At 38.9% G+C, this 144,179-nt stretch overlaps 2 protein-coding genes across 5 annotated transcripts; one reads left to right on the top strand and one right to left on the bottom strand.

Annotated features, from left to right (window-relative positions):
* Positions 1–28,789: 28,789 nt before the first annotated feature.
* LOC128657198 (gastrula zinc finger protein XlCGF8.2DB-like) lies at positions 28,790–54,584 on the bottom strand. Of its 4 annotated transcripts, none has more exons than XM_053711452.1 (6): positions 54,455–54,584; positions 52,357–52,462; positions 35,953–36,057; positions 34,684–34,831; positions 31,480–31,584; positions 28,790–29,973 (listed from the first exon to the last, which is right to left on the bottom strand). In XM_053711452.1, the coding sequence occupies exons 2-6, from the start codon at positions 52,432–52,434 to the stop codon at positions 29,285–29,287; spliced, it is 1,125 nt and encodes a 374-aa protein (XP_053567427.1). In that variant the 5' UTR covers positions 52,435–52,462; positions 54,455–54,584; the 3' UTR covers positions 28,790–29,284. The 4 variants fall into 4 exon arrangements, with proteins under 4 accessions (XP_053567427.1, XP_053567425.1, XP_053567428.1 ...); XM_053711450.1 differs by having other exon boundaries at positions 54,393–54,578; XM_053711453.1 differs by lacking the exon at positions 35,953–36,057 and having other exon boundaries at positions 54,393–54,578.
* Positions 54,585–55,077: 493 nt separating this feature from the next.
* Positions 55,078–109,648, top strand: LOC128657196 (oocyte zinc finger protein XlCOF6.1). Its single transcript, XM_053711448.1, has 8 exons — positions 55,078–55,184; positions 57,500–57,655; positions 60,005–60,118; positions 60,731–60,844; positions 78,934–79,038; positions 83,324–83,428; positions 105,450–105,551; positions 108,491–109,648. Exons 2-8 carry the CDS (start codon positions 57,604–57,606, stop codon positions 109,129–109,131), a joined length of 1,233 nt encoding a protein of 410 aa, XP_053567423.1. The 5' UTR covers positions 55,078–55,184; positions 57,500–57,603; the 3' UTR covers positions 109,132–109,648.
* The last annotated feature ends 34,531 nt before the right edge of the window (positions 109,649–144,179 follow it).

Here is a 144,179-nt window from a genome sequence, read left to right as displayed (position 1 = left end):
GCTAGTGGGCCTGGCACACACGCTGGCAGGCAGGCAACTGCAATTCGATGGCACTAGAAGACTGATGATTCAAAGTCCAAAAAGTTATGATTTAGAACATTTTCAATACTGTTACAACAAATATGATTGGTGGCAGTAGTTGGCTAGTGGGCCTGGCACACACGCTGGCAGGCAGGCAACTGCAATTAGATTACACTAGCAGACTGATCTTTCAGAGTAAAAAAATTATTATTTTTAATATTTAAACTACTGTTATAACAAATATGATTGGTGGCACTAGTTGGAAAGTGGGCCTGGCACACACGCTGGCAGGCAGACAACTGCAATTCAATGGCACTAGCAGGATGATGATTCACAGTCAAAAAAGATTTTATTTTAAATATTTAAACTACTGTTATAATAACAAATATGATTCGTGGCACTAGTTGGAAAATGGGCCTGGCACACACGCTGGCAGACAGGCAACTGCAATTAAATAACAATAGCAGACTGATGTAACAGTTTGTTTTAAAAAAAAGTTAAAAAAATGTTACAACAGATAGGAGTAATCGCACTCAGGATAGAACTAGGCACAGTATGTGCTGGCAGCCTGACACACAGGCTGGCACTAGTGGTGGCAGGCTGGTCTGTAAACTAAAATGAAATAACACTAGAAGAGGACTGATGTAAAAAAAAAAAAATTAAATTTACACTAATGTTGTTACAACAGATATAAGTGGTGGAAAAAAGAGATATTTATCTGTTTCACACTATATGATGTGGGCCAGAAACACACAGGCCTGATGGAAAAAGAAATTAGATTACACTAGCTAAATGATTTAAATATTTTTTTTTTACTTTAAAATAATGTAAAGCAGATATGAGTCGTGGCTGGTAGGTAGGGCAGCAATTAACCACACCGCAGTATGCTCTGTAAGTCAGAAACACACAGGCCTGATAGAAAATAAAATTAGATTACACTAGCAAAATGATTTAAAAAAAATTTTTTAATTTAAAAAAAGGTTAAGTACATATGAGTCGTGGCTGCTAGCCTAGGGAGGGCAGCAATTAACCACAGTATGCTCTGTAAGTCAGAAACACACAGGCCTGATAGAAAATAAAATTAGATTACACTAGAAAAATGATTTAAAGGTTTTTTTGTTTTTTTTTAATTGAAAAAAAAGGTTAAGCACATATGAGTCGTGGCTGCTAGCCTAGGGAGGGCAGCAATTAAACACAGTATGCTCTGTAAGTCAGAAACACACAGGCCTGATAGAAAATAAAATTGGATTACACTAGCAAAATTATTTAAAATTTTTTTTTTTAATTTAAAAAAATGTTAAGCACATATGAGTCGTGGCTGCTAGCCTTAGGTAGGACAGCAATTAAACACAGTATGCTGCTGAGTAAGTCAGAAACACACAGGCCTGATAGAAAATTAAATTAGATTACACTAGCAAAATGATTTAAAAGTTTTTTTTAAAAAATTTAAAATAAGGTTAAGCAGATATGAGTGGTGGCTGGCACAGAGCAATTAACCAAAAGACTGAAAAAAACTGAAGTATATGCTGTGTGAGCCTGAGAGACACAGGCCTGATAGAAAATGAAAATAAATTACACTAGCAAAATAATTTAAAATTTTAGTTGGTTAAATTTAAACTAATGTTAAGCAGATATCAGTGGTGGCACTAATCACAGTATATGCTGTGAGCCTCACACACAGGCTGAAAGCCAGGCAAATGCAAATAAAAATACAAAGAAAAAAACAACAAAAAATGACTGAAGTTATAGCCCTAAAAAGGGCTTTTTGGGGTGCTGTCCTTGCAGCAGAGATGAGATGAGTCCTTCAGGACTGTAGTGGACACTAAATACACTAGCCTAGCTATCTATTTCCCTATAATGGCAGCAGCAGCAACACAAAAGCTCCTCTCACTAACAAAGCAAGATCGTAATGAGTCTAAAATGGCTGCTGCCAAGAAGCTGGGAGGATCTGTGAGGGAGTGTCTGCTGCTGATTGGCTCAAATGTGTCAGAAGGCTGTGACATACAGGGTCAAACTTTCCTCAATGATGACACATAGGGGGCGGATCGAACATTGCATATGTTCGCCCGCAGCGGCGAACGGGAACCGTTCGCGGGCGAACAGTTCGGAACATCACTAGTGGAGAGCTGATGGTCCCATACTAACGGATAGTGGTATCCACTAAAGGTACTCTGTGTGTGAGAGTGGGCACTTGGTTGCCGAAAATTGGCTGTGACTATCTTTCTTGCCAGGCAAGCGTAGCTGGGCTTAAGCTGAATTGTGTATGATATCAGCGGTGCTTATTATCTCAGGCTGAGTGAGCTGGTGTGCTTGACCTGCAAGTCATAATGTTAACTTGGTTACAATGACCAGTTGAACCCCGGTATTTAAACGGAAGGTTGTGTCCCTACAATCAATGTACTGTCATTTCGCACTCTCTTGCTTTATACATCTGAATGGAATATAATGGAATATTCTGCCTATCCTTGCAACATAATCTCTCACTATAGTCTCCCATAACCCCAAGGGGTAGGAGTTAATAACTTTGCATTACAGTTCAAGAAAGATCTGAACTACACAATTTGGCATTGGGCTGCTATCCCCCACAACTCTTTGTACAGGTGTTGACACTTTCAGCTACTGGTATACCTCTTGGGGGATAAGAACAAGCTCTCTCATACGCCTGTTGAGGAAGATTGCTATTGTGGAATTTCATCTGTCAGCTAGTGTTTGGTTAACAATAAACTAAATTGTGGACTATTGAGGGATTATACCAAAAAAGAAATATAAGTCCTGTGTCTTTCATGCTTAGGTTAAGCTTAACGTATTGTATTGCAGCTAATAAAGGGTTTAGGTTTTGCTAGAAATATCTGCACATATTTTTTTTTTTTTTAAAACCCTTAGGGACCCTAGTATGTCCTAGGCTGCTGCAGGATTAACAAATTTAAGGGTTTCTGAGATAATTACTCAGTTATTGGTGTATATAGAATATATGTAAAATTCAAGTGAATCTTCACTATAGATAACTAGTAGGATTTATATGGGTGTACATTTATGGTAACATATTGATGGTGTATATTTTTTGATATAAATTATGGATTTTATTAGGTCTAGGAAGTATACTTCGTATTGATTATTATTGGCAATTTCACACAGCATATTTAGCCTATAGGTTAGGTCCAATATTTTCAAGTCAATGTATGACCATCTATTTCTATACAAAGTAATATAGACCTATGAAATAACTATTCTAAGTACTCTAAGTATTCTAAGCATCTATGAAATATGCTCAGTTTAAACTCATGAGTATCATATAAATTTCCTTGGTGTCTTTTTATATGTACTTACTGGAACATATTATATATTCTATACATGTGTGCTCAGATAACCGCTTAATTTGTGCCTTATATAAAACGTTTGTAAGAAATAACTGAACTGTTACTATATTGCCTCCAAGAACTATGTTGGTCTTCACTTATTGTACTATATTAAGGTGTATTAATATTGCTATCAGTGTAAACTGTGGTTCTTAGAAGGTGTGCCATTAATATTCCATGTTGATTATTTTTCACTAATTGAATATACCATATTCTGCTTATAGCTTAAGTCTAACACCTTTAAACAAGTTTATATTGGATCACCTTGTGATCATTCTGTATTTACTAATATAGACCCAGGTAATAAGTGTTTTAAAGATTCATAAACTTTTTGGGTCCTGAAAGATATAAAGGTATTAAGTTCTATTTGTTGGGTTAAGTTTAATCGAGGTTTTAAGGTAATAGTAGAGGGTATAGTTAATCTTCCTTCCTATTAAGTGGATTTAACCAAGCTTCTAACTCTGATAAACAGGTGAATATACTTAAGTTTTTTTGGTGTTCACACACTTTTTTTAAAAAAAATTTTTCACCTGTAAAACACAAGCCACTAGTTTTTTGTAATATTTACACGCACATTAGGCATCCGCCTTAAATTTAGAACAGGGGCCAGCGAATTAACCTTGATGCCCTTCCATACATTCACATGTAACACATATTCTCACTACAACTTAGTCTTTGATAGAGCCATTGCTCTCAATAATACGGATTTAACGATCTTCACTTGTACCCCACAAGATTTTCTTTTTTCTTTTCGTCACTTTTTACACACTTCCACTTCACCTGCAGAGTTAGATTTATGGACAAATTTATGTTTAACAAGACTGTATCGCCCAACATGCCCCCTAAACATAGGGGGGAAAAAGGTAGTACCAGCAAGAATGTGGATACTAATATAGTTATATCTCAAGATAAAAGTATTTGTAATCCTATAATTAACGATATGGCAGAATTTGCAGCAGAAGTTGCCAAAATTTTAGCCCCTCAATTTGACTCTATAAAGCTTGAAATTAGAAAAGAAGTAGCTAACTTAACTGCAGAAGTTAGACAATTCTCCATAAGAATAGACGAGCTGGAGAATAGAGTATCAGATCTAGAGGATCGATATAATCAACAAGAGCCAGTCCTAGTGTCACAAGGCAAGACAATTGCAGCGCTGCAATTAAAAATTGAAGATCTCGAAGATCGCTCGAGACGTAATAACTTAAAAATAATAGGTCTCCCGGAAACTCCGGAATTTCAAGATTTAATGACATTTGTCACAGTTACGCTGCCACAAGCTCTGCTTATACCACCCCCAGTTTCTCCCTTCCAAGTAGAAAGGGTCCATAGAATTGGACATGTGAGAGAGAATAGTGGAAACTCCAAACCAAGACCAGTCATATTCAAATTCATTAATTTTCAGGATAAATTATTATTTCTAAAACATTACAGAAAATGTAATCCTTTCCTAATTGACCTTCACAGAGTTTTAATATTTCAGGATTTATCAACAGAAACATTAGCTAAAAGAAGAGAAATGTCCCCTTATTATGCCAGGCTCATGAAATCTAATTATAATGTTAAATTGATTTATCCAGCTAAACTAATAGCTTTGAAAAATGGGATCTCTTATACTCTGAATAATGTTCAGGAGGCAGAATCTTTTTGTAGAGAATACGGTATAAGCAAATCTGCCAATATTTTTTGCAACTCGCATTACTAATACTTAAATATGATTTTGGGAATGGAGGATGTACAGAATTGGTGTATCGATGGAAGTTGTTTTTGTGTCTTTTCCCTTTTTTTTCTTTTTTTCTTCTCTTCTTTTTCCCCTCTCTCTCTCCCCCTCTCCGCCCACCCTTTTTTTTATATAGCTTAGGATGACTATACCTGCCATAAATTTAATTTCCTGGAATGTTGGAGGAATAACCTCTCCGATTAAAAGGAAATCAATAATTAAACATTTAGGGGCGTCTAAACCTGATATAGTTTTACTACAGGAAATCCATCTGAAATCAACTGAAATCTCTAAGCTCAAAGTAAAATGGGTGGGAGAGGTTATAGCCACCACTTATGAGTCCAGGAAGAGAGGTGTCGCTGTTCTATTCAATATAAAATTGGATTACCATATTGAGCATTCAGAATTAGACCCGGAAGGGCGATTTTTAATTATAGAAGAAACCGTTAATAAAAAACTATATATTTTGTGTAATTTATATGGTCCCAATAATGTGGATAATGAGTTTTGGAGGAAACTTACAGTAAAATTACATGGATACATAGGGCAAAACCTAATTGTAGCAGGTGATTTTAATTTAATTGCAGACGCGACATTGGATAGATCTAACAAAAACACAGTATTTATTAGAGATAGGAAAATACGAATCTTACAAAAATTTCTTTTTCAATTAGGTTTAATTGACATTTGGAGAGTACAAAATCCTGACACCCAGACATATACCTGCATGTCTAAAGCACATCACTCGTTAGCTAGGATAGATTATTTTCTTATATCTGAGCCTTTACTTAATCTATCATGGGAAGCGGGTATAGGTGATATCTTAATCTCAGATCACGCCGCCATATCGTTAAAATGTAACTCTAATTTGATTGGATCAAATAATAATTATTTTTATTTTTAAAGATTTTTATTGAGGAAAAGTGATACATACATTTTATATGATAAACGCAATGCAGTCAATAAACATATAACTGACTATGATTGTACTATAATATTGAAAATCCTCCATTTTCAGTCCCCATAAACAGAAGTACAGATCTCTCTTGGACCTGTTTTGGTGCTTGTTTAAAACCAAGGGGATTAATATGCAACAAATAACATGAATAAAAGATTACATTAAATCAGACTGCATCATATGATAGATAAACAGAATATAAAGAAACTATTTGTTTCTAAAAAAAAAAACATTAGAAAGATGCATAAGTCAGGACTGGTTGCTATATTAACACACATCTCACAAGGACCAGCAGTTAACATTTATGAACTAATTACTATAGAGCTTAACTAAACAGATAAATGATTAATAATTGTATCCCCGAAAATAAATTTTATCTATGATGTCCTGAGTGGTTAATAACATACGCTCTCAACAAGTTGTTATACTTCCCTCTCTGCTCATAAAAATATATTACAGACCCTAATTTGAAATGCATATAATACACAATTTTAAACCTTCATTCGTTGCTTAGTTCCTATTACTGCCATTTTGTGGTTTACACTTGGCTCCCCGACAGCGGACCCTGCCGGTGGGGCCCACAATGTTATCCTATTTCTTTCAGGAACTGAGGCTACATTTATAGAATGTATCCCTTTTTCAAGTGTAGAAGTAAAAGTATGTCCCCCTAGGAGCCACCCCCTAAACCCCACAGAAAACATACAAAGTTATAAAAGGGCATTAATGCTTTCACTGCGCCTCTTTCCGCTTGTCATTGTGCGCGTACTTTTAGAGTTTTTCTGTGCTTTATATAATGCAAAAATAGGGATGCTTGGAGTCAGATAAATCAGGACTAAAAAAAGTAGGGGATTGTTAAAACATAAGCTTACTCTAATATCTTATAAACACATAGGCTCTTTAAAAAAGGAAAAATAAAAGCACATAAAAGGTGAAACAATTAACATTTTTGAGCCAGCAACGTTAAAATATATAGGACAATACCAAGCTATTCTCCAGCTGTCCTTAAAGAGTCCCAGCCGTGATCCATACTAAACTGTTTATTAAAGTTCCCTTTTGCTGGGCAAAGGGGCATGTCGGCCAGAATCTGCAAAACCACAGCTGTAGTATATGGTGTATCCCCCACCGGTTCATCTTTGCTTTTGCGGCTAAGTCCTTCTTCCATGCAAGATGCATTAGACACCGGCACCGCGCCGGTTGAAGCATAAAACTTTGTAGGAGCCTTTAGGGCTGTTGCGTGATGAACGCTTTCAGTTTGCTTTCGCTTAGATGACAAATCCTCATTCCGGTAAAAGTTGGAACCCGGGTACTTATCCACCTTTGGAGATTTAATTTTCTTCCGAAAGGATTTCTTGCGAGGCGGGACCTGTGGAGGTATTGTTATATCTGAAGAAATCTCTGTTTTTCTCAGGGTGGAAGAGACCACGTGGGCGCCCTTTGCCGCGGTCCCATCCGCCATATTTGTTTTCTCCGCCTCTTCCAACTTGCTCCCTGTGTTGGGTTTAAACAGCTGTGAGTTTATTAGAAAGTCCCATGGAGCTCTCTGTAGTAAATCTTGAAAGTGATGTTCCATCTTGTTCAGAAAGTTATCTAAATGAGATGTGTAGCTGGATTCTTTCTCATCGGCCATATTTGTTTCGTATTGATAAATACCCTATTATACTTGATCTCTTTATGACAAAAAGAAAAAAAAAGGTCTACTTGCTCTGTTGGTCCGTGTGGTTAATAATAAACTTGCTGTGTCCAGTCCTGACAGAAAACCTCGGTAAACCGAGGGGGGTAGCGTTGCCTGTCGTGAGCCGCCGCTCCAGGTCTTTACTGCCCGATCTTGCGCTCTGGATCAAATAATAATTATATATATTTCCCGAAGCATCTAATTAATAATGTTAATTTTCAAAAATGGCTAAATTACAGATTTTTAGAATTTTATAATAACAATGCGGGTTATCTCGATAAAGCAGAAGTCTTCTGGGAGACGGCCAAAGCGGTCTTGCGAGGTGAGATTAAATCCTATATGTGTCATCAAAGGAAAAAATATAATCGGGTTAAAATTCAGTTAGCTAATCAAGTTAAAAATGCCTATAGAGGCTATATAATCCGAATAGTTTCCGTGGGGGCTTATATGTCAAGTCAAAAGCAGCACGAGACATGCAACTTAAACAGGATACTATCCAAGAAGAATTTAGAATCAAAGCTATTTATGGAGGGCTTGCGGGGAGATCAGCTAAGTTCCTATCTAGAATTACTAAGTCCGTCTCCAAAAACGCTATCCCGGCAATTAAACAGGGTATGGATCGATTTACTCAACAAAAGGATATTGAAAAAGTATTCTTTGACTATTTTAGTAACTTATATACAGGTGAAAATCCTAATTTAAGTAATAAGAAGGAATTCTGGGATAAGATTAAGACCCCTAGACTCTCATGTGAGATAATGGCGGAAATTAATTCTCCGATTACAGAAAATGAGATACTATTAGCTATTAAAAATGCCAAATTAAATAAAGCTGCGGGGCCTGATGCCCTAGCTATAGAATTCTATAGAATATTGCAAACTCAGATTATACCGATATTGAACAAATTATTTAATTATTATTATTCTGAGTGTGCTGCGTGCTCACCCTACTTTGCAGCTGCTAGCATTTCGTTAATACTAAAAAAGAACAAGGATCCCGAGTTACCCAGTTCGTATAGGCCTATTTCTGTTTTGAACACCGATTATAAACTTTTAACTGCCATTTTAGCTAATCGCCTCAAACCTCATATCGGAGATATAATCCACGAAAATCAATCAGGATTTATGCCTGGTAGAAATCCTGTAAAAAATACAAGGAAAGTCTTGGTGCTCCTGGACTTTTTTTGGAATAAATACAGGACATCTAGACATGATGTGTTATTAGATAAGGCTATTTTAACTGTCGATGCTGAGAAGGCCTTCAACCGGATAGGCTGGGATCACTTGTTCTCTTCTCTCGAACAATTCGGGATGTCAGGGCATTTTAATACGTTTATCCGATTAATTTACAGCGCTCCCTCATCAGCAATTTTTATTAACAACATGATCTCTAAACGGTTCACCCTTAAGAGAGGGACTCGTCAGGGATGCCCTCTCTCCCCTTTATTATTTAATATTTCTTTGGAACCCTTAGCAATACTCCTCTGGCAAGAACTTGAGGGTATTACACTAGCTGATCATAAATTAGTCCTCTTATTATATGCGGATGACCTTTTATTATTTTTGTCTGATCTGCAAAATACTTTGCCAATATTACAGCATATCCTTTTTAAGTTCGGATCAATCTCAGGTTACAAGATTAATTTATCAAAATCTAAACTTCTGTGGATATACAAAAGACCAGTAACTAGAATTAACCACCCATTTTTGGAAGTAACTCAAATTTCTTACCTGGGCCTTAAATTGACTAACAACCCAGACGATTGGTATAAATTGAACTTTATATCCAGTCTAGAGAAGTGTAAAAAAAAACTTGAGGATTGGGCCTTTTTACCTATTTCTCTGTCAGCGCGTGTAGCTCTGATTAAAACATTACTTTTCCCCAAATTAATATATATTTTTCAAAATATTCCATTATTTATACGTAAGGCTGATATCAGTAGTGTGATATGTGTGAATAAATTTGTCTCACAAACTTTAGAGAAAAATAAAATAAAGGGAATGTAGCTCTATTCTTGTAAACAGCAAATATATATAACTTAATATACTCGCATGCACAAGGTGAGCATTTACTTTAGTAATTGAAATGAAAGTATGGACTATACCTCTATGAATGTTAATAATAATTCTTATGTGAGAAGCTTATATAGCTTCTACTATATAAACAATGATTCGTTTATGATCAAAGAAAAAATGAGAAAAATTCCTTTAAATTCAGGATATGAAATAAGTTGATAAAGTTCAAATCTTAGTAAAGTAATGTTCAAATAACTTTCCTTTAGTTTCACGCACTCACACAAACACTCTAAAATATATATACAATGATCCAACACACACGCAATATTGAGCAGCAAGGAGGAGGTTAATTCAGTGAAAATACAGCTCAGGTAAGTAATGACACTTAGCGTTATATTTGTAAACCTTAAACTTTGTATACAATACGATACCAATACCAGCGTGGTGATAAGACCAGATTTCCCCAGAAACGATGGTGAAGCGTGGAGAGCGGTATTAGCAGCAGAGTATATACTAAACCGGAGAATATTAGAAAGCGGCGTCCGGTAGCAGCATGTGTGAGTGCGGCTTCAGCTGTGAGTGATAGAGTTCCGGAAGCGTAGGAATATGATTAGAAGTAACGGTCCCAAAAAAGGAATCAGGAAAGAAATGCAGCAAACTTTGAGTACAAACAGCCTTCAAAAATTATTAAATACTTTAGACCTGAAAGGGAAAATAAATTGCTTGAAATGAGCAATAGCAAAGGATGAGAGAATCCACTTTAATTTTCAGGCACTGAGTAATGGAGAAGCACTTCCTTAAATAGGAGGAAGTGCTGATAGTCAGAAAGTCTTAAAGGGATATCACATCCCCCCCTTCTCAGGGAATCACCCCCGGGGATTCCAGACCAGGTTTAAGTGGGTAACGATGATGGAATGACTTCACCAGACGAGGGGCATGAACTTCCGAATGAAGATGCCAGGAATCATCCTCTGGACCATAACCCTTCCATCTGATAAGATATTCTAATCTTTGTCGTCGAATCCTAGAATCCAATATAGATTCAACTTCAAATTCCTCTGGAAGATCCACTGAGATAGGAGGTGGAAGATCAACTGTCGTACGTGTCATTGAATCAAAAGGTTTTAGTAATGAAATATGAAAAGTGGGATGAAACTTGTAGTCCTTGGGTAACGTGAGTTTGACCACATTGGGATTTATTACCTGCTCCACAGGGTAAGGTCCCAGAAATTGGTTAGCCAATTTCTTGCTAGGGACCTGAAGTTTGAGGTTTTTAGTAGAGAGTAATACTAGGTCACCTATTTTATATTCAGGTCCAATTGAATGTTTCCGATCATAGTATTTCTTTTGGTATTCCTTAGCTTCAGCTAGATGTTTTTTCAATACTCTTAATCGATCTTGAAGCTTGGAAGAAAAATCTAAAGCTGAAGGGGAATTTACTGTTTTGTGGGACAAGGTTATAGTATTAGGATGGTACCCATAAGTTGCGAAGAAGGGGGATGTTTTGGTTGAGGAACAGAATGAATTATTATGAGTAAATTCAGCCATAGGAAGGTAAATTAGCCAGTCATCTTGTAAATGTGAAATATAAGAACGTAAAAAGTGTTCAATAGTCTGGTTGAGTCTTTCTGTCAAGCCATTTGTCTGAGGATGAAAAGCAGTAGTGTAGCGATGATCAATTTTCAGTAATTTACACAAAGATCTCCAGAACGAAGAGGTGAATTGGGTACCCCTGTCAGTAATAATATTAGAGGGTAAACCATGTAGTCTTACAACCTGATCAAGAAATACTTTAGCTGTAGTCATGGCAGTTGGTAATCCCTTAAGTGGAATAAAATGAGCCAGTCTTGTTAAATGGTCGACTACTACCATGATAGTGTTATATTGTTGTGATGCAGGTAACTCAACTATAAAATCCATGGCAATAGTACTCCATGGTTTATCTGGAATGGGCAGAGGCCTAAGTAACCCTATGGGTTTTTTATGTTCAATTTTATTTCTAGCACAATTCTCACACCTAGAGACATAATCATAAATGTATTTATTCATTCCTGGCCACCAAAACTTACGACGGGTAAGTTCAATGGTTTTCTGTATCCCTGGGTGACCAGATATGGTGTCATCATGGGTATGTGTGAGAATGGAAGATCTTATTTTCTCAGGTATGTATAACTTTTCTTCATGATAAAAAAGACCTGTAGTAGGATCTTTGGAACAATTTTGTAATGGTATTGAATCATGTTTTAGAGCGTTGTAAATCTCTTCTTCTAAAGGTGTTAAAGTACCTATTATCTTTTCTGGTGGAATAGTGAAGTTAGGTTGTTCATGTGGAAGTAACTCATAAATACGTGAAAGTGCATCTGCCTTTGTGTTTTGACTCCCAGGTTTATAAGTTATTAGAAAGTTAAAGCGATCTAGAAAGAGTGACCATCTTGCTTGCCTTGCTGTTAAAGTCTTATTCTTTTTTAAGTATTCTAAATTTTTATGATCAGTATATATAAGGAATGGAATTACTGATCCTTCTAGTAGGTTTCTCCATTGTTCTAGAGAACACTTAATAGCAAGGAGTTCTTTGTCTCCAACACTATAGTTAGCTTCAGCACAAGTTAACGTTCTTGAATAGAACGCAATGGGATGAACTTCACCTGTCTCCTTATTTTGTTGGGAAAGAACAGCCCCTATGCCTGTATTAGATGCATCAACTTCCAACAGGAACTGTTGATCAAATTTAGGCAGTGTTAGTATTGGAGCTGTTGTGAACATTTCCTTAAGACTATCAAAAGTCTTCTGGGCTTGTTCAGACCACTTAAATCGCTGTTTTATGCTAGTTAATTGTGTTAATGGTTTTATCACTGAGGAGAAGTTTTTTATAAATTTACGGTAATAATTTGCGAAACCAATAAATCGCTGTAATGCTTTTACTGTAGTGGGTTTAGGCCAGTCTTTAATAGCGGATACTTTTTCAGGATCCATTTCTATTTTGTTTGGGGTAATTATATAACCCAAAAATTTTATTTTTGAGACATGAAAAACACATTTTTCTAGCTTAGCATATAACTTATGCTCCTTGAGTCGAGTAAGAACCCACCTAACATGTTTTTCATGTTCTATGGGAGATTTCGAATAAATCAGAATATCATCTAGATATATGATGACACAGATATCCATTAGATCATGAAAAATCTCGTTGATAAAATGTTGGAAGGTTGCGGGAGCATTGCTCAAACCAAAGGGCATTACGTTATACTGGAAAAGACCATAGCGGGTTCTGAACACGGTTTTCCATTCGTGCCCTTCCTTTATGCGAATAAGATTATAAGCGCCCTTTAGATCTAATTTCGAGTAGATCGTGGCCTCATTTAATCTTTCGAGTAACTCTGGTATGAGAGGTAAAGGATACCTATTTTTAATTGTTATTTCATTCAATGCCCTGTAGTCTATAATGGGTCTTATTGTCCCATCTTTGTTGCGTACTAAAAATAATCCTGCAGCAGCAGGGGATGTTGAGTGTGAGATGAACCCTTTTCGCAAGTTTTCATCTAAATATGATCTTAGATATACCAATTCTTCTTGCGAAAGAGGGTAAATCTTACCATGTGGTATCTGAGATCCCGGTATTAAATCAATGGGACAGTCAAATTCCCTATGTGGTGGGAGGTTTTCTGCCTCCTTGAGGTCAAATACCTCTGCCAGGTCCTGATAAATTTGTGGTAGCTCATGTTCTATAGTAGAGATTACCTGATAGGGAAAACAAGTCTTTATACAATAATCAGAGTCAAATTTTATTTGTTGTGATGACCAGTCAATATGAGGATTATGTATTTGTAACCAGTTGAAACCTAAGATAATAATATGCATGTAGATAGGTATGAGGTCAAAAGTAATATATTCAGAATGTCCTTGGTCAGTTGTTATGAGTAAAGGGATTGTCTGATGAGTAATGGGGCCCTGTTGTATAATAGAACCATCAATAAGTTTAACAGAAACAGGATGTGTCTTGACAACAGTTGGAATTTTATTGAGCTTAACATATGCTATGTCTATATAGTTTCCTGACGCCCCAGAATCAATCAAAGCGTTAGAGCGCACGTTTTTCTGATCCCACTGTAAAGAAAAAGTGAGAGTGAGATGGGGGTTTTGAGAAATGTGAAAAATATTGTTTTTGAAACTACCCTTACCCTTTTTCTGTCTCAATAGAGATGGACAATTTGTGACGGAGTGGTCTTTTTGTCCACAATAAAGACAGAGATTTTCTAATCTACGTCTAATTTTTTCCTCTGGGGTTAGAGGACCCCTTATAGTTCCAATTTCCATAGGAACCTGGTTTGAAACAGCTTTTTCCATGGTTGTAAAACAGGGATATGAACGTCTGGGTACCACTTCATAGGAAGCTTTTTCAGCCTTTCTTTCACGTAACCTTCGGTCCAAGGTGGTGCTTAATTTCATCAACCCATTCAGTGTGTCAGGCATCTCTAGACGTGACAATTCATCTTTAAGGGATTCAGAGAGACCCAATCTGAATTGATTCTTTAAACTGATCTCGTTCCATTGAGAGTCATCTATCCACATTTGAAATTCAGTAATATATTCTTCAATGTTTCTTTTCCCTTGTTTCATAGATCTTAATTTGTTTTCAGCTGTTATTTGAGTGTGGGAATCCTCATACAAGGCAGTCATAGCTAAAAAAAATTCTTCAAGCGAATCCAATATTGAATGTTCACTTTCAAAAAATCTATTGGCCCAGGAGCGTGGCTCCTCCTGTAGGAAGGAAATAGTGGTACAGACCTTTATCCTTTCACTATGATATGTTTTAGGTCTAAGTGAGTAAAGAAGTTTACATGCACTTTTAAAATCCCTGAATTCGCTGCGTTTGCCAGAAAATGGTTGTGGGTATTGTATGTGAGGTTCAGCAATTCCTGCTTCTTTCCCTGACATACAATCTTTTATTATAGTTTTGAGAGCTTTATTTTCAGTTTGTACCTCTGTTAATGCTCTAGCAAGATATTCTAATTTCTGATGAATATTAGAAAATTCATTTTTAATTTCATTAGGATCCATATTCCAAAAAATAAAAAAAAAACTTTCTTTTTATGGCCTGAAAATTCTGTGATATGTGTGAATAAATTTGTCTCACAAACTTTAGAGAAAAATAAAATAAAGGGAATGTAGCTCTATTCTTGTAAACAGCAAATATATATAACTTAATATACTCGCATGCACAAGGTGAGCATTTACTTTAGTAATTGAAATGAAAGTATGGACTATACCTCTATGAATGTTAATAATAATTCTTATGTGAGAAGCTTATATAGATTCTACTATATAAACAATGATTCGTTTATGATCAAAGAAAAAATGAGAAAAATTCCTTTAAATTCAGGATATGAAATAAGTTGATAAAGTTCAAATCTTAGTAAAGTAATGTTCAAATAACTTTCCTTTAGTTTCACGCACTCACACAAACACTCTAAAATATATATACAATGATCCAACACACACGCAATATTGAGCAGCAAGGAGGAGGTTAATTCAGTGAAAATACAGCTCAGGTAAGTAATGACACTTAGCGTTATATTTGTAAACCTTAAACTTTGTATACAATACGATACCAATACCAGCGTGGTGATAAGACCAGATTTCCCCAGAAACGATGGTGAAGCGTGGAGAGCGGTATTAGCAGCAGAGTATATACTAAACCGGAGAATATTAGAAAGCGGCGTCCGGTAGCAGCATGTGTGAGTGCGGCTTCAGCTGTGAGTGATAGAGTTCCGGAAGCGTAGGAATATGATTAGAAGTAACGGTCCCAAAAAAGGAATCAGGAAAGAAATGCAGCAAACTTTGAGTACAAACAGCCTTCAAAAATTATTAAATACTTTAGACCTGAAAGGGAAAATAAATTGCTTGAAATGAGCAATAGCAAAGGATGAGAGAATCCACTTTAATTTTCAGGCACTGAGTAATGGAGAAGCACTTCCTTAAATAGGAGGAAGTGCTGATAGTCAGAAAGTCTTAAAGGGATATCACAAGTAGCTACAATAAAGCATGCTCAAAATTTTTATGGCAAAAGTCTAAGCCACGTATAGCTATTCATCGTCTTATGAATTTAAAAACGGCAGCTGGTTTAGCTTTACCTAATATTCAAGCTTATAATTTAGTGGTATTGGCAAGATTTGCCATTGACTGGATCTCTAAAAAAGAACAAATCACAACATATAATTGGGAATCTGGTCTGGTTTCTCCATTTCAACTTGAAGCCTTAATACATTGTCCGTTAACATTGTTCCCTTTGAATATTTTCTCTTTAAGTACTTTTAAAAACATTATAGTTGCATGGCAGAAACGTACGGAGCTAGATCTCTCTCCATATATTTCTCAACTATTACCTATTAGGGGTTATCCAAACTTTAGCCCTGGAATTTCGAATAAGGTTTTTAAGAAATGGGCCTCAAAAGGCCTGAAACTGATAGGTCAAATAGTAGGAGTAGATGGTCTTCCTATTTCCTATGCAGACATGGTCTCCAAATTTGACCTACCAGCGCGGGAGTTTTATGCCTATTTACAAGTGAGACACTTTATTAATTAATTGATTCAAAAATTCGGTTCTGACTGGTCTTTGGGTGAGTTAAACAGTAGAATCAATAGCTATCAAGCCGGGATAAATACCATTTCAACCCTCTATGGTTTATTCATTCAAAAATCTTCAAATTTGAAGATTAACGATATGGCGGTAAAATGGTCTAATAAATTCCCAGGCATACAAGACCAAACTATAATAGACAGTTTCAAAATAATTGATCAGGCCTGGGTACCAACATCATGGAGGGAATGTCAAATGAAGATTAGTCTTCGGATTTATTTTACGCCGGAAATTTTATCAAAATGGTATAAAACTTCTATTCTTTGTTCTAGATGTAGTTCACCATACGCAGATTTATTACACTGTTTTTGGGAGTGCCCTCAAATTTTCCAGTTTTGGCAAAAAACTATGTATTGGATGAATGAGAAACTACACTTAGATTATAAATTTAAACCAATTGAGATTTTTTTTTTGGCTAAATACCGTGGGGTCCCTAAGAACTTTAAACTTATTAATACGATAATATTAATAGGACGTATCCTCATTCTTAGAATGGGGAAAGCTTAATCTGCGCCCAAATTTCCTCAACTTAAAAACGGTCTACTTACACAATTTATGATAGAACTAGCTACTTTATATTCTCCTTTCGATGAGCAAGTAGGTTATTTTTTCAAGAAATGGGAAGTATTTATAAGATCATTACAAGAAGCAGATAAAAAATCCCTGGTAAAACCTTTACTTAAATTGGCCTTTGTACAAGCCAACATATTTGCAGGACATTTTCCTGGATTTTGGTTAGATGAGAATGAGCCTGAGAGTTGAGGGCTGGAGAGAGAGGGAATTTTAATTTTAATATTTTTTTTTTTCCAGAGTTTATGTATTATGTGTTTAGTTTTTGTGTTAAAAGTATTACAAATGCATTTAACAAGGTTTTATGCAATGTATAGAATGGAGACAGCTAATCTGATTGATTTCACTTTCTTTGTTTAATTGTATTATGTTTGAAGTGGTCCTGCGTGACATCATTTTATATATCTCCACTTTTTGATGTATATATGTGTTTTCTTATGTGAAACTTATGAATAAAGCTTTAAAAAAAAAAAAGAAAGATGTATATGTATATATATATATTATGGCTGGGCGATTTAAAATAACTGTTAAACATACATTTCTCACTAAAAAATACATTAAATGTTAATTAATTGTTTAGCAGATGCTTTAAATTCCTGTGTTAGGGTCTGTTTGTCAGAAATAATTTAGAACAAAACAAACTGACATTTTTAAATTCCCAAGATTCCACTTTAACGGAAGAAAGGCAAATTACATAGCCTATCCCCAGGGTACTCTGACAGGAGTGTACATAAGTGTGAGATATTCCTTATTAATACCGAGGTAAAACCGATTATAAACGCATGTAGAGTGCAGACTCAGCAAATCCTCCTGCTTTGTATGTGAGCTGGGAACAGGGGAGAGCACTAAAGGAAGCAAATACTGTGCAAGGATGGGGTTAAATCTGATTCATAATTACTGAGATTATAGAGTGCTCCACAAGGTTCTGGTTCCGATGTCAGGGTTACGCTTTCCCCTGTGAGCTCAGCCTGTACACGCACCCAGTGATCATGCAGAAGGTGGTCCAGGAGTCCAGACTTACAAGCTCGAGTCCAGACAGCCATAGTGAGAGGGGAGAGAAGGTGCTTGCACAGAGCCTATACGAACCCCCTCCTGTACGTCATAGGGGGCGGGGCTAAAATTGCATACTCTCGCGGTTTTAAAAAAAACCAAGTCAAATTCTATTGGCTGATTTGAATAGCCAATATAATTTCACTTGCTCTCATCCTATTGGCTGATTTGAACAGCCAATAGGATTTGCGTAGCTCTCATCCTATTGGATGATTTGAATTGGAAGAATCAAATCAGCCAATAGGAATTCAAGGGACGCCATCTTTAATCGCGTAACTTGAATTCACTATTCAGTATACGGCGGAGATCGTACAAAGAGGATCCTCCACATTCCATGGCTCCGCGGTCGCCGATCTGCAGTTCCAGGGTCGCTGGTCTTCAGCTCCGCGGTCTTCAGCACCACTCCACGCAGGATGTTCCTGGAAGAAGAAGAGGTTGCGCTTGGAAGACTTCACCGCCAGGACCTTCTATGCCGGACTTAAGGAACCATGAGTACCAACCTGGGGGTTAGATTTAGGTTTTTTTTTTTTGGGGGGGGTGTTTTATTTAGATTAGGGATGGGCAGGAAAAGAGCTAAATGCCCTTTTAAGGGCAATGCCCAAACAAATGCCCTTTTCAGGGCAATGGGTAGTTTAGGTTTTTTAGTGTTAGGTTCTTTTATTTTGGGGGGTGGGGGGGGTTAATGTTAGGTGGGACTTTGTATATTTTTTGTAAAAGAGCTGATTATCTTGGGGCAATGCCCTGCAAAAAGCCCTTTTAAGGGCTACTGGTAGTTTATTCTTAGAGTAGTGGGTGTTTTAATTTTGGGGGGGTCTTTTTTTATTTTCATAGGGATTAGGTTTAATTTTGTTAAATTTGGTAATTTGATTTTTTTATTTACTGTAATGTTAGCCTTTTATTTTTTGTAACTTTAGAATGTATTAGTTTAGGTAATTTGGGTTTATTTAATGGGGTGTTAGGTTAGGGGTTGTTAGGTTAGGGGGTGTTACGTTAAGGGGGTGTTAGGTTAGGGGTCGTTAGGTTACGGGTCGTTAGGTTACGGGGTGTTAGGTTAGTGTACTGTACTTAGTTATTTGTGTTGTGGGTTTTGGCGGTTTAAAGGGTTAATAAGTTAAATAGGTTTATTGCGATGTAGGGGTTTTGCGGTTTAGAGGTTAATAGGGTAAATAGGTTTATTGCGACGTAGGGGTTTTGCGGTTTAGGGGTTAATAGGGTAAATAGGTTTATTGAGATGTAGGGGTTTTGCAGTTTAGGGGTTAATAGGGTAAATAGGTTTATTGCGATGTAGGGGTTTTGCGGTTTTCGTGTTAATAGGGTAAATAGGTTTATTGCGATGTAAGGGTTTTGCGGTTTAGGGGCTAATTGGATAAATAGGTTTATTGTGATGTGGGGGGTTTGCGGCTTAGGGGTTAATAAGGTAATTAGGTTTATTGCGATGTGGGGGTTTTGCGGTTTAGGGGTTAATAGGGTAATTAGGTGTATTGCGATGTGGGGGTTTTGCGGTTTAAGGGTTAATAGGGTAATTAGATTATTGCGATGTGGGGGTTTTGCGGTTTAGGGGTTAATAGGGCAATTAGGTGTATTGCGATGTGGGTGGTTGATGGTTAAGTGGTTATTAATTTTAGTTTTAATTGCGATTTTTTGGGGGAAGGCAAAAATATAGGTTAAGAAATGTTAGGTTTATTTTTGGGTGGAGTGTGTCTATATCTGTAGTTTATTATATAGAACATATTTTTGATATATTTAAGATAGTAGTCCATTAAAATTATAGTATTGCTACACCTGTAGCTTAAATTTTTATATAAAAGAAGAGTGTTACAAAATACGTTGTTTCTACATCTGTAGTTTAAAAAATAATTAGACTGGGCAGGCTTATCGACTAGTATATATATATATATATATATATATATATATATATATATATATATATATATATATATATAAATGCATTAGAGTCCTTTGCAATTAAATAGTTGAAAACATGAAAAACTATATTTATGCAATATCAATTTAAGTATATATAATTGTATATTCCTATATATACTGTATATCTGTGTATATCTATACCTATATATAATCATGTATATACTGTATATCTGTCTATATCTATACCTATATATAATCATGTATATACAGTTAGGTCAGTAAATAATTGGACACTGACACAATTTTCTAATTCTGGCTCTGTACGCCACCACAATGTATTTGAAATGAAACAACCAAGATGCAATTGAAGTGCAGACTTTCATCTTTAATTCAAGGGGTTGAACAAAAATACTGTATGAAACTATAAGAAATTGCAACCATTTTCATGCACAGTCATCTTATTTCAGGGGCTCAAATGAAATTGGACAAGTTAACACAATCATTAATAAAATGTTCATTTTTAATACTTTGTCGAGAATCCTTTGCAGGCAATGACTGCTTAAAGTCTGGAAGTTCACCAAACGCTGGGTTTCCTCCTTTGTGATGCTATGCCAGGCCTTTACTGCAGCTGACGTCAGTTATTGTTTGTTCGTGGGTCTTTCCGACTTAAGTTTTTGAGTCATTGTCCATTTGTAAAGTGAAGCACCGTGCAATCAACTTCACTGAATTTGGCTGAATCAGAGCAGATAATATATCCCTATACACTTCAGAATTTATCCGGTTGCTTCTGTCACATCATCAATAAACACCAGTGACCCAGTGCTATTGGAAGCCATGCGTGCCCATGCCATCACACTGCCTCCATCGTGTTTTAGAGATAATGTGGTATGCTTCGGATCATGAGCCGTTCCAAGCCTTCTCCATACCTTTTTCTTCCCATCATTCTGGTACAGTTTGATTTTATTTACATCTGACCAAAGAATGCTGTTCCAGAACTGGGCTGGCTTTTTTTTTTTAGATATTTTTTGACAAAGTCTAATCTGGCCTTTCTATTCTTGAGTTTTATGAATGGTTTGCATCTTGTGGTGAACCCTCTATATTTTACTCTCAAGAAGTCTTCTCTTTATTGTAGACTAGGATAATGATATGCCCCTACCGCTTGAAGATTGTTCTTTACTTGCTTGGACGTTGTGCAGGGGTGTTTCTTTACCATGGAAAGAATCCTACAATCCTCCACCACTGTTGTCTTCTGGTGACGTCTAGGGCTTTTTGTATTGCAGAGCTCACAAGTGTGTTCTTTTTTTTTCTCAGAATGTACCAAACTGTTGATATGGCCACTCCTAATGTTTCTACTATCTCTCTGATGGATTTCTTTTTATTACAATTTAAATAAAGAAGGTTGTAAATAATACAGTGATATTTCTGTTCTCAACTCTATAGTCAACACTGTTGTGGATTTATAGTTGTATTAGGTAACATTTCTTAAATAAGCAGAAATTAAAAATAACATTGAGGCCTCAGGTGATCACTTGGCTAGTCAAACCTATATAGGGACCCTGGGGGGGAAATACTCTAGGTCACACAGGGCTATAATATATATATATATATATATATATATATATATATATATATATATATATATATATTTTAACAAAAGACTATAAGATAAGAAATGGAACATACAAATCAATGTGCCATATAAGAGATAGGGAATCAAGCACTCTTTTATAAATAATCCAACAAATTTATTATCCTAATAATGGAGCTGCATCTCTAATCCATATGGCACTTGTAATCAAAACATCACATATGTATACCATCACGTGACAAAGTTCCCAGTGGATTACAATTTTGCATCTTGGATTCAGATAAGTGTATTAACACCTTCAATTGTGCATATTTGGAAAATGACTGAACTTTGGCAAAACCGCTATTTGTGGAGGGTCAGCCTGGTTTGACCTGGTTTGCATTAAAATGGAAAAAGCTGTTTGGTAACTGTTATTATTCCTGTTCGTTTGCAATATTACATGCTTGTTAGTGAATACCGATTTATGAAATGTGGCTGATACAGCTATTTAATCATTCAGTGCTACTTGTCAATTATTAGTATTCCACCACACTTAGATCCCAGGATTTTGTCTGCCCGGTAGCATCCCTTGTACGTTCTTGGGTACCGTGTGCAGTAAGGGTGTAGTATGTGTGGAGTACTTCTGAATGATATGTAAAATTACATGCATGTTATTGTATACTTGTTTATGAAGTGTGGCTGACAAAGCTATCATTTATTCAGTGCTATCTGTCAATTATTAGTATTCCACCATACTTAGATCCCACAATTTTTTCTGCCCGGTAGCATCCCTTGTATATTCTTGGGTACCGTGTTCAGTAAGGGTGTAGTAGGTGTGGAGTACTTCTGAATGATATGCATATTTTATGCTAAGTTTGTAAGGTGTGCACACCTTCAGGGTAGAGAACTTTGTCACGTGATGGTATACATATGTGATGTTTTGATTACAAGCACCATATGGATTAGAGATGCAGCTCCATTATTAGGATAATAAATTTGTTGGATTATTTATAAAAGAGTGCTTGATTCCCTATCTCTTATATGGCACATTAATTTGTATGTTCCATTTCTTATCTTATAGTCTTTTGTTAAACTATTTCTTATAGGGTCTGCACCACTTAATTATAAAAAGCTGTATTATTAACAGCTTATGATATTGAGCTATACATTTATATTGACCGTTTGTCCTGTACTTTTTGGTTCTTTATATATATATATAATTTTTGAGGAAAAAAAATCTATCTAGTTGCTATTTAAGATACATTATAATCCAAATGTTATTCATCCTGAAATATATATTAGTTTTTAATTATATAGCAAGATGCTGTAAATTCATGGTTGATTTTTTTTTTGGTAATTAATTAATCCATTCACATAGGTTTCTATCAGATTATTTTGGACAATTTTTCAAACTTTAAGATATTATCACATATTATTGGTTTTGTAGTTCTCAAAACTGTGAATTTGTAGCTGCATAAATAACATGCCTCTTCTTCTCAGCAAATTTTTTATAAAAAGGAAATTTATGCTTACCTGATAAATTTATTTATTTTACGATATGACGAGTCCACGGATTTCATCCTTACATATGGGATTACGCCTCCTGTTCAGCAGGAAGTGGCAAAGAGCACCACAGCTATATATATATAGCTCTTCCCTTCCCTCCCACTCCAGTCATTCGACCGAAGGTTAGGAAGAGAAAGGAAAAGCCAAAGGTGCAGAGGTGACTGAAGTGTAACAAAAAACAAGTAAATACCTGTCTTAGAAAGACTGTCTTAAAAGAAATAAATTTATCAGGTAAGCATAAATTTCCTTTTCTTTTACAAGATATGATGAGTCCACGGATTTCATCCTTACTTATGGGATACAATACCAAAGCTATAGGACACGGATGAAAAGGGAGGGACAAGACAGGAACCTAAACGGAAGGCACCACTGCTTGAAGAACCTTTCTCCCAAAACCAGCCTCAGATGAAGCAAAAGTATCAAATTTATAAACTTTGGAAAAAAATTTGGACGACCAAGTTGCAGCCTTGCAAATCTGTTCAACAGAAGCATTGTTTTTAAATGCCCATGAGGAAGCCACAGCCCTAGTAGAATGAGCCATAATTCTTTCAGGAGGCTGCTGTCCAGCAGTCTCATATGCCAGACGGATGATACTCTTCAGCCAAAAAGAAAGAGAGGTAGCCGTAGCTTTCTGGCCCCTACGCTTTCCATAAAAAACAACAAATAAAGAAGACGATTGACGAAATTCCTTAGTTGCCTGCAAGTAAAACTTCAGGGCACGGACCACATCCAAGTTATGCAACAGACACTCCTTAGAAGAAGGATTAGGACACAATGAAGGAACAACAATTTCCTGATTAATATTCTTGTTTGAAACAACCTTAGGAAGGAAACCAGGTTTGGTACGTAAAACCACCTTATCAGAATGGAAAATAAGATAAGGCGAGTCACATTGTAACGCTGAAAGCTCAGAAACTCTACAAGCAGAAGAAATAGCAACCAAAAATAACACCTTCCAAGATAACAACTTAATATCTATGGAATGCATGGGTTCAAACGGAACCCCTTGAAGAACATTAAGAACTAAATTCAAACTCCAGGGTGGGGCAATTGGTCTAAACACAGGCTTGATTCTGGTCAGAGCCTGACAAAAAGACTGAACGTCTGGAACATCTGCCAAACGTTTGTGTAGTAAAATCGACAAAGAAGAGATTTGTCCCTTTAAGGAACTTGCTGATAACCCTTTCTCCAATCCTTCTTGGAGAAAAGATAAAATCCTGGGAATCCTAACTCTACTCCATGAGTAGCCCTTAGATTCTCACCAATAAAGATATTTACGCCATATCTTATGGTAGATCTTTCTAGTGACAGGCTTACGTGCCTGAATCAAAGTATCAATGACCGAATCAGAGAACCCTCGCTTAGATAAAATCAAGTGTTCAATCTCCAAGCAGTCAGCTGCAGAGAAATTAGATTCAGATGTTGGAAGGGTCCCTGAATGAGAAGGTCCTGCCTCAATGGAAGCTTCCACGGCGGCAGAGAGGACATGTCCACTAGATCGGCATACCAAGTCCTGCGAGGACACGCAGGCGCGATTAGAATTACTGAAGCCCTCTCCTGTTTGATCCGTGCAATCACCCGGGAAAGGAGAGCAAACGGTGGAAACACATAGGCTAGGTTGAACGACCAAGGCATCTATCAGTTCGGCCTGAGGATCCCTTGACCTGGACCCATATCTTGGGAGCTTGGCATTCTGACGAGATGCCATCAGATCCATTCCACTGTCTGAGCATGCTCAGTTGTAGCGGTCTGAGATGAAAACGAGCAAACGGAATGATGTCCATTGCCGCCGCCATCAATCCAATTACCTCCATGCACTGAGCCACTGATGGCTGAGGATGGGACGGAAGGGCTCGGCATGTATTCAGAATCTTTAACTTTCTGACCTCTGTCAAGAAAATTTTCATGGATATGGAATCTATCAGAGTTCCCAAGAAGGAAACCCTTGTCTGTGGAATTAGTGAACTCTTTTCTAGATTCACCTTCTACCCGTGAGTCCTCAGAAAGGACAAAACCATGTCTGTATGAGACTTTGTCAGGTGGTAAGACGACGCCTGGATCAGAATATCGTCTAGATAAGGTGCCACTGCAATACCCCGCGGCCTGAGAACCGCCAGAAGGGACCCTAGAACCTTCATGAAGATCCTGGGTGCTGTGGCCAACCCGAAGGGAAGAGCCACAAACTGAAAATGTTTGTCCAGGAAAGCAAACCTTAGGAACTGATGATGATCCTTGTGGATAGGAATATGAAGGTATGCATCCTTCAAGTCCATGGTAGTCATATATTGACCCTCCTGGATCAACGGTAGAATTGTCCTAATAGTCTCCATCTTGAAGGATGGGACTCTGAGAAACTTGTTTAGACTTTTTAGATCTAAAATGGGTCTGAACTCTTTTTTGGGAACCACGAAAAGATTTGAGTAAAATCCCTGCCCCTGTTCCAGTATTGGAATGGGACGAATTACCCCCATAGTAGAGAGGTCTTTTACACAACGTAAGAACGCCTCTCTTTTTATCTGGTCTACAGACAATTGTGAAAGAAGAAACCTCCCCCTTGAGAGAGAATTTTTGAATTCCAGTTGATCCCCTTGGGACACAATTTCCAGTGTCCAGGGGTCCTGAACATCTCTTACCCAAGCCTGGGTAAAGAGAGAAAGTCTGCCCCCTACTAGATCCGGTCCCGGATCGGGGGCCGCCCCATCATGCTGTCTTGGGAGCAGCAGTGGGCTTCTTGAGTTGTTTTCCTTTGTTCCAAGTCTGGTTGCGTCTCCATCAGCAGACCAAGACTTTAACCATAACGCTCTACGTGCTAAAATGGCAAATCCGGCATTCTTAGCCGCCAACTTGGCAATCTGAAAAGCGGCATCCGTAATAAAAGAATTAGCCAGCTTAAGAGCCTTAATTCTATCTATAATTTCCTTTAAGGGAGTCTCAGTCTTAAGAGACTCTTCTAAGGCGTCAAACCAGAAGGCCGCCGCAGTTGTGACTGGCACAATGCAGGCCGTCGGTTGTAACAGAAAACCCTGATGAATAAATAACTTCTTTAGAAGACCCTCCAATTTTTTATCCATAGGGTCTTTGAAAGCACAACTGTCCTCAATAGGAATAGTAGTACGCTTAGCCAGGGTAGATATAGCTCCCTCCACCTTAGGGACTGTTTGCCAAGAGTCCTGGATGGTGTCAGCTATGGGATACATTTTCTTAAAATTAGGAGAAGGTGAGAACGGGATACCCGGTCTTTCCCATTCCCGTGTAATAATTTCCGATATTCTCTTAGGAACCGGAAAAACATCAGAGTAAGCAGGCACTTCTAAATATTTGTCCATCTTACACAATTTCTCTGGTGGAACCACAATAAAGTCACAGTCATCCAGAGTCGCTAAAACCTCCCGAAGTCACAGGCGGAGGTGTTCAAACTTAAATCTAAACGACATTACGTTTGAGTCCGTCTGAGGTAACACACTTCCTGAGTCAGAAAGTTCCCCCTCAGACAGAAGTTCCCTGACCCCCAATTCAGATCCCTGTGTGGCATCAGAGTGGCCTCTGTCCTGCTGCGTTTGCCCTGCAATACTGTCAACTTAGACAAAACCTCTGTAAGGGTAGATGACATAACTGCAGCCATATCCTGCAGAGCAAAGTAAGTGGACGCGTTTGAAGAACACGGCGTCGCTTGGGTGGGCGTTAGAAGTTGTGACGCTTGGGGAGTAAGTAGCGGCATACCCTGATTCTCATCAGTCTGAGAATCATCCTTAGACATATTTGCATTAAAGAAAATCTGATCTTTACATTGTAAGGCCCTTTCAGTACATGAGGGACAAAAACAAGAGTTTTTGGCATCTAAACACATAGAACATGTACTTTCCTGAAGTTCAGACATGTTAAACAGACTAGCAATAGCAATAATAGTCGTTTTTTGCTTGATATATTGAACTCTGAAGTCAAAACATATACTCAAAAATTTTTTACCAAAAAGTGTACTGCGCCTTTAAATAATAAAAGCACAACAATTTTTCTGTTATCTCAAAAACAACTTTTGCAGAAATAAAAAATGTCCTTATGTGTCCACATTTGCTTAACAATATTGCACCGCTTGTTTGGATATGTTATATAAGAATTTATATCACATTTATCAGTTATATCAATTTTTCTAACAATTCAGGCCCCTGCACCTCGCCACAGCTCTGCTGCGGCGCCTACCTGCCCCCAGAGTACACTGATTCTGCTTAGGTAGCGATCCTTCGATTACAAACGTAACTTAGGCCCCACCGGAGCCTAGGACTTTGCTGCCTATCCAGATGAAATACTGTGCGGCTGAGCGCGTGAAATTAGGCCTCGCCCACCATGGGCGTCACTCGAGCCGTCTTAAAAACCACATGGGAAGCAAAATAACATGCCGGTCCCAAATAAAGTGTTAAGCCATGTGCCCCTCTAACATATTGATTAATATTCTCTCAATAAAATGCGTAACTTATGAAAAGCTGCACTCTCTCAGGCCGGTTATCGTGATATAACAAGACAGCCCTTAGACAGCAACCGCATCTCCCAGCGTCTAGCCCATACTGAACACACATAAGTGAAAAACAGCAATCAATATAAAAGGGAATTCCAGGTCCACCATTTTACATATAGTGCCTACTGATTACCCCTCCCCAGATAGGGAATGTCAGCCTGTTCTGATGTATCAAGTCTCCCCAGAAACAAATGACTGAACATACCTCAATGCTGCTTGTAGCATGACACGGTTCTCCACACTGAAGATATTTCTTTACACTACCTTCAACTGCTCTGTGGAAACCAGCAGGATCTTAGATAATGTTTGCTAAGATCATCAACATCAGAGCAGAAAAATAAGATGTCTCCACTCTTCTTAGGAATTAAGTGACTGACGATTTCTCCCTGAGAAAAATAGTACTCACTGGCACCATTTTAAAATAAAAAACTTCTTGATTGAAGAATCTAAACTAACACCTCACTTTACCTCTTCCTATCACTGACACAGGCAAAGAGAATGACTGGGGTGGGAGGGAAGGGAGGAGCTATATATATATATATACAGCTCTGCTGTGGTGCTCTTTGCCACTTCCTGCTGAACAGGAGGCGTAATCCCATAAGTAAGGATGAAATCCGTGGACTCGTCATATCTTGTAAAAGAAATTAACATACAGAATTGATAAATAGACCTTAAAGGGACATAATCATGAAAGATAACTTTTGGGTTTCAGATAGAACATACAATTTTCAGATTTACTTCTATTATTAGATTTGCTCGATTCTCTTGGAATCTTTAGTTGAAGGAGAGCAATGTTCTACTGGGGCCTATCTGAATACAATGCATGAGACAATGACAAGCAGCTAGCTCACAGTGGTGAATTGCATCTGAGTGAGCCTACCTATGCAGGCTTTTCAACAATGGATATCAAGAGAACAAATTAAATCAGATAAGAGAAGACAACTGCAAAACTGTTAAAAATGTCATGTTCTTTCTGAATCATGAAAGTTTAATTTTGACTTTCCTTTACTTTAATGCCATTGCTCCCCTGCAAATATATGTATACAGAATCAACCCATACTAAGTTTCAAGAAGTTCACTGAATTGTTTGAAATGGAATAGATCTGCACAAGGACCTAAGTGTGAGGAGGGAGGGACAAGTATTAAAAAATGAAAAATAATGTTATTGTTTTAGTTAAATAAAACTATTTCTATTGTCATTATTAAAGGGACACTGAACCCAAATTTGTTCTTTTGTGATTCAGATAGAGCATGCAATTTTAAACAACTTTCTAATTTACTCCTATTATCAATTTTTCTTCGTTCTCTTGCTTTCTTTATTTGAAAAAGAAGGCATCTAAGCTATTTTTTTTGTTAAGAACCATGGAAAGCACTTGTTTATTGGTAAGTGAATTTACTAACCAATCAGCAAGAACACCACAGTGTGTTCACCAAAAATGGGCCGGCATCTAAACACATTCTTGCATTTCAAATAAAGATACCAAGAGAATGAAAAGAATATGATAATATGAGTAAATTAGAAAGTTTCTTAAAATTGCATGCTCTATCTGAATCACGATAGAAAAAATTTGGGTTCAGTATCCCTTTAATAAAATCTTACTGACTAGTGATTTAAATCAATTTGATTTAAATCCCATCCACCCTGGGGTCACCTCATAAATGCTTGAGGTGCAGAAGTGGCCTCAAACAGTTCCAAAACTGCACACCCCAGGACGTCACATGCAGCCATCATCAGCACTTGGTATTGTGTGGGTGACAACTAAATACCACCCTCTGTACTTAGGAGGTTAAACTCTGATTTATTTTAATATGAGTTTTCTGATGCCTAATAAGAGTTTTCTGAGTAAAACATTTCCCACATTTAGAACATGAAAATCCTTTCTCCCCTGTATGGATTTTCAGATGGCTAAGAAAAGTTGATTTCAGAGCAAAACATTTTCCACATTTAGAACATGAAAATGCTTTCTCCCCTGTATGAATTTTCTGATGCCTAATAAGACTTGATTTGTGAGTAAAACATTTCCCACAGTCAGAACATAAAAATCCTTTCTCCCCTATATGAATTTTCTGATGGCTAAGAAGATGAGTTTTCTGGTTAAAACATTTTCCACAGTCAGAACATAAAAATCCTTTCTCCCCTGTATGAATTTTCTGATGCGTAGTAAGATTTGATTTCTGATTAAAACATTTCCCACAGTCAGAACATGAAAATCCTTTTTCTCCTGTATGAATTTTCTGATGAGCAACAAGATTTCTTTTATGGTTAAAAAATTTCCCACATATAGGACAGGAAAATGGATTTTCTCCTCTATGAATTTTTAGATGTTTAAGAAGATGTGATTTCTTAAGAAAACATTTCCCACAGTCAGAACATAAATTTCCCACGTGGCTTCTTTGATTTTGAAGAAGATGTAAAGAAGCATCTGCACTCTGATCATGACTAGGATTATTGCAGTTTGTGAATTCACCTGTCAATAAGAAACACAATGGGAGTAATGTTATTAAACACATAATTATTTTATCATGAGAACATATAAACTGTTCTGAATTAGTCAGTCCCTTACACTTGTAGTAGTCACTGTGACCACTAGACCTTTCCCTGCTTCAATGCTAAGGCTTAAGGACAGTTTACTGGACATTAGGGACAATTTCTGAGAATTCACTTAGTCAAAGAATGAACTAAATAGAAATGAAGGTTTTTCTACCTAATGTATCAAGTCTTTTTAAAATTGTGTTCACAGAAACTTTTAGTAATACAATTATTTCAGCCCATAAACTAATCTTTATAGCTACTGCTTGTAGTAAACATAAGGATGACTCTAGAACAACAAAACAAATAAAATGGCCCCAAGTGGTTTAGTTTATTTAAGCAATATATAAAATCTTCATCATAGAGAAGAATCTCACTCGTGTCAACTACACCTTCTGGGATAATCAGCAGCTCCCCAGCCAGCTGTGTTACTCAGGCAGTTCTGTTATATCATATAGATGATGAAGATTATTTAGATGAAAAAGCTTAAAGCTAAACCAAAAGGATATCAACTTGTGACAAATCTCCAAAATAACATCAAACCACCACAGTTAGTGAGTTAACTTAAAAAAGGCTAAGAGCGTTTACATCACAGGAAAGAGGGTTAAGTTTATAAACGCTTTAATATGCAACATTAGTGCTTATTGTTAAGTTTTATTGCTTAAAAATGTTGCATTTATGCCATATATTCTTTACTTGTTATGAAGAACTGATTATCATTTTATATATAAAGTAATATATAATATGTAAAATAAACTATATTAGTGAACATACACATCACATATGTACACTCACTGTGCCCTGTGTGCGTGTGTGATGCGTATGTTCACTAATATGTACACAAACCTGTGTCCTGTTTCCCACAGACACACCACAGAGACTCACCTGTGCCATTTCCCACAGACACATCTCAGACGTACACTCAACTGTGCGATGCAACCCTCACACATTGCACACATACACTCATCTGTGACTTGTTTCCCACAGACATGTCACACACAAACACTTGCATGTGCCCTACATCCCTCTTAAGTGTCACACACGTACACTAACATTTACCCTGATTTCCTCAGACATGTCACACACGTACACTCACACGTGCCTGCCCTACTTCCCAAAGACATGTCACACAAATACACTCACCTGTGCCGTACTTCCCAAAGACATGTCACACACGTACACTTACCTGTGCCCTGTTTTCCACAGACATGTCACAAACTTACACTCACCTGTGCCCTGCATCCCTCTCACGTGTCACACATATACACTCACATGTGCCCTGCTTTCCTCAGACATATAACACACGTATACTCACATGTGCCCTGCTTTCCTCAGACATGTCATACTTGTACACTCACCTATCCCCTCCTTACCGTAGACATGTCACACACTTACACTAACCTGTGCCCTGTATCCCTCAGACACGTCACACACATACACCTACCTGTACTTATATTGTCACACATTTCCTGCTCTGCTTCTGGCATATTTCTTTGCCACTGATCTTCTGTTTGTTCCGTGTTACATGAAATCTTAGCATCATTTTCACCTGAAGAAAAAAAAAGGAGAAATAAATAAATCACTTTTTACAATTTCTGTTGTCTCTTTTTAAAAAAAAATAGTTTCAAACAAAATGTGAAAAATTGTGTAATTTAAGCTAAATACACCTGAGCCTACATCACTAGCAGTCACATCAGTAAGAAACATTCTATGTAATGACATCAGCACAACAGTAAATACAACCCGTGTCATGCCGTAAAGTGAAATAATTAGTATCAGTTATATTACTCGCTGCAAACACAGCCCCAATTGTAACCAATCAGAATTTTATTTACTTCTATTATCAAATTTGCTTCAATATCTTTTAATCCTTTGTTGAAGGATCAGCATTGCACTGCTGGCAGCTAGATGAACACATCTAGTTAGCCAATCACAACAGACAAATGTGTGCAGACTCACACTAGTGTAGGATATGTGCGTATTCCTTTTCAACAAGGGATACCAAGAGAACAAAGCACATTTGAAAATAGAAGTGAATTTAAGAAATTAATTTAAAAGTGTCTTAAAACGTTATGCTCTATCTGAATCATGCAAGTTTAATTTTGTCTTTCCTATCCCTTTAATTGCTGAGCCATTTCATACCCTTGTGCTGAAGCGGTTTTCAGTCTTTTGCTATAATTGTATTTACATAAGTTACATCACAATCACCACAAATAACAGGTGAGTTTTCATCTATGTTTTATTGGGTGGGAGTAGTAGAAATAAAAGGGAGACATCACACACATACACTTAACTGTGCCCTGTCTCACAGATTCATGTCACACATGTAGGTACCCTTATAATAGACACTGAAGAATTAAAGTCAAATCAGCCAATAGGATGTAAGCAGCTTTTATCCTATTGGCTGATCTGAATTTGTCAGCCAATAGGAATGCAAGGGTACCCCCATATAAAAGGGGTACCTAGCATTCAAGCTTCATTGTGCGGTGGGAGATCGCATGAAGAGGACCTCTGTGTCGCGCGGATGAAGAGGATTGCAGAGGACATTGCAGCCGCCACCGGGATGAAGATACAAGATGGATAGCGGCATGGATGAAGATTAAAGAAGATAGCCCCGCGAAGGATGAAGATGGAGCCACCGGGATTAAGAGAATTTGCTGGCCTTCAGCAATGGGGAGTAACAATTTTGGGGTTAGTGTTAGTTTTTTTTAGGGGTAGGGGTTTAGATTAGGGCTTTTTATTTTTAATGGGCTGAAAAAGAGCTGAATGCCCTTTTAAGGGCAATGTCCATCTAAATGCCCTTTTTGGGGCAATAGGTAGTTTAGTTTTTTTTAGTTAGGTGTTTTTAATTTTGGGGGGTTGTAATATTAGGGGGTAATTTGTTAATTTTTTTGGCAAAAGAGCTGTTAACTTTAGGGCAATGCCCTACAAAAGGCCTTTTTTAAGGGCTATTGGTAATATATTTCTAGATTGGGGGGTTATTTTGAGGGGGGTTTAAACAGGGGTATTAGAATAAGAATAACTTTTTATTTTGGATAATTTCGTAATTTTAGTGTTTTTTTGTAATGTTAGGTTTTTTTCTTTACTGTAATGTTAGTTTTTTTTATTAATTTAGTTTTTTTTATTAATTTTGAAGGTAGTTAGTATATTTTTAATTTAAAGTGTATTTGAATTGGGGTTAAGTTAGGGGGGCTTAGTTATTAGTTTAATACTTTGCATTGTGGGGGGTTGGCGGTTTAGGTGTTAATATTATAATTAGGTTTTGCGATGTGGGGGGATGGCGGTTAAGGTGTTAAGTTTTATTAGGTACTTTGCGTTGTGGGGAAATGGTGGTTTAGGGGTTAATAGGTTTATTAGCAAGTTTTTGTTGTGGTTGGATGGCGGATTAGGGGTAATTAGGTTTATTAGGTACTTTGCATTGTGGGGGGATGGCGGTTTAGGGGTTGATATGTTTATTTAGTAGTTGCGATGTGGGGGGATGGTGGTTTAGGGGTTAATATGTTTATTTAGTAGTTGAGATGTGGGGGATGATGGTTTAGGGTTAATAACTTTTATTAGTGATTACGATGTGGGAGGATGGAGGTTTTGATGTGTAGGTTTTTTAATAAATTTTGGTTTTCGATTTTTACGTTTATTTTATAATTATGCGTGCCATATACTGGCGTAAGTTACTGGTGACGCTAGAAATGTGCAGTTGCGCACCTTTTGAACCTCGCCAGTGTTTCCGACTTACGCCAGTATATCATCTGGCGGCACGCGATTATGTGATCCTGTGTCTAGATTTTCATCACTGTGACCTGTTAGTTCTAACAGAGACTAATATGTGTTTCTTTTTGCTAATCATGAAACAATTTACAATGTATTCTATTTGATTTTTTTTTAAAGATGATCTGTTGCTCGATAAGCCTACATTTTTCTATCAGCCAATGCGCATTACAACCTAAGAATGTGACATGCATTTCCTGCTAGTTTGTTGTTTAAAGTGATGGTAAAGTCTCCCCTTTATAAAATCAGATGCGGAATGTTAGTGATATTTTAAATGGAGTTTAATACATCAGTTGTAATGAAGATGCGCTATAAATTACTTTTTAATACACATGTGAAATTCAAATACCTTGTGCTCCCCCACCCAGTTCAAAATTCAATTTTTCGGTGAGCTAACGGTTTCAATTGTTCTCCAATCCGCGCTCTAGCTACAACAAAAGTGACAAATGGGAAGAGCGCTGATTGCACAACAATTCAAACCATTAGCTCACAGAAACATTAACTATTGAAATGGGCAGCGGAGCATTTTAATTTCATATCTATATTAAAAAGTAAGTTATATCGCATCTTCATTGATGACTTAAACTCCATCTAAAATATCACTAACATTCCAGATCTGTTTTTATAAAGGGAGAGTTTATCATCACTTTACAATAATAAATTTGTGCATATAAAAATATTCATACATTGCATTAAAATCCCTGACAAACTTTTTGCTTCTCACACCCTTTTGATATTTATTGGGTATAAAACTAGTTTATAATCAAACAGCTCAACAGCTCATTAGATCACACATGACGGATTGTATATTTACACTCTTTCAATTACTTCTGTAGTGTTTGTGCACTTTCTGAGTGAGATATTTATTACTACACAGCGTTACCTGAGCTCTCACTTCCTGGGATCTCCATAGTCCTTAGTGCTTGGTGAGTCTCCATCATGACGTCCTTGTAAAGCTCCTTGTGTCCCTCTATATACTCCCACTCCTCCATAGAGAAATACACAGCAACATCATCACACTTTATAGGCACCTGAAACACACACAACTCATTCAGCACTGACACAGGGACTGGTTCTGTCACACACTTTTACTGACAGAGCCAGGATAATAATACTAAGAATATACAGAGACACAGGCAGAGGGTAGGAAAATATTCAAAGGGCCAGATGGGTCAGTAAAGAGTTACTGAGCCCTGGCACTAGCATAATACCACATTCCCCAGCAGTGCGAACCTCTATAATCAGTCGGTGAATGCTGCTGCAATGGGGGGGGGGGGATTTTTCCTGCAATGGTGCAATTCTATAGAGAAAATTTTCCAACCAAAGACCAAGGGTTGGAATGTGACCTTTAGAGACAAATATTTGCCACCACAAACTAATAGAATCTAGATTACAAGTCAAGAGAGACTTTGGCCCGTGTTTTAGTATTTCTCAATTTGGTATTAGTATTCACCGGTTAAAATTTTTCTGAAAGACTTGTTTGTTGTGGGCAACTTAGTTACTGCATCACATGCTTATAATAAGATGCACTAAATAGCATGCTGGCAAAACTTACCATGATCTTACCAGCTGAATATTATGTGCACAATGCATAGAATGATAAACTTTTAATGTCGCTTTTTAAAAGCTGTTAACTGTTACCGTAAGCAGTATCCACTGGCATTATAGGCTCCATAACCCCTCCGCAATAAACACATAAACTGACACACCCTCATAGCATTTAACCTCTAAATTGCCAGGTCCCACTACAATAATTCCCCACAACCACTATACCCCCTAACAGCCCTTTTTCAGGTGCTTGTAACTTTTCTTTGCATAAACAAATGTATTTGAAATGTGCCAGCTTTGTGGGCATCCTCATTGATAAGAAATGCTAAAAACTTTACAAAAATATCTGATTATTTTTGGTCTAAGATAATAATATGTTTTTGGATGTTTTGTTTTTCAGATTACCCTTGCTTTTTAAAGTATATGCAAAAAGATACATATATTTGGTCCTTAGTGTGAAAAGGTTATATACCCCATATGAGTGAGGACATGTTAGGCTGTAATCAGCTTATCTTAATCATTACAAACCATGTTATTATGTGTAAATAGACAAATACAGCCAGTGACAGGGACATGCAGCTGTTATTATGACATATTCCATCACCTCCCCTGTCAGCAGGTACATGATCTGCAGAGAGTGGGTCAGTATCCTCTCTGTTGTCATCTTGTCCCCGGTCATGTGACTCGCTGTCAGTGAGTTATTCACACGCTGCAAGAATGAAACATAAAAATATCACTGACCCCTCTCACATCACCTGTGTGTATCCTGTTATCACATTCCCCATCTCATCATGGTCACATGGAAAAGCATTGCAAAATATCTGCACCTACAGTAAATATTGTATATAAGCACAGTATATATCAGGAATCAATTGTTGCATTACAAAATATCTGCACCTTGTCAGGGTTTTTTCCCTGTTGTGTTTGCCATGTGCTGCTGGCAGCCATTTTACTCACCTCTCTTCCTGACTATGGAGCATTGTGGGGGATGCTGCTCAATTCCTGCACTTCCTTTTATGGCCAGACTGGTGTGCATCATCCATGTGAGACAGGATGCAGTCTCAGAATTGTGATGTCATCACTTATTATTTAAAGGGCCTCTGTTCAGTATGCTTTGCCTTTGCGTTGTCTCAGACCTGTTTGTGAGAGTTCCTGTGTTTTACCTGGCTGCCTGACGTCCTTCCTGGTTCCTGATCCCTGGCTTGTTCCTGACTCTGCTGTTTTCCTTGTCCCTGATTCCGGCTCGTCTGACTATTCGCTTTGGCTCCTGACTCGGCTCGTCTGACTACAGCTCTGATTTTGACTCCTGGCTTGTTATTTGACTTGTGGACTTTTTATTATTTTTTGCTATTAATAAAAGGTGTGATTATTTTTGCACTTCTCGTCTCAGTCTGATTCCTGGCACCCTGACATTACGCAAAGGACATAAATCCTGATGGTGCTAATAATCCATCTTTACCTGCCATCATTTCCAGAATGGATGAACAGGATCACCGCCTGGATCAATTTGCACTAGCCCTGCAAACCCTGCTGACTCGCACTGCACATTTGGACCAAAGTGTCCCGCAAGTTATGGCTGCTCCTGTTTCCGCTGCTGCACCTATGCCTACCAGGAGCATGTCCGGTTCTGCACCTCTACCTCAGCGATATGGAGGCGATCCTATTCAGTGCAGAGGGTTTTTGAACCAGGTGGGCATTTACTTTGAGATGTTACCTCAGGCGTTTCCCTCTGACAGAGCTAAGGTGGGATTTCTCATCTCGTTACTCTCTGACAGAGCTCTTGCCTGGGCTAATCCCTTGTGGGAGACTAATAAACCTGTGATTTCAAATTACCCTGAATTTGTGGCCTCCTTTCGAAGGGTATTTGATGTTCCGGCTCACTCCTCCTCTAATGCTAAACGAATCATGTCCATTCAGCAAGATACAAGATCTGTTGCTCAGTATGCTATTGAGTTCCGTACGCTTGCCGCAGAGGTAGGTTGGAACAATGAAGCCCTTGTTGCCGCCTTCTTTCATGGGCTCTCTGATGCGATTAAAGACGAAGTTGCTGCCAGAGATTTACCAGAGGATCTCGAGGTATTGGTGTCTTTTTTTATCCTAATTGACATCAGACTCAGAGAGGGGCCCTCTTTCAAGGAGCGCTTGCGGAAGCCTCCTGTTCCGTTGTCTCCTACGTGTTCTTTCACACCCATGCCTCCCTCTCCTCCCATGCCTCCTGGTCCAGAGTCACCAGGTACTGCTGAGCCGATGCAGCTGGGATTCACGCGCCTCTCCGCGGCGGAGAGGGCCTTTAGGAGGAGGGAGGGGCTCTGCCTCTGTTGTGGGTTACAGGGCCACCTTTTGAAGTCTTGTCCTACACGGCCGGGAAACGCTCACACCTAAGGTCCTGTCGGGGACAGACCTTGGGTGGTTTATCCTCGTCCCCGGAACCGCTTAAGGAGAAACCTTTGGTCACGGTTGCCCTTTCCTGGGTGGACTCCTCCATAGTCACCCAGGCTCTTGTTGACTCTGGTGCTGCTGGCTATTTCATTGACAGTGCTTTTGTATCAAAGCACTCCGTTCCGGTTTTGCCTCGGTCCGTTCCGCTTGCTATTGAGGCCATTGATGGCAGGCCCCTTCAGCCCGCACTAGTTACTCACGAAACTGCTCCGTTGTCCATGGCTGTTGGGGCTCTCCATTTTGAAACCCTCCAGTTCCAGGTGATAAATTCTCCACATTTTCCAGTTGTTCTGGGTTATCCCTGGCTCCAAAAACACAATCCCAGTCTCGACTGGCGCAGTTCCGAAATTTTGTCGTGGTCCCCGCAATGTATTTCCACTTGTCTTCGGAAACCAGTTAAAGTCTTGTGCACTTCTTCGGTTTCTCAATTGCCAGAGGAGTACCGAGAGTTCCTAGACGTGTTTGACAAGGTGCGTGCCGGTACGTTGCCTCCTCACCGGTCTTACGATTGTGCCATAGACCTGCAACCCGGAGCCATTCCTCCTCAGGGCCGGGTGTATCCTCTGTCTGTTGCAGAGAATTGTGCTATGGAGGAGTATGTTGCCGATGTTCTGTCGCGGGGGATCATCTGCAAATCCTGCTCTCCTGCAGGGGCTGGCTTCTTCTTTGTGAAGAAAAAGGGTGGCGAGTTAAGACCATGTATCGATTATAGGGGTCTTAATCGTCTTACCATTAAGAATGCTTACCCTATTCCGCTTATTACAGAACTCTTTGACCGCCTCAAGGGAGCTACGGTCTTTACTAAACTTGATTTGAGAGGAGCGTACTATCTCGTTAGGATTAAGGAGGGCCACGAATGGAAAACAGCATTTAACACCAGGAGCGGGCATTATGAGTATCTTGTAATGCTCCTGCTGTTTTTCAGGAATTTATTAATGATGTCCTATGAGATATGTTGCAACAGTGTGTTGTGGTGTACTTAGACGACATCCTCATACACTCATCCACACTTGAGGCTCATCGTTCTGATGTTACACGGGTTCTTCAGAGACTACGTGAGAACAGCCTGTTTTGTAAACTCGAGAAATGTGAGTTCCATCAAACTCAAGTAACTTTCCTAGGTTATGTTATATCCATTGCAGGGTTCTCCATGGATCCTGACAAGTTATCTGCAGTTCTGCAGTGGCCTCGCCCAGTTGGTCTTCGGTCTATTCAACGTTTTTTGGGGTTCGCCAATTACTATAGAAAGTTTATTAAAACTTTTCTTCCTTGGTCAAACCTATCACAGACATGACCCGTAAAGAGAATGATCTACTCCATTGGTCACCTACTGCCATTAAGGCTTTTGATAGTCTTAAGACTGCCTTTGCTGCTGCTCCAGTTCTGGCTCATCCTAACCCTGTCCTGCCTTTCATTCTTGAGGTCGATGCGTCTGAGACTGGAGTAGGTGCCCTCTTGTCTCAACGTCCTACGCCTGACGGTTCCTTGCATCCGTGTGGTTTCTTCTCTAAGAAATTGTCTCCAGCGGAGTGCTATTATGAAATTGGCGACAGGGAATTACTGGCCATAATTTTGGCACTTAAGGAATGGAGGCATCTTCTCGAGGGTACTAGCGTGCCAGTGCTCATTCTTACTGAGCACAAAAATTTAACTTATCTATCTGAAGCAATACGTTTGTCGCCCCGACAGGCCAGATGGGCGCTATTTTTGTCTTGGTTTAATTATGTGGTCTCCTACCTGCCTGGAAGTAGGAATGTTAGGGCTGATGCCCTCTCTCGACAATTTTCGCCTCTGTCCAAGGAGGAGTCTGTACCTACTCCTGTTATACCTCCTGACCATATTTTGGCTACCATACGTACTAATTTGACTTCTCCCTTGGGGGGGGGGGGGGGAAATCCTGGCTGCAGAAACCAATGCACCTCCTGAGAAACCTAGTGGTAAGTGTTTTGTTCCTGAGAATCTTTGAACTAAACTTTTGCACACTTACCACTATCCTAAAGCCGCAGGTCACCCAGGCAAGAACCAAATGATTTGGTCTGTCACTCGACAATTCTGGTGGCTAGGTCTTCGTTCTGATGTTGCTGCGTATGTTGCCTCCTGCTCAGTTTGTGCACAGAATAAGACTCCTCGACGTCTTCCTGTGGGTCTTCTTCAACCTATTGCTAATGGTGAGCGTCCTTGGACACATCTTTCCATGGACTTCATTGTTGAGCTCCCTGTTTCCAATGGCAATACTGTTATCCTTATGGTGGTTGACCGTTTTTCTAAAATGTCACATTGCATTCCCTTGATGAAGCTGCCTACTGCTCAGGAGCTTGCTTCAATTTTTGCACGGGAGGTCTTCCGTTTACATGGGTTACCCAAGGAGATAGTGTCGGACCGGGGTAACCAGTTTGTCTCCAGATTTTGGCGTTCCTTTTGTGCTCAAATGGGGATCCAGCTTTCCTTCTCCTCGGCATATCACCCTCAATCCAATGGGGCTGCGGAACAGTCTAATCAAGCTCTGGAACAGTTCCTCCGTTGCTATGTCTCAGATCACCACAATAATTGTCTGAACTGTTACCTTGGGCAGAGTTTGCTCGTAATAGTGCTATTAATGCTTCCTCCAAATTATGGGTTTCAACCATCCTTGTTGCCCAATTCATTCATGTCTCAGGGTATTCCGCCTTTGGAGGAGCATCTCCGGCAACTCCGTTCCACGTGGGTGCAGATTCAGGATTGCCTTCATCGTTCTATGTAGCGCCAAAAGTTCCAGGCTGATTGTAGGCGTCTGCCCACACCTTCCTACCAGGTTGGTGAGAGAGTTTGGCTGTCCTCCCGCAACTTGAACCTTCGTGTGCCTTCCAATAAATTGGCTCCCCGATATGTTGGTCCTTTTCGAATACTCCGACGGGTTAATCCTGTGGCCTATGCTCTTGACCCTCCTCCTGCTATGCGCATCTCCAATGTTTTTCATGTCTCCCTCTTGAAACCATTGGTTTGTAATCGGTTTACCACAGTGTTGCCTCGTCCCCGTCCTATCTTTGTTGAGAACCATGAGGAGTATGAGGTCAGCAGCATTATTCACTCTTGTATGAGAGTTCCTGTGTATTACCTGGCTGCCTGACGTCCTTCCTGGTTCCTGGCTTGTTCCTGACTCTGCTGTTTTCCTTGTTCCTGATTCCGGCTCGTCTGACTATTCGCTTTGGCTCCTGACTCGGCTTGTCTGACTACCAGCTCTGGTTTTGACTCCTGGCTTGTTATTTGACTTGTGGACTTTTTATTATTTTTTGCTATTAATAAAGGTGTGATTATTTTTGCACTTCTCGTCTCAGTCTGATTCCTGGCACCCTGACACACCTACAGTAAATATTGTATATATGCAAAATATATAAATGGGGGTGTATGAGAGAATGGGAAATATTGCTGATAATCTAGATTCTGGTGCCACCCTTAATCAGTAATGAAATTAAATTTATACAGGGAGATATAGTATCAGACCATATATTAATGGTCTGATAAAGTAAGGGAAAAGAAGGCACACAGAGAATTTATTTCATACCAAAAATAAATGTATTAATTATATTCCCTTGTCACATTTCGTGAAACACTCTGCATTTGACTCAAACCAACACAAAATAAGGTAAACACCATATATATACAACACCTTACATCTAAAGTAACATTGCCTGCAGGATATCTATAAAGCATACGTATGCTGCTAAGTCTAATAATATCTAAAACACACATTAATCAGGTTGCTAGATTGTATATAGACCTAAAATAGAACAATTATGCACATATCCTAATATTAGTTATAACATGTCTAAAGCAGTGTGTCAAAACATAACATAATGGAAAAAGTAAAATAAACCGCTGAGAAAAGTCTCTCTCAGAAGCTAGGAGGAAACACAGTTAGATCCTGCACTCGGTCCAGGAAAATGCAAAGTGAAAATACAGTCCTTTATGCAAAAGGTAAAGTAAACGAATTAGTTCTTACTGTGATCTGTTCCCAAAAGTAAGATTTTAAATCACTTGCCAGGATAGAGCATACAGCGGTGAAACAAACTAGCTCTGTGTCCCAGGAGATTTTCAAAGAAGCAGACCGCTCTCTCTGTGGCGTCTGATGTCACTGGGGGGGGGGGGAAAGTGGTATAGCTTTGCAAGCTCTTCCAATCGGACTTGTAGGTAAAGTGCACTTTCCGTGTGTAGTAGTGATCAGCTGTACCGGCATCCGCCGCACCGAGAAAGAACCAGGCTTTCCCTAGGCTGATAGATCAAAAGCATCGGAGCGTACGTCAGGATATACGCAAACTTGCTCAGGTGGATACGATATGTATGTTCCTCTCGCTCTTATCTTACGTGCATTTACTTAGACTCCACAGGTGCCTGTTTTCCAAGTCCTGTATTCGCTTCACAGGGCAACAGATGAAACACCAAACAGTCCTTATAGTAGCACAGACCATATGTTTTTTTGCAGCATGTTTCTTTAAAGTCAGCACATAAAACAGGTATGCAGATAAAGTGCAGGCAGTAGAAAGGTATAAAAGGCTATGCGTGTCCCATAAACCTTAGAACCTTAAACAGTTCTTATACACAGGAGTTAGTCGACCTGCTCCTGAATAAAACACTTCAGTGTTAAAAACACAAACCAACGATCGTTTCACCCCCACATCCAGTTTGTTTCACAGGGGTTCATCAGGGCTTGAATGAATCCTTACCGGATTTCCTCTTAAGATAAAGCTCACCTGACATTCCTCAGGTGTGCTTCCCCCACCTGGGGTAATTAATTAATTAAAGGTGTGTTCACATAAGAAAACATATTCCAGTTTAGAGATGCATATAATCAAAATACAAAAACCTTATGTGGAAAGTTGTGAAGATTCTAGTTATACACTAAAATCCTAGGGAAAGTAAAAGCCTAATTCCTCAGCTTTCTAACACTTATTGCCACAACAAAAAATGATGACACCTTATAAATATAGCACATGTCTTGTCTGAAAGGGGGAGAGTCCACTGACTATAGAAAACTAGCATACTCCAATTTATCATTAAGTCCTACTGGATATCTAGTATTAAGTTTATAGATCCATTTTGTTTCTTTCTGCAATAGAACTTTGTCATTATTGCCACCTCTACCATTAGTTATCCCTTTGTCTATGATAGTAAATTTCAAAGATTCTACACTTCCATTATGGAACATGCCAAAGTGTCTTGCCACATTTGTGTCATTTTCATGAAGGATATCGTCCCGATGTTCCTGTACCCGGTCCTTTACTAACCTTTTGGTTTTTCCAACGTAAAAGACCGGGCACGAGCAGCGAAGAAGATAGATTACCCCTTCAGATTTGCAGTTGAAGAAGAATTTAATGTCAAAAACCTTATCACATGAAGTGAAGAACTGTTTGGTGCTATCCATGTGGGCACAGTACACACAGTGCCCACATGGATAGCTACCTTTTATTCCCTTGTCCCTTCTTAGCCAATCTGCATTAGAGGGGCCTCTCACAAATTGACTCTGAACTAAGTGATCTCTCAAACTTGGTGCTTTTCTAGCTGTTAGTAGTGGTTTTTCACCAATCGAATCTCTAACCTTGTCATCCAAGGTAAGTATATGCCAGTTATTAGCTAGTGCTGATCTAATATTGGACCATTGGTTATTAAACTTAGTGATAAATCTAATTTGCGTCTCTTTGGGCTTAGATTTATTGTTATACAGCAGGTGGTCTCTAGGAGTCTTTCGTGCCTTCCACAAAGCTTTTTTGAGACATTTATTGGAATATCCTCTTTTGAGAAACCTTTCTTTCATTAGGGCAGCATGTGTATCAAATTTTGTTAGTGATGAACAGTTTCTCCTAAGCCGGAGGAACTGTCCATACGGAATACCCTTAATCAGATGGACAGGATGACCACTGTCAGCATGTAAAATGCTGTTAGTGGCATTCTTTTTCCTGAAATTTTCTGTCACGATCTTCAAGCCTTAGGAGAAACTGTTCATCACTAACAAAATTTGATACACATGCTGCCCTAATGAAAGAAAGGTTTCTCAAAAGAGGATATTCCAATAAATGTCTCAAAAAAGCTTTGTGGAAGGCACGAAAGACTCCTAGAGACCACCTGCTGTATAACAATAAATCTAAGCCCAAAGAGACGCAAATTAGATTTATCACTAAGTTTAATAACCAATGGTCCAATATTAGATCAGCACTAGCTAATAACTGGCATATACTTACCTTGGATGACAAGGTTAGAGATTCGATTGGTGAAAAACCACTACTAACAGCTAGAAAAGCACCAAGTTTGAGAGATCACTTAGTTCAGAGTCAATTTGTGAGAGGCCCCTCTAATGCAGATTGGCTAAGAAGGGACAAGAGAATAAAAGGTAGCTATCCATGTGGGCACTGTGTGTACTGTGCCCACATGGATAGCAGCAAACAGTTCTTCACTTCATGTGATAAGGTTTTTGACATTAAATTCTTCTTCAACTGCAAATCTGAAGGGGTAATCTATCTTCTTCGCTGCTCGTGCCCGGTCTTTTACGTTGGAAAAACCAAAAGGTTAGTAAAGGACCGGGTACAGGAACATCGGGACGATATCCTTCATGAAAATGACACAAATGTGGCAAGACACTTTGGCATGTTCCATAATGGAAGTGTAGAATCTTTGAAATTTACTATCATAGACAAAGGGATAACTAATGGTAGAGGTGGCAATAATGACAAAGTTCTATTGCAGAAAGAAACAAAATGGATCTATAAACTTAATACTAGATATCCAGTAGGACTTAATGATAAATTGGAGTATGCTAGTTTTCTATAGTCAGTGGACTCTCCCCCTTTCAGACAAGACATGTGCTATATTTATAAGGTGTCATCATTTTTTGTTGTGGCAATAAGTGTTAGAAAGCTGAGGAATTAGGCTTTTACTTTCCCTAGGATTTTAGTGTATAACTAGAATCTTCACAACTTTCCACATAAGGTTTTTGTATTTTGATTATATGCATCTCTAAACTGGAATATGCTTTCTTATGTGAACACACCTTTAATTAATTAATTACCCCAGGTGGGGGAAGCACACCTGAGGAATGTCAGGTGAGCTTTATCTTAAGAGGAAATCCGGTAAGGATTCATTCAAGCCCTGATGAACCCCTGTGAAACACACTGGATGTGGGGGTGAAACGATCGTTGGTTTGTGTTTTTAACACTGAAGTGTTTTATTCAGGAGCAGGTCGACTAACTCCTGTGTATAAGAACTGTTTAAGGTTCTAAGGTTTATGGGACACGCATAGCCTTTTATACCTTTCTACTGCCTGCACTTTATCTGCATACCTGTTTTATGTGCTGACTTTAAAGAAACATGCTGCAAAAAAACATATGGTCTGTGCTACTATAAGGACTGTTTGGTGTTTCATCTGTTGCCCTGTGAAGCGAATACAGGACTTGGAAAACAGGCACCTGTGGAGTCTAAGTAAATGCACGTAAGATAAGAGCGAGAGGAACATACATATCGTATCCACCTGAGCAAGTTTGCGTATATCCTGACGTACGCTCCGATGCTTTTGATCTATCAGCCTAGGGAAAGCCTGGTTCTTTCTCGGTGCGGCGGATGCCGGTACAGCTGATCACTACTACACACGGAAAGTGCACTTTACCTACAAGTCCGATTGGAAGAGCTTGCAAAGCTATACCACTTTCCCCCCCCCCCCAGTGACATCAGACGCCACAGAGAGAGCGGTCTGCTTCTTTGAAAATCTCCTGGGACACAGAGCTAGTTTGTTTCACCGCTGTATGCTCTATCCTGGCAAGTGATTTAAAATCTTACTTTTGGGAACAGATCACAGTAAGAACTAATTCGTTTACTTTACCTTTTGCATAAAGGACTGTATTTTCACTTTGCATTTTCCTGGACCGAGTGCAGGATCTAACTGTGTTTCCTCCTAGCTTCTGAGAGAGACTTTTCTCAGCGGTTTATTTTACTTTTTCCATTATGTTATGTTTTGACACACTGCTTTAGACATGTTATAACTAATATTAGGATATGTGCATAATTGTTCTATTTTAGGTCTATATACAATCTAGCAACCTGATTAATGTGTGTTTTAGATATTATTAGACTTAGCAGCATACGTATGCTTTATAGATATCCTGCAGGCAATGTTACTTTAGATGTAAGGTGTTGTATATATATGGTGTTTACCTTATTTTGTGTTGGTTTGAGTCAAATGCAGAGTGTTTCACGAAATGTGACAAGGGAATATAATTAATACATTTATTTTTGGTATGAAATAAATTCTCTGTGTGCCTTCTTTTCCCTTACTTTATCAGACCATTAATATATGGTCTGATACTATATCTCCCTGTATAAATTTAATTTCATTGTATATATGCACTTTATATATCAGGAAATAATTGTTGCATTGCAAAATATCTGCACCTACAGTAAATATTGTATATATGCACAGTATACAGTATATCAGGAATTTAGTGTTGCATTACAAAATATCTGAACACACAATACATATTTTATAGATGCACAGTATATATCAGTAATTAAGTGTTGCATTGCAAAATATCTGCACACACAAATATTGTATATATGCACAGTATATATCAGGAATTAAAGGGATATTAAACAGTATGAAACTGTAATATAAAATGTTTAATTATATGTAGCTAAAAAAGACTTTTAAATATACTTTTATTATTTATTGTGTTCTCTTTTCCTGTAAATTAACTAAGACATTTTTTGATTTCTAAATTTCACTGAGTTTCTATAAAGTATGGGAGCTGCCATGTTTGAGCTTAAAGGGACACTAAATACCTGTCTTCTAATAATCCCTAAAACCTAGTTTTTCTTATTAATAAAAATAAAATAATCACTGCTGACTATTTTATATGCTCCTCTTATCCCAAACTGTTGAAGGATATTGATTTAAAATACAGCACTGATCCACTGCTGGATTCTCCTATGTAAGCTGCCATATTGTAACGCAGCTACAGGCAGGGGCACAGAAGTCACATGCTCATGATGCAGTCAAGGACACACACAGCTATATTAAATACAGTGTACTTAGAGCAGTGATTTGCAACCTGTTTTTTGCCATGGCACACTTTTTTACATTAAAAAAAATCCTGTGGCACACCACCATCCCAAAATTGTATAGGTATGTGACAGGCTCATCAGGCATCATTTACAACCATGACATTGACATTCATTCACAGACAATCATTACGATTGTTTGTGAATGAATGTCAATATGTCATGTATAGTTTGTAAGAGGCATGGCATGACAGCACAGTACTGTGTGTGTGTGTATATATATATATATATATATATATATATATATATACATACACATACACTGTATATATATATATATATATATATATATATATATATATATATACTGTATTAGGCTACAATGTGTGATTTTGTGCTGTCATGCCATGCCTCCTACAAACTATACATGACATATTGCCATTCATTCACAAACAATCGTAATGATTGTCTGTGAATGAATGTCAATGTCATGGTTGTAAATGATGCCTGATGAGCCTGTCACATACCTATACAATTTTGGGATGGTGGTGTGCCACAGGATTTTTTAATGTAAAAAAGTGTGCCACGGAAAAAAAAAGGTTGCAAATCACTGCTCTAAGTACACTGTATTTAATATAGCTGTGTGTGTCCTTGACTGCATCATGAGCATGTGACTTCTGTGCCCCTGCCTGTAGCTGCGTTACAATATGGCAGCTTACATAGGAGAATCCAGCAGTGGATCAGTGCTGTATTTTAAAACAATATCCTTCAACAGTTTGGGGTAAGAGGAGCATATAAAATAGTCAGCAGTGATTATTTTATTTTTATTAATAAGAAAAACTAAGTTTTAGGGATTTTTATCAGGTGTTTAGTGTCCCTTTAAAGGGACAGTCTACACCAGAATTTTTATTGTTTTAAAAGATAGATAATCCCTTTATTACCCATTTCCCAGTTTTGCATAACCAACATACTTATATTAATATACTTTTAACCTCTGTGATTATCTTGTATCTAAGCCTCTGCAAACTGCCCCTTTTTCAGTTCTTTTGACAGACTTGCAGTCTAGCCAATCAGTGCCTGCTCCCAGATAACTTCTCGTGCACAAGCACAGTGTTATCTATATGAAATATGTGAACTAACACCCTCTAGTGGTGAAAAACTGTTAAAATGCAATCTGAAAGAGGTGGGCTTCAAGGTCTAAGAAATTAGCATATGAACCTCCTAGGTTAAGCTTTCAACTAAGAATACCAAGAGAACAAAGCAAAATTGGTGATAAAAGTAAATTGGAAAATTGTTTAAAATTACATGCTCTATCTGAATCATGAAAGTTTATTTTGGCCTAGACTGTCCCTTTAAGTTGGCCCTTATCTGTTTTCCTGCTGAAGAGAATTAGAGCCAGATATAAAAAAGGTAATAAATCAAGGAATTTCACACAACTTTCAATGTTTGTCACAGAAAATTTTGCCAGCCAGGGTGGCATTGTGTAGTGGTGTGGGGGAAGTGTAATATTTTCTAATATTATATAATTTTCTGCATAATTTAACATAAATGTTTTTAATGATAATTTGTGAAAAAAAAAATATTTTTGATATAAGCTAATTTTAACTTAATATTGTTAAAATTTTAGCAGGTGGTCAGTAAATCCAGTCGTGCAGTGCACCCGCTAAAAAGGTCGCTAGCTTTATTTACACAGAGATAAATAAAAAAATAGTTTAAACATGGCGCGGTCCATTACTTTATAGAAACTAAAGTAGATTATAGAAATGAAACCTTTAGATATATAATTTCAATATTTAAACTGATATAATTGCAAAGATAAATCTACATAGTATTCTAAGACTAATCTTTGCATTGAACACATCATAATGTCTAGTATTTATTTACTGTTTAACATTCGTAACACTGTGTAGGAAGGGCGCTACAAAGCAGAGTCAAATGTGTCAATATGATAATAAGAATAATGTGCGCACGGTACATAAATAATTCATAAAAATATTATTTTAATTTGGGGTTCAAAGTTGATATCAAATTCACTATTAATACAAAACTCTGAGCAAAAAATAATAAAACATTATAAGTCCTCAAAAATGTAAGGAGAAGGGAAAGCTGGAGCACATAGGCGCCATGACACGCTGTCTCCCGGACCAAGGTGCACCTCTAATATATCACCAGGCTATCGATTGAGCTGGGGGTAAGTACCTGATATTATTTGACACCACAGTCTGTGGTTGGAAGTCTGTATGTGATCAGGAGCTGCGGAACAAGGTTTGCTTTAAAAGGTCAAGTCAACCAGTACCTTCATATATTGGTGGATAAGTACAAGTGGTTATTGGGAGACGTCCCAGGACTTTTGAACCATAATCCACATTTAAGCTTATGGACTGTCATTTTTGAGGACTTTTAATGTTATAAACTGTGACTTATTTTATGAATAGTGATGTTTTATTATTTTTTGCTCAGAGTTTTGTATTAATAGTGAATTTTATATCATCATTGAACCCCAAATTAAAATAATATTTTTATGAATTTTTTATGTACCGTGCGCATATTATTATCATCATCATTTTGACACATTTGACTCTGCTTTGTAGCGCCCTTCCTACACTGTTACGATTGTCATATTTCATATCTTAAGAAAGGAGATATTTTTGAAGAGGCAGTAAGTCAGGAGTATAGTGCAACACTTATAGTATTACTGTTTAACATCCCTTGCAAAATATCTGTGAACACAATAAAGTTTTTACATATGCACAGTATTTCTCAACAATTAAGAGCCACATTGGAAAAGATCAGCATGCAAAAACATAATTTATGTAAGAACTTACCTGATAAATTAATTTCTTCCATATTGGCAAGAGTCCATGAGCTAGTGACGTATGAGATATACATTCCTACCAGGAGGGGCAAAGTTTTCCAAACCTCAAAATGCCTATAAATACACCTCCCACCACACCCACAACTCAGTTTAACGAAAAGCCAAGTAGTGAGGTGATTAAATAAGGAGTAAAAAAGCATACAAAAAGAGGAACTGGAAATAAAATTGTGCTTTTATACAAAAAATCATAACCACCATAAGAAAAGGGTGGGTCTCATGGACTCTTGCCAATATGAAAGAAATTAATTTATCAGGTAAATTCTTACATAAATGATGTTTTCTTTCATGTAATTGGCAAGAGTCCATGAGCTAGTGACATATGGAATAAAAATATCCAAGATGTCGAAGTCCACAGATGAGTCACTAGAGAGGGAAGGATAAAATAAAAACAGCTTGTTAATAGCCAGGAACTGGAAGAAACAGCAGCCTCCAAGATGGCAAGCAGTGGTTGACTACCTACAGTACATTAAATCTATGGAAGACTATGTCTTTCGGACGAAAAACCAGTCAGACACCTTTAGCTTAACCTGGGGACCTTGGGAGACTTACCTGAAACCGACTCCATAATTGCCCTCTCTCCTGAACACTGATGACCTACCTCCGACTATAACCCTCCCCTGTCCCAGAGGATGCACCTCACTGTGACTGTTCCGAGGTGCTCCTCAATATAGTATCCCCCCTCCCCCCAGATGCCTTCCTCCCCCCCCTACACCCCCCCCCCTCCTATAGGGGGTTTGGGTGAACGAACCTAACAACATTAATTCCAATTATACATACTACATATACTTTCTATTTCGCCTCTCAAACCTGTCAGAACTTTTGGGTATAGCATATATTGCCATACACCGCTTAAAACACAAAATCTTAAATATTTCTTTAGAACAACTAGTACATAACAACTGAAATGTGCAAGTACACACCAGTGAATGATTAAATGTTATTTATGACCCCCATGCCAGGTTCACTGACCTTCTTTGAATGTCACTTCCCTTTTAAATAATCGTGTGTATTTCCGCTGCTTATTATGTCAAGAGATAAATGTGTCGTTATGTGGTTTTTGTAATATGTTTACCAATAAAAATCTACTTTTAAAAAAAAAAAAAAAAAACAGCTATTTCCGCTGAAAAATTATATCCATAAAAAAAAATAAGTCTTTCTTATAAATTTCAAGAAAAAAACTTAAATCATAAGCAGAAGAATCAAACTGAGATAGCTGCCTGAAGAACTTTTCTACCAAAGACTGCTTCAGAAGAAGCAAATACATTAAAATGGTAAAATTTAGTAAATGTATGCAAAGAAGACCAAGTTGGTGCTCTGCAAATCTGATCAACTGAAGCTTCATTCTTAAAAGCCCAAGAAGTGGCGACTGATCTAGTAGAATGAGCTATAATTCTCTGAGGTGGAGACTGTCCCACCTCCAAATAAGCCTTGTAAATCAAAAGCTTTAACCAAGATGCCAAATAAATGGCAGAGGCTTTCTGACCTTTCCTAAGACCAAAAAAAAAAAAACAAATAGACTAGAAGTCTTTCTGAAATCCTTAGTAGCTTCGACATTGTATTTCAAAGCTTTTACAACATCCAAAGAATGTAAAGATCTTTCAAGATTATTCTTAGGATTAGGACACAAAGAAGTAACAACAATTTCCCTACTAATATTGTTAGAATTCACAACCTTAGGAAGAAATTTAAATGAAGTTCGCAAAACAGCTTTATCCTGATGGAAAATCAGAAAAGGAGACTCACAAGAGGGAGCAGACAATTCAGAAACTCTTCTAGCTGAAGAGATAGCCAAAAGGAACAATACTTTCCAAGAACGTAGTTTCATTTCCAAAGAATGCATAGGCTCAATAGGAGGAGCCTGCAAAGCCTTTAAAACCAAATTAAGACTCCAAGGAGGAGAGATTGATTTAATGACAGGCTTGATACGAACCAAAACCTGAACAAAACAGTGAATGTCAGGAAGAGTAGCAATCTTTCTATGAAATAAAACAGAAAGAGCAGCGATTTGTCCCTTCAAAGTACTTGCAGACAAACCTTTATCCAAACCATCCTGAAGAAACTGTAAAATTCTAGGAATTCTAAAAGAATGCCAAGATTATTTATGAGAAGAACACCATGAAATATAGGTTTTGCAAACCCAATACACTTAGCTTTGGTAGAACTGTGTTCAAGCAGCATGGTTCCTACATTGGCAAAATGTTTCTAGCAAAAGATATAACTGTTTTAGTGTTAACATTTTTCTTTGCACGTGCATGTGAAGCACAGCTAGATATTCTCAGTGCACCAGCACTAAATACTGCAGATGCTCAGATCATCAGTGGGGCTTGTAATCATGCCAGCAATTAACAAATTGAGTCATTACCAGATAGTACAAGCACCTTAGGCTCTCTGAGCAAGTGTTGTGTTCAAAATGCTGGTGCACGGTGCATACTTAAATACACTTTTAAAACAGTTATAACTTTTACTAGAAGCATTTTTACTAATGCATATATATTACAAAAATGCTTCTATTCAAAGCTGAAATGTATCCATGTAAATTCCAATTTTGGCTGTAATGTCCCTTTAAACACGGGCTTCTTCTTTTCCTCTGAGCATATGTCACTTCTTGTTGCTAAGCAACTAATACACATATTCCCTGCAAGAGGTTACCGTGGTGTCGTTATGGTGTTTTCTCACCTCTCCCGTCAGCAGGTAGAGAATCTCCAGGATGTGATTCAGGATCTGCTCAGGCAGCTTCTTCTTCATCTTGTTCATAGTCAGTGAGATTGTGTAACACTAAGACCTGCAGCAGTAGCACATACATGACAGAAATTACACATATAAGAATAATAGCCATACATACACTTATACACATACTGACCTATGCATACACGTATAGCCCACATATATCTATACAAACTCACATATACACTTCACATACATGTATGCATTCATATACACACACACCTTATATAAAAAAGGTTTTCTCTGCCTTACACACAGCACTGTGCTCAGTAATGTACAGTATATACAGATATATAATATTATAAAAAGGTTCTCTGCCTTACACACACAGCCCATCCCCAGCACCTTATATACAGATATATTATAGAGATGAACCCTCTGTCTCTCACATGCAACCCCATTCCCAGTACCTTAAATAACTGGAGTCAAGCCATCAGACACTTCTAAATCAGTGATAATGCTATCAGACACTGCAAAATACATAGTGCAATTTGTAACATAATGTAATAAATAAAATAATGATTACACAGTTGTCACACATACATCACCCTCTATAATGTGCAACATGGTAAGATTTTACTGTAGAAATTTAAAGATACAGACCCCCAAATATCAACCCACTGCTTACAAAGTGACGTTTTTGAAATACTTCTATATGGGTTAAAAACAAAATCTCCCATTGGACCAATAATTTGTCAATGCAGGTGAGTCATACACACCCCCCTCTATGATATCCAACGATATGGTAAGATTTTACTGTGGAAATTTAAAGATACAGAGCCCCAAATATCAACCCACTGCTTATAAAGTGACGTTTTGAAATACTTCTATATGTGAGAAAACCAAAATCTCCCATTGGACCAATAATTTGTCAATGCAGGTGAGTCGTACACACCCCACTCTATTATATCCAAAGATATGGTAAGATATAACTGTGGAAATTTAAAGATACAGACCCCCAAATATCAACCCATTGCTTACAAAGTGACGTTTTTGAAATACTTCTATATGGGTTAAAAACAAAATCTCCCATTGGACCAATAATTTGTCAATGCAGGTGAGTCGTACACACACCCCTCTATGATATCCAACAATATGGTAAGATTTAACTGTGGAAATTAAAAGATACGGAGCCCCAAATATCAACCTAATGCTTATAAAGTGACGTTTTATAAATACTTCTATATGTGAGAGAACCAAAATCTCCCATTGGACCAATTATTTGTCAATGTAGGTGAGTCGTACACCCCCCCTCTATTATATCCAAAGATATGGTAAGATTTTACTGTGGATATCATAGAGGGAGGTGTGTACGACTCACCTGCATTGACAAATTATTGGTCCAATGGGAGATTTTGTTTCTAACCCATATAGAAGTATTTCAAAAACGTCACTTTGTAAGCAGTGGGTTGATATTTGGGGGTCGGTATCTTTAATTTTTTTACAGTAAAATCTTACCATATTTCACATTATAGAGGGTGATGTATGTGTGACAACTGTGTAATCATTATTTTATTTATTACGTTATGTTACAAATTGCACTATGTATTTTGCAGTGTCTAATGGCTTGACTCCAGTCATATACAGGTATATAATTATAGAGATGATTCCTCTGCCTCTCACACGCAACCCCATCACCAGTACCTTATATACAGGTATATAATATTATAGAGATGATTCCCCTGCCTCTCACACGCAACCCCATCATCAGTACCTTATATACAGATATATAATATTAAGGTTTCCTCTGCCTCAAACACACAACCCCATCACCAGTATATACAGGTATATAATATTATAGAGATGATTCCTCTGCCTCTCACACACAACCCCATCACCAGTACCTTATATACAGATATATAATATTATGGTTTCCTCTGCCTCAAACACACAACCCCATCACCAGTATATACAAATATATAATATTACGGTTTCCTCTGCCTCAAACACACACAATCCTCTGCAGTAGATTATATAGAGGAATTTACTATTTAATAGACGTTCGTTGTGATGCACGCATTTCCCCAGTGTTTATACACAGATACATCACCAGTTAGAAAGTTGCCTGCATGAAACCACAGCAGCAGTGTGTTCCGTATAAAAACAACGATATGACTGTAGCGAATCTAGCAATCAAGTGGCACAAACAGCTACAGGAAGGAAGCTGCATTAGAGATGCCTGCCCAGCTTTTTCCCAAGTAGTCTAGCTGCAGACTGGAGCTCCACTCTAGACAGGAAACATGTGACCTCCACTGACTCTAGACAGGAAACATGTGACCTCCACTCAAAGCTTTTTTTTTTTTTTTTTTAATCAACTTTAATGTAAGAAAAAAACCTATAGACAATCATTCTGAAAAGGAAACATTTTGCAGCTTTTTTTGTTCCTCTTAATGTGCACTCACAGTGGTTTATGCTGATTGTCATTTATAAGGTAACCACTGTGAGTACATATTAAGAAGAACAAGAAAGCTGCAAAATGTTTCGTTTTCAGAATGATTGTCTATAGGTTGTTTGTTACATTAAAGTTTAAAAAAAAAAAAAAAAAAAAGCTTTGAGTGGAGGTCACATGTTTCCTGTCTAACGTGGAGCTCCAGTCTGCAGCTAGACCCTTCTCGCTTTTTCCGGTAAATCTCTTTCCGGTGTGGTCACATCAGTCTTGTGATTTGTGACATCTCCGGTCCTTCTGCTGGAAGGGAACTAGCTGCTACACTATCAGGAAATACAAGGGTGTTGGAGATATTGATTCAGCACCTACTTGCTACTTGTTTATGTATAGTGAAGTAAGTACACAATGCGCAGACTGTGTGTAAATGTGTCGTGTGTAATATGTGTATCTCATTGGTTTATATGACTGTGTATCTTTGTAGTGTTATGTGCCTGTGTATGAGGTGCTGGGGAGAGGTGGAGTGAGTGTGAGACAGATCTGTAGTGTTATATACCTGTGTATAAGGTGCTGGGGAGAGGTGGTGTGAGATATCTTTAGTGTTATATGCCTGTGTATAAGGTGCTGGGGAGAGGTGGTGTGAGTCATCTGTAGTGTTATATACCTGACTGTGTATAAGGTGCTGGGGAGAGGTGGAGTGAGTGTGAGACAGATCTGTAGTGTTATGTGCCTGTGTATAAGGTGCTGGGGAGAGGTGGAGTGAGTGTGAGACAGATCTGTAGTGTTATATGCCTGTGTATAAGGTGCTGGGGAGAGGTGGAGTGAGTGTGAGACAGATCTGTAGTGTTATGTGCCTGTGTATAAGGTGCTGGGGAGAGGTAATGTGAGTGTGAGACAGATCTGTAGTGTTATATATACCTGTGTATAAGGTGCTGGGGAGAGGTGGAGTGAGTGTGAGACAGATCTGTAGTGTTATGGGCCTGTGTATAAGGTGCTGGGGAGAGGTAGTGTGAGTGTGAGACAGATCTGTAGTGTTATATATACCTGTGTATAAGGTACTGGGGAGAGGTGGTGTGAGTGTGAGACATCTGTAGTGTTATATACCTGTGTATAATGTGCTGGGGAGAGGTGGTGTGCGTGTGAGACAGATCTGTAGTGTTATATACCTGTGTATAATGTGCTGGGGAGAGGTGGTGTGAGTGTGAGACAGATCTGTAGTGTTATATATACCTGTGTATAAGGTACTTGGGAGAGGTGGAGTGAGTGTGAGACAGATATGTAGTGTTATATGCCTGTGTATAAGGTGCTGGGGAGATGTGGTATGATTGTGAGGCAGACGGTACCTCTATATAGTGTTATATGCTTTATTATGTGCTAGAATGGGGGCTATGTATGTATGAGACAGGATCCTCTATATCTATAATATTAAATATCTAAAAATAAGTGACTAGGAGGGTGGTGTGTGCGAAACAGTGGGGATATTTATAACATTGTATGTCCATGTATAAGGAATTGGGCAGGTGGGCTGTATGTGTGAAACAGAGGGAACATCTATATAACGCTGAATATCTATATATAAGGCACTGTGAAGGTTGTGTGTGAGGCAGAGGGAACCTGTATATTATATCTGTATGAAAGGTATTGGGGAGGAAGCTGTCTGAGGGAACCTCTTTATAATTGTATATATGGCACTAAAGGGGGTCTTTGTTTGTGAGACAAAGGGAACCTCTCTATAGTATTATATATCTGTGTATAAAGTATCGGGGATGCTGTGTGTGTGTGGGTGAGACAGAGATAATCTCTGTATAACATATCTGTATATAGGGTACTAGGGTGGGAGGGGGCTATGTGTGTGAGGCAGAGGAAACCTATATGCATACAATATGTATGTTATAGAAAATGGTACAAAATCTAGCTTTTTTTGCATTTGATATGACCTATTTACTTAACCTAAAGTTAGATGGTACTTCTCTGTAGTGTTATATGTCTATGTACAAAAGGCTGTATATGTAACAGGTGGTACATTTCTATAGTATTATATTGCTGTGTATAAGGTGCTGTGTGTATGTGAAAGATGGTACCTCTCTATTGTGTTATATGTCTGTGTATATGGTGCTGGGTGTGCTATGTGTGTATGTAACATATTCTCTATAGTTGTATATGTCTTAGTATAAGGTTATAGGGACGGGCTGTGTGTATGTTAGCAGAGGGAACATTTCTTTTCTATAATATATATTTTATACAAGGTACTGGAGAGAAGGCTGTGTGTTGACGGATCATTTATCTAATATATATTGGTATATAAGGTGCAGGGAAGAGGCTATGTGTGTGAGATGTAGAGGGAACCTCTTATCTCTATATAAGATACTGGGAATGGAGCTGTATGTGTGTGTGTGAGGCAAATGGAACCTCTCTATAATAAATATATATAAATATAGATAGAGAGATATATATATATATATATATATATATATATATATATATATATATATATTATGTTATGGAAATTGTATTTAATATTATGACTTTTAATATTTTGGTATTTCTGTAAACTAAAATTATTTTTTAAAACAGTTTGGTTTGCTTTAAAAACAAACAAACTTGTGCGGGTAACACAAAAAAATCTTAGATATGGGCATTGCTCACCCATAATTCATAGTTTCCCCTAAGATAATGACATGTACTAGACACCCTCTCTCTCCATCTGTTTAGGCTCCTGTTACTGTGAAGATCACGTACAATACACATCACTGTGTTTGTCAGTAAAGAAGAAAGATTATAATTATATCTGACAAATTCAGTTACTGAAAAAGACAATGTCTGACAAGACCCAGAACCAAACCTCAGAGCTTCCTGATGCACACGGAGGTAAGCAGGACGTCACGTGCATGTCACCTGATTTTGTCATCAGAATGTGATAATAATTTAACAAAGCATAAACCTCAGTGATCTGATTGTCTTAAAGGGACATAACGGTCAGTAGTATGCTGTCGCTTTACAGACTCTACTACTGAACAGCAGCTTATAGTAAGCTGCTTCTTTAGTCTTGGTAATAATGAACTCAGCACCACGTGCACACTCTCAGCACCACGTGTACACTTTCAGCACCATGTGCACACTCAATATCAGTCTCTGTACTTAGATGTACAAACACATGACCTCTGTGTTTAGAATAAATCACACTTATCTGATGCTGCAGATTCACAGGTTAGCCTGAAACTGCTCATAAAGTATCTGATCGTGATAAAAAGTAAAATCACAGTAAATAATGTCTCATGTACAGGATGGTCAAAGGGACATTATACATCTCTTGTGTTTGCTCTTGTGTTTGTGTTGTGATTTGTTCTACTCTCCCTAGAGAGGTCAAAAAGCAAAATCTGTAACATGCAAATCACCTAAACCGGCTGTCTGATTTGCAGCAATTTGCTTTTTTTAGCCTCTCTAGAGACCGTGGGACAAAGCACAACTTTACACAAAAGCAATAAGTGCTTAGGAGTCGATTTATCAACCTCTTCGGCAGGCTATTGCCTGCCTACGACTGCAGGTTCTCACAAGAGAACCTGCACACCATATTTAACAAGCAGCGGTCTGTTTCCCTACCCTTACAGGTGGCGAATTACAATCTCCCCGGTCTTGTCCGACCAGGGAGATTGACAGCTCCTGCCTACGCTCATGTGCAATGCTGAATTCCGCCAGGGGAATTCAGCTCGCCAGAGGCGATAAATCGACCTTCTAGTGTGCTTTAAAACGGACATGAAACACATTGAGGAGATTGTAACATAACTTTATATAGATGTGTATGATAGCTAATGCAGTGTCCCCTGTACTAAGGGTAGAACATGGTTCAAGTAACCCAAGTAACCCAGGTGCCACAGTGCTAGTAACCCAAGTAACCCAGGTGCCACAGTGCTAGATGCTCCTTACAAAATATGCTCTGGATAATGCCCTGCTCCTTTCTCGTACAGAGAATTGCAAGGCTCAGATATAAATACATATGTATACACACAATAACACATTAAACATGTCTGGCTACTATGGAATCAATGATTGAAAGCTCTCTGGGCTGGCGAGATTATTAATGAATGCTCGCCAGTCCTTCCATTTCCCTGGTGGGATGATCTAAATCCATTTTTTACCCTGAAAACAGGGTTTCTCGCTAAGGGGCGTATACTGCATTTTCATATGAAATGTGCACAACAAAATTCGTATTTTAAACATTATACAAAACAAATATTTGAACCATTCACACAAAAATAAGCAGTGAACAATTGTATTGTTAAGGTGCATCAAAAATTGTAACAAAATTCTTCACCAAATATCGTATGTTAACAAAAAAGTAAAATTAGTATGTAATTTACACAGAAATAAATCAAATTAAATATTCACAGCGTAAATCGTAATTGTAGTACACTGGATGTGCAAAAATCACACAGAAATTTGAATTTATAAATACAAAATGCACAGCGTAATTGTTGTTTTTTCGTAAAATGGGCTGAACATGGGCGTTCCATGGGCGTATATGACAATGTCTCACTAATCCCAGCGTAATTCTATAAAGATTTCCGCACTGCAGATATCACAGTTTTTTCTCGCCAACTAAAAGGTGGCAAGCTTTTCTCAAAACAATACAAACACTTATAACCCCAATAGAAAAACAAGTGCATACTAAAATATAGGCAAATGTAAGATGCTATACGCAAAAAGCAGCGTAATGTGAGTTATATTGGCTGCAGGATTTTAATTTTAAAGTGCTCCCCCTGTTCCCTGATAACTTTGCACTAAGGAGCGAAGTTTCCCTAACCAGCGAGCTCCAATACTTTTAATAGGAGCCATCTTGCAACTCGCAGGGACTGCCCCTTTTTTACAATCATTGCACTGGGGCAGCCCTGCGAGTGTCAGCGAGAAAAAGAAGGTTTGAGCTGGCGAAGATTATATCATCAAGCTTTGTATATTTGTCTGCTATAATGTAAACTTGTCAGGCCCTGATATATGAAGGTAAAATTGTAATTGAAAATGATAGACTAGCAGAAGCTAACACAGCTGTGCATAATGAGACGCTGACTACAAGCAAGTGACATACAACAGATATCAGCTGAGATTGTTGTGTTTATATAAATCTACAGAAAGTGCTTTGTGTGATCAGTAAGTTGTTGCTAATTTTGTAAAATAGTAACTTGATGTGTTTTTTTTTATTTAACAAATATTCTCACTTTGTAGACTGTACTGACGTGAAACCTTCAGATAGCTCAGCAGTTGTACATGGAGAAGAACCGTACGTGTGTGATAAGGTGAAGACTGAGCAGGAGGAAGTTCCTATAAATACGGCTATAGGTGATTAGCGCATATTAAGTAACGGCAAAATTCTAAGAAAGCTTAATTTTGTCTCTTATATGTTGTGTCTATGGGTTACAGGTGAGTGTGCGTATGTGTTGTGTCTGATTTACACCTGTTGCATATGAGTGTGTACGTATGTTACATGCAAATGTGCATGTGTGCTGTTTCTGATGCATGGGAGTTACAAGTAAGTGCACATGTATATTGTTTGTGTGAAGTACACAGGTTACAGGCAAGTGAGTATGTGTAAGGTGCATGCGGGTTACAGGTTAGTGTGTACATATGTTGTGTCTATGGGTTACAGGTGAGTGTGCGTATATGTTGTGTCTATGGGTTACAGGTGAGTGTGCGTATGTGTTGTGTCTGATTTACACCTGTTGCATATGAGTGTGTACGTATGTTACATGCAAATGTGCATGTGTGTTGTTTCTGATGCATGGGAGTTACAAGTAAGTGCACATGTATATTGTTTGTGTGAAGTACACAGGTTACAGGCAAGTGAGTATGTGTAAGGTGCATGCGGGTTACAGGTTAGTGTGTACATATGTTGTGTTTGAGGCATGCAGGGTACAAACTACTTACACACACATGTATATTCTCACTGTACAGGCTGTACTGATGTGACGCCTACAGATGGCTCAGCGGTTGAGCACAGAGGAGAACCGTACATGTGTGATCAGGTGAAGACTGAGGAGGATAAAGTTCCTATAAATACGGCTACAGGTGATTAGCGCATATTAAGTAAAGGGAAGAGTCTGTGATGTGACATTTTGTCTCGTGTAAATAACAGTTATATATTCTCAGAAGGTTACACAGCAGACACACGTTACTATGCAGCACAGGTTTATATTGTTATACTATTTAGAAAGTTACAAACTCTGGGATGGTGTCTAACTACCTTATGATAGCACAAGGCCGTATACCTCACTAGTAGCTCATTACTGTGTCACCACCTCCAGTGTGAAGAAGTGAGTTAACTGGTAATTATTAATCTCAATGATCTTTTCTTCATTTGTTGCACAATATATTTTTCTGGACATGGCACATAAACTTTAAGCTAAAAAATTAAAAGAACAGAGTGGAAGGACTGCAATGTGTGTATTTGGTGTTATTGTCTGTCTGGGAAATACACAAACTGTTTTATAGTAAAGTTATAAAAACTAGATGATGGGATATAAAACCGAATCTGCTTTATTTGAACAGATGAAGATAAGCTGAAAGTTGAGATGAGAGAAGATCTGTGTGTGAGGTGTCAGGTAAAAGTCCCAGATGATGAAACCAGCTCAAATAGACAAGCTGTGTGTGCCGATACACAGGTATAATTATAGCACTACAGCTGCAGTAGTACTGGGTCTGTGTCACATAGACAAGCTGTGTGTGCCGATACACAGGTATAATTATAGCACTACAGCTGCAGTAGTACTGGGTCTGATCTCACATAGACAAGCTGTGTGTGCTGATACACAGGTATAATTATAGCACTACAGCTGCAGTAGTACTGGGTCTGAGCTCATATAGACAAGCTGTGTGTGCTGATACACAGGTATAATTATAGCATTACAGCTGCAGTAGTACTGGGTGTGAGTCACATAGACAAGCTGTGTGTGCTAATACACAGGTATAATTATAGCACTACAGCTGCAGTAGTACTGGGTCTGTGTCACATAGACAAGCTGTGTGTGCCGATACACAGGTATAATTATAGCACTACAGCTGCAGTAGTACTGGGTCTGAGCTCATATAGACAAGCTGTGTGTGCTGATACACAGGTATAATTATAGCATTACAGCTGCAGTAGTACTGGGTGTGAGTCACATAGACAAGCTGTGTGTGCTAATACACAGGTATAATTATAGCACTACAGCTGCAGTAGTACTGGGTCTGATCTCACATAGACAAGCTCTGTGTGCTAATACACAGGTATAATTATAGCACTACAGCTGCAGTAGTACTGGGTCTGAGCTCATATAGACAAGCTATGTGTGCTGATACACAGGTATAATTATAGCACTACAGCTGCAGTAGTACTGATACACAGGTATAATTATAGCACTACAGCTGCAGTAGTACTGGGTCTGTGTCACATAGACAAGCTGTGTGTGCTGATACACAGGTATAATTATAGCACTACAGCTGCAGTAGTACTGGGTTTGTGTCACATAGACAAGCTGTGTGTGCTGATACACAGGTATAATTATAGCACTACAGCTGCAGTAGTACTGGGTTTGTGTCACATAGACAAGCTGTGTGTGCTGATACACAGGTATAATTATAGCACTACAGCTGCAGTAGTACTGGGTCTGTGTCACATAGACAAGCTGTGTGTTCTGATACACAGGTATAATTATAGCACTACAGCTGCAGTAGTACTGGGTCTGTGTCACATAGACAAGCTGTGTGTGCTGATGCACAGGTATACTTATACCACTACAGCTGCAGTAGTACTGGGTGTGAGTCACATAGACAAGCTGTGTGTGCTGATACACAGGTATAATTATATCACTACAGCTGCAGTAGTACTGGGTCTGAGTCACATAGACAAGCTGTGTGTGCTGATACACAATATAATTATAGCACTACAGCTGCAGTAGTACTGGGTGTGAGTCACATAGACAAGCTGTGTGTGCTGATACACGGGTATAATTATAGCACTACAGCTGCAGTAGTACTGGGTGTGAGTCACATAGATAAGCTGTGTGTGCTGATACACAGGTATAATTATAGCACTACAGCTGCAGTAGTACTGGGTCTGTGTCACATAGACAAGCTGTGTGTGCTGATACATAGGTATAATTATAGCACTACAGCTGCAGTAGTACTGGGTGTGTGTCATATATACAAGCTGTGTGTGCTGATACACAGGTATAATTATAGCACTACAGCTGCAGTAGTACTGGGTGTGAGTCACATAGACAAGCTGTGTGTGCTGATACACAGGTATAATTATAGCACTACAGCTGCAGCAGTACTGGGTGTGTGTCACATAGACAAGCTGTGTGTGCTGATACACAGGTATAATTATAGCACCTCAGCTGCAGTAGTACTGGGTCTGATCTCATATACACAAGCTGTGTGTGCTGATACACAGGTATAATTATAGCACTACAGCTGCAGTAGTACTGGGCGTGAGTCACATAAACAAGCTTTGTGTGCTGATACACAGTATAATTATAGTACTACAGCTGCAGTAGTACTGGGTGTGAGTCACATAGACAAGCTGTGTGTGCTTATACACAGGTATAATTATAGCACTACAGCTGCAGTATTACTGGGTCTGTGTCACATAGACAAGCTGTGTGTGCTGATACACAGTATAATTATAGCACTACAGCTGCAGTAGTACTGGTTGTGAGTCACATAGAAAAGCTGTGTGTGCTGATACACCGGTATAATTATAGCACTACAGCTGCTTATAGCACTACAGCTGCAGCAGTACTGGGTGTGAGTCACATAGACAAGCTGTGTGTGCTAATACACAGGTATAATTATAGCACTACAGCTGCAGTAGTACTGGGTCTGTGTCACATAGACAAGCTGTGTGTGCCGATACACAGGTATAATTATAGCACTACAGCTGCAGTAGTACTGGGTCTGTGTTACATAGACAAGCTGTGTGTGCTGATACACAGTATAATTATAGCACTACAGCTGCAGTAGTACTGGGTCTGTGTCACATAGACAAGCTGTGTGTGCCGATACACAGGTATAATTATAGCACTACAGCTGCAGTAGTACTGGGTGTGAGTCACATAGACAAACTGTGTGTGCTGATACACAGGTATAATTATAGCACTACAGCTGCAGTAGTACTGGGTGTGAGTCACATAGACAAGCTGTGTGTGCTGATACACAGGTATAATTATAGCACTACAGCTGCAGTAGTACTGGGTCTGTGTCACATAGACAAGCTGTGTGTGCTGATACACAGGTATAATTATAGCACTACAGCTGCAGTAGTACTGGTCGTGAGTCACATAAACAAGCTGTGTGTGCTGATACACAGTATAATTATAGTACTACAGCTGCAGTAGTACTGGGTGTGAGTCACATAGACAAGCTGTGTGTGCCGATACACAGGTATAATTATAGCACTACAGCTGCAGTAGTACTGGGTCTGTGTCACATAGACAAGCTGTGTGTGCTGATACACAGGTATAATTATAGCACTACAGCTGCAGTAGTACTGGGTCTGTGTCACATAAACAAGCTGTGTGTGCTGATACACAGGTATAATTATAGCACTACAGCTGCAGTAGTACTGGGTGTGAGTCACATAGACAAACTGTGTGTGCTGATACACAGTATAATTATAGCATTACAGCTGCAGTAGTACTGAGTATGAGCTCACATAGACAAGCTGTATGTGCTGATATACACGGGTATAATTATAGCACTACAGCTGCAGTAGTACTGGGTGTGTGTCACATAGACAAGCTGTGTGTGCTGATACACAGGTATAATTATAGCACCTCAGCTGCAGTAGTACTGGGTCTGATCTCATATAGACAAGCTGTGTGTGCTGATACACAGGTATAATTATAGCACTACAGCTGCAGTAGTACTGGGCGTGAGTCACATAAACAAGCTGTGTGTGCTGATACATAGTATAATTATAGTACTACAGCTGCAGTAGTACTGGGTGTGAGTCACATAGACAAGCTGTGTGTGCTGATACACAGATATAATTATACCACTACAGCTGCAGTAGTACTGGGTCTGATCTCACATAGACAAGCTGTGTGTGCTGATACAGAGGTATAATTATAGCACTACAGCTGCAGTAGTACTGGGTCTGTGTCACATATACAAGCTGTGTGTGCTAATACACAGGTATAATTATATCACTACAGCTGCAGTAGTACTGGGTCTGAGTCACATAGACAAGCTGTGTGTGCTGATACACAGTATAATTATAGCACTACAGCTGCAGTAGTACTGGGTGTGAGTGACATAGACAAGCTGTGTGTGCTGATACACAGTATAATTATAGCACTACAGCTGCAGTAGTACTGGGTGTGAGTCACATAGACAAGCTGTGTGTGCTGATACACAGTATAATTATAGCACTACAGCTGCAGTAGTACTGGGTGTGTGTCACATAGACAAGCTGTGCTGATACACGGGTATAATTATAGCACTACAGCTGCAGTAGTACTGGGTGTGAGTCACATAGACAAGCTGTGTGTGCTAATACACAGGTATAATTATAGCACTACAGCTGCAGTAGTACTGGGTCTGTGTCACATAGACAAGCTGTGTGTGCTGATACATAGGTATAATTATAGCACTACAGCTGCAGTAGTACTGGGTGTGAGTCACATAGACAAGCTGTGTGTGCTGATACACAGTATAATTATAGTACTACAGCTGCAGTACTACTGGGTCTGAGTCGCATAGACAAGCTGTGTGTGCTGATACACAGGTATAATTATAGCACTACAGCTGCAGTAGTACTGGGTGTGAGTCACATAGACAAGCTGTGTGTGCTGATACACAGGTATAATTATAGCACTACAGCTGCAGTAGTACTGGGTGTGTGTCACATAGACAAGCTGTGTGTGCTGATACACAGGTATTATTATAGCACTACAGCTGCAGTAGTACTGGGTGTGAGTCACATAGACAAGCTGTGTGTGCTGATACACAGTATAATTATAGTACTACAGCTGCAGTAGTACTGGGTGTGAGTCACATAGTCAAGCTGTGTGTGCTGATACACAGGTATAATTATAGCACTACAGCTGCAGTAGTTCTGGGTGTGAGTCACATAGACAAGCTGTGTGTGCTAATACACAGGTATAATTATAGCACTACAGCTGCAGTAGTACTGGGTCTGTGTCACATAGACAAGCTGTGTGTGCTGATACACAGGTATAATTATAGCACTACAGCTGCAGTAGTACTGGGTGTGAGTCACATAGACAAACTGTGTGTGCTGATACACAGTATAATTATAGCATTACAGCTGCAGTAGTACTGGGTATGAGCTCACATAGACAAGCTGTATGTGCTGATATACACGGGTATAATTATAGCACTACAGCTGCAGTTGTAATGGGTGTGTGTCACATAGACAAGCTGTGTTTGCTGATACACAGGTATAATTATAGCACTACAGCTGCAGTAGTACTGGGTGTGAGTCACATAAACAAGCTGTGTGTGCTGATACACAGTATAATTATAGCACTACAGCTTCAGTAGTCCAGGGTGAGTCACATAGACAAGCTGTGTGTGCTGATACACAGTATAATTATAGCATTACAGCTGCAGTAGTACTGGGTATGAGCTCACATAGACAAGCTGTATGTGCTGATATACACGGGTATAATTATAGCACTACAGCTGCAGTAGTAGTGGGTGTGTGTCACATAGACAAGCTGTGTGTGCTGATACACAGGTATAATTATAGCACTACAGCTGCAGTAGTACTGGGCGTGAGTCACATAAACAAGCTGTGTGTGCTGATACACAGTATAATTATAGCACTACAGCTGCAGTAGTACTGGGTGTGAGTCACATAGACAAGCTGTGTGTGCTGATACACAGGTATAATTATAGCACTACAGCTGCAGTAGTACTGGGTGTGAGTCACATAGACAAGCTGTGTGTGCTGATACACAGGTATAATTATAGCACTACAGCTGCAGTAGTACTGGGTGTGAGTCACATAGACAAGCTGTGTGTGCTGATACACAGTATAATTATAGTACTACAGCTGCAGTAGTACTGGGTGTGAGTCACATAGACAAGCTGTGTGTGCTGATACACAGTATAATTATAGTACTACAGCTGCAGTAGTACTGGGTGTGAGTCACATAGACAAACTGTGTGTGCTGATACACAGGTATAATTATAGCACTACAGCTGCAGTAGTTCTGGGTGTGAGTCACATAGACAAGCTGTGTGTGCTGATACACAGGTATAATTATAGCACTACAGCTGCAGTAGTACTGGGTCTGTGTCACATAGACAAGCTGTGTGTGCTGATACACAGGTATAATTATAGCACTACAGCTGCAGTAGTACTGGGTCTGTTTCACATAAACAAGCTGTGTGTGCTGATACACAGTATAATTATAGCATTACAGCTGCAGTAGTACTGGGTATGAGCTCACATAGACAAGCTGTATGTGCTGATATACACGGGTATAATTATAGCACTACAGCTGCAGTTGTAATGGGTGTGTGTCACATAGACAAGCTGTGTTTGCTGATACACAGGTATAATTATAGCACTACAGCTGCAGTAGTACTGGGTGTGAGTCACATAAACAAGCTGTGTGTGCTGATACACAGTATAATTATAGCACTACAGCTGCAGTAGTCCAGGGTGAGTCACATAGACAAGCTGTGTGTGCTGATACACAGTATAATTATAGCATTACAGCTGCAGTAGTACTGGGTATGAGCTCACATAGACAAGCTGTATGTGCTGATATACACGGGTATAATTATAGCACTACAGCTGCAGTAGTAGTGGGTGTGAGTCACATAGACAAGCTGTGTGTGCTGATACACAGGTATAATTATAGCACTACAGCTGCAGTAGTACTGGGCGTGAGTCACATAAACAAGCTGTGTGTGCTGATACACAGTATAATTATAGCACTACAGCTGCAGTAGTACTGGGTGTGAGTCACATAGACAAGCTGTGTGTGCTGATACACAGGTATAATTATAGCACTACAGCTGCAGTAGTACTGGGTGTGAGTCACATAGACAAGCTGTGTGTGCTAATACACAGGTATAATTATAGCACTACAGCTTCAGTAGTACTGGGTCTGAGCTCATATAGACAAGCTGTGTGTGCTGATACACAGGTATAATTATAGCACTACAGCTGCAGTAGTACTGGGTGTGTGTCATATATACAAGCTGTGTGTGCTGATACACAAGTATAATTATAGCACTACAGCTGCAGTAGTACTGGTTGTGTGTCACATAGACAAGCTGTGTGTGCTGATACACAGTATAATTATAGCACTACAGCTGCAGTACTACTGGGTCTGAGCTCATATAGACAAGCTGTGTGTGCTGATACACAGGTATAATTATAGCACCTCAGCTGCAGTAGTACTGGGTCTGATCTCATATAGACAAGCTGTGTGTGCTGATACACAGGTATAATTATAGCACTACAGCTGCAGTAGTACTGGGTGTGAGTCACATAAACAAGCTGTGTGTGCTAATACACAGGTATAATTATAGCACTACAGCTGCAGTAGTACTGGGTCTGTGTCACATAGACAAGCTGTGTGTGCTGATACACAGTGTAATTATAGCACTACAGCTGCAGTAGTACTGGGTCTGTGTCACATAGACAAGCTGTGTGTGCTGATACACAGTATAATTATAGTACTACAGCTGCAGTAGTACTGGGTGTGAGTCACATAGTCAAGCTGTGTGTGCTGATACACAGGTATAATTATAGCACTACAGCTGCAGTAGTTCTGGGTGTGAGTCACATAGACAAGCTGTGTGTGCTAATACACAGGTATAATTATAGCACTACAGCTGCAGTAGTACTGGGTCTGTGTCACATAGACAAGCTGTGTGTGCTGATACACAGGTATAATTATAGCACTACAGCTGCAGTAGTACTGGGTGTGAGTCACATAGACAAACTGTGTGTGCTGATACACAGTATAATTATAGCATTACAGCTGCAGTAGTACTGGGTATGAGCTCACATAGACAAGCTGTATGTGCTGATATACACGGGTATAATTATAGCACTACAGCTGCAGTTGTAATGGGTGTGTGTCACATAGACAAGCTGTGTTTGCTGATACACAGGTATAATTATAGCACTACAGCTGCAGTAGTACTGGGTGTGAGTCACATAAACAAGCTGTGTGTGCTGATACACAGTATAATTATAGCACTACAGCTGCAGTAGTCCAGGGTGAGTCACATAGACAAGCTGTGTGTGCTGATACACAGTATAATTATAGCATTACAGCTGCAGTAGTACTGGGTATGAGCTCACATAGACAAGCTGTATGTGCTGATATACACGGGTATAATTATAGCACTACAGCTGCAGTAGTAGTGGGTGTGTGTCACATAGACAAGCTGTGTGTGCTGATACACAGGTATAATTATAGCACTACAGCTGCAGTAGTACTGGGCGTGAGTCACATAAACAAGCTGTGTGTGCTGATACACAGTATAATTATAGCACTACAGCTGCAGTAGTACTGGGTGTGAGTCACATAGACAAGCTGTGTGTGCTGATACACAGGTATAATTATAGCACTACAGCTGCAGTAGTACTGGGTGTGAGTCACATAGACAAGCTGTGTGTGCTGATACACAGGTATAATTATAGCACTACAGCTGCAGTAGTACTGGGTGTGAGTCACATAGACAAGCTGTGTGTGCTGATACACAGTATAATTATAGTACTACAGCTGCAGTAGTACTGGGTGTGAGTCACATAGACAAGCTGTGTGTGCTGATACACAGTATAATTATAGTACTACAGCTGCAGTAGTACTGGGTGTGAGTCACATAGACAAACTGTGTGTGCTGATACACAGGTATAATTATAGCACTACAGCTGCAGTAGTTCTGGGTGTGAGTCACATAGACAAGCTGTGTGTGCTGATACACAGGTATAATTATAGCACTACAGCTGCAGTAGTACTGGGTCTGTGTCACATAGACAAGCTGTGTGTGCTGATACACAGGTATAATTATAGCACTACAGCTGCAGTAGTACTGGGTCTGTTTCACATAAACAAGCTGTGTGTGCTGATACACAGTATAATTATAGCATTACAGCTGCAGTAGTACTGGGTATGAGCTCACATAGACAAGCTGTATGTGCTGATATACACGGGTATAATTATAGCACTACAGCTGCAGTTGTAATGGGTGTGTGTCACATAGACAAGCTGTGTTTGCTGATACACAGGTATAATTATAGCACTACAGCTGCAGTAGTACTGGGTGTGAGTCACATAAACAAGCTGTGTGTGCTGATACACAGTATAATTATAGCACTACAGCTGCAGTAGTCCAGGGTGAGTCACATAGACAAGCTGTGTGTGCTGATACACAGTATAATTATAGCATTACAGCTGCAGTAGTACTGGGTATGAGCTCACATAGACAAGCTGTATGTGCTGATATACACGGGTATAATTATAGCACTACAGCTGCAGTAGTAGTGGGTGTGTGTCACATAGACAAGCTGTGTGTGCTGATACACAGGTATAATTATAGCACTACAGCTGCAGTAGTACTGGGCGTGAGTCACATAAACAAGCTGTGTGTGCTGATACACAGTATAATTATAGCACTACAGCTGCAGTAGTACTGGGTGTGAGTCACATAGACAAGCTGTGTGTGCTGATACACAGGTATAATTATAGCACTACAGCTGCAGTAGTACTGGGTGTGAGTCACATAGACAAGCTGTGTGTGCTAATACACAGGTATAATTATAGCACTACAGCTTCAGTAGTACTGGGTCTGAGCTCATATAGACAAGCTGTGTGTGCTGATACACAGGTATAATTATAGCACTACAGCTGCAGTAGTACTGGGTGTGTGTCATATATACAAGCTGTGTGTGCTGATACACAAGTATAATTATAGCACTACAGCTGCAGTAGTACTGGTTGTGTGTCACATAGACAAGCTGTGTGTGCTGATACACAGTATAATTATAGCACTACAGCTGCAGTACTACTGGGTCTGAGCTCATATAGACAAGCTGTGTGTGCTGATACACAGGTATAATTATAGCACCTCAGCTGCAGTAGTACTGGGTCTGATCTCATATAGACAAGCTGTGTGTGCTGATACACAGGTATAATTATAGCACTACAGCTGCAGTAGTACTGGGTGTGAGTCACATAAACAAGCTGTGTGTGCTAATACACAGGTATAATTATAGCACTACAGCTGCAGTAGTACTGGGTCTTTGTCACATAGACAAGCTGTGTGTGCTGATACACAGTGTAATTATAGCACTACAGCTGCAGTAGTACTGGGTCTGTGTCACATAGACAAGCTGTGTGTGCTGATACACAGTATAATTATAGTACTACAGCTGCAGTAGTACTGGGTGTGAGTCACATAGTCAAGCTGTGTGTGCTGATACACAGGTATAATTATAGCACTACAGCTGCAGTAGTTCTGGGTGTGAGTCACATAGACAAGCTGTGTGTGCTAATACACAGGTATAATTATAGCACTACAGCTGCAGTAGTACTGGGTCTGTGTCACATAGACAAGCTGTGTGTGCTGATACACAGGTATAATTATAGCACTACAGCTGCAGTAGTACTGGGTGTGAGTCACATAGACAAACTGTGTGTGCTGATACACAGTATAATTATAGCATTACAGCTGCAGTAGTACTGGGTATGAGCTCACATAGACAAGCTGTATGTGCTGATATACACGGGTATAATTATAGCACTACAGCTGCAGTTGTAATGGGTGTGTGTCACATAGACAAGCTGTGTTTGCTGATACACAGGTATAATTATAGCACTACAGCTGCAGTAGTACTGGGTGTGAGTCACATAAACAAGCTGTGTGTGCTGATACACAGTATAATTATAGCACTACAGCTGCAGTAGTCCAGGGTGAGTCACATAGACAAGCTGTGTGTGCTGATACACAGTATAATTATAGCATTACAGCTGCAGTAGTACTGGGTATGAGCTCACATAGACAAGCTGTATGTGCTGATATACACGGGTATAATTATAGCACTACAGCTGCAGTAGTAGTGGGTGTGTGTCACATAGACAAGCTGTGTGTGCTGATACACAGGTATAATTATAGCACTACAGCTGCAGTAGTACTGGGCGTGAGTCACATAAACAAGCTGTGTGTGCTGATACACAGTATAATTATAGCACTACAGCTGCAGTAGTACTGGGTGTGAGTCACATAGACAAGCTGTGTGTGCTGATACACAGGTATAATTATAGCACTACAGCTGCAGTAGTACTGGGTGTGAGTCACATAGACAAGCTGTGTGTGCTGATACACAGGTATAATTATAGCACTACAGCTGCAGTAGTACTGGGTGTGAGTCACATAGACAAGCTGTGTGTGCTGATACACAGTATAATTATAGTACTACAGCTGCAGTAGTACTGGGTGTGAGTCACATAGACAAGCTGTGTGTGCTGATACACAGTATAATTATAGTACTACAGCTGCAGTAGTACTGGGTGTGAGTCACATAGACAAACTGTGTGTGCTGATACACAGGTATAATTATAGCACTACAGCTGCAGTAGTTCTGGGTGTGAGTCACATAGACAAGCTGTGTGTGCTGATACACAGGTATAATTATAGCACTACAGCTGCAGTAGTACTGGGTCTGTGTCACATAGACAAGCTGTGTGTGCTGATACACAGGTATAATTATAGCACTACAGCTGCAGTAGTACTGGGTCTGTTTCACATAAACAAGCTGTGTGTGCTGATACACAGTATAATTATAGCATTACAGCTGCAGTAGTACTGGGTATGAGCTCACATAGACAAGCTGTATGTGCTGATATACACGGGTATAATTATAGCACTACAGCTGCAGTTGTAATGGGTGTGTGTCACATAGACAAGCTGTGTTTGCTGATACACAGGTATAATTATAGCACTACAGCTGCAGTAGTACTGGGTGTGAGTCACATAAACAAGCTGTGTGTGCTGATACACAGTATAATTATAGCACTACAGCTGCAGTAGTCCAGGGTGAGTCACATAGACAAGCTGTGTGTGCTGATACACAGTATAATTATAGCATTACAGCTGCAGTAGTACTGGGTATGAGCTCACATAGACAAGCTGTATGTGCTGATATACACGGGTATAATTATAGCACTACAGCTGCAGTAGTAGTGGGTGTGTGTCACATAGACAAGCTGTGTGTGCTGATACACAGGTATAATTATAGCACTACAGCTGCAGTAGTACTGGGCGTGAGTCACATAAACAAGCTGTGTGTGCTGATACACAGTATAATTATAGCACTACAGCTGCAGTAGTACTGGGTGTGAGTCACATAGACAAGCTGTGTGTGCTGATACACAGGTATAATTATAGCACTACAGCTGCAGTAGTACTGGGTGTGAGTCACATAGACAAGCTGTGTGTGCTAATACACAGGTATAATTATAGCACTACAGCTTCAGTAGTACTGGGTCTGAGCTCATATAGACAAGCTGTGTGTGCTGATACACAGGTATAATTATAGCACTACAGCTGCAGTAGTACTGGGTGTGTGTCATATATACAAGCTGTGTGTGCTGATACACAAGTATAATTATAGCACTACAGCTGCAGTAGTACTGGTTGTGTGTCACATAGACAAGCTGTGTGTGCTGATACACAGTATAATTATAGCACTACAGCTGCAGTACTACTGGGTCTGAGCTCATATAGACAAGCTGTGTGTGCTGATACACAGGTATAATTATAGCACCTCAGCTGCAGTAGTACTGGGTCTGATCTCATATAGACAAGCTGTGTGTGCTGATACACAGGTATAATTATAGCACTACAGCTGCAGTAGTACTGGGTGTGAGTCACATAAACAAGCTGTGTGTGCTAATACACAGGTATAATTATAGCACTACAGCTGCAGTAGTACTGGGTCTGTGTCACATAGACAAGCTGTGTGTGCTGATACACAGTGTAATTATAGCACTACAGCTGCAGTAGTACTGGGTCTGTGTCACATAGACAAGCTGTGTGTGCTGATACACAGTATAATTATAGTACTACAGCTGCAGTAGTACTGGGTGTGAGTCACATAGACAAGCTGTGTGTGCTGATACACAGATATAATTATAGCACTACAGCTGCAGTAGTACTGGGTGTGAGTCACATAGACAAGCTGTGTGTGCTGATACACAGGTATAATTATAGCACTACAGCTGCAGTAGTACTGGGTGTGAGTCACATAGACAAGCTGTGTGTGCTGATACACAGTATAATTATAGCACTACAACTGCAGTAGTTCTGGGTGTGAGTCACATAGACAAGCTGTGTGTGCTAATACACAGGTATAATTATAGCACTACAGCTGCAGTAGTACTGGGTCTGTGTCACATAGACAAGCTGTGTGTGCTGATACACAGGTATAATTATAGCACTACAGCTGCAGTAGTACTGGGTGTGAGTCACATAGACAAGCTGTGTGTGCTGATACACAGGTATAATTATAGCACTACAGCTGCAGTAGTACTGGGTGTGAGTCACATAGAAAAACTGTGTGTGCTGATACACAGGTATAATTATAGCACTACAGCTGCAGTAGTACTGGGTGTGAGTCACATAGACAAACTGTGTGTGCTGATACACAGGTATAATTATAGCACTACAGCTGCAGTAGTACTGGGTGTGAGTCACATAGACAAGCTGTGTGTACTGATACACAGGTATAATTATAGCACTACAGCTGCAGTAGTCCAGGGTGAGTCACATAGACAAGCTGTGTGTGCTGATACACAGTATAATTATAGCATTACAGCTGCAGTAGTACTGGGTATGAGCTCACATAGACAAGCTGTATGTGCTGATATACACGGGTATAATTATAGCACTACAGCTGCAGTTGTAATGGGTGTGTGTCACATAGACAAGCTGTGTTTGCTGATACACAGGTATAATTATAGCACTACAGCTGCAGTAGTACTGGGTGTGAGTCACATAAACAAGCTGTGTGTGCTGATGCACAGTATAATTATAGTACTACAGCTGCAGTAGTACTGGGTGTGAGTCACATAGACAAGCTGTGTGTGCTAATACACAGGTATAATTATAGCACTACAGCTGCAGTAGTCCAGGGTGAGTCACATAGACAAGCTGTGTGTGCTGATACACAGTATAATTATAGCATTACAGCTGCAGTAGTACTGGGTATGAGCTCACATAGACAAGCTGTATGTGCTGATATACACGGGTATAATTATAGCACTACAGCTGCAGTAGTAGTGGGTGTGTGTCACATAGACAAGCTGTGTGTGCTGATACACAGGTATAATTATAGCACTACAGCTGCAGTAGTACTGGGCGTGAGTCACATAAACAAGCTGTGTGTGCTGATACACAGTATAATTATAGCACTACAGCTGCAGTAGTATTGGGTGTGAGTCACATAGACAAGCTGTGTGTGCTAATACACAGTATAATTATAGCACTACAGCTGCAGTAGTACTGGGTGTGGGTCACATAGACAAGCTGTGTGTGCTGATAAACAGTATAATTATAGCACTACAGCTGCAGTAGTACTGGGTGTGAGTCACATAGACAAGCTGTGTGTGCTAATACACAGGTATAATTATAGCACTACAGCTGCAGTAGTACTGGGTCTGAGCTCATATAGACAAGCTGTGTGTGCTGATACACAGGTATAATTATAGCACTACAGCTGCAGTAGTACTGGGTGTGTGTCATATATACAAGCTGTGTGTGCTGATACACAGGTATAATTATAGCACTACAGCTGCAGTAGTACTGGGTGTGTGTCACATAGACAAGCTGTGTGTGCTGATACACAGTTATAATTATAGCACCTCAGCTGCAGTAGTACTGGGTCTGATCTCATATAGACAAGCTGTGTGTGCTGATACACAGGTATAATTATAGCACTACAGCTGCAGTAGTACTGGGTGTGAGTCACATAAACAAGCTGTGTGTGCTGATACACAGTATAATTATAGCACTACAGCTGCAGTAGTACTGGGTGTGAGTCACATAGACAAGCTGTGTGTGCTAATACACAGGTATAATTATAGCACTACAGCTGCAGTAGTACTGGGTCTGAGCTCATATAGACAAGCTGTGTATGCTGATACACAGGTATAATTATAGCACTACAGCTGCAGTAGTACTGGGTCTGAGCTCATATAGACAAGCTATGTGTGCTGATACACAGGTATAATTATAGCACTACAGCTGCAGTAGTACTGGGTGTGAGTCACATAGACAAGCTGTGTGTGCTAATACACAGGTATAATTATAGCACTACAGCTGCAGTAGTACTGGGTCTGAGCTCATATAGACAAGCTATGTGTGCTGATACACAGGTATAATTATAGCACTACAGCTGCAGTAGTACTGGGCGTGAGTCACATAAACAAGCTGTGTGTGCTGATACACAGTATAATTATAGTACTACAGCTGCAGTAGTACTGGGTGTGAGTCACATAAACAAGCTGTGTGTGCTGATACACAGTATAATTATAGCACTACAGCTGCAGTAGTACTGGGCGTGAGTCACATAAACAAACTGTGTGTGCTGATACACAGGTATAATTATAGCACTACAGCTGCAGTAGTACTGGGTCTGTGTCACATAGACAAGCTGTGTGTGCTGATACACAGGTATAATTATAGCACTACAGCTGCAGTAGTACTGGGTCTGAGCTCATATAGACAAGCTGTGTGTGCTGATACACAGGTATAATTATAGCACTACAGCTGCAGTAGTACTGGGTGTGAGTCAAGCTGTGTGTGCTGATACACAGGTGTAATTATAGCACTACAGCTGCAGTAGTCCTGGGTGAGTCACATAGACAAGCTGTGTGTGCTGATACACAGGTATAATTATAGCACTACAGCTGCAGTAGTACTGGGTGTGAATCACATAGACAAGCTGTGTGTGCTAATACACAGGTATAATTATAGCACTACAGCTGCAGTAGTACTGGGTCTGAGTCACATAGACAAGCTGTGTGTGCTGATAGACAGTATAATTATAGCATTACAGCTGCAGTAGTACTGGGTTTGTGTCACATAGACAGTCTGTGTGCAGATACACAGTATAATTAAAGCACTACAGCTGCAGTAGTACTGGGTGTGAGCTCACATAGACAAGCTGCATGTGGTGATACACAGTGCACACATGTTTTGACTGAAGTACACAGATTTCAGATGAGTGTACACGCATGTTGGGCAAGATTACATATGTGGCGTCGCCCACAAAAGCTGCCGCCACCGGGTTTTACGCCATTTTGGTATCACATATATAGCGCCGCATATAAATGCGGCACGTATATTTCACCCGTCGGCCGCAATTTTTACTCCCATAAGATAATATGCCCAATTAAACTATTAACCCCTGATCTGCCATTCACACACATCGTAAACTACCTAATAAAAGTATTAACACCTAAATCTGCCAACCCCAACATCTCAAACTACCTATTAAAACTATTAATCCCTAATCCACCAAACCCTCAATGCAATAATGCTAATTAATCTATTAACCCCTAAACCGCCAAACCCCACAATGCAAATAACTAATCACTAAGCCCCCTAACCTAACACCCCCAAAATTAACCCTATTGCAAAAATTAAAATAATACTAAATTACAATTAAAATAAAAAAACTAACATTACTTTAAAAATAAAAAAACTAAGTTTAAATAATAAACAAAATTATCAATAATAAAAAAATTAAACCTAATCCCTATGAAAATAAAAAAGCCCCCCCCAAAATAAAACACCCCCTAATCTAATTTTAAACTACCAATAGCCCTTAAAATGGCCTTTTGTAGGGCATTGCCCTGTTAAACAGCTCTTTTCCTTAAAAAAATACTAAGTCCCCTCTATAACAGTAAATCCCACCACCCAACAAACCCCCAAAATAAAAAAAAACCTAACACTAAAAAATCCTAAACTACCCATTGCTCCTAAAAGGGCATTTGTATGGGCATTGCCCTTAAAAGGGCATTCAGCTCTTTTACTGCCATTAAAAGGGCATTCAGCTCTTTTACTGCCCTTAAAAGGGCATTCAGCTCTTTTACTGCCCTTAAAAGGGCATTCAGCTCTTTTAAGATTGCCCCAAATCCCTAATCTAAAAAATAAAAATCCCCCAAACATGAAAAAAAAGCCTAACTCTAACCCCTAGATAGGTACTAACGGTTCCTGAAGTCCAGCGGAGAAGGGCCTGTTCCAGACGGTGAAGTCTTCTTCCAAGCGGGGACCACTTCTATCTTCATCCAGGACCAAGCCGGAGCGGAGATGACCGCGGACCGGCGACCGCGGAGCCATGGAGCGTGGAGGATCCTCTTCGTACGATCGCCACCGTACACTGACTATTGAATGTAAGGTATGCGATTAAAAATGGCATCCCTTGCATTCCTATTGGCTGATTTGATTCTTCAAATTCAAATCAGCCAATAGGATGAGAGCTACTGAAATCCTATTGGATGATTTGAACAGTAGTTTCTAAAGTGCTGTAAGTCACTGGTGACTCCAGAAATTTGTATTTACCGTCATTTCTGGACATCACTAGTTTATCCGACTTAATGCACTTTATGAACTGCCGGCGGGGTTTATTGGATACCCTGATGTGCGAGGTGAAATTACGGGTGGCGCGGGTTTCAGAGTTTGCGCTGAAGCCTGTGCCTTTTATGTAATCTCGCCCGTTGTGTCTAAAATTCCCTTTCTGCTAAAAGATGTGAGATAAGTAACAGGCAAGTAGAAGTACCTTATGTTATGTCTGAGGTATGCAGGTTACAGGTGAGTGTGCACGTATGTTATTTCTGAAGCATGTTTGTCACATTTGAGTGTGCATGCATGTTGTGTCTGAAGCATGTGGGTTACAAGTGAGTGTGCACAGATTACAGATGAGTGTACGCGCATGTTGTGTTTAAAATTCCCTTTCAGCTAAAAAGATATAAGTTAAGTTACAAACAAGTAAGAGGAAGAGTACCATAGTGTGAGTATTTAGTGCTATTATCTGTTTGGGAAATACACAAACTGTTTATGGTAAAGTTATAAAAACTAGATCATGGGATAAAGAAACTGAACCTGCTTTATTTGTACAGACGCAGATACCGCTGATATAGTGAAAGTTGAAATAACAGAAGATCTGTATCCGTCTGATCAGGTGAAGACTGAGGAGGTTGAACTTCTTATAAATACATATACAGGTGATTAGCGCATATTAAGGGAAAATTCTGTAATGGTGACATTGTGTGTCATGTAAATAAGTTATAGTTATCAGATGGTTACACAGCAGACACAGGTTAGTGAGTAGCTCAGGTTTATATCATTTTGTCTCTTGTAAATAACAGTTATAGTTATCAGATGGTTACACAGCAGACACAGGTTAGTGAGTAGCTCAGGTTTATATCATTATGTCTCATGTAAATAAGTTATATTTATCAGATGGTTACACAGCAGACATAGGTTAGTGAGTAGCTCAGGTTAATATTATTTTGTCTCATGTAAATAACAGTTATATTTATCAGATGGTTACACAGCAGACACAGGTTAGTGAGTAGCTCAGGTTTATATCATTTTGTCTCATGTATATAACAGTTATATTTATCAGATGGTTACACAGCAGACACAGGTTAGTGAGTAGCTCAGGTTTATATCATTTTGTCTCATGTAAATAACAGTTATATTTATCAGATGGTTACACAGCAGACATAGGTTAGTGAGTAGCTCAGGTTTATATCATTTTGTCTCATGTAAATAACAGTTATATTTATCAGATGGTTACACAGCAGACACAGGTTAGTGAGTAGCTCAGGTTTATATCATTTTGTCTCATGTAAATAAGACACAGGTTAGTGAGTAGCTCAGGTTTATATCATTTTGTCTCATGTAAATAACAGTTATATTTATCAGATGGTTACACAGCAGACACAGGTTAGTGAGTAGCTCAGGTTTATATCATTTTGTCTCATGTAAATAACAGTTATATTTATCAGATGGTTACACAGCAGACACAGGTTAGTGAGTAGCTCAGGTTTATATCATTTTGTCTCATGTAAATAACAGTTATATTTATCAGATGGTTACACAGCAGACACAGGTTAGTGAGTAGCTCAGGTTTATATCATTTTGTCTCATGTAAATAACAGTTATATTTATCAGATGGTTACACAGCAGACACAGGTTAGTGAGTAGCTCAGGTTTATATCATTTTGTCTCATGTAAATAACAGTTATATTTATCAGATGGTTACACAGCAGACACAGGTTAGTGAGTAGCTCAGGTTTATATCATTTTGTCTCATGTAAATAACAGTTATATTTATCAGATGGTTACACAGCAGACACAGGTTAGTGAGTAGCTCAGGTTTATATCATTTTGTCTCATGTAAATAACAGTTATATTTATCAGATGGTTACACAGCAGACACAGGTTAGTGAGTAGCTCAGGTTTATATCATTTTGTCTCATGTAAATAACAGTTATATTTATCAGATGGTTACACAGCAGACACAGGTTAGTGAGTAGCTCAGGTTTATATCATTTTGTCTCATGTAAATAAGTTATATTTATCAGATGGTTACACAGCAGACACATGTTAGTTAGTTAGTAGCTCAGGTTTATATCATTTTGTGTCATGTAAATAACAGTTATATTTATCAGATGGTTACACAGCAGACACAGGTTAGTGAGTAGCTCAGGTTTATATCATTTTGTGTCATGTAAATAACAGTTATATTTATCAGATGGTTACACAGCAGACACAGGTTAGTGAGTAGCTCAGGTTTATATTATTTTGCCTTTTTAATAGTTTCTTCAACAAAGTTTCTTCAACAAAGGATACCAAGAGAATGAAGCAATTTAGATATTATAAGTCATTTTGAAAGTTGTTAAAAATTGCATTCTCTATTGGAATCATGAAAGAAACATTTTGGGTTTCATAGCCTTTTAACTGATTTGATGTGCATGATAAGCCCTTTTCCACACGCAGAGGATTATTTCTATTAAAAACACATAAAACATATTTAACATAAATAACAAATAATATTGCATATTTTTTTCAGGTATTTGACAGTGAAAGGCTCAAAAGTGTATATATATATGTGTTTATACATGTGTTTTATATACTGTATCTATGTGTGTGTGTGTATATATATATATATATATATATATATTATAATACACACACATGGGAGTCCTTTCCTGTCAAACACCTTGCCATATATGATATCTCTTTTAACCCTTATAAACATTTTTATTAAAATTATATTTTTTTATAAAAAAGTGTATATATGAGTGTAAAACTTTATTTTATGTTTTAGATCTGTTTTGTAAACATTATTATAACCCATTCAGTTTACTTCAGGTCACAAGCCACATTAAGGGCCAGATTACAAGTGACGCTCTATCTTAATGTGCGCCCGTAATATGGCAAATTTGTCCGTTTACAGGTGCACGTTAATTAACCAGACATTACAAGTGGCTGGTTAATGCTCCAGCGTGCTTGCGGTTTCACTTTTGCACTTAACGCAATTAAGGTCAGACCTATGCGTAAAAATGCCCCAATTGTCCCCAAAATAAAGAGTACAGTACATAAACATTGAAAATAAAGATGAGCATTAAAAAAACCAAAAAACTCTACAAAGCAGTTTTAAGGGGTTAAAGTGAGGGGATGTAGGGTGTGTGAAGAACAAAAACGGCATGGGGGACTGTGTTTTCACTATAAATATATATGTATATACTTATATACAAATATATGTATGTGTTAATATGTATATATACGCATATAAACACATAAATATATGAGCATATACATATATATTTGTTTATTGCTGCACGATTTGCCCCCTGCTCTGAGCTAGATGGTTTGCCATGTCTGTCAGCATGAGAACAAGGCTCCCATTTAAGCTCACAAGTGCTGGGCTTCCAGGCAATTGCTCTGCACTTGTAGTACCAGCTCCACTCATAGGAGTAAATTTATCATATGCCGCACGGGCAAAATTCGCTATAGCGAATCATGTCCGCCCGACATTGCTAAATGCCGACATACGCTGTCGGCATTTAACATTGCAGAAGCATTTCTTGTGAATTGCCACACCCTGCATGTTCGCTGTCAAACGGCCGCTAGCAGGGGGTGTCAGTCATCTCAATAGGATCAGAATGATTGCAGTCCGCCACCTAAAAGGTGGTGCACAATTTAAGGAGCAGCGGTCTTACAACCGCTGCTTCTTAACTTAAGTTTCCGGCGAGCCGTAAACTATGGGCGTAGAAAGCAGCATCCGGTGCTTATTAAATCTACCCCATAATCTAGCCCTACATATTCTAACGCAAACTATAACTTTAAACTTCTCATATGTTTGATAATTAGTGCATTAGCAATATCCTTTGGAAGTATAGGTTGCACTAGAGCAATGCCGGCTGCGCTATTAATTCTCTGGTAAATAGGGTATACCATGGCATTGTAATATCAAGTTGTGTACAAATGATAGCACAGCCAAGCGATACTGCTTACCGCGTCCCTCTCTACCATTAGCGCTCCACTTGTAATCTGGCCCTAAGTAAAGTAATACAGTGTGAACAGGATGTTACTTCTCTACTGAGGGATTTGGATAGCTTGGAAGACTGGGCAGATAAATGGCAGATGTGATTTAATTTAGACAAATACCAAGTTATGCATATTGGCAGCAAAAATATTCAAGCAACTTATACTTTAAATGGGGTTGAATTATTGTAAATAACAGACTTGGCAACAAGATGCGATATCATTCAGCAATTGCTAAGGTCAGTTAGGTGCTGGCGTATAATAAGGGATATAAATTGACATGAGGAATTATATAATTTTGCCAATTAATGGTAAAAACTCCACCTTGAATATGCACTGGAATAGATGCATCTCACGGGCTATATGGTTACATTATATGAATATATACAGAGTCCATCTAAGCATTTCTCATACTTGTTCATCAATAGGACACTCAAAGGACACATAGTCATCCATTGACAGTTGAAGAACAGAGATTTCACCTACCAAGGGTTTCTTTAAGTAAGAACAATATGGATAATGAATTCTCTCCCTAGTGAGATTGTTGTAGGAAATTCAGTAGATGGCTTTAAAAAACAGACTGGATGCTTTTTTGGCAAAGCAGGGTATACAGGGATTTAACAGTATTGACAGTATAGTAGTGTGTTGTTCCAAGTAGAAATCTGATTGCAACTATGGAGTCTAGAAGGAATATTTTTCCCTTTGAGGCCCAACTGGTATATGCTTAAAATTGATCTTAGTGGGGGGTTACCTTCTGTTGTATCAACAGTAGTAACGGGAAGGTGTGAAAGGTTAAACTTGATAGACTTAAGCCCTGTATCAAGCTTTATTATTAAAACTGAGTAACATAGGGAAACACCACAATGTGTATTTGCTGATGTTGTCTATCTGGGCAATACACAACTGTTTTACAGTAAAGTTATAAAAACTGAATCTGCTTTGCTTGTACAGATGAAGATAACGCTGATATAGTGAAAGTTGAAGTAACAGAAGATCTGTTGGTGATGCGTCAGCTGGGAGCCCCTGATGAGGAATCCAATGACAGCATCAGCCCATGTAAGTGTGCATGTATGAGGTGTCTGAGGGATGTGATTTACAAGTGAGTGCATGTATATTGTGTGTGAGGGAGATGGGTTACTGGTGAGTGTGCACGTGTGTTGTGCATGAGGAAGATGGGTTACTGGTGAGTGTGCATGTGTGCTATGTCTGAGACATGAGAGTTACAAATGAGTGCATGAGGGAGATGGGTTACTGGTGAGTGCTCTTGTGTGTTTTGTGTGAGAGATTAGGGTTACATGTGAGTGTGCACATGTTTTTAGGTTGCACATATGAGAGACATGAGGGTAACAGGTGAATTTGTATGTATGTTATGACTGAGACATGAGAGTTACAGCTGATTGTGCATGTATATTGTGGCCAAGATACTTGTGTCATAGGTAAGTGTGCACATGTGCTATATCTGAGACATGAGAGTTACAAGTGAGTGCATGAGGTAGATGGGTTACTGGTGAGTGCTCATATATGTTTTGTTTGAGAGATTAGGGTTACATGTGAGTGTGCACGTGTTGTTAGGTTGCACATATGAGAGACATGAGGGTAACAGGTGAATTTGTATGTATGTTATGACTGAGACATGAGAGTTACAGCTGATTGTGCATGTATATTGTGGCCAAGATACTTGGGTCATAGGTAAGTGTGCACGTGTGTTGTGACCAGTAGACAGTTAGTACAGGTGAGTGTGCACGTATGTTGAGTCTGAGTTAAACTAGTTACAGGTTAGTGTGCACATATGTTGTGTGTGTGTGTGGAACATAGTTCACAAAAGAATGTGCATGTATATAGTGTTTGAGGTACGAGTCAAAGATCAAGCGCAACACATAACTCACCACTTGTAATTTGAGCAATGTCAAAAGCATAAGGAGCTAAAACAAATGTTGGCTGCTCTAACATTCTCTGGTAATTCTTATTAAACCTTGGACTTATAGGGCTCCATTTAAAGGGATATTCTGGTCAGAATTTAAAAGCACATAGATAAATTACATCTTTGAATAGAAACATATTTGCAATATAAATGTATTGGCAAAAATGCTTATAGTAAAAGTTATCACTTAACATTTTTCTCTGCACGTGCATGTGAAGCATAGCTAGATAATCTCAGTGCTACAGCATTTTAAATACTGCAGCTGCTCAGAGCACCAGCGGGGCTTGTATCATGTCAGCAATTAACAAATTCAGTAATTACCAGATGATACAAGCACCTTAGACTCTCTGAGCAAGTGCTGTGTTTAAAATGCTGGTGCACGGTGCATACTTAAATACACTTTTAACACAGCTATAGCTTTTGTTAGAAGCAAAAATTCTTCTATTCAAAACTGAAAAGCATCTGTGTGGATTCCAATTTTGGCTGGAATATCCCTTTAAGAAGCTGTGAATGCATGAGTGAGCCTACAGCCAAGAGTTTAGACCACTGATTCTTAACCTGCTACACCAACCATCCCCCTGGACTTGTCAGACTGTGGTGATTGACAGTCCCTATTCACACCTGGCATTGCACAAGTAGCAGATTGTGCACTAATAAATGTGAGCAGCCCTTGTTAAATGGACTTCATATATCCCATAATATTAATAATGCACCCTGCACTATCAAAAGCTCTTCACTTGTAATCTGGGCCAATATTTGCTGCTATTATATCAGATAAATGTCTGTTTGTTATGACAATTATCTGATGTAAAAATTACGTTTTCCAAGTATTTCCATGTCCAGTAGCTGTCCTACTTCTTTATTACAATCTGTTTCACATGCTGTTATAAACTAAACATTTCTTTTAACCTGAAGTGCATGGATACTTTAACTTTAACCCCCCCCCCCCCCTCTCTCTGCCTGGTCTTTCCACTCTTTATGATGGGTGAAGTGGCCACAGCACTCAGTAGCTTAAAGTAGCATAAAATCATTAACACTAAAGTCAAAGTGAAACTTTTATGATTCAGATAAAGTAATTGGGGGAAAAAAACTTTCCAATTTACTTCCAAAGTACTTCCATTATCGTATTGTGCACAGTTCTTTTTTATATGCACATTTTCTGCTTCTAATATGTCTGTGATGGGCTGTTGGCTTTCATATGATGCAGGGGCAGGGAAACTGGAAGTAACTTTGAAATTTGTCAGAAAACAATTCTGCTATTCCTTTGAAATTGAATCTAGGGGGCTGATGTTCAAAGCATGATCATAATAGCACTATGTTCTAAAGGTATCTGCCTGGCAATCAGATTTGTCATTGTTTAAAGGAAATCTTGCAAAGAGGTTTTTCTTTCTAATTGCAGTGAGAGTCCAAAAAGTTATTCATTACTTTTACGAAATTTTACCGATTTTTTTTTTTTTTTTTTTTTCGGAGAAAGGTTCTTCAAGCATTGGTGCTGTGTTCTTAGGACTGCCTTTCCTACCTTTTCCTCCCTACTCATTTTGTGTCTTCCACAACTTGGGTATTGGTTTCTCATAGTTAATTAATAAATGTGTGGACTCTCACTGCCATTAGAAAGAAAACGTAATATGTGCTTACCTGATATATTATTTTCTTTCTTTGCTGCCCATTGCTGCGTGACTTACCCCCTTTGCTGCGCTACATTCTCATGCCTTGTCTAACGGCATGAGAACAAGGCTCCCATTGGAGCCTATGGAAGCGAAGGTCACGTTCACAAGCACCTCACCTGCAATACCAGCACACATTTGCGTGCGCTGGTATTACAAAAGTGGAGCGCAAATATTGCTTTAGAGAAAGCAATATTTTGCGCCTCGCTTATAATCTGGCCCCAGATAGGTAAAATTTCGTAAAAGTAATTAATGAATTTGTGGACTCTCACTGCCAAGAAAGGAAATAATTTGATATCAAAAATTGTGTAACACCTAGCTCCTGTTGTGGGAAGACCCTTGGCTAAGATAAATTGACCCCTAGTGGTCAGTACAATTACAATATTAAAAAGTGACTATCAAAGCGCCAACAAAAATAAGGCAGGGTCTATAACTCTAATATTAAAAGTTAAATTTATTAAAATACATGTATAGTCAATTGACATCAAATAACAAAAACAATATTAAAACAATATGTAAGCAATGTGCCAAAGGTTAATGGTGTAACCCTGGTGGTCCTTTTTCAAGAACTATACTTGTTCCAAAGGTTAATGGCTTTAACCCTGGTAGTTCTTTTTCAAGACCTGTACTTTTTATACGAATACCGTCTATTCAGTTGTGAGTAACATTAATTCACAGATAATTTATAACAATTTGACAATTTTAAAATTTTTAAAATTATAAAATTTGACAACTTTAGAATTTTGACAATTTTTCCCTCATGGATCCATGTTAACAGTCTAAAATATTGAGATTGTTCGTGGTTGACCAATTTGGTTTAATAGTATCCTGAGTTTACAACTGATAGTGTTATTATTACTCTTTATCAGATATTGCTCACATCAGAGGCTAAAAGCAGTAGTTTGAACTCCCTAGTATCCTGGGATTTTTCAGTGTATCTGCAATTGAGGCTCTCACTCAGATCTTATGTTATGCAAGTGGATTAGTATAAAGGTGCGTTTTCACGCTTTTATTGTTTTAGTGAAATATCACAATTACGTGATGATCTTTCACTTCTGGGTTGCAGATGATAAGAACTGAGTGGAGTGGGCCTGTTAGGTGCAAAATTGTTTGTTGATAGTGTGTTGATAGTGTCGGTACCTATCCGAGTGAATATTATTACACAATTTTGGTGAATTAGACCTAGTGCATAAACATTAGTGATGAAACAGATTCCTTAAAATACCTTAAAATACAAATGCTGTGGCGAGTGTAAAAAGCATTATGATAGTGCTTTAAACAAACTTCCAATTCAAATATGTGTTTCAACCATTAAACAAACAATAATGAACAATCAAAAATGAACAAATAAATAACGTGAAACTGGTGCTCCGGTCTTAACAAATTTCTGTGTGTTACAGATATTTGGTTCACGGATTATAAAAACAACTTAGCAGTGTCTATATTTATGGATTTCTGTTCGTGATGTGAGTGAAATAGAGTGAATGTAGTAACATCTAAACAACTCCTCTCGAAAATCTTCTAAAAAGTATATGTCCAAAGTATTTTCAGTGGATGATTAAATTCCCTGATGGGTATATATTCCCAGGGCCAGTGGATAGGCTATAATCCTATTCAGTGTGAGTGTCAGTCTTCAGTGTGTTTACGGTCATTAGCAGATCTCTCCCTGCTGTAGTGGGCAATTCTGTGCAAAGCGGTCCTTCTGTAAAAACAGAAATAACAATAGTGCAGACTGCCAAATGTGAATCTAAAGATTGAAAATGCTCTAACCAGCCAACGCGTTTCGGTCGTTCCTCGACCTTTTTCAAGACTGGTTTGTGTTCGTTAACTAAGATAGCTTTATACTACTTCTGCTGTGACCTTTTCGCGGTCCCGGAAGTGAATGTTCTACCTCGTCTGTTCTATAATTTATTTTTCTCGTATTTAGCTGGTCTCTTTCTTTTCTACTTTATTCCATAGTTTTCCAGTTTGTATATTCTGAAACCGGTATTTAGTTTACTAACATACATCTCGTATATTCTAATTCACATTTGCCGGTTTTTCGTTGTTCCTATTGGTCAGTGAGAATTCTTTTTCCTTTACATGATTGGCTAGTCTTAGGGGTGTGAGACAGAAAATTTACCATCGTTACTATTGGTCAGATAAACAGTGTTTCCCTTACGTAATTGGCTAATATTAATATCCTTTACATGATTGGCTAATCGTGGGGGTGTGAGACATAGAATTTGCCGATTTTCCATCACTGCTATTGGTCAGATAGACAGTGTGAGGCATAGAATTTGCCGATTTTCCATCGTTGCTATTGGTCAGATAAACAGTGTTTCCCTTATATAATTGGCTAATGTTAGGGGTGTGTGGTTTTTTATCGTGATACATCTCCTTTGTTAGCAGTGATCAATCTGTCACCCTCTTAAAAATGAGAGTACTTCACTTTTTCCCTTATCTGGATGGGGTACCCCAACCTGTAGATATACCTATATCTTTTCCTGTGTTTGCTAATGATTATTCACAGAGGCCATTAATAACTAGAGTGTTTGTATAATATCTTTTGTTTTACCACTTTTCCGGCTACTGGCTTTTCGTGTTTAATAAATCTTACTATCGTTTTCTTCTTCTATTATCTTTTATTCCTTTCACGGATCTTATTTCTAATATTAAGGACAATTTTATCATTTTAAAGTATGTATTGTCTCTTATCTGCATTTAGAATTTTGTTCCAATGCACATTGCAAGCAGTATTTTATCAAACTTTCATTTGATTTTTATTTTTAACAAAATTTCCCTTTTCCATTATTTTCTGAATGTATTGAAGTGCTCTGTGCTTCTTCATATACATTCTGTACTCATTATTCTTTGTTTTATGGATTATTTTATACTTTAATCTAAAAAGTCAGCTTTTGAGGAAGTGTTTTCTGCATTTTTATATTTACAGATCTTTTATATAGTATGTAAAGTGGACACTTTGTAATTGCTACTAGTCCTATAATTATTTAAAGGGGGACTATTTCCAAGAAGGGGATCTTCTCTTGGGAACGTCTTAGTCTCATATATAGTAATTCCTTCTATTCAAGATTTATAGTAGCTCTTGAACTTTGTTAAATGAATTATTGTGCAATTGAGAGGTCAAGTACTACAATGTAGAGACATATGGATTTCCTTTTATTCCTTTTTCTATTTCGGATTTTTCTAGACAAGCTTGCTAATATGGTAAGGTTCCTTCAGCATTTCGATGTTTCTTTTTGTATTATAATTTTAGTTTTTCTCTCCAATTTCCTTGTTTGTTGCAGTAGCTAGATTGCTACAATTTCTTTAAAGAGAGGAGTCTTTCTTTTCTTACAGAGGTTTTTAAATGATTCCGATTTTTCAATCTCTTATTTTAATTTAAATTCAGATGGTAGGATAAATATTCAGAGAAGGGGGTTCTTTTTCTCTTACATTTTTCAATCTTATATTTTGGTTTAAAATTGAATGGTGGGATAAATCTTCAAAGGAGGGAGTTCTTTTCTTTCAGAGGTTCTTGATGGTTCAGATTTTCCAGTCACATAATTTAGTTTAAATTCCAGAGGTGGGATAAGTCCTCTTTATTGTTTAACCCTCTTGGGTATAAACAATCCATATAGAAAATCCATTTGGATTCCTCTACCAGAAGTTTTCTTTCATGATCACCCCCTCTCCAGTTCTTTTGGACCTTTTTTATTCCTATATATTTTAACGAATTTGTCTCTCCATGGTGTTTTTCAAAGAAGTGGTTGTAGAGGGCGGTTTCCTTGTTCAATTTCTCAATACAGAGAAGATGCTCTCGTATTCGATCTTTCACTGGCCTTGACGTCTGTCCGACATATTGTAATCCACAAGGACATTGAAGCAGGTAGATTACATTCCTATCGTGACATCGAATCAGTTCTTCAATTTTATATTTCTTCGTACTGTGATTAGATTTAAATTCTGTGGTTTTTATGCCACTTCTACATGCTTTGCATGTGTTACATGGAAAAAAAACCTTTACCTTCTTCCCGAATGGATCTTTAATTGTTGGTGGTTTCTTTTTTTGAGTACTCGGTGCCAGCTTATTTTTTAGATTATTCGTCCTTCGGTATATAAAGGTAGGTCTTTCTGGAAGCTTCTCTCCTATGATGTCATCATCTCTCAATATGCTCCAGTGTTTCCTGAAGATGTTTTCAATTAATCGGCAGTTTTGGCTGTACTCTGTAATAAATGGGACCTTCACCTTCTCTTCGTCATTCTTTATCACCTTTTCTTTGTATTTCGTCAGATTTTTTCTATCCACAGTTCTTACTTCCTCTATTTTCTGGTCCAATAATGTTTCATTGTACCCTCTGTCAATGAACTTCGCCTTAATAATCTGGGCTTGTTCTTCCCATTTAGAGGGATCCGAACAGTTCTTTTTCATCCTAAGGAGTTGCCCTTTTGGGATATTGCTTTTCCAGTTGGTATGATGGCAACTCGTTTGGTGGACATAGTTGTTGCTGTCCACCTTCTTGAAAAATGTAGATGTTTCAATCTTCCCTCCCTTCACCTCTATATTTAGATCCAGATAGGTCAATGCTGTTGAACTCCATTCATATGTAAAATGTAGGTTGGCTTCATTTTTGTTCATGACACTAATAGTGTGTTCTAGGTCCTCCTGTGACCCTTTCCATATTAATATGATGTCGTCAATGTACCGGCGATAGAGAACCAGGTCCGCGCCTGCTGGGCAAGATTCCCAAAATATCTCTTCCCATTTTGCCATGTAGAGATTGGCATAGCTAGGCGCGAACCTGGTCCCCATCGCCGTACCGCAAACTTGTCTATAAAATTTCCCGTTATTGCAGAAGTAGTTGTTATGTAATATATAGTGGATACTATCCAATATAAAATCACATTGATTAGTGGGAATTTCCACATCTTTTTCCAAATAGAATCTTACCGCTTTCAACCCTTCAGTGTGGGGTATACTAGTGTAGAGCGCGGTTACATCGCATGTCACCAAAATGAAGTGACTTTCCCACTCTAGGTCTTCAAGTAGATTGATAATTTGGGTTGAGTCCCTTAAATAAGAGGGACGTTCTTTAACATACCGCTGTAGATGCCTGTCCACATATTCAGACAGGTTACTGCTCAGGGACCCTATCCCTGATATTATTGGTCTTCCTGGTGGTTTAGTAAGACTTTTATGTATCTTTGGAAGATGGTATATGATTGGTGTTCTTGGAAATTTCACATCTATATAGTTGTATTCTTTATTATTTAGAATACCATCTTCTTTAGCTGCCATAAGCAGGTCCGTTAGTTTTTTCTTGTACACATTTGTTGGATCTTCTCTTAATCTTTGGTATGTGTTTTCATCACTTAAGATTCTTTCAGTCTCCTCATTGTAGTCTGACCTATTCATCACCACAATTCCTCCACCCTTATCCGCTGATTTAATCGTGAGGTTGTGGTTCTCTTCTAATTGCTTGATGGTTGCAAATTGTTTAGTAGTTAAGTTTTTGTTTTTTAGCCTTAACTTTTTCAGATTGATGTCACGTATCTCTCTGCACACTATTGTCTCAAACGTCTCCAATGCATTCCCTTTATGTGACAGGGGGTAGAAAGTTGATTTTGGCTTAAGTTCTGTGTGTTTGTAGCCATCTTCCTGTATTCTATATTCAAAATTCTTTGATCCATACCCTGTTCTTTCTAAGGGAGATTTTAGAAAGAACCTTTTGAGGGTCATTTTCCTTATAAACTCTTTTGTGCTTACAAAAGAGTGAAATTTGTCCAGGCTCTTAGATGGTGCAAAGGATAAGCCAAGTCCCAGCACCGATGCCTCATCTTTACTTAACTCATGGGAACTCAGATTGAAGATCCCTTTTACGGTATCTTTCTTCTCTTGTTCATTAACAGTTCCATCTCTTTTCTTGTTTATTTTTGCCCCTCCTCTTTTCCCTCTGTGGTTCTTATTTTTGTCCTTACTATTGGCTGGTTTTCTACCCATTCTTTGTGGTGATGATGGTCCAGTACTAAAAAAGAAGGGGAATTGGAGGAAGATGGATGGGGTAGTTGTATATTCTGCGATGTTGGAAGCGTGGGCGCTTTGACTCCTATATCTTTACTTTTATTGGATCTCTCCTCATTGTTGTCTCCTTTCTTTATTTCCTTTGGTCTTTCCATATTTTGATTATTTATTGGTCTCTGTTGTTTCCTCGCTTCCCTCGCTGTCTCAAATCTTTCCTCACTCCTTCTGTCATTTGTCCAATTATCTTCATAGCCCCTTTTATCATATGGTCTTCTTTCTTCGTTATCTCTTTTGTAGTGGAGAGGTCTTCCATCCCAATGGTGGGGTCCTTTTGAATATGTTTGGTCTCTCCAATTTCTTTCTGGATAGTCAAATGTGTTCCAATGTTTTTGTTCATATTTTTCTCCATATTGATATCCATATTGTCTTTTTCTTTCTCCATGAATACCTGGTGTATATGCTCTTCTTCCCCTTCTTGGTTCATTGTCTTCGTTCCACCTTCTTTGATCATTATATGGTCCCTTATACTGACTTCTATGGGATCTGTCCTGGGCATATGCCCCCCCATAGTCAAAATTTCTCCTCTCATAGTGATTTCTTCTTATATTGTTTTGAGCTGGTGACCCCCCATTATAATAATTATATCTGTAGGGGTTATGTCTAAAATTTCTCATTCTTGAATCATAAGGATAGTGGTCAAATCTTTCCCTAAAATTTCCTTTTTTCAAATGTTGTTCTGTCTTTATTTCGTCTATATGGTTCCCTTGTCCTTTATTATTTCCTAAATGTTTAATGTTTCCTTGTGTCTCTGGGTATCTTTCTTTCCTGTTCTCTCTTTGTTTTCTTATATGTTACCTTTGTCCATACATTATGTTTATCTGACCCATTTTCTATATATTTCTCTTTCTCCTTTGTCTCTGTATTTTCCCCAAATGCCAAATCTTTTTGTTCTTCATCCTCTTTCTTTTTTTCTATGTCCCTCATTAGTTTTTTAGTTTTCTTTCTTATAATATCCTCTTTAATTTTACTCACTTTTCTGACAAGACTGTCTTTCTTGTCTGCAATCTCCTCACATTCTGGCCCTGAATTTTCTAGATTGACAATTATAACTTCATTGTCTTTTATACCAAGGTCTAAGTCAATAATTAGACCTTCCCTATATTCTATAATTAGTTGCATTAGTTTTCTGGAGGTTTCTATTAACACATTCTTCCATTTCTCAGCTAAGCTATCTGACAGTGGAAATGCACACTCCTTATGTATCAATAAACCCTTTGGAATGAGTTCTACTTCTAAGCATTTTCTGAGAAATGAGATTTCTCCTTTATATTTGACCTCTGCAACTAGGAGTTTTTCAAGCTCTTTAAATAATAGATGTGTATCAATGGTATCCCCTCCTTCTTCCAGTGTGCTAACTTCATTTATATTTTGAGCAATATCTATGTTGATGGGTTGTCCCAGATTGTTAATATAATTCATGATACTGGCTATGTTACAACGGCGGCTTAGTGGTAAACTAGGATAGAACGTTTGATATCAAAAATTGTGTAACACCTAGCGCCTGTTGTGGGAAGACCCTTGGCTAAGATAAATTGACCCCTAGTGGTCAGTACAATTACAATATTAAAAAGTGACTATCAAAGCGCCAACAAAAATAAGGCAGGGTCTATAGCTCTAATATTAAAAGTTAAATTTATTAAAATACATGTATAGTCAATTGACATCAAATAACAAAAACAATATTAAAACAATGTATAAGCAATGTGCCAAAGGTTAATGGTGTAACCCTGGTGGTCCTTTTTCAAGAACTATACTTGTTCCAAAGGTTAATGGCTTTAACCCTGGTAGTTCTTTTTCAAGACCTGTACTTTTTATACGAATACCGTCTATTCAGTTGTGAGTAACATTAATTCACAGATAATTTATAACAATTTGACAATTTTAAAAAAATTTTAAAATTATAAAATTTGACAACTTTAGAATTTTGACAATTTTTCCCTCATGGATCCATGTTAACAGTCTAAAATATTGAGATTGTTCGTGGTTGACCAATTTGGTTTAATAGTATCCTGAGTTTACAACTGATAGTGTTATTATTACTCTTTATCAGATATTGCTCACATCAGAGGCTAAAAGCAGTAGTTTGAATTGGAAGTTTGTTTAAAGCACTATCACAATGCTTTTTACACTCGCCACAGCATTTGTATTTTAAGGAATCTGTTTCATCACTAATGTTTATGCACTAGGTCTAATTCACCAAAATTGTGTAATAATATTCACTCGGATAGGTACCGACACTATCAACACACTATCAACAAACAATTTTGCACCTAACAGGCCCACTCCACTCAGTTCTTATCATCTGCAACCCAGAAGTGAAAGATCATCACGTAATTGTGATATTTCACTAAAACAATAAAAACGTGAAAACGCACCTTTATACTAATCCACTTGCATAACATAAGATCTGAGTGAGAGCCTCAATTGCAGATACACTGAAAAATCCCAGGATACTAGGGAGTTCAAACTACTGCTTTTAGCCTCTGATGTGAGCAATATCTGATAAAGAATAATAATAACACTATCAGTTGTAAACTCAGGATACTATTAAACCAAATTGGTCAACCACGAACAATCTCAATATTTTAGACTGTTAACATGGATCCATGAGGGAAAAATTGTCAAAATTCTAAAGTTGTCAAATTTTATAATTTTAAAAATTTAAAAATTGTCAAATTGTTATAAATTATCTGTGAATTAATGTTACTCACAACTGAATAGACGGTATTCGTATAAAAAGTACAGGTCTTGAAAAAGAACTACCAGGGTTAAAGCCATTAACCTTTGGAACAAGTATAGTTCTTGAAAAAGGACCACCAGGGTTACACCATTAACCTTTGGCACATTGCTTATATATTGTTTTAATATTGTTTTTGTTATTTGATGTCAATTGACTATACATGTATTTTAATGAATTTAACTTTTAATATTAGAGTTATAGACCCTGCCTTATTTTTGTTGGCGCTTTGATAGTCACTTTTTAATATTGTAATTGTACTGACCACTAGGGGTCAATTTATCTTAGCCAAGGGTCTTCCCACAACAGGCGCTAGGTGTTACACAATTTTTGATATCAAACGTTCTATCCTAGTTTACCACTAAGCCGCCGTTGTAACATAGCCAGTATCATGAATTATATTAACAATCTGAGACAACCCATCAACATAGATATTGCTCAAAATATAAATGAAGTTAGCACACTGGAAGAAGGAGGGGATACCATTGATATACATCTATTATTTAAAGAGCTTGAAAAACTCCTAGTTGCAGAGGTCAAATATAAAGGAGAAATCTCATTTCTCAGAAAATGCTTAGAACTAGAACTCATTCCAAAGGGTTTATTGATACATAAGGAGTGTGCATTTCCACTGTCAGATAGCTTAGCTGAGAAATGGAAGAATGTGTTAATAGAAACCTCCAGAAAACTAATGCAACTAATTATAGAATATAGGGAAGGTCTAATTATTGACTTAGACCTTGGTATAAAAGACAATGAAGTTATAATTGTCAATCTAGAAAATTCAGGGCCAGAATGTGAGGAGATTGCAGACAAGAAAGACAGTCTTGTCAGAAAAGTGAGTAAAATTAAAGAGGATATTATAAGAAAGAAAACTAAAAAACTAATGAGGGACATAGAAAAAAAGAAAGAGGATGAAGAACAAAAAGATTTGGCATTTGGGGAAAATACAGAGACAAAGGAGAAAGAGAAATATATAGAAAATGGGTCAGATAAACATAATGTATGGACAAAGGTAACATATAAGAAAACTGAAAGAGAGAACAGGAAAGAAAGATACCCAGAGACACAAGGAAACATTAAACATTTAGGAAATAATAAAGGACAAGGGAACCATATAGACAAAATAAAGACAGAAAAACATTTGAAAAAAGGAAATTTTAGGGAAAGATTTGACCACTATCCTTATGATTCAAGAATGAGAAATTTTAGACATAACCCCTACAGATATAATTATTATAATGGGGGGTCACCAGCTCAAAACAATATAAGAAGAAATCACTATGAGAGGAGAAATTTTGACTATGGGGGGGCATATGCCCAGGACAGATCCCATAGAAGTCAGTATAAGGGACCATATAATGATCAAAGAAGGTGGCACGAAGACAATGAACCAAGAAGGGGAAGAAGAGCATATACACCAGGTATTCATGGAGAAAGAAAAAGACAATATGGATATCAATATGGAGAAAAATATGAACAAAAACATTGGAACACATTTGACTATCCAGAAAGAAATTGGAGAGACCAAACATATTCAAAAGGACCCCACCATTGGGATGGAAGACCTCTCCACTACAAAAGAGATAACGAAGAAAGAAGACCATATGATAAAAGGGGCTATGAAGATAATTGGACAAATGACAGGAGTGAGGAAAGATTTGAGACAGCGAGGGAAGCGAGGAAACAACAGAGACCAATAAATAATCAAAATATGGAAAGACCAAAGGAAATAAAGAAAGGAGACAACAATGAGGAGAGATCCAATAAAAGTAAAGATATAGGAGTCAAAGCGCCCACGCTTCCAACATCGCAGAATATACAACTACCCCATCCATCTTCCTCCAATTCCCCTTCTTTTTTAGTACTGGACCATCATCACCACAAAGAATGGGTAGAAAACCAGCCAATAGTAAGGACAAAAATAAGAACCACAGAGGGAAAAGAGGAGGGGCAAAAATAAACAAGAAAAGAGATGGAACTGTTAATGAACAAGAGAAGAAAGATACCGTAAAAGGGATCTTCAATCTGAGTTCCCATGAGTTAAGTAAAGATGAGGCATCAGTGCTGGGACTTGGCTTATCCTTTGCACCATCTAAGAGCCTGGACAAATTTCACTCTTTTGTAAGCACAAAAGAGTTTATAAGGAAAATGACCCTCAAAAGGTTCTTTCTAAAATCTCCCTTAGAAAGAACAGGGTATGGATCAAAGAATTTTGAATATAGAATACAGGAAGATGGCTACAAACACACAGAACTTAAGCCAAAATCAACTTTCTACCCCCTGTCACATAAAGGGAATGCATTGGAGACGTTTGAGACAATAGTGTGCAGAGAGATACGTGACATCAATCTGAAAAAGTTAAGGCTAAAAAACAAAAACTTAACTACTAAACAATTTGCAACCATCAAGCAATTAGAAGAGAACCACAACCTCACGATTAAATCAGCGGATAAGGGTGGAGGAATTGTGGTGATGAATAGGTCAGACTACAATGAGGAGACTGAAAGAATCTTAAGTGATGAAAACACATACCAAAGATTAAGAGAAGATCCAACAAATGTGTACAAGAAAAAACTAACGGACCTGCTTATGGCAGCTAAAGAAGATGGTATTCTAAATGATAAAGAATACAACTATATAGATGTGAAATTTCCAAGAACACCAATCATATACCATCTTCCAAAGATACATAAAAGTCTTACTAAACCACCAGGAAGACCAATAATATCAGGGATAGGGTCCCTGAGCAGTAACCTGTCTGAATATGTGGACAGGCATCTACAGCGGTATGTTAAAGAACGTCCCTCTTATTTAAGGGACTCAACCCAAATTATCAATCTACTTGAAGACCTAGAGTGGGAAAGTCACTTCATTTTGGTGACATGCGATGTAACCGCGCTCTACACTAGTATACCCCACACTGAAGGGTTGAAAGCGGTAAGATTCTATTTGGAAAAAGATGTGGAAATTCCCACTAATCAATGTGATTTTATATTGGATAGTATCCACTATATATTACATAACAACTACTTCTGCAATAACGGGAAATTTTATAGACAAGTTTGCGGTACGGCGATGGGGACCAGGTTCGCGCCTAGCTATGCCAATCTCTACATGGCAAAATGGGAAGAGATATTTTGGGAATCTTGCCCAGCAGGCGCGGACCTGGTTCTCTATCGCCGGTACATTGATGACATCATATTAATATGGAAAGGGACACAGGAGGACCTAGAACACACTATTAGTGTCATGAACAAAAATGAAGCCAACCTACATTTTACATATGAATGGAGTTCAACAGCATTGACCTATCTGGATCTAAATATAGAGGTGAAGGGAGGGAAGATTGAAACATCTACATTTTTCAAGAAGGTGGACAGCAACAACTATGTCCACCAAACGAGTTGCCATCATACCAACTGGAAAAGCAATATCCCAAAAGGGCAACTCCTTAGGATGAAAAAGAACTGTTCGGATCCCTCTAAATGGGAAGAACAAGCCCAGATTATTAAGGCGAAGTTCATTGACAGAGGGTACAATGAAACATTATTGGACCAGAAAATAGAGGAAGTAAGAACTGTGGAAAGAAAAAATCTGACGAAATACAAAGAAAAGGTGATAAAGAATGACGAAGAGAAGGTCCCATTTATTACAGAGTACAGCCAAAACTGCCGATTAATTGAAAACATCTTCAGGAAACACTGGAGCATATTGAGAGATGATGACATCATAGGAGAGAAGCTTCCAGAAAGACCTACCTTTATATACCGAAGGACGAATAATCTAAAAAATAAGCTGGCACCGAGTACTCAAAAAAAGAAACCACCAACAATTAAAGATCCATTCGGGAAGAAGGTAAAGGGTTTTTTTCCATGTAACACATGCAAAGCATGTAGAAGTGGCATAAAAACCACAGAATTTAAATCTAATCACAGTACGAAGAAATATAAAATTGAAGAACTGATTCGATGTCACGATAGGAATGTAATCTACCTGCTCCAATGTCCTTGTGGATTACAATATGTCGGACAGACGTCAAGGCCAGTGAAAGATCGAATACGAAAGCATCTTCTCTGTATTGAGAAATTGAACAAGGAAACCGCCCTCTACAACCACTTCTTTGAAAAACACCATGGAGAGACAAATTCGTTAAAATATATAGGAATAAAAAAAGTCCAAAAGAACTGGAGAGGGGGTGATCATGAAAGAAAACTTCTGGTAGAGGAATCCAAATGGATTTTCTATATGGATTGTTTATACCCAAGAGGGTTAAACAATAAAGAGGACTTATCCCACCTCTGGAATTTAAACTAAATTATGTGACTGGAAAATCTGAACCATCAAGAACCTCTGAAAGAAAAGAACTCCCTCCTTTGAAGATTTATCCCACCATTCAATTTTAAACCAAAATATAAGATTGAAAAATGTAAGAGAAAAAGAACCCCCTTCTCTGAATATTTATCCTACCATCTGAATTTAAATTAAAATAAGAGATTGAAAAATCGGAATCATTTAAAAACCTCTGTAAGAAAAGAAAGACTCCTCTCTTTAAAGAAATTGTAGCAATCTAGCTACTGCAACAAACAAGGAAATTGGAGAGAAAAACTAAAATTATAATACAAAAAGAAACATCGAAATGCTGAAGGAACCTTACCATATTAGCAAGCTTGTCTAGAAAAATCCGAAATAGAAAAAGGAATAAAAGGAAATCCATATGTCTCTACATTGTAGTACTTGACCTCTCAATTGCACAATAATTCATTTAACAAAGTTCAAGAGCTACTATAAATCTTGAATAGAAGGAATTACTATATATGAGACTAAGACGTTCCCAAGAGAAGATCCCCTTCTTGGAAATAGTCCCCCTTTTAAAATGGCCCTGCCAACTTGTCAAAAAATTCCATTTATTAACTTATTCATCAAATAGTACGGAACAAGTGATCCATTAGTGACTAAAGGGTGACCCCCTGAATTTTAAAATAATAAATAAATAAATAATTATAGGACTAGTAGCAATTACAAAGTGTCCACTTTACATGCTATATAAAAGATCTGTAAATATAAAAATGCAGAAAACACTTCCTCAAAAGCTGACTTTTTAGATTAAAGTATAAAATAATCCATAAAACAAAGAATAATGAGTACAGAATGTATATGAAGAAGCACAGAGCACTTCAATACATTCAGAAAATAATGGAAAAGGGAAATTTTGTTAAAAATAAAAATCAAATGAAAGTTTGATAAAATACTGCTTGCAATGTGCATTGGAACAAAATTCTAAATGCAGATAAGAGACAATACATACTTTAAAATGATAAAATTGTCCTTAATATTAGAAATAAGATCCGTGAAAGGAATAAAAGATAATAGAAGAAGAAAACGATAGTAAGATTTATTAAACACGAAAAGCCAGTAGCCGGAAAAGTGGTAAAACAAAAGATATTATACAAACACTCTAGTTATTAATGGCCTCTGTGAATAATCATTAGCAAACACAGGAAAAGATATAGGTATATCTACAGGTTGGGGTACCCCATCCAGATAAGGGAAAAAGTGAAGTACTCTCATTTTTAAGAGGGTGACAGATTGATCACTGCTAACAAAGGAGATGTATCACGATAAAAAACCACACACCCCTAACATTAGCCAATTATATAAGGGAAACACTGTTTATCTGACCAATAGCAACGATGGAAAATCGGCAAATTCTATGCCTCACACTGTCTATCTGACCAATAGCAGTGATGGAAAATCGGCAAATTCTATGTCTCACACCCCCACGATTAGCCAATCATGTAAAGGATATTAATATTAGCCAATTACGTAAGGGAAACACTGTTTATCTGACCAATAGTAACGATGGTAAATTTTCTGTCTCACACCCCTAAGACTAGCCAATCATGTAAAGGAAAAAGAATTCTCACTGACCAATAGGAACAACGAAAAACCGGCAAATGTGAATTAGAATATACGAGATGTATGTTAGTAAACTAAATACCGGTTTCAGAATATACAAACTGGAAAACTATGGAATAAAGTAGAAAAGAAAGAGACCGGCTAAATACGAGAAAAATAAATTATAGAACAGACGAGGTAGAACATTCACTTCCGGGACCGCGAAAAGGTCACAGCAGAAGTAGTATAAAGCTATCTTAGTTAACAAACACAAACCAGTCTTGAAAAAGGTCGAGGAACGACCGAAACGCGTTGGCTGGTAAGAGCATTTTCAATCTTTAGATTCACATTTGGCAGTCTGCACTATTGTTATTTCTGTTTTTACAGAAGGACCGCTTTGCACAGAATTGCCCACTACAGCAGGGAGAGATCTGCTAATGACCGTAAACACACTGAAGACTGACACTCACACTGAATAGGATTATAGCCTATCCACTGGCCCTGGGAATATATACCCATCAGGGAATTTAATCATCCACTGAAAATACTTTGGACATATACTTTTTAGAAGATTTTCGAGAGGAGTTGTTTAGATGTTACTACATTCACTCTATTTCACTCACATCACGAACAGAAATCCATAAATATAGACACTGCTAAGTTGTTTTTATAATCCGTGAACCAAATATCTGTAACACACAGAAATTTGTTAAGACCGGAGCACCAGTTTCACGTTATTTATTTGTTCATTTTTTATTGTTTATTATTGTTTGTTTAATGGTTGAAACACATATTTGAATTGGAAGTTTGTTTAAAGCACTATCACAATGCTTTTTACACTCGCCACAGCATTTGTATTTTAAGGTATTTTAAGGAATCTGTTTCATCACTAATGTTTATGCACTAGGTCTAATTCACCAAAATTGTGTAATAATATTCACTCGGATAGGTACCGACACTATCAACACACTATCAACAAACAATTTTGCACCTAACAGGCCCACTCCACTCAGTTCTTATCATCTGCAACCCAGAAGTGAAAGATCATCACGTAATTGTGATATTTCACTAAAACAATAAAAGCGTGAAAACGCACCTTTATACTAATCCACTTGCATAACATAAGATCTGAGTGAGAGCCTCAATTGCAGATACACTGAAAAATCCCAGGATACTAGGGAGTTCAAACTACTGTTTTTAGCCTCTGATGTGAGCAATATCTGATAAAGAGTAATAATAACACTATCAGTTGTAAACTCAGGATACTATTAAACCAAATTGGTCAACCACGAACAATCTCAATATTTTAGACTGTTAACATGGATCCATGAGGGAAAAATTGTCAAAATTCTAAAGTTGTCAAATTTTATAATTTTAAAAATTTTAAAATTTTAAAATTGTTATAAATTATCTGTGAATTAATGTTACTCACAACTGAATAGACGGTATTCGTATAAAAAGTACAGGTCTTGAAAAAGAACTACCAGGGTTAAAGCCATTAACCTTTGGAACAAGTATAGTTCTTGAAAAAGGACTACCAGGGTTACACCATTAACCTTTGGCACATTGCTTATATATTGTTTTAATATTGTTTTTGTTATTTGATGTCAATTGACTATACATGTATTTTAATAAATTTAACTTTTAATATTAGAGTTATAGACCCTGCCTTATTTTTGTTGGCGCTTTGATAGTCACTTTTTAATAAAGGAAATAATTTATCAGGTAAGCATAAGTTGTGTGTTTAGGGCACTTTACTGTGAGGTGCAAGGGCTTTTTGCCAGTGGCGCAGTGTTCACAGCAGCATCACCATGTGCAGCAGTTGCCTTGTATCAACCGTGTTTCATTTTAATAACACGTTTTCTACAATGTGGCTGCTATATTAGAAGTAAACCTGTTCAGTACAGCCTGACTTTACAGTGCTTGATTGTAGCAGCTGCATAAATTCAATGCTAAAAAAGCCATCTTCCTTTCCAAACATGATTTAAAAACCACTAAAATCATGTAAAAATGTTGCCACCAATTAGCATGCGCTATCCAGGGCACTGAACAAAAAATGGGCCGGCTCCTAAGCTTGGATTCCTTATTTTTCAAATATAGATAGCAAGAGAACAAAGAAAAATTGATAATAGGAGTAAATTAGAAAGTTGCTTAAAATTGCCTGCTCTGTCTGAATCATGAATGATAAAATTTGGATTTAGTATCCATTTAATGATTTTTTTTTGTTCTCAATTAACAATGGTAATGGCATAGTGTACATTGCAAATATATAGGAGTTCCATGAAGTACCCTATATAACACCTTCACAGCTATGTTCTAATTCTCTAATACACACAGGGACAACGGCAAAGGCAAGTAATTATGTGACATATCTGAGAGAAGTATGGCAAGTGTATGCATGTGATATTTCATGGATTCAGGGCACAGGTGAGTGTACATGTGTGATGTGCTTGATGGATACACAGCACAGGTGAGTGTACATGTGTGATGTGTCTGAGGGATACAGGGCACAGGTGAGTGTACGTGTGTGATGTGACTGAGGGATACAGGGCACAGGTGAGTGTACGTGTGTGATGTGTCTGAGGGATACAGGGTACAGGTGAGTGTACATGTGTGATGTGTCTGAGGGATACAGGGCACAGGTGAGTGTACATGTGTGATGTGTCTGAGGGATACAGGGCACAGGTGAGTGTACGTGTGTGATGTGTCTGAGGGATACAGGGCACAGGTGAGTGTACATGTGTGATGAGTCTGAGGGATACAGGGCACAGGTGAGTGTACGTGTGTGATGTGTCTGACGGATACAGGGTACAGGTGAGTGTACATGTGTGATGTGTCTGAGGGATACAGGGCACAGGTGAGTGTACGTGTGTGATGTGTCTGAGGGATACAGGGCACAGGTGAGTGTACATGTGTGTGATGTGACTGAGGGATACAGGGCACAGGTGAGTGTACATGTGTGATGTGCTTGAGGGATACAGGGCACAGGTGAGTGTACGTGTGTGATGTGTCTGAGGGATGCAGGACACAGGTGAGTGTACATGTGTGATGTGTCTGAGGGATACAGGGCACAGGTGAGTGTATATGTGTGATGTGTCTGAGGGATACAGGGCACAGGTGAGTGTACATGTGTGATGTGCTTGAGGGATACAGGGCACAGGTGAGTGTACGTGTGTAATGTGTCTGAGGGATACAGGGCACAGGTGAGTGTACATGTGTGATGTGTCTGAGGGATACAGGGCACAGGTGAGTGTACATATGTGATGTGTCTGAGGGATACAGGGCACAGGTGAGTGTACATGTGTGATGTGTCTGAGGGATACAGGGCACAGGTGAGTGTAGGTGTGTGATGTGTCTGAGGGATACAGGGTACAGGTGAGTGTACGTGTGTGATGTGTCTGAGGGATACAGGGCACAGGTGAGTGTACGTGTGTGATGTGTCTGAGGGATACAGGGCACAGGTGAGTGTACGTGTGTGATGTGTCTGAGGGATACAGGGCACAGGTGAGTGTACGTGTGTGTGATGTGTCTGAGGGATACAGGGCACAGGTGAGTGTACGTGTGTGTGATGTGTCTGAGGGATACAGGGCACAAGTGAATGTACGTATGTGATGTGCCTGAGTGATACAGGGTACAGGTGAGTGTACGTGTGTGATGTGTCTGAGGGATACAGGGCACAGGTGAGTGTACGTGTGTGATGTGTCTGAGGGATACAGGGCACAGGTGAGTGTACGTGTGTGATGTGTCTGAGGGATACAGGGCACAGGTGAGTGTACATATGTGATGTGTCTGAGGGATACAGGGCACAGGTGAGTGTACATGTGTGATGTGTCTGAGGGATACAGGGCACAGGTGAGTGTAGGTGTGTGATGTGTCTGAGGGATACAGGGTACAGGTGAGTGTACGTGTGTGATGTGTCTGAGGGATACAGGGCACAGGTGAGTGTATGTGTGTGATGTGTCTGAGGGATACAGGGCACAGGTGAGTGTACGTGTGTGATGTGCCTGAGGGATACAGGGCACAGGTGAGTGTATGTGTGTGATGTGTCTGAGGGATACAGGGCACAGGTGAGTGTACATGTGTGATGTGCCTGAGGGATACAGGGTACAGGTGAGTGTACGTGTGTGATGTGCCTGAGGGATACAGGGTACAGGTGAGTGTACATGTGTGATGTGTCTGAGGGATTCAGGGCACAGGTGAGTGTACATGTGTGATGTGCCTGAGGGATACAGGGTACAGGTGAGTGTACGTGTGTGATGTGTCTGAGGGATACAGTTCACAGGTGAGTGTACATGTGTGATGTGTCTGAGGGATACAGCGCACAGGTGAGTGTACATGTGTGATGTGTCTGAGGGATACAGGGCACAGGTGAGTGTACGTGTGTGTGATGTGTCTGAGGGATACAGGGCACAAGTGAATGTACGTATGTGATGTGCCTAAGTGATACAGGGTACAGGTGAGTGTACGTGTGAGATGTGTCTGAGGGATACAGGGCACAGGTGAGTGTACATGTGTGATGTGTCTGAGGGATACAGGGCACAGGTGAGTGTGCGTGTGTGATGTGTCTGAGGGATACAGGGCACAGGTGAGTGTACGTGTGTGATGTGTCTGAGGGATACAGGGCACAGGTGAGTGTACATGTGTGATGTGTGTGAGGGATGAAGGGCACAGGTGAGTGTACATGTGACACGTGTTTGGGGGAGCAGGGCACAGATGAGGGTAGACGTGTGACATTCATATTTTAGAATTTCCCTGTGCAGTGCTAAAATGTGACCATATTTACATGACCTATACAGGTGATGTTATGACTGAGGTCGTACTTAATGCTGATTTAAGTCCGTATCTAAATTGTTCACTGGAAGCTGGGAAGCAGAAATTCAGTGACAATATCAGTACAGGTGAGTGCACGTGTGTGATGTGTCTTAGAGATACAGATACAGGTTGTTATTGTGATAAGTTTTTAAAGCCTAATAAAACACATAAATAAATACCTGTTATTTGTAGGTGATTGTGATATAATTTAAAGTGATGGTAAACTTTAAACAATCAAATGCCATAAATGTAATCTTTGCCATTAAATAAAGTATATGTGTACTTTTTTTGTTTTTAATCCATCTGTGAAAGGGTTAAATTAGTTCATTTAATAATGCTTCTTTTACAATGTTATGCCGGCCCACATGAATGAACTTTTTTTTTCTTTTTTAATGACAAATCCAGTGAACATCCAATCAACATGTGTCATTTGACAATCTTGAAGTCCAGCCCCTTAAAAGCCTATGTACAGGGTGGGTGGGAGTGCTCTATACATCACAGTCCAGCCAAAAGAGGAAATGAAGGGGGCGGAGTAACAGACAATACCAATTAGGATTATAAATCTTTTATTATAAAATATATATACACTTGAAAAAAAATGATGTGGTTTTACTTGCAAACTAATATATTTTTTTATTGCAACATTCTTATAGTCTTAATTTTTACTTCACTTTAAAGGGACACTAAACCCAATTTTTTCTTTCACGATTCAGATAGAGAAGGCAATTTTAAACAACTTTCTAATTTACTCCTACTATCAATTTTTCTTTGTTCTCTTGCTATCTTTATTTAAAAAGCAGGAATTTAAAGCTTAGGAGCCTGTCCATTTTAGGTTCAGCACCCTGGATAGCGCTTGCTTATTTGTGGCTACATTTCGCAAACCAATAAGCACGCATAACCCAGGTTCTGAAGCAAAAATGGGCAGGCTCTTAAGCTTTACATTTCTGCTTTTTAAATAAAGATAGCAAGAGAACAAATAAATATTGTTACTAGGAGCAATTTAGAAAGTTGCTTAAAATTGCATGCTCTATCTGAATTATTAAAGAAAACAATTGGGTTTAGTTTCCCTTTAAGTTGGACTGAAAGTCTAGTCGAGATGTAATGCTGCAGCACAGGGGGATGATTTGGCTCAGCAGTGATATTTTGTTTATCAAACAGAAATACAACCCACATTTTTTCTTTCATTATTTAGACAGAGCATGTGATTTTAAACAACTTTATCATTTACTTACATTATCTAATTTTTTGCTCTTCTTTGTTGAAAAGGATACCTAGGTAGACTCAGGAGCTGCTGATTGGTGACTGCACATAAATGCCTCATTATTGGCTCACCCAGTGCATTTAACTAGCTCCTAGTTGTGCATTGCTGCTTCTTCAACAAAGGATACAAAGAGAATGAAGCAAATTAGATAATAAATGTATATGGAAAGTTGCTTATTGAATGCTCTATCTGAATCATGAAAGAAAAAATTAGGTTTCATGTCCCTTTAAAGAAATAAATTATTTTGTATGAAGTTTATGAAATCTCTTAAAGGGACTACAAAGTCAAATTAAACTTAAATGGATTTTATAGCTCATACAATTTTAAGCAACATTTCAATTTAATTTGATCAGCAATTTTGCTTAGTTCTCTTGGTATTCATTCACCTGGCAGCAGTGTTTGCAGCAATGTTTATAGCAATGTTATACATAGTTACAGACACTGCTGTCAGAATGCTACAGACACTCTGTGGCAACAGAGTTTGCAACTGTGTATAACATTGCTATAAAGATTGTTGCAAACACTGCTGCCGGATGTCTAAGGATACTTACAAGCTTCTGAGCTCACCTAGGATTACTATTTAACAAAAGTGTGCTATGTGAACTAAGCAAATTTGATAATACAAGTAAATTGGAAAGTTGCTTAAAATTGCTGGGTAAAAAAAAAAAATGGAGGCTATATAAGATAGAAACACATAAAGACACCAGGGGGCGCTATCCAATCCCAAATAAATTAGAAATATAAAAAGTTGGTAGTCCTCCAATGTGCTGTCTGGCCTGGATGCTCTTTGTCCAGAGATGGTCAGTCTCTACACAAGATATATCTGTAGGGTATCAAGAAAAAAACACAAAGGCGCCTAATGACCTAGTACAGTCCTGGAAGGAAATAAGTGAAAAGCAAAATACTACTCACATATTCAAACACCTTAATAGGCATTTAAAGGCAGGCTGGAGCCTTTCACTAGTCCAGCTAACTGAGTGACATAGAATCTGGTCCACTGTGGATTGGAGCCAAAAGAATGTGAAGGATCCCTATAATAGGACATAAAACCACATGGCCTAGTACAGTCTGATTCAGTTGCACAAGGTTATAATATGACACACTTACATACGTGCAGCACTATTATGTGCTATACAGGCGTGCTGCAACTTCTCAGCCGCACAGCTTACTGTCCTCCAGAAAACAGTTCATATTGGTCCCACAAGGAGGAAACAGAATAGCCAAATTCAAAAGCAAGCAAGTGTATATGATAAAAGTTACATTTATAAAAACAGCAGCCTTTGTGTTTTTTTTTTTAAACATTCATCGTTCAGCAATTTTAAGGGACATTCCGGTCAAAATTGAAATGCACATTGATGCATTACTTTTTTCAATTGTAACATATTTACAATATACATGTATTTGCCAAAATGTTTCTAGTAAAACTTTTTTTTGTTAACATTTTTCTCTGCATGTGCATGTGAAGCATAGTTAGCTATTCTCATACACCAGCAAAATACTGCAACTGCTCAGAACGCCAGTGGGGCTTGTAAAACACACAATAGAGCAAGGTTGATAGTCATATAATGACATGCTGTAACAGATTAGAGCATGTCATTTTTGGACTATTATGGCTCTTTAAATCTTACACCTGAGAAAGCTGTAGGGGTCATAACCTGTCCTATACCCTTGTAGTGGACACTAATTCTGAACTGTAAAAATGTTCTCAAGATAAAATAATTGTCATTAATAAATAACATTACTCCTTTGTGTTTTTTTTTACAGGTAACCTCACAAACTGCAGTAATCCTAGTTATGGTCAGAGTGCTGTTGCTTCTTTCAGTCTTTTTCAGAATCAAAGAAGCCACATGGGAAATGTATGTTCTGAATGTGGAAAATGCTTTACTCACAAATGGGAACTTAGTAGACATTTGAAAATTCATACAGGTGATAAACCATTTTCATGTTCTGTATGTGGGAAATGTTTTACTCAGAAATCACAACTTGATAGACATCAGAAAATTCATACAGGAGAGAAAGCAATTTCGTGTTCTGACTGTGGGAAAAGTTTTACTCGGAAATCAGATTATATTACACATCAGAAAGTTCATACAGGAGAGACAGTATTTTCATGTTCTGAATGTGGGAAATGTTTTACTCTGAAATCATCTCTTATTACTCATCAGAAAATTCATGCAGCAAAGAAAGCATTTTCGTGTTCTGAATGTGGGAAATGTTTTACTCAGAAATCACATCTTTTTAGGCATCAGAAAATTCACACAGTGGAGAAAGAATTTTCGTGTTCTGAATGTGGGAAATGTTTTAATCAGAAATCAAATCTTATTACTCATCAGAAAATTCATATTAAGAAAAATCAGAGCTTATCCTCTTACATGCAGATGGTGACACGTCCCCATAATGTATAGAGTGCTGATAATGACTATATGTCATTCTCTGGGGGCAAATGTTTGCAGCTGTTTGAAGCCCCCTCTACACCTTAAGCGATTACAAAAAACGCCCAATGTGTTTGCCATCTCTGGGAGATCCAGAGTCTCTGTATAGGTTGGAACCTCTATTTGAGTAGAGGTTCATAAGGGGGGCCCCTATGTGCAGATCAAAGTTACACAAATATACACAAAGGACCTTATTTATATGTTGATGAACACTTCTTTGAAATGTAGATACTGCTGAGTGCATTAAAGTCAGCTGATTACTGAGGTGACAGTATTTCGTTAGCTGTATTTTAAATTGATCAGGTGTATAGGTGTGCAGAGTGAGCCCCTACGTTAACATCAAAAAGGCATGTATTTTTTTTTAATATATTTTGTTACCTAATACAATTATCGATCCACAATTATATTTACTATAAAAAACAACAACTTTGCACTGTTTTATTTACATCCTTGTTTATTAAAATTGTAATAAAAATATTATTTTTTTTCACATCTTTTTCAGTCTTTAAATATAGAAAACAGGTTAAACTTAATTGGGGAAACTTTTTATTAATTTGGTAATTTGTTGGCCCACTGTGGGCACCTACATTGGTGGTAATGTGTACCTAAGTCGGCGGTTAAGGGGAGTGTGGAGACTGATACTTGTCTACTATTTGAATACAGGCAACAAATATATATATAATAATAGTGCTGTCTCCCTCCGTTACCTCTGAGCCCGCTGCGGGTTCACTTACCATAAAATTTATAGCGAATTACAGTTTTTACCCTCCGAAGAAATATTTACTTAATTGTGACACACAGGAGGTTACTCCTTTACCTGAGAGCACACAGTGTCATTTTCTTTTATACTGTGCTATTTTCTTTTCTTTTTTATTTCAATATAACTTGATGCAACGATTTTATTAAAAGTGGCATGGTCTCTCACGCGTCCCAGCAAATCCAGTTAAAACTCAGGCTTTCCTGAAGTGTGTTTCAGACCTGGAGTTTCACATGCCAGTTCCTTTTCAGGGACAAGGTCTGGGGTTTTATTCAAAACTATTCATTGTCGCAAAGAAGGAAATTTCATTAAGAGCAATTCTGGATCTGAAAATTTTGAATCATTATGTAAGAGTACCGATTTTTCAAATGGTGACTTTAAGGTCTGTTCTGCCTTTTATTCAGCAAGGACATTTTAGGTCCACAATGGATTGCAGGATGTATACCTTCATATTCCGATTAATTCAGATCATTATCAGTTCCTGAGATTCTCTTTTCTAGACAAGCGTTACCAATTTGTTGCTTTTCCATTTGGACTAGCAACCGCTCAAAGAATCTTTTTTTAAAGGTTCTTGGTGCCCTGCTTTATGGAAATCAGAGAGCAGGGTATTGTGGTGTTTCCTTATTTGGACGATATCTTGGTACTAGCTAAGTCTTTCCGTTCTGCAGAATCTCACACTAATCAACTAGTGTTGTTTCTTCGAAAACATGGTTGATCAATTTTTACAAATTTTTTCTTGATTCCTCAGACAAGGGTCAGTCACCTTTTTAGGTTTCCAGATAGATTCAGTGTCCATGACTCTGTCTCTAACAGACAAAAGACGTATGAAAGTGGTTGCAGCCTGTCGGCACCTTCAGTCTCAGTCATTCCCTTCAGTGGTTATGTGCATGGAAAGTTTAGGTCTCATGACTGCAGCATTGGACGCGATTCCCTTTGCTCATTCTCACATGAGACCTCTCCAGCTTTGTTTGCTGAATCCATGGTGCAGGGATTATACAAAGATATCACAAGTAATATCCTTAAATCCCAATGTTTGACACTCTCTGACGTGGTGGTAAATCACTAGCGTTTAGTTCAGGGGGCTTCTTTGTTCGGCTATCCTGGACTATGATCTCTACAGATCCAAGGCTTTCAGGTTGGGGAGCTGTTTGGGGATCTCTGACAGCACAAGGGGTTTGCAAATCTCAAGAGGCGAGATTACCAATCAATATTTTAGAACTCCGTGCAATTCTCAGAGCTCTTCAGTTTTGGCCTCTGTTGAAGAGAGAACTGTTCATTTATTTTCAAACAGACAATATCACATACAGTGGCATTTGTCAATCAGCAGGGTGGGACTCACAGTCCACAAGCTATGAAGAAGTATCTCAGATACTTGCTTGGGTGGAATCCAGTTCCTGTCTAATTTCTGTGGTGCATATCCCAGGTATAGACATTGGGAGGCGGATTATCTCAGCCGTCAGACTTTACATCCTGGGGAGTGGTTCCTCCATCCAGATGTGTTTTCTCAGACTGTTCAGATATGGGGTCTTCTACAGATGGATCTGATCGTTTGTGTTGCTGGTGGCTCCAGCATGGCTTCACAGGTTTTGGTATGCAGGTCTTGTTCGGATGTCCAGCTGCCAACCTTGGCCACTTCTGTTAAGGCCGGACCTACTGTCTCAAGGTCCGCTTTTCCATCAGATTTTCAATCATTGAATTTGAAGGTATGGAAATTGATCGCTTAGTGCTAAGTCATAGTGGTTTCTCTGACTCAGTGATTAATACTATGTTACAAGCTAGTAAATCTATCTCTTGAAAGATTTATTATCGAGTTTGGAAGACTTACATTTCATGGTGTTCTCATAAATTCTCTTGGCATTCTTTTAGAGTTGCAAGAATTTTAGTTTCTTCAGGATGGTTTGGATAAGGTTTTGTCTGCAAGTTCCTTGAAGGGACAAATCTCTGCTCTTTCTGTTTTATTCACAGAAAAATAGCTAAACTTCCTGATATTCTCTGTTTTGTACAGACTTTAGTTCGTATTTAAGCCTGTCATTAAATCAATCTCTCCTCCTTGGAGTCTTAATTTTGTTTGGAGGGCTTTACAGGCTCCTCCATATTGAGCCTATGCATTCTTTGGACATTTAACTACTTTCTTGGAAAGTGTTGTTCCTTTTGGCCATCTCTTCTGCTAGAAGAGTTTCTGAGCTATCTGCTCTTTCTTGTGAATCTCCTCTTCTGATTTTCATCAGGATAAGGCGGTTTTGCGGACTTCATTTAAATTTTTTCCTAAAGTTGTGAATTCTAACAACATTAGTAGAGAAATTGTTGTCCCTTCCTTGTGTCCTAATCCTAAGAATTCTTTGGAAAGATCCTTACATTCTTTGGATGTGGTGAGAGCTTTGAAATATTATATTGAAGCTACTAAAGATTTCAGGAAGACTTCTAGTCTATTTGTTATATTTTCTGGTCCTAGGAAAGGTCAGAAAACTTCTATTTCTTTGGTTTCTTGGTTAAAGCTTTTGATTCTTCAAGCTTATTGGAGTCGGGTCAGGCCCCGCCTCAGAGAATTACAGCTCATTCTACTAGATCAGTCTCCACTTCGTGGGCTTTTAAGAATGAAGCTTCAGTTGATCAAATTTGCAAAGCGGCAACTTGGTCTTCTTTGCATACATTTACTAAATTCTACCGTTTTGATGTATTTGCTTCTTCAGAAGCAGTTTTTGGTAGAAAAGTTCTTCAGGCAGCTGTTTCAGTTTGATTCTTCTGCTGATGTTTTAAGTTTTTCTTGTCATTTAAAGTATAAACTTATATTTTGGGTTGTGGATTATTTTTTAAGCGGAAAATGGCTGTTGTTTATTTTTATCTCTCCCTCTCTAGTGACTCTTGCGTGGAGTTCCACATCTTGGGTATTGATAACCCATACGTCACTAGCTCATGGACTCTTGCCAATTACATGCAAGAAAACATAATTTATGTAAGAATTTACCTGATAAATTAATTTCTTTCATATTGGCAAGAGTCCATGAGGCCCACCCTTTTTTATGGTGGTTATGATTTTTTTGTATAAAGCACAATTATTTCCAAATTCCTTTGTTGATGCTTTTTACTCCTTTCTTTATCACCCCACTACTTGGCTATTCGTTAAACTGAATTGTGGGTGTGGTGAGGGGTGTATTTGTAGGCAGGGATAGGCACGAACCAAGGCTGTGGCGGACATTTTCTAAAGTAAAGACCTTAGTGAAGGACACCAAGGAACATTTCAAATTAAAAACATCATTATATAGTGCTGAATGTTATTATACTGATGCAGAAACCACTGATCCTATAACCAGCCCTCCTCTGGCTATACCCATGTGCCATTGTCCCTTCTGTGTCTTTGTACAGGGCTGGGTTTCATTATACAGATGCAGATACACATCCAGCATTTCACTCTGACTTTATTTATTCCATAACTTATCACCCAATATCGCTAGCAGTCTCTTGACAAGTCACTAACTTTATTCACACTACATATTCTCCCTTTCCTATTATTTAATCAGAAAGAAAAGATATACTAAGGTTGTGAATCACAACCGTAGTATATATTTTCTTTCTAATTAAATACTACTTATAATAAACCTCAGGTGCTGGATAAAGTGCTTTACCTTAGCATATAAAGCTCCAGGGAAACAGTGGCAGCTTGCTTCTTGAATCTTCCCTCTCTCTCAGTCTAACTCAGTCATTTTCCCGGTACTAAGCAGCATCACGTGGGAGTGGCCACAACCCTGCGAAACGTGACGCCTCGTGTGTCAAGGAGGAGTCAGGACCAGCATTCATCTGTCCTACTCCTCCCTCCCCACAGCAAAATGGGCGGCGGACACTGCAAGGGCCAGTCATGGACACCAGTGTCCGTGTACGGACACCTTGCCTATCCCTGTTTGTAGGCATTTGAGGTTTGGGAAACTTTGCCCCTCCTGGTAGGATTGTATATCCCATATGTCACTAGCTCATGGACTCTTGCCAATATGAAAGAAATTAATTTATCAGGTAAATTCTTACATAAATTATGTTTTTAGTTTTCTTTAAATTTTGCTGAAAATCCAATAGTAATAAAATATAAAGCTGTTTAGCCAGGAAATCCTTTTACATTTAGATCTGCAAGAATTAACTGATCTATAAAGATCCCTGAATATACATATTTCGATCAGTACTATCTGGGAGAAATGTGTGATTATTTCTACTGTGAAAACTCTAGAAACTTTTTCTTTCCAATGGCAAGGAGAGTCCACTAATCCATTCTAATTACTAGTGGGAATTCAACTCCTGGCCACCAGGAGGAGGCAAAGAACACCCCAGCAATGCTGTTAAGTATCACTCCCACTTCCCATAAACCCCCAGTCATTCTTTGCCTTATACATGTGGGATGATGTGTGAAGATGGTGTCTGAAGTAAATCAAGTATTTAATCCTTTAATGGGTAGTTTCCCTGCAAGCAAGGATTGGGGCAATGCTGTGTCTATGTAATTCTCTTTAGTAAGAGTAATGGTGGCTATTAGCTGTTGGAGGTCGGTAACTCCAACAATTATGCTAACACCTTTTATAGAAAACCAGGGTTGGTTACTCTGTTTTTCTTGTATCTTCAGGTCCCTGTCAGTGGTCAGATGAGGCTAACAGACCTAGAGCTGCTGTGACTGTTCCACAGCAGAAGACCCTAGAGGGTAAGTTCTTTCTTATATTTATCAAGGAGTATCAGTGGAAGGACTGGGATATCGGATTCTTTCTTATATTTATCAAGGAGTATCAGTGGACGGACTGGGATATCGGACCTAGTAGGACCTGCTTCCCTCAGGAGGGGTTTGTATGTTATAATTTATTAAAAGATCTGCAGGTTTGGAATATTTGCGGCGGAGCAGCTTCTTGGATGAAATAGCCAACACAATCATGGCCACTTCTATAGCCTTAAGACTGGTCATAATAGCACAGACCCAGGCTTTATGGGGAGTGGGGGCTGTTCAAACCTCCCATTTGGCTGTTACATATTTAAGGGTTGAAATTTGGAGACTGACGACTGAAAATAGTACTGAAAATAGTATTCCCTCACGCTCCCATCTCTGCCCAGTGTACTTGTATAGTTGCTTTCTCTACAAGGGGGCTCAGTATTTCTAAAGACAGATCTCCTCATGTACTACTTGTTAATTTCTCCAACATTGGTGTGTCCGGTCCACGGCGTCATCCTTACTTGTGGGATATTCTCTTCCCCAACAGGAAATGGCAAAGAGTCCCAGCAAAGCTGGTCACATGATCCCTCCTAGGCTCCGCCCACCCCAGTCATTCTCTTTGCCGTTGCACAGGCAACATCTCCACGGAGATGGTTAAGAGTTTTTTGGTGTTTAAATGTAGTTTTATTCTTCTATCAAGTGTTTGTTATTTTAAAATAGTGCTGGTATGTACTATTTACTCTGAAACAGAAAAGGATGAAGATTTCTGTTTGTAAGAGGAAGATGATTTTAGCAGACAGTAACTAAAATCGATTGCTGTTTCCACACAGGACTGTTGAGATGAAGTAACTTCAGTTGGGGGAAACAGTTAGCAGACTTTTCTGCTTAAGGTATGACTAGCCATATTTCTAACAAGACCATGTAATGCTGGAAGGCTGTCATTTCCCCTCATGGGGACCGGTAAGCCATTTTCTTAGTTAAACATAAAAGAATAAAGGACTTCAAAAAGGGCTTAAAAACTGGTAGACATTTTTCTGGGCTAAAACGATTGCTTTACTAGGCATATTATGCAGATTCTAACTAATTATTGGTATTATAATCTTGGGGAACGTTTAGAAAAACGGCAGGCACTGTGTTGGACACCTTTTTCAGATGGGGGCCTTTCTAGTTATAGACAGAGCCTCATTTTCGCGCCATTAATGCGCAGTTGTTTTTGGAGAGCAAGGCATGCAGATGCATGTGTCAGGAGCTAAGAATCACTGAAAAAGCTTATAGAAGGCGTCTTGTGGTATCGTATTCCCCTCTGGGCTTGGTTGGGTCTCAGCAAAGCATATAGCTGGGACTGTATAGGGGTTAAATGTAAAAACGGCTCCGGTTCCGTTAATTTAAGGGTTAAAGCTCTGAAATTTGGTGTGCAATACTTTTAATGCTTTAAGACACTGTGGTGACATTTTGGTGAATTTGAACAATTCCTTCATACTTTTTCACATATTCAGTAATAAAGTGTTTTCAGTTTGAAATTTAAAGTGACAGTAACGGTTTTATTTTAAAACGTTTTTTGTGCTTTGTTGACAAGTTTAAGCCTGTTTAACATGTCTGTACCATCAGATAAGCTATGTTCTATATGTATGAAAGCCAATGTGTCTCCCCATTTAAATTTATGTGATAATTGTGCCATAGTGTCCAAACAAAGTAAGGACAGTAATGCCACAGATAATGATATTGCCCAAGATGATTCCTCAAATGAAGGGAGTAAACATGATACTACATCATCCCCTACTGTGTCTACACCAGTTATGCCCACACAGGAGGCCCCTAGTACATCTAGTGCGCCAATACTTATTACCATGCAACAATTAACGGCTGTAATGGATAACTCCATAGCAAATCTTTTATCCAAAATGCCTACTTATCAGAGAAAGCGCGATTGCTCTGTTTTAAACACTGAAGAGCAAGAGGACGCTGATGATAACTGTTCTGACATACCCTCACACCAATCTCAAGGGGCCATGAGGGAGGTTTTGTCTGATGGAGAAATTTCAGATTCAGGAAAAATTTCTCATCAAGCTGAACCTGATGTTGTGACATTTAAATTTAAATTAGAACATCTCCGCGCACTGCTTAAGGAGGTGTTATCTACTCTGGATGATTGCGACAATTTGGTCATTCCAGAGAAATTATGTAAGATGGACAAGTTCCTAGAGGTTCCGGTGCCCCCCAACGCTTTTCCTATACCCAAGCGGGTGGCGGACATAGTAAATAAAGAGTGGGAAAGGCCCGGCATACCTTTTGTCCCCCCCCCTATATTTAAGAAATTATTTCCTATAGTCGACCCCAGAAAGGACTTATGGCAGACAGTCCCCAAGGTCGAGGGGGCGGTTTCTACTCTAAACAAATGCACTACTATTCCTATCGAAGATAGTTGTGCTTTCAAAGATCCTATGGATAAGAAATTAGAGGGTTTGCTTAAAAAGATTTTTGTACAGCAAGGTTACCTTCTACAACCAATTTCATGCATTGTTCCTGTCACTACGGCAGCGTGTTTCTGGTTCGAGGAACTAGAAAAATCGCTCAGTAAAGAATCTTCGTATGAGGAGGTTATGGACAGAGTTCAAGCACTTAAATTGCCTAACTCTTTTGTTTTAGATGCCGCTTTGCAATTAGCTAGATTAGCGGCGAAAAATTCAGGGTTTGCTATCGTGGCGCGCAGAGCGCTTTGGCTAAAGTCTTGGTCAGCGGATGTGTCTTCCAAGACAAAATTGCTTAACATTCCTTTCAAAGGTAAAACATTATTTGGACCTGATTTGAAAGAGATTATTTCAGACATCACTGGGGGAAAGGGCCACGCCCTCCCACAGGATAGGTCTTTTAAGGCTAAAAATAAGCCTAATTTTCGTCCCTTTCGCAGAAACGGACCAGTCTCTAATTCTGTATCCTCTAAGCAAGAGGGTAATACTTCACAACCCAAACCAGCCTGGAAACCAATGCAAGGCTGGAACAAGGGTAAGCAGGCCAAGAAGCCTATCACTGCTACCAAAACAGCATGAAGGGATAGCCCCCGATCCGGGACCGGATCTAGTGGGGGGCAGACTTTCTCTCTTTGCTCAGGCTTGGGCAAGAGATGTTCAGGATCCTTGGGTGCTAGAAATAGTTTCTCAAGGTTATCTCCTGGAATTCAAGGAACTACCCCCAAGGGGAAGGTTCCACAGGTCTCAATTATCTTCAAACCAAATAAAGAGACAGGCATTCTTACATTGTGTAGAAGACCTGTTAAAGATGGGAGTGATACATCCAGTTCCAATAAGAGAACAAGGAATGGGTTTTTATTCCAATCTGTTCATAGTTCCCAAAAAAGAGGGAACATTCAGACCAATTTTGGATCTAAAGATCCTAAACAAATTTCTCAGGGTACCATCGTTCAAAATGGAAACTATTCGAACGATCCTACCTACTATCCAGGAAAATCAATTTATGACTACCGTGGATTTAAAGGATGCGTACCTACATATTCCTATCCACAAGGAACATTATCAGTTCCTAAGGTTCGCTTTTCTGGACAAGCATTACCAGTTTGTGGCACTTCCATTCGGATTAGCCACTGCTCCAAGGATTTTCACAAAGGTACTAGGGTCTCTTCTAGCGGTTCTAAGACCAAGGGGCATTGCAGTAGTACCTTACTTGGACGACATCCTGATTCAAGCGTCGTCCCTGTAAAAAGCAAAGGCTCATACGGACATCGTCCTAGCCTTTCTCAGATCTCACGGATGGAAGGTGAACAAAGAAAAAAGTTCTCTGTCCCCGTCAACAAGAGTTCCCTTCTTGGGAACAATAATAGATTCCTTAGAAATGAGGATTTTTCTGACAGAGGTCAGAAAATCAAAACTTCTAAGCTCTTGTCAAGTACTTCATTCTGTTCCTCGTCCTTCCATAGCGCAGTGCATGGAAGTAATAGGATTGATGGTTGCAACAATGGACATAGTTCCTTTTGCACGAATTCATCTAAGACCATTACAACTGTGCATGCTCAGACAGTGGAATGGGGATTATACAGACTTGTCTCCGACGATTCAAGTAGATCAAAAGACCAGAGATTCACTCCGTTGGTGGCTGACCCTGGACAATCTGTCACAGGGAATGAGCTTCCGCAGACCAGAGTGGGTCATTGTCACGACCGACGCCAGCCTAGTGGGCTGGGGCGCGGTCTGGGAATCCCTGAAAGCTCAGGGTCTATGGTCTCGGAAAGAGTCTCTCCTCCCGATAAACATTCTGGAACTGAGAGCGATATTCAATGCTCTCAGAGCTTGGCCTCAACTAGCAAAGGCCAAATTCATAAGGTTTCAGTCAGACAACATGACGACCGTTGCATATATCAATCATCAGGGGGGAACAAGGAGTTCCCTGGCGATGAAAGAAGTGACCAAGATAATTCAATGGGCGGAGGATCACTCCTGCCACTTGTCTGCGATCCACATCCCAGGAGTGGAAAATTGGGAAGCGGATTTTCTGAGTCGTCAGACATTCCATCCGGGGGAGTGGGAACTCCACCCGGAAATCTTTGCCCAAATAACTCAATTATGGGGCATTCCAGACATGGATCTGATGGCGTCTCGTCAGAACTTCAAGGTTCCTTGCTACGGGTCCAGATCCAGGGATCCCAAGGCGACCCTAGTAGATGCACTAGTAGCACCTTGGACCTTCAACCTAGCTTATGTATTCCCACCGTTTCCTCTCATCCCCAGGCTGGTAGCCAGGATCAATCAGGAGAGGGCCTCGGTGATCTTGATAGCTCCTGCGTGGCCACGCAGGACTTGGTATGCAGACCTGGTGAATATGTCATCGGCTCCACCATGGAAGCTACCTTTGAGACAGGACCTTCTTGTTCAGGGTCCATTCGAACATCCGAATCTGGTTTCCCTCCAACTGACGGCTTGGAGATTGAACGCTTGATTTTATCAAAGCGTGGGTTTTCAGATTCTGTAATAGATACTCTGATTCAGGCTAGAAAGCCTGTAACTAGAAAAATTTACCATAAAATATGGAAAAAATATATCTGTTGGTGTGAATCTAAAGGATTCCCATGGAACAAGATAAAAATTCCTAAGATTCTATCCTTTCTACAAGAAGGTTTGGAGAAAGGATTATCTACAAGTTCTCTGAAGGGACAGATCTCTGCTTTATCTGTTTTACTTCACAAAAGACTGGCAGCTGTGCCAGATGTTCAAGAATTTGTTCAGGCTCTGGTTAGGATCAAGCCTGTTTACAGACCTTTGACTCCTCCCTGGAGTCTAAATCTAGTTCTTTCAGTTCTTCAAGGGGTTCCGTTTGAACCCTTACATTCCGTAGATATTAAGTTATTATCTTGGAAAGTTTTGTTTTTGGTTGCAATTTCTTCTGCTAGAAGAGTTTCAGAGTTATCTGCTCTGCAGTGTTCTCCGCCCTATCTGGTGTTCCATGCAGATAAGGTGGTTTTGCATACTAAGCCTGGTTTTCTTCCGAAAGTTGTTTCCAACAAAAATATTAACCAGGAGATAGTTGTACCTTCTTTGTGTCCGAATCCAGTTTCAAAGAAGGAACATTTGTTACACAATTTGGACGTAGTCCGTGCTCTAAAATTCTATTTAGAGGCTACTAAAGATTTCAGACAAACATCTTCCTTGTTTGTTGTTTATTCTGGTAAAAGGAGAGGTCAAAAAGCGACTTCTACCTCTCTTTCCTTTTGGCTTAAAAGCATTATCCGATTGGCTTATGAGACTGCCGGACGGCAGCCTCCTGAAAGAATCACAGCTCACTCCACTAGGGCTGTGGCTTCCACATGGGCCTTCAAGAACGAGGCTTCTGTTGACCAGATATGTAAGGCAGCGACTTGGTCTTCACTGCACACTTTTGCCAAATTTTACAAATTTGATACTTTTGCTTCTTCTGAGGCTATTTTTGGGAGAAAGGTTTTGCAAGCCGTGGTGCCTTCCATTTAGGTGACCTGATTTGCTCCCTCCCTTCATCCGTGTCCTAAAGCTTTGGTATTGGTTCCCACAAGTAAGGATGACGCCGTGGACCGGACACACCAATGTTGGAGAAAACAGAATTTATGCTTACCTGATAAATTACTTTCTCCAACGGTGTGTCCGGTCCACGGCCCGCCCTGGTTTTTTAATCAGGTCTGATAAATTATTTTCTCTAACTACAGTCACCACGGTATCATATGGTTTCTCCTATATATATTTCCTCCTGTCCGTCGGTCGAATGACTGGGGTGGGCGGAGCCTAGGAGGGATCATGTGACCAGCTTTGCTGGGACTCTTTGCCATTTCCTGTTGGGGAAGAGAATATCCCACAAGTAAGGATGACGCCGTGGACCGGACACACCGTTGGAGAAAGTAATTTATCAGGTAAGCATAAATTCTGTTTTTTCTGTCCAGTGTAGTGATGGTGTAATAGCACTTTTATTCATGTGCCAGGGAGTTATGGCATAGGGTTTTGGCCGTTTTTCCTGTCAATTTTTCTCCTCCCCTTGGGCAGCGATCGCGGCAGTTAGACTGCTTTGCGTTCTTGTATGTGGCCGGTCAGACCTGTATTGCCACTTTCATTAGCATTGTCGGCAGAGTCTCGACTTAACCCTTACAGGTCCTCTGTCAGAATATATCCGACAAACGGTTTTGCCGTATGTGGGCAAGGGTCGGTTTTATTCCGACATTTCAGATTTTGAATTTCACAGCAAAATAGCGCCATCTAGCGGGGACTTGCTATTTAGCTGATAAATTCAAAAGTTTGGCGCGAAAATTAAATAAAACCTGCCGGCTGAAAGCTTTATTTAATTTATAGGACTGGAAAGGGTTAATGCAGCTGTTGATTAAGGATGGGGGTGAGTACAAGTATCCCCTCTGGAGAGACACATGTTAAGGTTGTGTTTCCCCTGGAGCTGTCTAAGTGTGGTGCGTTATATTGCTGCCGCCTATTTCGTCCGTTTAAATAGATCTCTAGGACGCTGGTGTAATGGATCCCATCTTTTGCAGGGTACGATTATCACCCAGATATAATTTTTATTTGGGATATTATAGCCTTTTACATTGAGGTACTTCCTCAGGAAGTATTCTGTACCGGGCTTAAGTAGTTATTATCTAGTGACGATCCGTTTTAACAGTCCAACCGATAACCTAATATTTGTTTTCATGCTCAGCATTTTATTATATTAATAAGTTACTGCACTACTTGCATGGCAGCTTGTTTCTGAACTCAAGATCGGCGGCGGAGGGGTTAATGCATCCCGCCATTGATCTGTTTGGCGCAAACGTGTCGGTTCATCTGTGAGTTGTGGAGCTCTCTTTCCCTATACTGAGTATGTATTGGGACAGTTTATTTGTTTATTCTTAAGCTAGGGTTAAGTAGTTGGTTCCTATGTGTTTTTTATGCTGTGCATTTTAAATCCACATTTTTATTTCCTCATGTCCCAATCCTCTGCTCTATTTAGCAGGGATTCCCATTTACTTTGCACCATCTTGTGGTAGTTTGGGGTAATTCCATGCTATACATATTATCTGTATGCTTTTTAGGGATTATTTTGAAGTATATCGCTATAATTTTATAGGATAATATATACTGAATATCGCCTCATTCTCCTATTATAATTGCCCTTTTGGTCAAACACTTCTAATTTGAAGTTTTCCTTGCGGCCTAGCCTTTGCCCCTCAAATCTGTACAAAGGTTCTAGGGGCCCTTCTGACAGTGGCCTGATATCAAGGAATTGCGGTGGCTCATACATAAACGATATCTTGGTTCAAGCGCCATCTTGTCATTTAGCAAGAGATTCTCTGTTTTCAATTCTCCACTCCCACGGAGAGGGTATGTTTTTTGTGGATGGTCATATTCTCGATCTCCATGAAGATTTTATCAGAGATCAGAAAATCCAAACTTCTTGCTTCTTGTTTTTTACTTCAGTCCTCTGATTATGTGCCTCTGTGTGTGTGTGTGTGTGTGTTTGAATGTGCCTCTGGCCTCTATTTAACAAAGTCTGGCGGACCTGATCCGACAGTGCGGATCAGGTCCGCCAGACCTCGCTGAATACAGAGAACTATATGCTCTCTGTATTCAGCATTGCACCAGCAGCTCACAAGAGCTGCTGGTGCAACGCCACCCCTGCAGACTCGCGGCCAATGGGCCGCCAGCAGGGGGGTGTCAATCAACCCGATCTTACTCGATCGGGTTGATTTCCGGCGATGTCTGTCCGCCTGCTCAGAGCAGGTGGACAGGTTATGGAGCAGCGGTCTTTGTGACCACTGCTTCATAACTGCTGTTTCTGGCGAGTCTGAAGACTCGCCAGAAACACGGGCCGTCAAGCTCCTTTCGAAGCTTGATAGATAGGCCCCTCTGTGTGTTTATATGTGCATCTGGGTGTTTGAATGTGCCTGTGTGTGTGTGTGTGTGTGTGTGTCAGTGTGTTTGAATGTGCCTCTGTGTGTGTGTCTGTGTGTTTGAATGTGCCTCTGTGTGTGTATATGTGGATCTGTGTGTTTGAATGTGCCTGTGTGTGTGTGTGTGTGTGTGTTTGAATGTGCCTCTGTATGTGTGTGTGCATCTATGTGTTTGAATGTGCCTCTGTGTGTGTCTGTGTGTTTGAATGTGCCTCTCTGTGTGTGTGTGTGTGTGCATCTGTGTGTTTGAATGTGCCTCTGTGTGTGTGTGTGTATCTGTGTGTTTGAATGTGCCTCTGTGTGTGTTTGAATGTGCCTCTGTGTGTGTGTGTGTGTGTATATGTGTGTTTGAATGTGCCTCTGTGTGTTTGTGTATCTATGTGTTTGAATGTGCCTCTGTGTGTTTGTTTATCTGTGTGTTTGAATGCGCCTCTGTGTGTGTGTGTGTATTTGTGTGTTTGAATGTGCTTCTGTGTGTGTGTGTGTGTGTATCTATGTGTTTGAAAGTGCCTCTGTGTGTGTATCTGTGTGTTTCAATGTGCCTCTGTGTGTGTGTGTATATGTGTGTTTTAATGTGCTTCTGTGTGTGTATCTGTATGTGCCTCTGTGTGTTTGAATGTGCCTCTGTGTGTGTGTGTATATTTGTGTGTTTGAATGTGCTTCTGTGTGTGTGTGTATCTGTGTGTTTGAATGTGCCTCTGTGTGTGTGTGTGCCCATGTGTGTGTGTGTGCATCTGTGTGTTTGAATGTGCCTCTGTGTGTGTGTATCTGTGTGTTTGAATGTGCCTCTGTGTGTGTGTGTGCGTGCACCTGTGTGTTTGAATGTGCCTCTGTGTGTGTGTGCACCTGTGTGTTTGAATGTGCCTCTGTGTGTGTATATGTGCATCTGTGTGTTTGTATGTGCCTCTGTGTGTGTATGTGCATCCATGTGTTTGAATGTGCCTCTGTGTGTGTGTGCATCTGTGTGTTTGAATGTGCCTCTGTGTGTGTCTGTGTGTTTGAATGTGCCTCTGTGTTTGTCTGTGTGTTTGAATGTGCCTCTGTGTGTGTATATGTGCATCTGTGTGTTTGAATGTGCCTCTGTGTGTGTGTATCTGTGTGTTTGAATGTGCCTGTGTGTGTGTGTATCTGTGTGTTTGAATGTGCCTCTGTGTGTGTGTGTGTGTGTGTGTGTGTGTGTGCATCTATGTGTTTGAATGTGCCTCTGTGTGTTTGTGTATCTGTGTGTTTGAATGTGCCTCTGTGTGTGTGTGTGTGTGTGTGTGTATCTGTGTGTTTGAATGCGCCTCTGTGTGTGTGTATTTGTGTGTTTGAATGTGCTTGTGTGTGTGTGTATCTGTGTGTTTGGATGTGCCTCTGTGTGTGTGTGTGTGTGTGTGTGTGTGTATCTGTGTGTTTGAATGTGCCTCTGTGTGTGTGTGTGTGTATATGTGTGTTTTAATGTGCTTCTGTGTGTGTGTGTGTGCGTGCGTATCTGTGTGTTTGAATGTGCCTCTGTGTGTGTGTATCTGTGTGTTTGAATGTGCCTCTGTGTGTGTGTGTATCTGTGTGTTTGAATGTGCTTCTGTGTGTGTGTGTGCATCCATGTGTTTGAATATGCCTGTGTGTGTGTGCATCTGTGTGTTTGAATGTGCCTCTGTGTGTGTCTGTTTGAATGTGCCTCTGTGTGTGTATATGTGCATCTGTGTGTTTGAATGTGCCTCTGTGTGTGTATATGTGCATCTGTGTGTTTGAATGTGCCTCTGTGTGTGTGTGTGTGCCCGTGTGTGTGCATCTGTGTGTTTGAATGTGCCTCTGTGTGTGTACCTGTGTGTTTGAATGTGCCTCTGTGTGTGTGTGTGCACCTGTGTGTTTGAATGTGCCTCTGTGTGTGTATATGTGCATCTGTGTGTTTGAATGTGCCTCTTTGTGTGTGTATGTGCATCCATGTGTTTGAATGTGCCTCTGTGTGTGTGTTTGTGTGTGTGTGTGCATCTGTGTGTTTGAATGTGCCTCTATGTGTGTCTGTGTGTTTGAATGTGCCTCTGTGTGTGTATATGTGCATCTGTGTGTTTGAATGTGCCTCTGTGTGTGTATATGTGCATCTGTGTGTTTGAATGTGCCTCTGTGTGTGTATCTGTGTGTTTGAATGTGTGTGTGTATCTGTGTGTTTGAATGTGCCTCTGTGTGTGTGTGTGCATCTGTGTGTTTGAATGTGCCTCTGTGTGTGTGTGTATCTGTGTTTGAATGTGCCTCTGTGTGTGTGTTTGTGTGTATCTGTGTGTTTGAATGTGCCTCTGTGTGTGTGTGCGCATCTGTGTGTTTGAATGTGCCTCTGTGTGTGCGCATCTGTGTGTTTGAATGTTGCCTCTTTGTGCGTGTGCATCTGTGTGTTTGAATGTGCATCTTTGTGTGTGTGTGTGTGTATGTGTGAATGTGCACATGTGTTTGTGTGAATGTGCATCTTTGTGGGTATGTATGTGCGTCTGTGTTTGAATGTGCCTCTTTGTGTGTGTGTGTATGTGCATCAGTGTGTCTCTGAATGTGCCTATCTGTGTGTTAATGTGCCTCTTTGTGTGGGTGGGTGTGTATGTGCATGTGTGTGTGTGAGAATGTGCACGTGTTTGCGTGTATGTGCATCTGTGTGTTTGAATGTGCCTTTTTGTGTGTGTGTGAGAGAATGTGCACGTGAAGTTTTCCTTGCGGCCTAGCCTTTGCCCCATAAATCTGTACAAAGGTTCTAGGGGCCCTTCTGACAGTGGTCTGATATCAAGGAATTGCGGTGGCTCATACCTAAACGATATCTTGGTTCAAGCGCCATCTTCTCATTTAGCAAGAGATTCTCTGTTTTCAATTCTCCACTCCCACGGAGCGGGTATGTTTCTTTCATGTAATTAACAAGAGTCCATGAGCTAGTGACGTATGGGATATGCATTCCTACCAGGAGGGGCAAAGTTTCCAAACCTTAAAATGCATATAAATACACCCCTCACCACACCCACAATTCAGTTTTACAAACTTTGCCTCCCATGGAGGTGGTGAAGTAAGTTTGTGCTAGATTCTACGTTGATATGCGCTTCACAGCAGGCTGAAGCCCGGTTTTCCTCTCAGAGTGCAGTGAATGTCAGAGGGATGTGAAGAGAGTATTGCCTATTTGAATACCATGGTCCTCTAGGGGATCTATTTCATAGGTTCTCTGTTATCGGTCGTAGAGATTTCTTCTCCTACCTCCCTTTTCAGATCGACGATATACTCGTATATATCATTACCTCTACTGATTCTGGTTTCAGTACTGGTTTGGCTATCTACTATATGTAGATGAGTGTCTTAGGGTAAGTAAGTCTTATTTCTATTTTATGACTCAAAGCTATGGTTGGGCACTTTATATGTAAAGTTCTAAATATATGTGTTTAAACTTATATTTGCCATGATTCAAGATAATCAGTATTCCTTCATTCAGACTGTCAGTTTCATTTTTTTGGGAAAATGCATATAAATTTTATTTTTCTTACCTTAAAATTTTAAATTGACTTTTTTTCAAAAATTGCGGGCTGTTAGGCTCGCGGGTGCAGAAAATGCTTCTATTTATTGCGTCATTTTTGGCGCAAATATTTCGTCATTTCCGTCGTCATAGTTTGCGCCGGAAGTTTTCACATAATTGCGTCATTTTTTGACGTATGTGTATTGCGGCCGTTTTTTGGCGCCAACAAATATGGGCGTCATACTTGGCGCCAGTTTTTTTCACATTATTTCAGTCTCACTTTTTAGTTGCTTCTGGTTTTCTAGAAGCTTGTTTCATTTTGCATTTTTTCCCATTCCTGAAACTGCCATTTAAGGAATTTGATAATTTTGCTTTATATGTTGTTTTTTCTTTTACATATTGCAAGATGTAACTACCTGACCCTGGATCAGAATCTACTTCTGGAAAAGCGCTGCCTGATGTCGGTTCTACCAAAGCTAAGTGCATTTGTTGTAAACTTTTGGTAACTGTTCCTCTGGCTGTAGTTTGTGTTAGTTGTCATGATAAGCTATCAAACGCAGATAGCATTAGTAATAATCCATTACCTGTTGTTGTTCCTTCAACATCTAATGTTCAGGATGTTCCTGTTAATGTTAAAGAATTTGTTTCTAATTCTATTCGGAAGGCTCTGTCTGTTTTTCCTCCTTCTAGTAAACGTAAGAGGTCTTTTAAAACTTCACATATTTCAGATGAATTTTTAAATGACCGCCATCATTCTGACTTACCTATTTCTGATGAGGATCTATCTGGTTCAGAAGATTCTACCTCAGATATTGACACTGATAAATCTTCATATTTGTTTAAGATGGAGTTTATTCGTTCTTTACTTAAAGAAGTGTTGATTGTATTAGATATGGAGGAGTCTAGTCCTCTTGATATTAAACTAATAAGTGTTTAAATTCAGTTTTTAAACCTCATGTAGTTATTCCAGAAGTTTTTCCAGTTCCTGATGCTATTTCAGAAGTAATTTCTAGGGAATGGAATAGTCTGGGTACTTCATTTACTCCTCCAAGGTTTAAGAAATTGTACCCTTTGCCATCTGATAGATTAGAGTTTTGGGAGAAAATCCCCAAAGTTGATGGGGCTATCTCTACTCTTGCTAAACGTACTACTATTCCTACGGCAGATAGTACTTCGTTTAAAGATCCTTTAGATAGGAAGCTTGAATCCTTTCTAAGGAAGGCTTATTTATGTTCAGGTAATCTTCTTAGACCTGCTATTTCTTTGGCTGATGTTGCTGCAGCTTCAACTTTCTGGTTGGAGGCTTTAGCGCAACAAGTGTCAGATCATAATGCTTATAGCATTGTTAAACTTCTTCAACATGCTAATAACTTTGTTTGTGATGACATTTTTTATATCATTAGAATTGATGTCAGGTATATGTCTTTAGCTATTTTAGCCAGAAGAGCTTTATGGCTTAAATCTTGGAATGCAGACATGACTTCTAAGTCAACTTTGCTTTCTCTTTCTTTCCAAGGTAATAAATTATTTGGTTCTCAAGTTAGACTCAATATTTTCAACTATTACTGGGGGGAAGGGAGACTTTTTGCCTCAGGATAAAAAATCTAAGGGTAAATATAGGGCTACTAATCGTTTTCGTTCCTTTCGTCAGAATAAGGAACAAAAGCCTGTCCTTTCCCCTAAAGGAACAGTTTCCGTTTGGAAACCTTCTCCAGTCTGGAATAAATCCAAGCCTTTTAGAAAGTCAAAACCAGCTCCCAAATCCGCATGAAGGTGCGGCCCTCATTCCAGCACAGCTGGTAGGGGGCAGGTTACGATTTTTCAAAGATGTCTGGATCAATTCGATTCAAAGTCTTTGGATTCAGAACATTGTTTTACAAGGGTACAGAATAGGTTTCAAGGTAAGACCGCCTGTGAGAAGATTCTTTCTCTCACGCATTCCAGTAAACCCAGTAAAGGCTCAAGCGTTTCTGAAATGTGTTTCATACCTGGTGTCAGCTGGGGTAATTGTGCCAGTTCCAGTTCTGGAATGGTGCCTGGGGTTTTATTCAAATCTGTTCATTGTTCCAAAGAAAGAGAATTCTTTCAGACCAGTTCTGGATCTAAAAATATTGAATCGTTATGTAAGGATACCAACATTCAAAATGGTGACTATAAGGACTATTCTGCCTTTTGTTCAGCAAGGGCATTATATGTCCACAATAGACTTACAGGATGCATATCTTCATATTCCAATTCATCCGGACCACTATCAGTTCCTGAGATTCTCTTTTCTAGACAAGCATTACCAGTTTGTTGCTCTTCCTTTTGGCCTAGCAACAGCTCCAAGGATCTTTTCGAAGGTTCTCGGTGCCCTTCTCTCTGTAATCAGGGAGCAGGGTATTGCGGTATTTCCTTATTTAGATGATATCTTGGTACTTGCTCAGTCTTTACATTCTGCAGAATCTCACACAAATCAACTTGTGTTGTTTCTTCAAAGACATGGTTGGAGGATCAATTTACCAAAGAGTTCCTTGATTCCTCAGACAAGGGTAACCTTTTTGGGTTTCCAAATAGATTCAGTGTCCATGACTTTGTCTCTGACAGAGAAAAGACGTCTGAAATTGGTTTCAGCTTGTCGAAACCTTCAGTCTCAATCTTTCCCTTCGGTAGCTTTGTGCATGGAAATTTTAGGTCTCATGACTGCTGCATCGGACGCAATCCTGTTTGCTTGTTTTCACATGAGACCTCTCCAGCTTTGTATGCTGAATCAATGGTGCAGGGATTATTCAAAGATATCACAATTAATATCCTTAAATCCCAATGTTCGATCTTCTCTGACTTGGTGGTTGGATCACCATCGTTTAGTTCAAGGGGCCTCTTTTGTTCGTCCAACCTGGACTGTGATCTCAACAGATGCGAGTCTTTCAGGTTGGGGAGCTGTATGGGGATCTCTGACAGCACAGGGGGTTTGGGAATCTCAGGAGGCGAGATTACCAATCAACATTTTGGAACTCCGTGCGATTTTCAGAGCTCTTCAGCCTCTTCTGAAGAGAGAATCGTTTATTTGTTTTCAGACAGACAATGTCACAACAGTGGCATATGTCAATCATCAAGGGGGGACTCGCAGTCCTCAGGCTATGAAAGAAGTATCTCGGATACTTGTTTGGGCGGAATCCAGCTCCTGTCTAGTTTCTGCGGTACACATCCCAGGTATAGACAATTGGGAAGCGGATTATCTCAGTCACCAGACGTTACATCCGGGCGAATGGTCTCTTCACCCAGAGGTATTTCTTCAGATTGTTCAAATCTGGGGACTTTCAGAAATAGATCTGATGGCCTCTCATCTAAACAAGAAACTTCCCAGGTATCTGTCTAGATCCAGGGATCCTCAGGCGGAAGCGGTGAACGCGTTGTCACTTCCTTGGAATTATCAACCTGCTTATATCTTTCCGCCTCTAGTTCTTCTTCCAAAAGTGATTTCCAAAATCCTAATGGTGCATTCGTTTGTACTGCTGGTGGCTCCAGCATGGCCACACAGGTTTTGGTATGCGGATCTCGTTCGGATGGCCAGTTGCCAACCTTGGACACTTCCGTTAAGACCAGACCTTCTATCTCAAGGCCCATTTTTCCATCAGGATCTCAAATCATTAAATTTGAAGGTATGGAGATTGAACGCTTAATACTTAGTCATAGAGGTTTCTCTGACTCAGTGATCAATACTATGTTACAGGCTCGTAAATCTGTGTCTAGAAAGATCTATTACCGAGTCTGGAAGACTTACATTTCTTGGTGTTCCTCACATAAATTCTCTTGGCATTCTTTTAGAATTCCTAGAATTTTACAGTTTCTTCAGGATGGTTTGGAAAAAGGTTTGTCTGCAAGTTCCTTGAAGGGACAAATCTCTGCTCTTTCTGTTCTTTTTCACAGAAAGATTGCTAATCATCCTGATATTCATTGTTTTGTACAGGCTTTGGTTCGTATCAAGCCTGTCATTAAGTCAATCTCTCCTCCTTGGAGTCTTAATTTGGTTCTGAGGGCTTTACAGGCTCCTCCGTTTGAACCTATGCATTCTCTGGATATTAAATTACTTTCCTGGAAAGTTTTGTTCCTTTTGGCCATCTCTTCTGCTAGAAGAGTTTCTGAGTTATCTGCTCTTTCTTGTGAATCTCCTTTTCTGATTTTTCATCAGGATAAGGCGGTGTTGCGGACTTCATTTAATTTTTTACCTAAAGTTGTGCATTCTAACAACATTAGTAGAGAAATTGTTGTCCCTTCATTGTGTCCTAATCCTAAGAATTCTCTGGAGAGATCTTTACATTCTTTGGATGTAGTAAGAGCTTTGAAATATTATGTTGAAGCTACTAAAGATTTCAGAAAGACTTCTACAGGGAGTGCAGAATTATTAGGCAAATGAGTATTTTGACCACATCATCCTCTTTATGCATGTTGTCTTACTCCAAGCTATATAGGCTCGAAAGCCTACTACCAATTAAGCATATTAGGTGATGTGCATCTCTGTAATGAGAAGGGGTGTGGTCTAATGACATCAACACCCTATATCAGGTGTGCATAATTATTAGGCAACTTCCTTTCCTTTGGCAAAATGGGTCAAAAGAAGGACTTGACAGGCTCAGAAAAGTCAAAAATAGTGAGATATCTTGCAGAGGGATGCAGCACTCTTAAAATTGCAAAGCTTCTGAAGCGTGATCATCCAACAATCAAGCGTTTCATTCAAAATAGTCAACAGGGTCGCAAGAAGCGTGTGGAAAAACCAAGGCGCAAAATAACTGCCCATGAACTGAGAAAAGTCAAGCGTGCAGCTGCCAAGATTCCACTTGCCACCAGTTTGGCCATATTTCAGAGCTGCAACATCACTGGAGTGCCCAAAAGCACAAGGTGTGCAATACTCAGAGACATGGCCAAGGTAAGAAAGGCTGAAAGACGACCACCACTGAACAAGACACACAAGCTGAAACGTCAAGACTGGGCCAAGAAATATCTCAAGACTGATTTTTCTAAGGTTTTATGGACTGATGAAATGAGAGTGAGTCTTGATGGGCCAGATGGATGGGCCCGTGGTTGGATTGGTAAAGGGCAGAGAGCTCCAGTCCGACTCAGACGCCAGCAAGGTGGAGGTGGAGTACTGGTTTGGGCTGGTATCATCAAAGATGAGCTTGTGTGGCCTTTTCGGGTTGAGGATGGAGTCAAGCTCAACTCCCAGTCCTACTGCCAGTTTCTGGAAGACACCTTCTTCAAGCAGTGGTACAGGAAGAAGTCTGCATCCTTCAAGAAAAACATGATTTTCATGCAGGACAATGCTCCATCACACGCGTCCAAGTACTCCACAGCGTGGCTGGCAAGAAAGGGTATAAAAGAAGAAAATCTAATGACATGGCCTCCTTGTTCACCTGATCTGAACCCCATTGAGAACCTGTGGTCCATCATCAAATGTGAGATTTACAAGGAGGGAAAACAGTACACCTCTCTGAACAGTGTCTGGGAGGCTGTGGTTGCTGCTGCACGCAATGTTGATGGTGAACAGATCAAAACACTGACAGAATCCATGGATGGCAGGCTTTTGAGTGTCCTTGCAAAGAAAGGTGGCTATATTGGTCACTGATTTGTTTTTGTTTTGTTTTGTTTTTTTTTTGTTTTTTTTTTATTTATTTCTTTTATTGATATAATTCATAAAAAATACAAAGTCATAAAGTATTCAATAATTCACCTGAACATTTCATTACGTACAATTTCAACGATTCCATAAAAAAGCTCTTATACTTAAAACATCACATACAATATACATGCTTTAAACCAAGGTTAAAGTGAAGTAAATTTCTGGTTATTTCAGTAGTAATTTCTTATTACCAATTTAGACCACAATCTTATAAGTTCCAGACTAGATATCACTTACTCTTAACCTCTTACAAATTTAATTTATCTTAACTAAATAAAGCTTCCTAACCCTTCCTCAAGGTATAGCTAAACCTCACGTAGTTTTCCCTATCAGAGCCTAATTCGAACAAATATAGCCCTAAAACTACTAATTTCACCTTGGAATCAAAGTACAAGCCTCTTATATTCTAAGTGGACCCAAGATTCTATTTTTTTCCTGAGGATCTAAACTGTTAATAAAGATTCCCCATTTTTTATTAAAATCAGTTATTCTGATATCCTTATCGTATAAGACATCAAATAGTTCTATATTCAATTGTTCTAACATACACCTAAAGAACTCCTTCATACTGGGACCTCTATTTAATAACCACTTTTTCATTATACATTTTCTCCCTATAAGAATTATCATAAACAACAGTTTAGTGTTTTCTTGTTTAACTTGCTCATTACATATAAGTAAAATATTCAAAAAATTCAGGTTAATCTTATATTTTAAAATCCTAGATGCCCAATAACTGATCTTTGCCCAAAATTGACCAATTTTCGGACAGTCCCAAAACAAATGTTTTAAATTGGGATCATACAAATTACATTTAACACAATTTCTTTTACAATTGAACCATCTTGATGCCATTTTAGGGGTTATATAAAATCTATGTAGAACTTTCATTTGCGATTCCCTAAGGTATGAGTCATGAGTAGTTGTCATAATAGTTTTCAAGCTTTTTTCTATTTGCAATACTTCCAAATTTACAGAGGCCTCTCTTTGCCAGCCCTCAATAATCTTCTCCTTTATACTAAATAGGTTCAAGTCTATTAGGCCTAGATTTAGAGTTCGGCGTTAGCCGTGAAAACCAGCGTTAGAGGCTCCTAACGCTGGTTTTAGGCTACCGCCGGTATTTGGAGTCAGTGATTAAAGGGTCTAACGCTCACTTTTCAGCCGCGACTTTTCCATACCGCAGATCCCCTTACGTAAATTGCGTATCCTATCTTTTCAATGGGATCTTTCTAACGCCGGTATTTAGAGTCGTTTCTGAAGTGAGCGTTAGAGCTCTAACGACAAAACTCCAGCCGCAGGAAAATAGCAGGAGTTAAGAGCTTTCTGGGCTAACGCCGGTTCATAAAGCTCTTAACTACTGTACCCTAAAGTACACTAACACCCATAAACTACCTATGTACCCCTAAACCGAGGCCCCCCCACATCGCCGCAACTCGATTACATTTTTTTAACCCCTAATCTGCCGACCGCAACCTACGTTATCCTTATGTACCCCTAATCTGCTGCCCCTAACACCGCCGACCCCTGTATTATATTAACCCCTAACCTGCCCCCCACAACGTCGCCGCCAGCTACTTACAATAATTAACCCCTAATCTGCCGACCGCAAAGCGCCGCCACCTACGTTATCCTTATGTACCCCTAATCTGCTGCCCCTAACACCGCCGACCCCTATATTATATTTATTAACCCCTAATCTGCCCCCCTCAACGTCGCCGACACCTGCCTACACTTATTAACCCCTAATCTGCCGAGCGGACCTGAGCGCTACTATAATAAAGTTATTAACCCCTAATCCGCCTCACTAACCCTATCATAAATAGTATTAACCCCTAATCTGCCCTCCCTAACATCGCCGACACCTAACTTCAATTATTAACCCCTAATCTGCCGACCGGAGCTCACCGCTACTATAATAAATGGATTAACCCCTAAAGCTAAGTCTAACCCTAACACTAAAACCCCCCTAAGTTAAATATAATTTTAATCTAACGAAATTAATTAACTCTTATTAAATAAATTATTCCTATTTAAAGATAAATACTTACCTGTAAAATAAACCCTAATATAGCTACAATATAAATTATAATTACATTGTAGCTATTTTAGGATTAATATTTATATTACAGGTAACTTTGTAATTATTTTAACCAGGTACAATAGCTATTAAATAGTTAAGAACTATTTAATAGTTACCTAGTTAAAATAATAACAAAATTACCTGTAAAATAAATCCTAACCTAAGTTATAATTAAACCTAACACTATCCTATCAATAAATTAATTAAATAAAATACCTACAATTACCTACAATTAACCTAACACTACACTATCAATAAATAAATTAAATACAATTGCTACAATAACTACAATTACATAAACTAACTAAAGAACAAAAAATAAAAAAGAACTAAGTTACAAAAAATAAAAAAATATTTACAAACATAAGAAAAATATTACAACAATTTTAAACTAATTAAACCTACTCTAAGCCCCCTAATAAAATAACAAAGACCCCCAAAATAAAAAAATTCCCTACCCTATTCTAAATTAATAGAGTTAAAAGCTCTTTTACCTTACCAGCCCTGAACAGGGCCCTTTGCGGGGCATGCCCCAAGAAAATCAGCTCTTTTGCCTGTAAAAAAAAACATACAATACCCCCCCAACATTACAACCCACCACCCACATACCCCTAATCTAACCCAAACCCCCCTTAAATAAACCTAACACTAAGCCCCTGAAGATCTTCCTACCTTGTCTTCACCATCCAGGTATCACCGATCCGTCCTGGCATCCGGTGCTGAAGAGGTCCAGAAGAGGCTCCAAAGTCTTCCTCCTATCCGGCAAGAAGAGGACATCCGGACCAGCAAACATCTTCTCCAAGCGGCATCTTCGATCTTCTTCCATCCGGTGCGGAGCGGGTCCATCTTGAAGCAGCCGACGCGGATCCATCCTCTTCTTCCGGCGTCTCCCGACGAATGACGGTTCCTTTAAGGGACGTCATCCAAGATGGCGTCCCTTGAATTCCGATTGGCTGATAGTATTCTATCAGCCAATCGGAATTAAGGTAGGAATATTCTGATTGGCTGATGGAATCAGCCAATCAGAATCAAGTTCAATCCGATTGGCTGATCCATTCGCAGCCAATAGGATTGAACTTGATTCTGATTGGCTGATTCCATCAGCCAATCAGAATATTCCTACCTTAATTCCGATTGGCTGATAGAATACTATCAGCCAATCGGAATTCGAGGGACGCCATCTTGGATGACGTCCCTTAAAGGAACCGTCATTCGTCGGGAGACGCCGGAAGAAGAGGATGGATCCGCGTCGGCTGCTTCAAGATGGACCCGCTCCGCACCGGATGGAAGAAGATCGAAGATGCCGCTTGGAGAAGATGTTTGCCGGTCCGGATGTCCTCTTCTTGCCGGATAGGAGGAAGACTTTGGAGCCTCTTCTGGACCTCTTCAGCACCGGATGCCAGGACGGATCGGTGATACCTGGATGGTGAAGACAAGGTAGGAAGATCTTCAGGGGCTTAGTGTTAGGTTTATTTAAGGGGGGTTTGGGTTAGATTAGGGGTATGTGGGTGGTGGGTTGTAATGTTGGGGGGGGTATTGTATGGTTTTTTTTACAGGCAAAAGAGCTGATTTTCTTGGGGCATGCCCCGCAAAGGGCCCTGTTAAGGGCTGGTAAGGTAAAAGAGCTTTTAACTCTATTAATTTAGAATAGGGTAGGGAATTTTTTTATTTTGGGGGTCTTTGTTATTTTATTAGGGGGCTTAGAGTAGGTGTAATTAGTTTAAAATTGTTGTAATATTTTTCTTATGTTTGTAAATATTTTTTTATTTTTTGTAACTTAGTTCTTTTTTATTTTTTGTACTTTAGTTAGTTTATGTAATTGTAGTTATTTGTAGCAATTGTATTTAATTTATTTATTGATAGTGTAGTGTTAGGTTAATTGTAGGTAATTGTAGGTATTTTATTTAATTAATTTATTGATAGGGTAGTGTTAGGTTTAATTATAACTTAGGTTAGGATTTATTTTACAGGTAATTTTGTTATTATTTTAACTAGGTAACTATTAAATAGTTCTTAACTATTTAATAGCTATTGTACCTGGTTAAAATAATTACAAAGTTACCTGTAATATAAATATTAATCCTATAATAGCTACAATGTAATTATAATTTATATTGTAGCTATATTAGGGTTTATTTTACAGGTAAGTATTTATCTTTAAATAGGAATAATTTATTTAATAAGAGTTAATTAATTTCGTTAGATTAAAATTATATTTAACTTAGGGGGGTTTTAGTGTTAGGGTTAGACTTAGCTTTAGGGGTTAATCCATTTATTATAGTAGCGGTGAGCTCCGGTCGTCAGATTAGGGGTTAATAATTGAAGTTAGGTGTCGGCGATGTTAGGGAGGGCAGATTAGGGGTTAATACTATTTATGATAGGGTTAGTGAGGCGGATTAGGGGTTAATAACTTTATTATAGTAGCGCTCAGGTCCGCTCGGCAGATTAGGGGTTAATAAGTGTAGGCAGGTGTCGGCGACGTTGTGGGGGGCAGGTTAGGGGTTAATAAATATAATATAGGGGTCGGCGGTGTTAGGGGCAGCAGATTAGGGGTACATAGGGATAACGTAGGTTGCGGCGGTTTACGGAGCGGAAGATTAGGGGTTAATAATATAATGCAGGGGTCAGCGATAGCGGGGGCGGCAGATTAGGGGTTAATAAGTGTAAGGGTAGGGGTGTTTAGACTCGGGGTACATGTTAGAGTGTTAGGTGCAGACGTAGGAAGTGTTTCCCCATAGGAAACAATGGGGCTGCGTTAGGAGCTGAACGCTGCTTTTTTGCAGGTGTTAGGTTTTTTTTCAGCTCAAACAGCCCCATTGTTTCCTATGGGAGAATCGTGCACGAGCACGTTTTTGAGGCTGGCCGCGTCCGTAAGCAACTCTGGTATCGAGAGTTGCATTTGCGGTAAAAATGCTCTACGCTCCTTTTTTGGAGCCTAACGCAGCATTTTTTTGAACTCTCGATACCAGAGTTAATTTTATGCTGCGGCCAGAAAAAAGCCCGCGGAGCGTTAACAGCCCATCTACCGCCAAACTCCAAATCTAGGCCTTAGTTTCTTATATAATTTTGAGTAAGAGTATATTTCTTTTTTATAATTCTCTATCATAAAATATAGGGGGTGTGGATCCCATATGGTATCGGGAAATTTACTTATAATCTAGTGAACTATTTGGTTATATGCAAAATGATGTTGATCAGATAAACCAAATTTACATTGAAGCTCCTTAAATGTATATATTGATTTATTCAATGGGCTTAATAAATCTCCTATCTTATATATTCCCTTCTTTACCCATTCCCTAAATGTAACAGAATTCATACCAGGTCTAAAATTTGGGTTACCATTTATGGGTAAATTTATCGATCCTTTAATTGGAAAGTGCATATACTTACTGATGAAATGCCATGCTCTCAAAATATCTCTATACATGATGTTATTCCTAACTACACTATCAATATCTTTCAAGTCCATATGTAATACATATGCTTTACTTATTCCCTTTACTGCTATTCTTTCCAAGGAACTTTCAGAAAAGTGTTCGGTACCCATTAACCACTCTATAGCTATTCTAGTTAGCGATGAAAATTATATAGATACACATCCGGTACCCCTAAACCACCTTGTAGCATTGGTTGCTTTAATTTTTCTAAACTAATATGTGTTTTTTTTCCCTTCCAAATAAACCTAGTAAAAATCTTATTTAATCTTTCCAGATCTTTTCTGAGTATTAATATTGGTAACATATTTAGGGGATATAGTAACTTAGGTAAAATCATCATTTTGATTATGTGTACTCTTCCCATTAACGAGATGGGTAATGAATTCCATCTTCTAAGTGATTTTTCCAAAGATACAAAAAAAAATTCATAGTTTAAATTATACCAATTTTCTGGATTTGGGGATATATCAATCCCTAGATAAGTTATAAAATGTAATGCCTCTATAAATGGCAATTCTCCTAAAACCTCTATATCTCTTTTATTTAACCATAGTACTTCTGATTTTGTATAGTTTACTTTAAAACCTGAAAATTCACCGAAATCAGAGATAACAGCTAGAATCTTAGTTAAGTGTATCTCAGGATTTTGAATGTCAGAAATGTATATTTGTGAATGTTGAGATGTTATATTGGTTTCACTGGTAAAAATAAATAATTGAAATGGGTATATATTTGTTTTTTGTTAAGTTGCCTAATAATTATGCACAGTAATAGTCACCTGCACACACAGATATCCCCCTAAAATAGCTATAACTAAAAACAAACTAAAAACTACTTCCAAAACTATTCAGCTTTGATATTAATGAGTTTTTTGGGTTCATTGAGAACATGGTTGTTGTTCAATAATAAAATTAATCCTCAAAAATACAACTTGCCTAATAATTCTGCACTCCCTGTAGTCTATTTGTTATCTTTTCTGGTTCTAGGAAAGGTCAGAAGGCTTCTGCCATTTCTTTGGCGTCTTGGTTAAAGTCTTTGATTCATCATGCTTATGTAGAGTCGGGTAAATCCCCGCCTCAAAGGATTACGGCTCATTCTACTAGGTCAGTTTCTACTTCCTGGGCTTTTAGGAATGAAGCTTCTGTTGATCAGATTTGCAAAGCAGCAACTTGGTCTTCTTTGCATACTTTTACTAAATTCTACCATTTTGATGTTTTCTCTTCTTCTAAAGCTGTTTTTGGTAGATAAGTACTTCAGGCAGCTGTTTCAGTTTGATTCTTCTGCTTATAATTTCAGTTTTTTTCATTATGAGATTAAAACTTTTTGATTTGGGTTGTGGATTATTTTTTCAGCGGAATTGGCTGTCTTTATTTTATCCCTCCCTCTCTGGTGACTTTTGCGTGGAAGTTCCACATCTTGGGTATCTGCTATCCCATACGTCACTAGCTCATGGACTCTTGCTAATTACATGAAAGAAAACATAATTTATGTAAGAACCTACCTGATAAATTAATTTCTTGAGTCCATGAGGCCCACCCTTTTTGTGGTGGTTATGATTTTTTTGTATAAAGCACAATTATTCCAATTCCTTATTTTTGATGCTTCCGCTCCTTTCTTATGACCCCACTTCTTAGCTATTCGTTAAACTGAATTGTGGGTGTGGTGAGGGGTGTATTTATAGGCATTTTAAGGTTTGGGAAACTTTGCCCCTCCTGGTAGCAATGTATATCCCATACGTCACTAGCTCATGGACTCTTGCTAATATGAAAGAAATGAATTTATCAGGTAAGTTCTTACATAAATTATGGGGTTTTTTGGATGGTCATATTCTTGATCTCCATGATGATTTTATCAGAGATCAGAAAATCCAAACTTCTTGCTTCTTGTTTTTTACTTCAGTCCTCTGATTATGTGCCTCTGTGTGTGTGTGTGTGTGTGTGTGTTTGAATGTGCCTCTGGCCTCTATTTAACAAGGTCTGGCGGACCTGATCCGACAGTGCAGATCAGGTCCGCCAGACCTCGCTGAATACGGAGAACAATTTGCTCTCCGTATTCAGCATTGCACCAGCAGCTCACAAGAGCTGCTGGTGCAACGCCGCCCCCTGCAGACTCACGGCCAATGGGCCGCCAGCAGTGGGGTGTCAATCAACCCGATCGTACTCGATTGGGTTGATTTCTGGCAATGTCTGTCCGCCTGCTCAGAGCAGCTGTCTTTGTGACCGCTGCTTCATAACTGATGTTTCTGGCGAGTCAAAAGACTCGCCAGAATTCTCTACACATATGATGGGAATGCCCTAAGTTAAAACCCTTATGGAGTACTTGTTTCCGTACGCTAGGGAGATTAGGCATAACACTTCCCACAACTCCTTCTAATGCCCTTTTACATATAGGCATTGCTAAGTTACCTAAACACCAAGCATACCTAGCAATCTATTTGCTAATAGCTACTAAAGCGACAATAGCCAAGACATGGAAAACCGAGACGCCTCCAAAATGGTCATGCATCTTAAATTATATGGCATACATCTACAACATGGAGAAACCTATCTTTTACTCTCTAAATAATTCAGACCTATTTGAACTAGTGTGGGCAGATTGGCAATCTAACCACACCATTACTTGGGCCCCGAACACTAGAGCAAACACACACTAGACAACCCTCACCATGTACCCTCTACATGAGAACTAAATCTCTACCTTTAACACCACTACTACCTTCCCTTTCTCCCCAGCCCCTTCCCCCGCCCCAGCTAGCCCACCTCATCTGACTTGAGCTATATTTCGCTCATTTTTCATTTTATGAACACATTCTGATCTGAAATACTGTTATTGTTCCAATTTTTCTGTTTATACTTTCTGTAGGAGCCTGCGTGCTCCAAAATCATTTACTATGTCTTTGTTGTAATTGAGAATTCTTCACCAATAAAAATTTGAAATTTAAAAAAAAAAAAAAAAAAGGACTCGCCAGAAACACGGGCCGTCAAGCTAATTTCGGAGCTTGATAGATAGGCCCCTCTGTGTGTATATGTGCATCTGGGTGTTTGAATTTGCCTCTGTGTGTGTGTCTGTGTGTTTGAATGTGCCTCTGTGTGTTTGAATGTACCTCTGTGTGTGTGTGTGTGCCTCTGTGTGTGTGTCTGTGTGTATATGTGGCTCTTTGTGTTTGAATGTGCCTCTGTGTGTGTGTGTGTGTGCATCTATGTGTTTGAATGTGCCTCTGTGTGTGTGTGTGTCTGTGTGTTTGAATGTGCCTCTGTGTGTGTGTGTGCATCTGTGTGTTTGAATGTGCCTCTGTGTGTGTGTGTGTGTATCTGAATGTACATCTTTGAGTGTGAATGTGCGTTTGGATGTGTGTGTGTCTGAATGTGCATCTGTGTGTGTATGTCATCTGCATGTGCGAATAGGAAAATTATTTTAAAAAGTAACAAATACTAAAACACCATCCTACTCAATTAAAGTTGTATAGAAAAAAAAGAGACAAACACTAGTGTGAATCTCCCATAGGGAGTCCCAAAACAGACTTCCGAATTAAAGGCAGCACTCCGTCAAAGGATGGTCTGTAAAAGAAAGAACACAGAGGCACCACAATGGCTTAGTACTACCAGCACAAGCACAAAAGATTGCAAAAATGAACAGGTACTCACAAACATGGAGCACCCTATGTGCTAATGGGGCAGGCTAGAACTTGCAGTAGTCCAGCTAACTGTATAGCCACCGGCTTTTGTCCAAACCGAAGGATGTCCACGGGGGTCCTCTCCAACTTTTATTCTGGAAATACAAAATAGACCACCATAGCCCAGTACAGTCTGATAAGGCAAATTTGTAAGGTAAGAAAACAGTTACAAGAAGCAAAGCACCTCCAGGTGCAATATAGGCAGACTGGGACTTCACAGCCGCCCAGCTGACTGAACTCCTATCCAGCAGATGTAACTCCCAACAGACCGGTTCAGGATAATAAAGTCCAAACCACACCAGCAAGTGTATAGAATAAAAACAATTTTCTTTATTAAAAAGCGACACGTTTCTCAGCCGTTATAAGGCTATTTCCTCAGGCTATTACATGATAAAATAGAAAATACATTTGCTACTTATAGGGTGTGAACCCAACTGATAGGTTAATTAAAAAATGAGACCCATCTGTGTTACTAAGCCTCCTTTTGATTTCATTGTCATGGGGATATATAGTAAACAACATTGGCCATATATATATACAATTGGTAACATTAAACACAATGTATAATCTCATAGATAAAAGTAATCAATCCAACATAAAATTGATATATCTTATATACCCAATAATTGTTATTTAGAGAAACACGTTCACAAAAAGCACAGCATACTAAATTCAACCCAATCCTAACAATATAGCAATACAAACAATGCAAAATATATAACATCCCAATATATACCCAATATTATAATAATTAAAGTTTTAAAATCTAATGTAAAAAGCCACTGATGATGTGTTTTTTGGCATTTCATAGATTACATAAATGTATTGAAAACCCTGTGGAAATGTTGGAAAGGTAACAGTCAATTTCATCCTTTTGCACATATGGTTATGTTCTGAAGTAGAACCCTATGAGAACAACGTTATTGCCACTATAGAACAGATAACATTGCAAACATTTGATTTAGATTATCAATGTTTTTATTACTTCTACCCATTAAATTAGACACTCGAAACCCATTTTTTTCTTTTATGATTTAGAAAGAGCATGCAATATTAAAGAACTTTCATTTGTTAAAAAACATATCTAAATAGACTCAGTAGCTGCTGATTGGATGATGCACATAAATGTCTTGTGTGATTTGCTAACTCATGTGCATTGCTATTTCTTCAACACATGATATCTTAAGACTGAAGCAAATTAGATAATAAAAGTAAATTGGAATGTTGTTTAATATTGTATTCTCTATCTGAATCATGAAAGAAACATTTTGAGTTTCATGTCCCTTTAACTTGCAAAATATCAAAACATTTCTTCAAAATAATAATTAATGGTGCTTGAAAAATTATTTAAAAAATAATGGAAGGCTACAAAAACTCTTGCCTTAAATACATATTATTTCAAGATTAGGGGGTCAATGTTGCAGTAATTGATTCCCATTGGAAGGCTTCTCAAGACTGTATTTAGTAGTATGTACACAAAATATTTTTTTCTTGTAAGGTGTATCCAGTCCACGGATCATCCATTACTTGTGGGATATTCTCCTTCCCAACAGGAAGCTGCAAGAGGACCACCCACAGCAGAGCTGTCTATATAGCTCCTCCTCTCCCTGCCACCTCCAGTCATTCTCTTGCAGCTCTCGACAAGAAAGGAAGTAGTTAGAGAGATGTGGTGTAATTTAGTTGTTTTTCTTCAAATCAAAAGTTTGTTATTTTCAAATGGTACCGGAGTTGTACTATTTTGGTCTCAGGCAGAAAGTAGAAGAAGAGTCTGCCTGTGGTCTTTAATGATCTTAGCAGGTTGTAACTAAGATCCATTGCCGTTCTCACACATAACTGAAGAGAGAGGTAACTTCAGCTGGGGAATGGCGTGCAGTGTTTCCTGATATGAGGTATGTGCAGTTTAAATTTTTCTAGAGAAATGTAAATGCTGTTAATACCGGATTTATCTGAGGTAAGCCTGATTACAGTGATTTAACAACAACTAGTATCATGCTTGCTGTTAAAGGTAATACTCTTATTATTTTTTCACATTACTAACATATAAAACGTTTGCTGGAAGTGCTTAAACGTTTTTTATATGCATATTGGTGATAAAACTTTATTGGGGCTTAGTTTTTTCCACATGGCTGGCTAAATTTTGCCTAGAGATAGTTTTGTTAGGCCTCTCACTGTGAATACATAAGTGGGAGGGGCCTAATTTCACGCCTAAATGCGCATTAGGTTTTGCAGCCGGAGACATCCAGTTTCCCTGAAGGAGTCGCCTGAATGTTTAGGACCTCTCTGAAGGGTTTTTGTGCTTTCCAAAGTCAATTGTATGGGAAGGTAGGGCCACAGCAGAGCTGTGGCAGTTTGTTGTGACTGTTAAAAAACGTTTATTTCGTTTTTTTGATCCATTTTTGAAACTAAGGGGTTAATCATCCATTTGCAAGTGGGTGCAATGCTCTGTTAGCCTATTATACACACTGTAAAAATTTCGTTTGATTTACTGCTTTTTTTCACTGTTTTTCAAATTCTGACCTTTTTTATTTTTCTTAAAGGCACAGTACCGTTTTTATTTTTTGCTTGTTTACTTTCATGAAAGTGTTTTCCAAGCTTGCTGGTCTCTTTGCTAGTCTGTTTAAACATGTCTGACATAGAGGAAACTCCTTGTTCATTATGTTTATAAGCCATGGTGGAACCCCCTCTTAGAATGTGTACCAAATGTACTGATTTCACTTTAAGTTATAAAGACCATATTCTGTCTTTAAAAGATTTATCACCAGAGGAAACTGACAAGGGGGAAGTTATGCCGACTAACTCGCCTTACGTGTCAGAACCTTTAACTCCCGCTCAAGGGACTCCCGCTCAAGAGGCGCCTAGTACATCTAGCGCGCCCA

The sequence above is a fragment of the Bombina bombina genome, chromosome 4, assembly GCF_027579735.1.
Source record: "Bombina bombina isolate aBomBom1 chromosome 4, aBomBom1.pri, whole genome shotgun sequence".
NCBI lineage: Eukaryota > Metazoa > Chordata > Amphibia > Anura > Bombinatoridae > Bombina > Bombina bombina.
The sequence above is the reverse complement of the archived record's forward strand: the minus strand, read 5'-3'. Positions and strand labels throughout refer to the sequence as shown.

Excerpts from the sequence above, each read along its gene's own strand:
- LOC128657198 (XM_053711452.1), bottom strand. The coding sequence starts at position 52,434 with ATGAACAAGATGAAGAAGAAGCTGCCTGAGCAGATCCTGAATCACATC. Across the intron at positions 36,058-52,356 it reads TCTACCTGCTGACGGGAGAG|CGTGTGAATAACTCACTGAC; the intron begins GTGAGAAAACAC and ends TCATTCTTGCAG. Across the intron at positions 31,585-34,683 it reads CCCAGGAAGTGAGAGCTCAG|GTGAAAATGATGCTAAGATT; the intron begins GTAACGCTGTGT and ends TTTTTTCTTCAG.
- LOC128657196 (XM_053711448.1), top strand. The coding sequence starts at position 57,604 with ATGTCTGACAAGACCCAGAACCAAACCTCAGAGCTTCCTGATGCACAC. Across the intron at positions 83,429-105,449 it reads CAATGACAGCATCAGCCCAT|GTGATGTTATGACTGAGGTC; the intron begins GTAAGTGTGCAT and ends TGACCTATACAG. Across the intron at positions 105,552-108,490 it reads CAGTGACAATATCAGTACAG|GTAACCTCACAAACTGCAGT; the intron begins GTGAGTGCACGT and ends TTTTTTTTACAG.